The sequence below is a fragment of the Pholcus phalangioides genome, unplaced genomic scaffold, assembly GCF_987345545.1.
Source record: "Pholcus phalangioides strain wild (caught in Gottingen) unplaced genomic scaffold, Ppha-v1.0 ptg000019l_1, whole genome shotgun sequence".
Lineage (NCBI taxonomy): Eukaryota > Metazoa > Arthropoda > Arachnida > Araneae > Pholcidae > Pholcus > Pholcus phalangioides.
The window spans coordinates 8,368,283-8,512,461 of record NW_028301612.1 but is presented as its reverse complement, the minus strand read 5'-3'; the positions used below and the strand labels follow the sequence as shown (position 1 = coordinate 8,512,461).

The window sequence follows — 144,179 nt, the reverse complement described above, 5'->3', positions numbered from 1 at the left end:
TTGATGAGATAAAGGTGGCATTACCACTTACAGGACATCCTGTATGTTGTTGGTCCTGAAATTATTTCACCTACGCAGATGACTACGAGGGCCACATTTGACCCGCAGGCCATGGGTTCGAGCATGTAGTATAAAGTATACAACTAGAATATACACAGATAGTTTAGCCCCAGGGTGATTACTTAATTTACTTTGCCGCATTCTACTGGCAAACCATTGATGGTAGAGGAATACTTCCAATTAGAAAAAGTACCCAAATAACATGTAGACCTTAGATACGCAATTGATATTGCAAGGGGTTTTGTGCAGTCATTAAAATAAAAATGTTAACTTTATATACGGTCAGCCAGGGCCGTCTTAAGAGCATCATGGGCCCCCGGGCCAAATGATTTTTCTGAGTCCCTACCAGGCAAATTCTCGAAAATCTGAACAAGATCTCATTTTTGTGAGGCCCTTTTTCCTCTTGAGGCCCCCGGGCCGTGCCTTGAGACGGCACTGCGGTCAGCCTGTCCTAAAAAACCCAATGAGATATTTGTTACAAAAAAGAAAAAAACAACGTTTCCAAGGGGGGGGGGGGCAATCTTCGCGGCGATATGTAGATTAAATAAACGGAGTAAAGTTGACAAAGAACAGCGCAGAATAACGGACAACGCCTTCTCCTCGTTTGTGCTGTTCTTCTGCAACGCAAATCTCCACTTTTTTAATTAAAATATCTCAGCGAATATTGTACATAGAAACCTGGAATTTCTTTTCCGTTGGCTTCAGGTAATACAGGACAACAGCTTTCTGATTGGATTTTGAGGACAGGGTATCCGTATACGAGGTCGTAATCCCTTGCAACATCAATGAAGTGTCCAAGATCTACACCAGGGCTACATAAAAGGGGGGGGGGGGCGCTGCTTCCACCCTTGGAAGTCGTGCTTGACACTTTGGGGCAGTGGGCGTGGTCTCGGTAGCTACTGCGTGACGTCACTGCTCAAGCACTTTTTTTTTTAGCAGGTGATAAAAGCACACAAAACGTGCTCTTTTTTTTTTTTTTTTTACATTTTAGTTGCTTATTTACTGTTTTAAGTGACTGATCTCTTGTCCATGTTGTCACATGTATGCGAGCGTGGTATTTTTATAATTTTTGTATAATCTATAAGCTAAAATCCAAGAAATAAATGATAAGTAATAATGTCTTTTGATATCAGCATTCAAACTGATAATTATATTAACTTCAAACATTTTGTATTGACATTTTTTTAAATATTTCCATGTTTTTATGTTGCAGTTGGGTTGGTGATAACGTAGTCGAAGGCCTGTAACATCTACATCTAATTCGAATGAAAGCAAAAAGATAATCACAAATTATTAGAAAGAAAGTTCAGAAGACCATAGAAATTGTGTGCCTCGAGTTGGTTTTCAATCAACCCAATTTTAATTCAATAACGTGTGTGATTCAAATGAAAAATGGACCCGAGAATAAATATTCTCAATGGAAGTGACCTTACAAAAAATACGGATATTTCTCCCTTTCAAGTGTTTAAAATGCTGAAAAAAAAACCCAAATTAATATACAGGGTGGACAAAAAGTACGTAGAAACTTTAAAAATGAATAAAAACCAGAAAAATAACCGAAATAAAAAACGGTTTGCAGGGTTATCCAAAGCTGACGCTGTGGTGGTCGAGTGGTCATAGTGACGGATCCGGGTGCAAACCTCGCCATCGTGGTGGTCGGCTGAAGTTGGTTTTCTGCGGTTCCCAATTCCGAGGCGTGAATCTCCCCGTTAAAAAGTCTCGCCGCAGAGAGCAACAGGCCTACAACGTTGCAATTATTCATTCATTACACTTCACTGTCTATGAGTTGAGGAAAAACACATAGTTTAAAAAATTGTTGTAGATGGCAGCACTACACATAACAAGCATTACTCAAACACAAACTTCACGGAAGATTCGCTATACGTACACACACACACACACACATTCCAACATGTACCAATTCGTTAGAAGTTCCGCAGAGGATTATGGACGAGGTGCATGTGTCTGGTTTAGTAGTAGGGTTAGCATCGCTACGTCACGGGAATTTTTTTGAGACAGTTTTTTCTGAGTTCAGAAGAATGCGAGGACTGGAAAAGGCCTTCAACAGCGACAGGCCTCATAAAGCTTATTTAGCGGTTTGAGGAAACTGAAACGCTGGAGGATCGTGTAAAAAAGAGCCGGACGACCATGTTTGTAAGGAAGGCACGTTCGCAGCGTTTTGCAGACGAAATGGAAGCGTTAGCGTCCGAATCAGCTGCAGGGACCAACAGTGCTCGTGAAGGTGCCAGACGCTTGGGCTTACCACCATCCTCGATACACAATATTCTTATGGGATCCTTGATCTGTACCGATACAGATTGCCGTCGTGTGATGAACTTTTACCAGAAAATACCGTACAGAGGGAGGCATTTGCGAGGTGGGCTATCTCCAAAATCGAACAGAATCCCGCCTGGGTCTTTAACATCTTGTGGACAGGTGAAGCTCGTTTTTCGCTTCATGGTGACGTTAATACCCATAACTGTCGAATCTGGATCGCGCATGGTTCCGAGGCATTACATATCGCAGGATACTATGGGTTGGTCGTCCGGGCTCTGATATAGAAGATGTTGAACCGGCGCACTTGGTTATGTTTGAGCAATGACGTCGCGCCTGACTCAGCTGGTACCGACTCCACGTGTCATGAAACAGACCTTATTATATATATAGCCCTGAATCTACACGGTATTTGGATATCTTTTCTAACTGGAAGTATGCTTCTAGGATCAAAGGTTCGTCAGTCAAATGAGGCAAGAAGAATCACCCTGTATATTGCAAAAATTTTGAACCGTCCCAATTTTCTAACAATGGTATTTTGGATGACATTTAACACCGTTTCTAATTTTTACATAATCAATCATTGGCTTCTCTTCGTTCGTTTAAAATTGTATGTTTAACAAATGTTTGATCGCCTGTTTCACTTTCTTTTTTCACTCTATCCTTTCCACCCATCCCAAGTTTCAAATACTTGTAATCTCACAGCTTATGGACAAAACTTTTTGCCGAAACACTGAAACGTAGGATATTAATAGACACCATCAGAGCAAGATTCTTGGTCAACCAGGTCAAACAAGTACAGTCAGCCCCCCGTATTCGCGGTTTTTTCTACTAAAATTATTTTGGCAACACGCACACAAACCGTCATTCATGTGTATTGTTGACAAAATTTGAGTTGTTCATGTTTATGATGACTCGCTAATGTCATTTCTGTCATCACCAGAGCCGCGTCGTGGCAGCTCTTACGAAAGAAATAGTCAGATCGGGTTGGATTAACCTTTGGCTACAATGTGCACTCCAGGACGCAACCAGTTCTACAGAGACAAATGAAGAGATTATAAAAGACATTGTCACGTTAGCAAAACAGGTGGATGGAGAAAGGTTCAATGATATGGATATAGAAGTCGAACAGCTAAAAAATAGCAATTCAGAAGCATTGGCCGAGGAGGAGTTAATGCAGCTGACTGCTCCCGAAACTGAAGCGGTACCAGAGGAAGAAGATCAAGATAAAAAGTTGAGGATAAGTCATAGAATAATAATAATAATAATAATACATCTTTAGTCTATGGAACAAAGTACATCGTGAGAAACATGCGGAAAGGCTTCGCAAATTCAAATCAGCAATAGACTATTTTCATGACACAGATCCCTCCATGTTGCATTCTTAACAAGTGAAAAAATTAGTAGAGAAAGCTTTGTCAACATACTCCAACATACTTTATGATATGAAGAGAAGAAACGGCAAACAGAAAAATCACAATGTTCTTTCAGAAAACATCGCCAACAATCACTCTTTTGCATTCCCTTTTACCCTCTGCATCACCCTGTGCTTCGCATGATGTTCGATGAACGAGATATTACAAAAAAACCTATGGTTTCGGTTATTCCCGGCCACCCCTGGAACGTAACCCCGCGGATACGGGAGACCGACTGTATTGTGGCGCCCCCTCGTAATGTTGAAGGAGAGACTAAAGAGTAAAATATTCGTCACCTCTGTTGTCCTGAGTCTGGGAACGATACCCGCTATCTCTCCGATAGTCACACACGGGTGTACGAAAGGTAGGTGCGATCGCACCCTGCCCCGCACTCAGGAGAAATCATTCGAAGCTTTAAGCAGTTCCTAAATTATTACTTGCAATTATTCTAAATTTTCATAGATTCCGGGATTGTTTTAATACCGTTGATTCTCTGGAATTTAATCATTTGCGGAATTATTGATTTCATTAAGTCGTAATTTCTCCATCAACTGTGGAGTTAATAAAATTAATTAATTCTGAATATTTTCATCAACTTCGGAATTATTGAATTAATTAATTTGTGATTTTCATCGATTCTGGAATTGTTTCTCTTATTGCTTCTGAGTTTTCATGACCATAATAGAATTATTTTTTATGATAATCAGTTATGGATTGTTTTTCGTTCGTTTCAAATTTTCATCTATAGAATTATTTTTTTCATTAACTGTGAATTTTCATTGGTGCTGGAATTATTTCTTTCAATTATTTTCAATTCTTTAATTTGGAAATTTTCATTAGTTTTCAGAGTTTTTATCAATTTTTTTGTGTTAAAATTTAGTTTGTTTAAAATTTAGTTGTTTGTTTAAAATTATCTGTATGGATACATATCTCAGTATACGCTGAAATAGCCGATTATCCTCCTGCCTCATAAAATATATCAAATTGGGGCAAAGGGGAGGGGTGAATCCCAAAATGTTTTTGTGCCTCACAGTTGTTGAGCCGCACCTTGTCCAGTGTCTGGTGAGGGCGGCCGTGAAACTCCCTCCCCAGTTGTGCTCTGGACCAGTGCCGTCTTAAGGTATGGGTCCACCCGGGAACGGCCCGGGGCCTCAAGAGAACAATAGCCTCACAAAAATGATAACTTGTTAAAATTTTCGAGAAATTTCCACATAGAGCCTCAGAAAAATCAGTTGGCCCGGGGGTTCATGATGCTCTTGAGACGGCTCTGCTCTAGACACCATGAATAAACAAATACGAGTAACAGAAATAAAATTAATTTGTAAATTTGGCAATGAAAATTCACACGAAATACCATTTTTTTCGTATAAAATATGAAAGATAAAAAGCGACACGAAAGAGCTAAAAATTATTATTTTCGTCATTTTTTAAGAAAGAATATATGAAAGAAATTACACTTTTGGAATAGAAATTGAGGAAAAAGAAATTATATTATATAAATGTTTTTTTTCCTGAAATTGAATTCTAGTGCTGCCATCTTTTGACAAAAGTTTGAGATGAAATATCAAATTGAAAGAAACAAAATGCATTGCTTTCGTAAAAAACATAATACGTGAGCATTTTAAAAAGTTGGAATTTTTTTTTCCTGATAGAAAATAACAATCTTTTATTGCACGCTAACAACAAAAAGGTAATGTTTAAAAAGCTTAAAATCTTCAATAATTAAAAATTCACATAAATAAATTTATCTAGAGTAAAAACTCTGATCTTCAATATGGCCAATTTTCTCCCTTCTGGTGCAGTCAGCATTGATACACTGCATATGTAAATACTTCGTGACTTTCTTGTTCGCATTATATTCCCTATTTAAGAGCTCAAGTTGAGCATTATTAACCCTTATTATGTGTTTCCTCTATATACAGCGTTTCTCAAATTCTTTTCAGCAGCGACCCAAGATCAGCTTCACGATTCATGGGACTTTTCGAGCCTCCCGCCACTTGTCAGAAAAACTCAGACCCCACCCCCGGTTAGCAAAATTTAGTCATCAGCTCTGCCTCCTAACGCATATTGGTAGGATCAGGGATGTACGCTGGCGTGGGGGGGCATAGGGGGCTCGTGACCAGCCCCCGACGATCAAAAAAAAAATTTTTAATGCAAAATATATATATATATATTTTAAATTACAATTTTGGAAGAAAATACCCTCATATGTGTTATTAAAATCAAAATTTCTGTTAATTTCAATGCTATTTGAATGATTCAAAATATCTTTTCAAGAAATTCATTTTGATCCACCCTCTAAGTCATAGTTTCCCAAACTTTTTTGTTTCATCGCCCCCTTCTTTTTTTCCTCTCATCGCCCCCCCCCCCCCAACTCAAGTGAACCCATAGGATCCTATGTTAAGTCTGTAGTTTCTATCGCCCCCGCCGGACCATTCCATCGCCCACTTTTTGAAACACTGCTCTAAGCCATTTATGGTAAACCCTTGGCCCGTGGACCAAATGTGGCCCTGGGGATTATCTGATGTGGCCTGCCCCCCTTAAACCTAATTTTGTAAAGATTAGGTTTGAGGGGGACCTTTGAAATGACATCAAAAAAGGAGGACCTCTAAAAGGAGGACACTTGGTAGCCTTACCTTGGAGTGTCTTCTGGCGAAGCACAGAACGAGCGAGCGATCAGTTACAAGCTAATGACTTATCATTTCACCAAAGCTCGATGATAAATTTCGCCATGATGGATAAGTTGGTGAAGATTGAATATTTGGGCCGTTGGTGTAGAGCTGTTGCTCTCTGTGGTGAGACTAGGGAAGATCGGCTCGCATTCGCACTTCCAAGTTAGTAACCACAGAAAACCAACATCAGAATCAGCGATACTACTACTAAACCACACATGCACCTCGTCCATATTCCTCTGCAGAACTTCTAACGAATTGGTACGTGTTGGAATGTGCGTGTCCACATGGCCCCCACATGGGGGGGGGGACAGGGCTCTAGCCCTGGGGCACGGGGGGACGGTTATCATCATTTTTTTGCTTTCACACGCTGTAAATTAACTTCAGAAGGGCCCGCAAAAGATCTCAACCTAGGGGATCCGCTACAGGATGTGGAGGCCATGCGTGTCCGTGTTGTGAACCTAATGTGAACCTTGTTTCTGTGTAATGCTTGTTATAGTGCTGCTGATTGAATAATTGTATCGTTGTAGGCCTATTGCTCTCTGTGCGCGAGAACATTTCCAATGGGGGGGGGGGAGATCGGCTCGCAATCGCGCCTGGAAGTTGGGAACCACAGGAGACCAACCTCAGCCGACCACCTGCGGTGACGGTGGGGTTCGAACAGAATCAGCGATACTGGAGGAAGATATTTATTCATCTAGTGCCAGCCTTATACATGGGGTTGTGTGACAGGTGCCTCGCAATTTGGGGGGGGGGGGTCCGCACTTGCGGTAATAATGATTACTTTCATAAATTCTGAATTCTAATGAATTGTAGAATTCTGAACTTTCTTCAAGAGAGAAAAAAATCTGGAATTTTTCATTTTAATATTAAAAAAAATGGAATTATTTGTTTTTCATAAATTCTAAATTTTCACCGATTCCGAAATGTTTCCTTTGATTAAATCTGAATTTACATCATTTTCGGAATTCTGAATTGTCTTCGATACTGAATCTTCATCAATTCTTAGTTCCTACGAGTTCTGAATTTTCATGACTGCTGAGGAATTATTTCTTTCATCAATTTAAAAAATTTTCTTCAGTTCAAAATTTTTCAATTTTTTTTAAAAATTTACATTCAGTTGTGTCTGTATTTTTTTTTTGTATGGATATTTTCATCATTCCTGTATATTCTGTAATAAGGTATGAAATTTTGGATGCCCCAATTCTTCTCTCTCCCCAACAATACATAAAATCCGGGTACCGCTACTATTTTCGCACCGGGTACACGCTTCTGGTAAATGCGGCCATGCAATTGCGTACCATATTAACACGAAACATTTATCAATATTTATTATGAGACTTAAAAAATTCATTCCATTTCTTCACTTTTCTATCAATCAGCTGCGGAAGATAGACAACGCCTCGGTATGTTTCCTTTTGGCAGAGCAAATCATTGTTATTGTTTTATGAAGGGTTCATTCGGAAGTTCTTTCAACCGCGCATCTCTACCCGAGAACCAAACGCAGTTGTCTATTACACGAAGGAGTAACTTGAATAAAATATTATTTAATATCCCTCAAATAGAAAAGACTGAAACCTTCAAGTATTTAGGAATAACATTTAGTAGAGATTTGAAATGGAAAAATCATATAGAAATTATCAACAATAGAATAAAATATTATAATATAAGAATGTATAATCTCCGAAATATTACTTCGGAAAACTTTTTAATAACTATTTACAATGCTTGGATCCTGTCCACCACATTCATTACGGAATTTGTGTATGGGGAGGTGATTATGACTGTAATATCCAATTACTCGACAAAACAATAAACAAAAGCTTAAATATAATCACGCCAAATACTCATCATCCATCAAATATCCAAATAAATGACTACAGATCAAATGTTCGTGAAACCTATGTTTATAAACTATTACTCTTTCTATTCAGAAATACAGATTGGTTCAAAATAAGGCAAATTCAAAGAAATAGAAATAACGGGACCGAATTTCAAAAAATTCTTCCCCGTAAATCTATAATAAGAAAACAATTTATCTATTTAGGACCAAAAATTTAAAATACCTTGGATTCACACATAAAAAATGCATAAAAAAATATAAAACTCTGATTAAAACATATGTGGAAAATACCAATATCATAAATAGTATAGAAAGTTTTAAGACAGACCAATAAACACATGCATAAAAACCATGGGGCAATATATATATATGTGTGTATGTGTGTGCGTGTACGTGCAACACATACGTGTATATATTAAACGATGTGTTTGCCACGAGAAAATATTTTGGTGTTATTTTCATGGATCTGCCCTGGCTCTTATACCTGGACGGACATAGGTCCCTTGTATACAGTTTGTGTGTAGTTCATGTGTTGTGTTGTTTTTGTTATGTTGTTGTATGTAGTTTATTCATGCAAATAAACCTTTGCTCTCTCTCCCTCTCAAAAAAAAAAAAAAAACCATATATACAGTCAAACCTCGTTAATGAGTCACTCTTGGGAGAGCAAAAATATTACTCATTAAGCGGAGTGACTCGTTAAACGGAGTAAGCCATAGCTGTGCCAATTCATGCCTGAGGACAATTGGGACTTCCAAAAAGTGACCCGGTAAGCGGAGTGACGTGTTAACCGGGTGACGCACTAACGAGGTTTGACTGTACATATATATATATATATGATACGTATTATACAAATTCTCTGCAGCATATTCAGAAAAAAAAATAAATACCGCTTCCTTCCGAGCTGAAAGTACCGTCATCAGTTCTGCCCCTCCGAATCCTAACGCATATTGGTGGGATCAGAAACGTACGCGGGAGGGGGACATAGGGTGCTCGTGCGCCCCCGTTCCCCAGACGAAAAAAAAAAAATTATGTAAAAAAAATCTTTAAAAAAATTAAAATTTCCAAAGAAAATACCTTCATACATGTTATTATAATCAATTTCTGTTAATTTCAATGCTATTTGAAGGCTAAGAACTCAAAATTTCCCTTTAAGAAATTCATTGCAACCCACACTTTAAGTCATGCATGGTAAACCTTTGACCCGCGGACCATATGTGGCCCTGAAGGTTATCTGATATGGCTTGCCCCACTCAAACCCAATTTTGTAAAAATGAAGCGGCACATTTTTACTGTCACACACGGACCGCGCTTAAATGACCCGTGGCTCAATTCCAGAGCATTTAAGTGGCCCGTGGCACACTTTCAGATCACTTAAATAACCCGCAACACAGTTCTAGAACTGTGTGAACACTTAAACCTGAACACCTGAACACTTAAACGATCCGTGGCTCATTTAGATATCCCTTGAGTGACATGTGACAATTTTAGAGCACTGAAACCCCCCCCCCCACAGTGTGGTTCTACATCACTAAAGTTACCCGCGGAACATTCCCAGGTTACTGAAGTGATCCATGGCATAATTACGGATCACTTGGGTGATGCGTTGCACAGTTCCAGAGCACTTAAGCGGCCCGGACACATTTCCATAAGCACTTAAGCTGCCCGAACGCATTTCCTGAGCATTTGAAGAATCCGTGAGACATTTAGAGAGATCGCCGAAGTGGCCCTGTAAGGGATTTATCATTAGGGAGAATGTTAGTTCAGGTGCTGCGCACAAACTAGCGAGAGATTTTTATCGTTTTTGGCGCAACGAGTAAGATGCCATTAAGAATATTTCTTTTTTTCATAATGGGTGGTTGATGACGTAAGCATCATTCAACCCCACCCCCTCACCACTTTGTCACCAAAACGTCAGCTAATCGGGAACCCCCCATCGATGCTGACATAATACTTGAATGAGCCCCTTATACAGACAGAGAGGGAAAAAAAACCCAAGAACCAAATACACAGAAGCAGAGGGGTTTCGTTGATGACGTCAGAATCGTCTCGATCAAATTTGACACCACAAAATATATGAGAAGAACATCCTCCCACCCACACACACACTGATTCGCGACAATTTTAACGGTGCTTACGTCCCGTAGAGAGAGTGTTGAAGACCCGTATTTATCGATTCGTATATTTACAAGTATATATATATTAAGCAGCTTACTATTTTATGCCTTTGCTAGTTGGCGCTTAGTATCGCGCACCAAGCTCTCGTCTTGGTTTCTCTACTTAGGTACAGTGCCTTCTTAAGGCATGGGCCCACCCGGGCACGGCCCGGGGGCCTCATAAAAATGAGATCTGGTTGAAATTTCCGAGAATTTGCCTGGTAGGGCCTCAGAAAGATCACTTGGCCCGAGGGCCCATGATGCTCTTAAGACGGCCCTGCTTAGGTAGATATATATTGATCTTACACAAGGATGACGTCACTCTCCGTTACCATACGAAGGTTTTAACAACTGGCTGTTGCAAAGATATATTTTGGAAAGAGAGAAAATTCAGCGGCCCCTGCGGGAAATCGAACCCACGCCCTAGACCACTAGACTACAGAGGCACTGAATCTCTCAATCTTTCCTTGGAGCTCGTGTACACTGAAAGGGACCGTACATGGACGGCCGGACCAGACTCAGGCCAAGCTCACAACTGCTGACGCTACCACCAGATGGCGACTTACACAAGGATACGCTACATAAAATTAATTTAGATTATTAATAATAATTAGCGCGTGGTCCACCTGCTGACACTTCATCGTGGCTCGAACCATATTGAACAGACATAAAGTTTTTTCATGCTTTTAAAGCGCTTCATCATCTCTTTATCAAATATACGTTGCAATTCGATAACTTTGATCATTTTTCGAATTTTTTATTGCTGTTTTTGTTTAATTAATGTAAATTAATAGAAGTAAAGGAATCAATTACTGGAATTCCATGACCCCCCCAAGAGTGGGGCTGACAGGCAGGATCGTCGTAATAGTATCATAGGCCCCGAGCCAAGGAATTTTTTTGGAGGCCCTACATGGGAAATTCTCGAAAAATTCAACTACGTCTCGTTTTTCTGAAGCACCTCTTCTCTTGAGGCTCTTCGGGCACGTCCCGGGGTGGGGGAAGCATGCGTTAAGACGGCACTGCCTAAGGTTCACACCAGGCGTCCTCCTTTTTCAGTTTTGAATCTGGTAACATTATCTGAAGACCACATAATCCGTGTTTTCACTTATTTGTTCGATCATCCATGTTGTCCGAATGTTTTTGTGGAAAGGAATAATTATTTTTTCTACATAAAATCGATTATTGCAAATGTACAATTTGTGTTACCGAAATTTTCGTCTCATAAAAAAATTTCATGCCAAAAAATGACAAAGAATCTCTCTTTCATCATCGCATGAGTTGCCCGAAATTTCGAGATTAAATGGCAGCACCAACAGTATATAAATCAAGCCTTGAGAGTAAGCGGAGAGAGTATGACGTCAGCGGTCTCCGCCTTGGCAGTGCTGAGAACTGCCCCCCCCCAACATTTTTCGTCGGAACATCACGTGACACGGCGAAAACAAACACGATCCCCCGTTATTTTCTTATGGCATAAATAGGAGTTTAAAACAATAAATGAAAAAATAATTTCAGCATGGACGAGATAATTCCAAAATTAATGAAAGTTATAATTTCGGCATTAAAGAAAGATAATTTCATCATTAATGGAAGAAAATATTCTAGAATTAATGTAAGAGATAATTACAGCATCGATAAAAGTCATAATTCCAAAATTAGTGAAAGAATTAATGAAAGCGATAATAATAAAATTAATGAAAGATACTTCCAGAATGAAGGAAAGAGATAATTCCAGAATGAAGAAAAGAGATAATTATAGAATGAAGGAAAGAGATAATTCCAAAATTAATGAAAAATAGATAATTCCAAAATTAATGAAAAATAGATAATTCCAAAATTAATGAAAAATAGATAATTCCAAAATTAATGAAAGAGACAATTCCAAAATTAATGAAAGAGACAATTCCAGAATTCATGAGATATAATTTCAGAATCAATAAAAGAAATAACTTCAGCATTAATGAAAGAAACAAATCCAGAATTAATGAAAGAATATTCAAAAAATAATGAAGGAAAATTCAAGAAATGATGAAAGAAATGATTCCGGTATTAAATGAAAATAATTGAATCTTTTTTCACCTTTAGATGAGTTCTTTATCCTTTTTTTAAATCTTTAAAACCCAATATTTAGAGACCGAACTGTACATTTCTATGGGGGAAATTGCCGGGCGGCAAGTTTGTTTTCACGGAGTCACGTCATTTCCTTGCATTTGATGTCGCTGCAGTCGCGGTGGCTGGATGCTCCCTCTAGTAATAAGTCCGACCAGTAATGTCGTCTGCTTCTCTCCAGGTTACTTGTTTTGGACTTCTCCTTGTGTCCTTAAAAAATAACCGAACTGGAAGTTCGAACTTCCAGTTCTGTTTGTGAGCTTTAGCTTGTAGGGAACCGACTTCTTCTCTGTCGTCTGCTCATGAAGAGGCTCTTTGATTTGGACGTCTCCTTATGCTCAAATAAAATAACCGAACTTATAGTTTGAATTTCCAGTTCAGTTCACGAGCTGTGTTTATAAGGAACTGAGCGGAATAAAGAATATAGTTTTTTTTATTTTGAACTTCATCATCACCACATGAGTCACTTTTAAATTTGACATTAGATGGCAGCACATTGCTGTAAGGTGCAGTGTGGAAAAATACACTTTTTACGATCTTACCTGTCGTCGGAAGTGGAGGACGTTTATTTTGGATGTCTCTTTGGGTCTTGAAGAAATTATTGAACTGGAATTTGATCTTTCAGGTCAGTTTATAAGCTTTGTTTATAAGGAGCGTAGCTGAATGAAGAATTTAGTTTTTTTATACCTGAGCTTCTCGTCATCACCACATAAGGCACTTCTGATTTTGAAAGTAGGTAGCAGCACCAACAATATTTCTGAAAATGAATTTCTTAAAGTATTCTAGAGTATTAAATTAATATTAATTCCCTTTTAAAATTGTTAGTGCCATTGTGAATTCGCGGCAAATGCTACAAGGGGAAAAAAAAACTGCTATTGGCGGACGGCGTCACATTTCGAGTCACCCGGTATATACGGATTTTGTCATTGCGTAACGCAGTGACAAACTGTTCATGTGAACATAATAATGATTCATTATCAGGATTTCAAGCCCATCGGAAAATATAAATATAAATCGGAAAAAATAAAAATATACTGTAAGCAGATTTTCAGCCATTTTTGACCCCCCCCCCCCCCCGTCACCAAAATTTCGGCAGCAGCTTAGAATATATCATATCTTCAAACTTGAATGACCCCTAATCAGATTTTCAAATAAGAAAATTATCAGTTTGTTGACTTCAATTTCGATACGGTGAAAATCTGATATTTTGTTGGGTGACAAGTTACCTTCAAGTGACTTTTTGGTTCGTAATATGGCCGCTCTCTCGCAGGCGAACGAAGCAACGTGCGAGTTGGCTTAAACACAACACAATACTTCACATAATACTCTGTACTATATTTAGTATACAGGGCGCATAGGTAACGGGGCATATGTCATTTTACTGGTGAACCATTGGTCCTAGCGGCAAACATCCAGTTGGAAAAAGTTCCTGAATAATGCGTAGTACTCAGATATTTGATTCATGTTGCCAGGGGTTACATAGTTATTAAAATAAAAATGTTAACTTTTTATGTGGACACCCTGTGCCCCAAAACTCAATAGGAAAGTTGTTTCCCGGTCTTCAACAAAAAAATCCATCGTTTCTAAGTGCAATATTCACTGAGATATTCGAAGAAAGCTGGGAAAAAAAATCATTAAATGCGAGGAAACCATTTTAGTAGCATTTAATGCTGTGTGTGTGTGTGTGTTTTTTCCCCAAATTTCCTCATTTTTTCGAATTCGCATATCTCGGTGAATATTGCACTTAGAGACATGAAATTATTTTAGTTGCCATCGGAAAAGACAGAGCAACAACTTCTTAATTGGGTTCTTTGGCACACGGGGATGGTATGAAAAGTTTTTTATTTAATTTTATAACTAGACAACCCCTTACAACATGAATGACGTATCTGAGTTGGGCACGTGATTCGGATACTTTTTCTAGTTGGGTATGTCTTTAACACTAACGGCTCGCAAGTAGTGTCATACGCCCTGTTAGCCATGCAGTCTGCATATACACGTAAAAAAATACAGTCGACTTCCGTTTACGGGAGTCGACTGTACTCCCGTTACGAATACCGTTATAACGGAAAAATGTCGTTTTAACGAAAACTTTTCTAATCCCCCGGATAAGTTTACATAGGAACAATATAAAAATCTGAAATTCTTTTGTAACGAAATTTCTTTATTACTCCGGTCTTTTGGAGTTCATTATAATGGGGTTTGACTGTATTTCCCACCAAAAAAAATCTGATATTTTTCAGTCCTTTTTATAGTGATTATGTCATTTTACTTTTATAAATTTAAGAAGGAAACAAAAGAAAGAAAGGGTGGGGAGAAAAAAAGAAAAATGGCCAAAAGGGGGCTCGGTTGTGCGTAAAGCCGGCTTTTCCTAGGAGCAGGTTTCCTGTGCCGCGCGCAACGTGATTCGCCCAGCGCCATACGCCGTCCACGCACTAGTAAGAAAACCAGTATGACTGTTTTCCTACAGAGCGCAATACGCCTGACGACAGCGCTTTACGTCGGGCGTGATTGGCTGACTGCTTCTGGAGGAGTCAAATGCGTCGTGCGCCGCGGTTTTGCCGATATTCTCTTCACTCTTGTGTGTTTTCTTTTCCTTCCCTTCAAACCGGAGCATGCAGACGACAGAGTAGCTGATGCCAAAGCCATATACTCTTTATATAGCCGCCCTGATCTGATGCGCCTTGCTAGGAAAACACAAACGCGTCGCGTGATTTTGTAACACGTTGCTGCCGACGCGAAATTATACTATTCGGTTCACGCTGCGCAACAAACCTGTTCCTAGGAAAACCCGGCTTAAATGCCTTGAAATTCCACTTGTGCGCAAGGGGATTCGCGCCTCACTCTTAGTTTTATGACAAAATATCACATTTATGAGACGTTTGACTACGGTTACGATTAACCTCTATATATATATATATATATATATATATATATAGCTTTCAATATTAAAATATTTCATTTATACGGAGCACAAGTTCAATTGTTTGGCATTTTCATTTTGACTCGAACTCCAAATCTTTGGCATTTAGACATCATTTCCAACTATCAAATATACGAGATTTTCGCAGATTGTGAAAAATGTGTCGCTGAATTGGTTTTGCATGCGTATTATCAACACTAAAAACCATAAATTTTAGGTTGACAGATACAAAGATACGCATTGAGCCGGTTACTGACATTTTAAAGTGAAGACTTACGTGAGAATTTATTGCCCTTTTCTGAGAAATCAGCAGATGCAGTGAGTCTCAAATAAACGGATTTAAATTGCTTTAAATGTGGTCATACGCCATTTTAGATTTTTTTCTTCTAATGTCCACAACATTGTTCTTCCAGGATAGGAAAATTGTATTGAAATTATTTGGGATGTTGCAGGCCAGCAGCAGGCTTATGTAGTAGGGCAGTTAATAGGAAGCATTACAGTATAGATTAAAAAAACTTTAAAGATGTGGTGTCAATCTTAGTCCTACTAAGTCCCAATACATTATCTGCTTGGATTGCATATAGACACCAATCAGCAAACCAAATGCCGTTAAGATCGTCTTAAATATGTTTAAAATCACGTTTTTCCTGTTAAATTGAAATGAATGGCATATGAACGCTTGCGATTTTGGAATAACAGCAAATTTATGCAATTACAGTTTCTTAAGTTATACGGCAATGTAGTTTTAAAAAATTTAATTTCGCTGGTATTTTTCCTTATGTATGATTTGGTCTCTTGGATGGAGTTCGTTATAACTGAATTCGACTTCATTTCTTTTCAGTGGAGGAAATGGGTGTTGGCACAGCCCCCTTCCCAAAAATTCATAAAAAAATACCCCAGAGCAATCATTCTTTATTCGATTTTTATAAATACATTCCCCATCAGACCACTCAGGTTTGCAGGTGTCGCGAGTTCGATACCCGTGTCGTCCTTGTGAGAAAACTTTCCTGACACAGGGGGTACAACAAAAAATGGCGACTTGACCGCAGCAAGAAATTGCTACCACACGGAGTCCCCCATCGAGAGGTTAGCGCACCAACCTCTCGATGAGTATAAGAAACAAGCCTGCCGTTCGGAATCGGCAATAAATTGTAGGTCCCGGGGTCTAATTAGCCCTCGTGTGCAGAAAATGACCTTGGTGCGACAAAAATTATCAATGATCAGACCACTCAATGCCGGTTGAAGATAGCTTTGTGCTAAACTGGATGGCTGTGCGTCTGTAATTGCATGAAAAAACGATGTTTTTTTTTTTTTTACAAGCTTTCATTTTTCACCAATCTACTTCTTGGATTGCATTTACTACCAGCACTCAAGAGAATGTCAATGAATGGTCAAAAAATCTTTGTCTGCTTTGCCCTTATGGCAGCCCTCTTTGAATGAGAAGTCTTCGAACACACAATTTTCTGTCTTTACAGTTACTCCATTTTGGTTTAAACCTCTTCTATAGTTTTTGTCAGGGCCTACTGTCACCCCCAAGTCGTAAACCCACCGAGATTACATGCAACGCTTTTTTTATTCCCTTCCTCATGTTAATGTTACTTGAATAGCGGAAAAATTGCGAAAATTATATTCTATGCATTTTTTGTTTGAAATTAAATTTTGTTTAGTCAGAGTGACAAAAAATTTAATTCCACAAACTTCTTCGTGGCCCCCGTATCAGTAGCCATGGCTCCCCTTTTGTAAGATTTTCATCTGTGGGCCCCCCCCTGGAATATCCTAGGGCCCCCCTGAGGTCATATGGCCCCCGGTTGAGAACTACTGATCTACAATATTAAATAATACAGTTTCACTAATGTGATTTACTTTGCCACAATTTGCGAAAATTAACAATCTTTTACAACGTAAGTTTACAGCATCTTTTACAGTATATTTCAATTCCGTGAAAATTGAAATGCATATTCACAAAAACTCTCACAGTGTCATCAGAATTATTTGATGTGGATTTTTAATATTTCACAACTACATTAGACAAAGATGAAATCGAGTGTAAGGTTACAAAAATGTGTATTAGAATTTACATGTACTCCTTGCAATACCATTAGAATCATTTGGTGTTACTTTTGAATATCTGAAAACTATATTAGATAAAATGTCTAGGCTGAAAGTTTAATAAACAATAAATAATTCAACATATAACCAAATAATATACAGGGTGGTTCAAAACTAAATGTACAAACTTTCAGGGGAGGTAGAAAACACAAACAAAACAGAATCGCAAAGAAATGTACGATCGGAAACCCCAACCTCATCAGCTGGAAGATAAACGAAGATGCAGAAATGACAAGCCAATAATGGGTGGAAGAACTCTTTATTTAGCGATATTTCACACGAGGACACAGTACGTGCTCGCAACAAGTGCTCAAAATTCTTACCATTTACAGTTATGCACGCTTGGGGGCGCAACGAGACCTCGTCGCAAGAATCTCCGTCGCAGCTGTAAACGTCCGCGAAAAATGCCGGGTATTTTTGAAAACAACCAATACATCGCCATTGTGAAGCGTGAATAATTGTGGATGGTAAGAACTTATAGCACTTGCTGTGAAACTTGACGTTTAAATGTACTGTCCTCGTGTAAAGTATCGCTAAATAAATAGTTTTTCCATCCATTATTGGCTTGTCATTTTAGCATCATCGTTTATCGTCCAGCTGATCGGGTTGAGGTTTCTGGTCATATATTACTAGGTGAGTCTGTTTTGTTCTCTACCTTCCCTTAAAAACTTGTACGTTGAATTTTGAATCACCCTGTGTATAAAACACTATTATTTATATTACAGGGTGTTTCAAAAAAAATCATCCGATTTAAAAAAGTCATAACTATTCAGGTTTTAATCCGTTTTAATCGAATAATGTATAGGTACAAAGAGGGAAATCTTTCGAGTTTCACGCAGTTGCCGACAGGTAGCGCTAACGCTCTTCCATCGACCGCCATTTCAGTGTTAGTCAAGATGGTGACTGCACATCAGAAATCGTTTTGTGTTTTAAGCTTCGCGAAGTGTGAGTTCGTAACAACTGTTCATCGTGCTTTTTGTCGACAAAACCCTGGTGTTGAACTTCCTACCGCTCAGAGCATCAGGCGATGGTATAAACAATTCCGAGACACGGGTTGTCTGTGCAAAAGGGAAATCTACGGGCCGTCCCCGCATGTCAGACGAAAATATGGAGCACATCCGACAGAGTTCCGCACGTAGTCCACAGAAATCCATTCGCGGTGGATGCAAAGTTTGGGACGAATTTGACTACCGTAGGCATATGCCGTGCATCCCAAGGTGAACATACTGAGCACCTTAAATTTGGTTTGTAAAAAAACTTTATGATTAGACATGTAACATAAAATTAATCTATGTGCAATATTTTTCATAATATACGCATTTCAAATCGAGTAATTCTTTTGAAACACCCTGTATATTATATACCTTCAACACGTTACAATAATCAATTTAGTGAATAAACGTATTTACATAAATTATTCTCACTCTACCATATTATATGTATGAAATTGTTTTCCTGTGTATGTTCTCTACAATTTTAGACCGATCGTCGCAAAGTTTTGCATATGTACCAAACAGGACCCGACTTGAACGATAGGCGACTTTAAAAGTTCGTCAGAGGTAGGCAAATGCCTGAAATGTCCGGGTATTATAGCTAGTTAAATAATATATTTTCAATTATAGAAGTGAATTATATTATTATCAATATGCCTGTAGTTGCCTCATACCATTTTTTATTGTATCAAATGTTACAGTTTTGTGAACAAGTATTTTCAATATTAATTGTTACAAAAATGTATCCAAAATCATTTTATTATTTAACTTTATTTCTTATTATAACTTCTGTGTTATTGTTCTTTCTTTCGTCTTTAGTTTTTGATTAGTTGTTCTGTACAGGCTTAGGCCTCTCTCTAGACGACAAACATCGAGATTTCACTGTTTTATATGTTATTTAACTTTGGAAACAAATTTGAAATTTCTCCATTGCCATCATTCGCAGCATTTTTCACAGTAATTGATATAATTGATTTACAATATTTGCCCATACCATGCTGTCGGTACATTTTTAATAGAAATTATTATTACTCTATCAATTAGAAGACTAATACACTCAAACACTGTTATAGCGGAAATCTCGTTTTAGCAAACACTCCTTTAATCTCCCTCATAAGTTTCCTTAGGAACAATTCTGAATCCTGGAATCCCTGTATAACGAATTTCCCCCATATTGTAATTACTATCGCTATAAAATTTGAAATTACATGCTTTAAAATTAAAAATAAAATAATTTTAATTTTACTGCGCTATCGAATAAAATTATTGAGAAAATATTTCGGGTTTCACCATTAACGTTGATTGATTAGTTTATACAATGTACAACAGATGGCAGCACTAAATCACAGCATAGAAAAACCATGGGGTCTTTAACATTTCGGACACATTGCGAGGCCTAATTTAACTGCTTAAACACGAAGCCCGCTGGCCATGGGCGGATATACGAGGGGGGGGGGGCAGCGTCAAAGGTGAAATCGACTGATCTAATGTATATATGCATATATGAATTGACATCATCATCATCGTGCCCAGACTTCCAAGTCTATCGGAGGTGGTCATGTGGGGCATTGCCCCTCCTCTCCCAGCGTCAGAGGTGGAGCCTGATGATCTAATGTATATGTGTTTATATGAATTGACATCATTATCATCATGCTCCCCCATCAATCATCATCGTGCGCCCCCCCCCCCTCCAGACTTTCAGGTCTATTTTCCGCCTACGCCCGCGGGCCACCAAAGAGCCTGTGTAGAGCTAGTCTACTACAGCTGAATGAACGCCAGGGGCTCTGCCACCGGACTTATCCCGTTGCCGAGATCTCTTCCAGCCCAGCTTCGTGGCAGAGTCTGAGACAATAAGTTTCCATCGAACAAAATGATTTTCCAAAAAAAAAAAAAAATTCAGGAGATATCAAAGAATTTGCAAGTAGAAAAAAAGGGGGAGGGGTGGAGACTTTCAAAATGTCTATGCTTAGAATCACAATTCTGTCTTAGGCCGGGATTACACTAGAAAAGTTTTATAAAAGTTCATTTATAAAAATTGAAAAATGCAACCGATAGGCGGATCAGTTAAGTTCGCTCGAATGTAACAGATGTGTTTATTGGTTACATTTTTCAAGTTTTATAAAAGAATTTTTATCAAAATTTTATAGTGTAATACCAGCCGTAGGCCGGGATTATAAAAGTTCTGTAAAAGCTCTTTGATAAAACGTGAAAAATTCAACCAATAAGATCACCGGTTGCATTTGCTTGAATGCAACCGATGCGCCTATTGGTTGAATTTTTCAACTTTTATAAAATATCTTTTATAAAACTTTATAGTATAATCCCGGTCCGGATTACACTTTAAAAATTTTATAATAATTCTTTTAAAAAAAGCAACTAATAAATTAATCAGTTACATTCGAGCAAATGCAACCATAAATAAAATTATGCAATATAAAATAACTTTCATAAACCTTTTAGAGTGAAATCCCATCCTTAGATTAGTCTCACTTCTGAAATATAAAATTTCATTTTTTCAAGTTTATAGACTGAATATTGAGTAAAATATACTTTGTAGGTATCGGGGGAACCACCAAAAATATTCAAGAGCTAAGGTCTTCAAACGTCTTAATCCGGCCCTGAGTGAACACCGTACGTGGATAACGTTGTTTAATAAAAGTATTTTCTTTAAAGTTTAAAAAAATTAAAAGATTAAAAATTTGAAAAAATTAAAAGATTAAAAATTTGAAAAAATTAAAAGATTAAAAATTTGAAAAAATTAAAAGATTAAAAATTTAAAAAAATAATAACTATTTAAAATAATATTTCAAATATTTATATTTTTTAAATAATTTTAAAAATTTAAAAAGGATAAAAAAATTAAAATTTTTGAATTAAATTTAAAAGTTATTAAAGTATGTGGTCAATTAAATATTCGTAATAAAAAGAACAGCTTATAATTTCGGTCCCGTCAGTGGCCGTTGTTGGCAGGTTTTATTGCATAAAATTGTGAAGAGTATGGACAAAAGTTGCTATATCTCAATCTCAGAAGGAAACGGAGGGATAGACGTGTGTGGGTATATCATATTGATGAACAGGGACCTTCATATGGTGTTTTTAAGGGTATTTATGGCAAATAATTAAAGAAATTCCGTGCAAAATCACCTTCAAAAAGTAGCCAAAGATGCGGACGAATTCGCTCCGCATCGTGTGAATAGCCCCGAATAAACCTATTGTCAAAACTTCTATGTGCGGATGCGGAGCCCGCACTTAGGTTTTGACACATGCGGACGACGTCCGGACCCGCATGAACATTCCTAGGTGCGGAAATATTTCGTCTCGTCTGAAAGGCTCAGTATATTCCAAACTTCTTCCTGACCCGCGTCCGCATCAGCTCCGTGTGAAAGGCCTCTAAGATGTCATTTCATTAATATGAAAAAATATTTCATTTTTTCATAAAGGGTGGTTGATGACGTAAGCATTATCCAACCCCCCCCCCCCGCAGTCGTCAAAAGTCAGCGAATCGGAAATACTTGAATGGCACCAAATGCGAATGCAAAAGAAAAATGGGTAATGATTTATTGTAATTATTTATTTATTAAATGGGAATGACGGAAACCTGATAACGAGGACAAAAGGGATGAGTTACAAAAAAATTTTGGGGACGTCTTTTAACCCTCCCTTTAATGTATATCCTCTGATCTGTAATCTCCTATAACTTTCATTCGTTCATACCTTCGAGAAAAAACGATTTAAACAGACACGAAGAAGACGATCATTGTCGTTGAAGATCACGCCAAGCGAAATCAGGCTGTATCGCTTTATGAGCTAAAGTCATGATGGCTTTGTTGCAGCTAGCCTTGCTTGTCATTTTAGCAGATTAGTTTAAGACCCCCCATTCACAGACAGTATCAGCGCTTGAAGAAATTTTACACCAGCATGAATGACTGGGATGATTTTTTCTCTCACCGTTTTTCCATAATTCTGCCACACCATTAGATATAATATCCTTGCCCATGTTAATAAATCTACAGAATAGGGGGTTCATTTGATTCGGTGGCTGCATTAACACAAAATATTATAAATTAACACCTCATGTTACTTATACAGGGTGTCCTGTAAGTGTTAATGCGGCCTTTATCTCATCAACCGCCTGTCATAGAGGTATGAATCCAATTTAAAAAAATGCTCAAAAGACATTCGAAAATAACCCTGTACCAGTTTTAAGAGTGATAATACAGTGTGGCACAAAATAAATAAAAAAATCTAAATTTTTATACAGTACCTTTGTTCTCTAACTTTTAATAAGAAAGTTGTAGCGCTGTTTTTTGTGAGCTCAAAAAAAAAAAAAATCCCATGTTTTAACTCACAACTTTTCTCCGATTTTTGAATTCGAGTATCTCTGCGAATATTGCAGTTAAAATGATAGGATCTCTTTTGGTGGACGCAGAAAAGACAGGGCAACAACTTTCTGATTAGAATTTTATAGGAAAGTGGGGACCCTATAAAAATTTAAATTACTTTATTCTATGACGCACTGTATTTTCACTCTCAAAACTGGTACACAGAAAATTTTTGAGCATATTTTGAGCATATTTTAAAATCGAAACTACCTCTACGACGAAGGATTGATGATATAAAGGCTGCGTTAACACGTGTGCGATACCCTGTATATTATTTCCCAAATTCTATTACACCAACGAATGATTTAAGATCTGTGATGATGAAGAAAATAACTTGATGGTAACAGGTTCGAATTGCAGTGCACACTGCTTAATGTGATCACATCGAGAATCCGAGTCCCTGATAGCAATAACTAACTGACAACTATAACCGAAAGAAATCCAAAAGTCAATATGATGAACATACATCCCGTTTGATCGAACAGGACGTATCAAAACGGGACAAATCAGTTTTTCTTTCTACATAACTGGTAGTAAAACGCTGAATTTTGGCGTTTTATTTTATATATTGTTCTGAAATTGGATATTTTTGCTTTAAGCTAAAATCCTACGTTTAATATTATTATTATTATGCCGTTATGAAGGAGTTTGAATGGAACTGTTGGTATGAGTAATACGAATTAGGATAATTTTTTGATATAAGATATGTTCTAAAGATTCCCCCCTGAGAAAATCATACGGCCGTGAAACCGTGAATCTGGTCAACTGAAAGAAACTGACCAAAACCTGAAAAGAGGGGAAGGGACTTTTTTTTACATTACATTTGTGTCCACTATAGGTAGGCCATTGCGAAACCGGCCCCATGACTACATGAATTGTAGTGGCTATTATTGCCCGAATAGGGAATTGTCAACCGAGTACGGAAATGCTAGTAGACAATTAAACTCTTTACGAGTACGGGCGTAATATTACGTCCAAACACCAGTGGAATAAATTCAAATATGGTGGTTCTCAGTGTTTTCTTTCCTCTCTCTTTTCACCATCGGCAAGCTTTATAGGTTCTTAAAAAAACTCCCTTATCTACATATCTATTGTACATCCCCCCTCCCCACTTTGTATTTTTTTCATTCCCTTCTCTTTCTTTTCCGAACGTGAGGTTAGGTTAGTACAAGATTACCAGATTTATCGCCGATCTGTCAAATAGAAATGATCCAAATTTCTTGTGAAAAGCTTGTGCGTGAAGTGATTAAGAGGGTTCATCTTCTAATCTCAATCATAGTCCCTCAAGTTCATAATAATAACTTATGGGGTAAAAATGGATCTGGTTCAATCTCAGCTTCAAATTGCACAAAAACAAAAAGTATTGGTTGACAGAAAAAAAAAAAGATAAAATTAACCGAAGTCCAGATAACTATGCACGAATTTTTTCCCAGTTACGATATTGGATCGGTCCGTACTTTCAAAATGATATATATAAAATACACGAATGAGAACATAACCAATGATAACATAATCTCTTTTCAGCCCCTTTGTTGGGCAATTTACCTGTCGTGACCGTTGTATTTGTATTTGATTCTAATTTACCTGTCGTGACCTTTGTATTTGTATTTGATTCTAATAAGCGGCGTATATACTGAACTAGGGAATCTAATGTATACCCTCGAACTACAGTGCGCACAACTTTTAACCGAACGATGGGGATATCTTGCGTTCTAAAAGTTGCAAAATGAAGCGGTTTCCACCAAGAAATATGGTTTATGATTTTCTACCCGATTATGTGTAATTCGTCTTGATGAGGGGTCATCTACATATTTATTATTGTTCAATCTTCAAAATTTTCAATGTAAACCCTTATTTTTTCAATCTTATCTGATTTATTGCATTGCACTTATCCTAAAAATAAAATTTCATTGCCGTAAGTATAAAAATCAGAGAGATATGAGGGAAAATGTGTTTGGGGACGCTCTCAACATTGAGAAACTGAATTTCTCAATGTTGATTGCAGGGGCAATCCAAACCACCATCCATACACACCAAACAAGTTTCGAATGACAAATACTCCATATGCTACGCAAGTGCTTGGATTTAGTGCTGCTAAAAAATAAATAGTTTTTATTTTATGGAAGAGCAAAACAAACTTCTTTTTCTCTTATTTTAGTGACTTTATATTCGCGAATATTTATACCATAATGATTTCGAACGATGTGTCACAAAGCAATTGTTTGTGACGACAATTTCATCAATTCAGAAAAAAAATATAAGACTTTTCCGTTGAACATTGCACTATTTTATATTACAGTTTTGTCTCATTTTGCAATTCCTCAATATTTAATAATGCTAAAAAAATACGGGTGAAACGAAATGCCGTGGTTTTAGCAGATACCAATAGCCACTACCCTAAACTTGGCGCACACTAAGATGATTTACGCTATTGGGAGAACCGTTATTTATTGATTATTATCTCCATAAATATTAACATCAATCTAATTGTATGGTATTAATTTGCGAATTCTCTTTGCACGTTATTATATTTACCATTTCAGCTCATGAATATTGTCTAAGGAACTAAACAAATTTTTGAAATAGTGAGAAATTTCAAAATTTTGATGTTTATTTGTTTACTCGAATTTTTAAAAAGAAAAAGAATGTTCCAAAAAAAAAAAAAAACTGGGTGGATGACTTATTTATCGTATCACCGTATACTTGAAACAATAATTACTTATTTCAGTAAAGTTATTCAGTAAGCTTATTCAGTAAGCTTCATATTTAAACATTTTCGCATAATTTGTCATGAGAAATTTTTCAATGAGTTTCAAATTTATATCTAGTCAATGGTCCCTAAAAGTGGTCATTTTCATATAATCGCTCATATCTCGCGAAACAGAGGTCAGATTGGAATGAAACTTAATTCTGTTAGGTTTTCGACTATGCCGATTCGAACGAAGTAAAAATTAATGTATGCTTCTATTCACAAATTTTTAAAATATGTTTGAATAATTCATAACTCATATTGAAAAAAACCAAATTCAAAATGAGTAACAAAATTATTTTTGGCCTGACAGAATCTATCATGTAAAATAAAAATTAATGAGGTACTTATATTATTTCAGCAATTATGCTCAAAAACAAGATGTTTCTGTTTAACATTACGTCATTCGTTTTCAATAATTTATATTTCACTAACTGTTCGTTCGAAATTGATGAAATTTGCTATTTCGGCATTTCTTGAGATTCTAAATCCAAATATGGAAGAAACAAATGGGGTTACTATTGAACTTTCAAAAGTGGGATCTAGTTTTAACATCTAGATGACCCCTTAAGAAAAAATGAACTTAATACACTTATGGAAGATCTTAAATGAAGACGAATGCTACCTTTCTTTTTTTGTGCAATAAATATAACCCAAGATATCGCCATCGTTCGATTAAAAGTTGTGCGTGCTGTACGTCCACAAATCTAGAGAGCTGGAAGAGAAGAAAACGAATATGGGAGCACACACAGGAAAGAAGAGACTAACCAAATCGAATCACCAAGCATGCACGAGTAATGATCTCTTTGTCCTGAGATGAAACACCCCGTATAAATACATAACATACTTTAAAAAATTGTAAATTAAAATAATTAGTTATGCCTTATATGCATAGTTGTAATTAATCATGAGCTAGGTAAAATGTCGAGATCGAATACAATGTATAAAAAATAAATCCTTAAAAAAGGAACATAATTTTTCAATATGATGCAAAACAAATAATCAATTTCTAGTCAACGAGTGAAGAAACAAAGAAATTGTGCTTAACAATTTATTTCTAAACCAAAATTACAGAATTTGTCGAAGCAGTCCAAAAATATATATAATCCTCTCACTTCGACCATACATCTCTTTTTTTCCTCTTATACAATCAAGCAAATGACTGCGATATAGCAGTGTAAAGAGCATTCGCTGTATCATCAGTAGATGCATTCATACGGAGCAGTACTTGGACCAGTGATACAACGATTTCAAAGAGGAACTGAATGATAAGACTTGTCGAGGAAGAACCAGAGCCACTGGACCGTATTGAAGAGCTCAGGACATTCAAAGCACGTGAAAAGTCCATATAGTTGAACCCAGACTCCGATGCTATCGAAGACAGGATCGTTGTTGCAAAGTTACACATTCGCAGGGAAGTACTAGTCGACATTGGAACCGAGGGAGTGAAAAAGGCTAAAGCAGTGTCCATAGAAATAGGAGGGTAAGCATCGCTGCCTGAGCTTGGCCCAGTATTTGCACAACCACCAGAAGGAACAGTTGCCACATCTGCACCAGGTGACGCAGGAGCCGAAGGGGAAGCATCACCAGTTGAAGTAGTAGAGGAAGCGCTACTGGATGAGGCAGAGGAGGAGGAGGAAGTACTGCTAGATGATGTAGTTGAAGAGGAGGAAGAAGCAATACTGGATGATATTGACACAGCAGGAGCACTAGGAGCTTGTGGTCTGAATTTCTCGAGAGCCGAAAGCATTGCTGCACTGAAGGAAGTAACATCATAGTTAGTAAGAATTGTCTGAGAACTGGAAATAGAGCTTACAATTGAGGAAGCAATTGATGTGGCATAAGTTGATACGTCACTGCCAGCACCAACAGCAGTGATGCTCTGCACGACAGAGTTTGTCAACCCGGATGTGGTAGAATCTAAACCTACAAACATCCCTGCACCTTGAGCCATCGACGATGAGTAACTTTGAGCTGTGGAAACATCAGTGATGCTTGAGAATAGGGTTGTGAACAGTTCTGAAGCCACAAGAGAAGAGCTTAGAGAGTTAGTGAATTCAGAGTAGTCAGGGGCAGCCGGGGCTTGTGGTGGCTGAGGAGCTACACTGACTTGCGTTGTGGCAACAGAAGAAGACACGCTAGCGGAAGAAGAAGAAGACACGCTAGCGGAAGAAGAAGAAGACGTACTGGTCGAAGACACTTGAACTGGTGCTGTTGGCTGAGCTTCTTGAGGCTTGAATTTGGAAAGCGCGGAAACCATTGTCGCTGCAAACGTGTTAGCATCGTAATTGGAAATTACCTGAATGTTTGACAAGAATGAAGTCGTAGTAGATGCAATAGTACTGGCGTAAGAGTAAGTTCCAGCATTACTGCCTACACCCGTTACACCTTGCGATACCGCATTGGTAAAACTACTGGTAGTTGACTGGTCAGATCCCAATAGAGTTCCAGCAGATTGGGCCATTGCTGATGCGTAAGTTTGAGCATTGTTGACATCAGTTGTTCCGGAGAACAGCGTTTGGAACAGCTGTGAGGAAACGAAAATAGAGGTTAAGGTATTTGTGAACTCTTGGTTCATTTTGCTATAATCAGGTGCTGCGGGAGCTTGAGGTGCCACTGAGGTTGTCACCGAAGTGGTAGCCGACGAAGAAGCAGAAGAGGAGGAAGAAGACGCAACCGAGGTCGATGACGTTGTTTGCACTGGAGCGACAGGCTGGGCTTCTTGAGGCTTGAATCGTGAAAGCGCTGAGAGCATCGTCGCAGCAAATGCGCTGGCATCGTAATTTGAAAGAGGAACTTGCAACGATGAAAGGGATGATACCGTAGTCGACGCAATGGAACTTGCATAGGCATAGGTTCCAGCATTATTTCCGACACCCGTTACACCTTGCGTTACAGCACTGGTGAGACTGGAACTGATAGACTGGTCCGATCCCAGTAGCATTCCAGCGGATTGGGCCATTGCGGTTGCATAGTTCTGAGCATTGATGGCATCAGTTGTTCCGGAGAACAGTGTTTGGAACAGTTGCGAAGAAACGAAAACGGACGTTAAGGTATTTGTGAAGTCTCGGTTTATTTTTTCATAGTCAGGTGCTGCGGGAGCTTGAGGTGCTGCTGTGGTCACCGTAGTAGTAGTAGAAGCAGAAGCAGATGATGAGGAAGAAGAGGACGAGGCTGAGCTCGACGACGTTGTTTGCACCGGTGCAACAGGCTGAGCTTCTTGAGGCTTGAATTTGGAAAGCGCGGAAACCATTGTCGCTGCAAACGTGTTAGCATCGTAATTGGAAATTACCTGAATGTTTGACAAGAATGAAGTCGTAGTAGATGCAATAGTACTGGCGTAAGAGTAAGTTCCAGCATTACTGCCTACACCCGTTACACCTTGCGATACCGCATTGGTAAAACTACTGGTAGTTGACTGGTCAGATCCCAATAGAGTTCCAGCAGATTGGGCCATTGCTGATGCGTAAGTTTGAGCATTGTTGACATCAGTTGTTCCGGAGAACAGCGTTTGGAACAGCTGTGAGGAAACGAAAATAGAGGTTAAGGTATTTGTGAACTCTTGGTTCATTTTGCTATAATCAGGTGCTGCGGGAGCTTGAGGTGCCACTGAGGTTGTCACCGAAGTGGTAGCCGACGAAGAAGCAGAAGAGGAGGAAGAAGACGCAACCGAGGTCGATGACGTTGTTTGCACTGGAGCGACAGGCTGGGCTTCTTGAGGCTTGAATCGTGAAAGCGCTGAGAGCATCGTCGCAGCAAATGCGCTGGCATCGTAATTTGAAAGAGGAACTTGCAACGATGAAAGGGATGATACCGTAGTCGACGCAATGGAACTTGCATAGGCATAGGTTCCAGCATTATTTCCGACACCCGTTACACCTTGCGTTACAGCACTGGTGAGACTGGAACTGATAGACTGGTCCGATCCCAGTAGCATTCCAGCGGATTGGGCCATTGCGGTTGCATAGTTCTGAGCATTGATGGCATCAGTTGTTCCGGAGAACAGTGTTTGGAACAGTTGCGAAGAAACGAAAACGGACGTTAAGGTATTTGTGAAGTCTCGGTTTATTTTTTCATAGTCAGGTGCTGCGGGAGCTTGAGGTGCTGCTGTGGTCACCGTAGTAGTAGTAGAAGCAGAAGCAGATGATGAGGAAGAAGAGGACGAGGCTGAGCTCGACGACGTTGTTTGCACCGGTGCAACAGGCTGAGCTTCTTGAGGCTTGAATTTGGAAAGCGCGGAAACCATTGTCGCTGCAAACGTGTTAGCATCGTAATTGGAAATTACCTGAATGTTTGACAAGAATGAAGTCGTAGTAGATGCAATAGTACTGGCGTAAGAGTAAGTTCCAGCATTACTGCCTACACCCGTTACACCTTGCGATACCGCATTGGTAAAACTACTGGTAGTTGACTGGTCAGATCCCAATAGAGTTCCAGCAGATTGGGCCATTGCTGATGCGTAAGTTTGAGCATTGTTGACATCAGTTGTTCCGGAGAACAGCGTTTGGAACAGCTGTGAGGAAACGAAAATAGAGGTTAAGGTATTTGTGAACTCTTGGTTCATTTTGCTATAATCAGGTGCTGCGGGAGCTTGAGGTGCCACTGAGGTTGTCACCGAAGTGGTAGCCGACGAAGAAGCAGAAGAGGAGGAAGAAGACGCAACCGAGGTCGATGACGTTGTTTGCACTGGAGCGACAGGCTGGGCTTCTTGAGGCTTGAATCGTGAAAGCGCTGAGAGCATCGTCGCAGCAAATGCGCTGGCATCGTAATTTGAAAGAGGAACTTGCAACGATGAAAGGGATGATACCGTAGTCGACGCAATGGAACTTGCATAGGCATAGGTTCCAGCATTATTTCCGACACCCGTTACACCTTGCGTTACAGCACTGGTGAGACTGGAACTGATAGACTGGTCCGATCCCAGTAGCATTCCAGCGGATTGGGCCATTGCGGTTGCATAGTTCTGAGCATTGATGGCATCAGTTGTTCCGGAGAACAGTGTTTGGAACAGTTGCGAAGAAACGAAAACGGACGTTAAGGTATTTGTGAAGTCTCGGTTTATTTTTTCATAGTCAGGTGCTGCGGGAGCTTGAGGTGCTGCTGTGGTCACCGTAGTAGTAGTAGAAGCAGAAGCAGATGATGAGGAAGAAGAGGACGAGGCTGAGCTCGACGACGTTGTTTGCACCGGTGCAACAGGCTGAGCTTCTTGAGGCTTGAATTTGGAAAGCGCGGAAACCATTGTCGCTGCAAACGTGTTAGCATCGTAATTGGAAATTACCTGAATGTTTGACAAGAATGAAGTCGTAGTAGATGCAATAGTACTGGCGTAAGAGTAAGTTCCAGCATTACTGCCTACACCCGTTACACCTTGCGATACCGCATTGGTAAAACTACTGGTAGTTGACTGGTCAGATCCCAATAGAGTTCCAGCAGATTGGGCCATTGCTGATGCGTAAGTTTGAGCATTGTTGACATCAGTTGTTCCGGAGAACAGCGTTTGGAACAGCTGTGAGGAAACGAAAATAGAGGTTAAGGTATTTGTGAACTCTTGGTTCATTTTGCTATAATCAGGTGCTGCGGGAGCTTGAGGTGCCACTGAGGTTGTCACCGAAGTGGTAGCCGACGAAGAAGCAGAAGAGGAGGAAGAAGACGCAACCGAGGTCGATGACGTTGTTTGCACTGGAGCGACAGGCTGGGCTTCTTGAGGCTTGAATCGTGAAAGCGCTGAGAGCATCGTCGCAGCAAATGCGCTGGCATCGTAATTTGAAAGAGGAACTTGCAACGATGAAAGGGATGATACCGTAGTCGACGCAATGGAACTTGCATAGGCATAGGTTCCAGCATTATTTCCGACACCCGTTACACCTTGCGTTACAGCACTGGTGAGACTGGAACTGATAGACTGGTCCGATCCCAGTAGCATTCCAGCGGATTGGGCCATTGCGGTTGCATAGTTCTGAGCATTGATGGCATCAGTTGTTCCGGAGAACAGTGTTTGGAACAGTTGCGAAGAAACGAAAACGGACGTTAAGGTACTTGTGAAGTCTCGGTTTATTTTTTCATAGTCAGGTGCTGCGGGAGCTTGAGGTACTGCTGTGGTCACCGTAGTAGTAGTAGAAGCAGAAGCAGATGATGAGGAAGAAGAGGACGAGGCTGAGCTCGACGACGTTGTTTGCACCGGTGCAACAGGCTGAGCTTCTTGAGGCTTGAATTTGGAAAGCGCGGATACCATTGTCGCTGCAAACGTGTTAGCATCGTAATTGGAAATTACCTGAATGTTTGACAAGAATGAAGTCGTAGTAGATGCAATAGTACTGGCGTAAGAGTAAGTTCCAGCATTACTGCCTACACCCGTTACACCTTGCGATACCGCATTGGTAAAACTACTGGTAGTTGACTGATCAGATCCCAATAGAGTTCCAGCAGATTGGGCCATTGCTGATGCGTAAGTTTGAGCATTGTTGACATCAGTTGTTCCGGAGAACAGCGTTTGGAACAGCTGTGAGGAAACGAAAATAGAGGTTAAGGTATTTGTGAACTCTTGGTTCATTTTGCTATAATCAGGTGCTGCGGGAGCTTGAGGTGCCACTGAGGTTGTCACCGAAGTGGTAGCCGACGAAGAAGCAGAAGAGGAGGAAGAAGACGCAACCGAGGTCGATGACGTTGTTTGCTCTGGAGCGACAGGCTGGGCTTCTTGAGGCTTGAATCGTGAAAGCGCTGAGAGCATCGTCGCAGCAAATGCGCTGGCATCGTAATTTGAAAGAGGAACTTGCAACGATGAAAGGGATGATACCGTAGTCGACGCAATGGAACTTGCATAGGCATAGGTTCCAGCATTATTTCCGACACCCGTTACACCTTGCGTTACAGCACTGGTGAGACTGGAACTGATAGACTGGTCCGATCCCAGTAGCATTCCAGCGGATTGGGCCATTGCGGTTGCATAGTTCTGAGCATTGATGGCATCAGTTGTTCCGGAGAACAGTGTTTGGAACAGTTGCGAAGAAACGAAAACGGACGTTAAGGTATTTGTGAAGTCTCGGTTTATTTTTTCATAGTCAGGTGCTGCGGGAGCTTGAGGTGCTGCTGTGGTCACCGTAGTAGTAGTAGAAGCAGAAGCAGATGATGAGGAAGAAGAGGACGAGGCTGAGCTCGACGACGTTGTTTGCATCGGTGCAACAGGCTGAGCTTCTTGAGGCTTGAATTTGGAAAGCGCGGAAACCATTGTCGCTGCAAACGTGTTAGCATCGTAATTGGAAATTACCTGAATGTTTGACAAGAATGAAGTCGTAGTAGATGCAATAGTACTGGCGTAAGAGTAAGTTCCAGCATTACTGCCTACACCCGTTACACCTTGCGATACCGCATTGGTAAAACTACTGGTAGTTGACTGGTCAGATCCCAATAGAGTTCCAGCAGATTGGGCCATTGCTGATGCGTAAGTTTGAGCATTGTTGACATCAGTTGTTCCGGAGAACAGCGTTTGGAACAGCTGTGAGGAAACGAAAATAGAGGTTAAGGTATTTGTGAACTCTTGGTTCATTTTGCTATAATCAGGTGCTGTGGGAGCTTGAGGTGCCACTGAGGTTGTCACCGAAGTGGTAGCCGACGAAGAAGCAGAAGAGGAGGAAGAAGACGCAACCGAGGTCGATGACGTTGTTTGCACTGGAGCGACAGGCTGGGCTTCTTGAGGCTTGAATCGTGAAAGCGCTGAGAGCATCGTCGCAGCAAATGCGCTGGCATCGTAATTTGAAAGAGGAACTTGCAACGATGAAAGGGATGATACCGTAGTCGACGCAATGGAACTTGCATAGGCATAGGTTCCAGCATTATTTCCGACACCCGTTACACCTTGCGTTACAGCACTGGTGAGACTGGAACTGATAGACTGGTCCGATCCCAGTAGCATTCCAGCGGATTGGGCCATTGCGGTCGCATAGTTCTGAGCATTGATGGCATCAGTTGTTCCGGAGAACAGTGTTTGGAACAGTTGCGAAGAAACGAAAACGGACGTTAAGGTATTTGTGAAGTCTCGGTTTATTTTTTCATAGTCAGGTGCTGCGGGAGCTTGAGGTGCTGCTGTGGTCACCGTAGTAGTAGTAGAAGCAGAAGCAGATGATGAGGAAGAAGAGGACGAGGCTGAGCTCGACGACGTTGTTTGCACCGGTGCAACAGGCTGAGCTTCTTGAGGCTTGAATTTGGAAAGCGCGGAAACCATTGTCGCTGCAAACGTGTTAGCATCGTAATTGGAAATTACCTGAATGTTTGACAAGAATGAAGTCGTAGTAGATGCAATAGTACTGGCGTAAGAGTAAGTTCCAGCATTACTGCCTACACCCGTTACACCTTGCGATACCGCATTGGTAAAACTACTGGTAGTTGACTGGTCAGATCCCAATAGAGTTCCAGCAGATTGGGCCATTGCTGATGCGTAAGTTTGAGCATTGTTGACATCAGTTGTTCCGGAGAACAGCGTTTGGAACAGCTGTGAGGAAACGAAAATAGAGGTTAAGGTATTTGTGAACTCTTGGTTCATTTTGCTATAATCAGGTGCTGCGGGAGCTTGAGGTGCCACTGAGGTTGTCACCGAAGTGGTAGCCGACGAAGAAGCAGAAGAGGAGGAAGAAGACGCAACCGAGGTCGATGACGTTGTTTGCACTGGAGCGACAGGCTGGGCTTCTTGAGGCTTGAATCGTGAAAGCGCTGAGAGCATCGTCGCAGCAAATGCGCTGGCATCGTAATTTGAAAGAGGAACTTGCAACGATGAAAGGGATGATACCGTAGTCGACGCAATGGAACTTGCATAGGCATAGGTTCCAGCATTATTTCCGACACCCGTTACACCTTGCGTTACAGCACTGGTGAGACTGGAACTGATAGACTGGTCCGATCCCAGTAGCATTCCAGCGGATTGGGCCATTGCGGTTGCATAGTTCTGAGCATTGATGGCATCAGTTGTTCCGGAGAACAGTGTTTGGAACAGTTGCGAAGAAACGAAAACGGACGTTAAGGTATTTGTGAAGTCTCGGTTTATTTTTTCATAGTCAGGTGCTGCGGGAGCTTGAGGTGCTGCTGTGGTCACCGTAGTAGTAGTAGAAGCAGAAGCAGATGATGAGGAAGAAGAGGACGAGGCTGAGCTCGACGACGTTGTTTGCACCGGTGCAACAGGCTGAGCTTCTTGAGGCTTGAATTTGGAAAGCGCGGAAACCATTGTCGCTGCAAACGTGTTAGCATCGTAATTGGAAATTACCTGAATGTTTGACAAGAATGAAGTCGTAGTAGATGCAATAGTACTGGCGTAAGAGTAAGTTCCAGCATTACTGCCTACACCCGTTACACCTTGCGATACCGCATTGGTAAAACTACTGGTAGTTGACTGGTCAGATCCCAATAGAGTTCCAGCAGATTGGGCCATTGCTGATGCGTAAGTTTGAGCATTGTTGACATCAGTTGTTCCGGAGAACAGCGTTTGGAACAGCTGTGAGGAAACGAAAATAGAGGTTAAGGTATTTGTGAACTCTTGGTTCATTTTGCTATAATCAGGTGCTGCGGGAGCTTGAGGTGCCACTGAGGTTGTCACCGAAGTGGTAGCCGACGAAGAAGCAGAAGAGGAGGAAGAAGACGCAACCGAGGTCGATGACGTTGTTTGCACTGGAGCGACAGGCTGGGCTTCTTGAGGCTTGAATCGTGAAAGCGCTGAGAGCATCGTCGCAGCAAATGCGCTGGCATCGTAATTTGAAAGAGGAACTTGCAACGATGAAAGGGATGATACCGTAGTCGATGCAATGGAACTTGCATAGGCATAGGTTCCAGCATTATTTCCGACACCCGTTACACCTTGCGTTACAGCACTGGTGAGACTGGAACTGATAGACTGGTCCGATCCCAGTAGCATTCCAGCGGATTGGGCCATTGCGGTTGCATAGTTCTGAGCATTGATGGCATCAGTTGTTCCGGAGAACAGTGTTTGGAACAGTTGCGAAGAAACGAAAACGGACGTTAAGGTATTTGTGAAGTCTCGGTTTATTTTTTCATAGTCAGGTGCTGCGGGAGCTTGAGTTGCTGCTGTGGTCACCGTAGTAGTAGTAGAAGTAGAAGCAGATGATGAGGAAGAAGAGGACGAGGCTGAGCTCGACGAGGTTGTTTGCACCGGTGCAACAGGCTGAGCTTCTTGAGGCTTGAATTTGGAAAGCGCGGAAACCATTGTCGCTGCAAACGTGTTAGCATCGTAATTGGAAATTACCTGAATGTTTGACAAGAACGAAGTCGTAGTAGATGCAATAGTACTGGCGTAAGAGTAAGTTCCAGCATTACTGCCTACACCCGTTACACCTTGCGATACCGCATTGGTAAAACTACTGGTAGTTGACTGGTCAGATCCCAATAGAGTTCCAGCAGATTGGGCCATTGCTGATGCGTAAGTTTGAGCATTGTTGACATCAGTTGTTCCGGAGAACAGCGTTTGGAACAGCTGTGAGGAAACGAAAATAGAGGTTAAGGTATTTGTGAACTCTTGGTTCATTTTGCTATAATCAGGTGCTGCGGGAGCTTGAGGTGCCACTGAGGTTGTCACCGAAGTGGTAGCCGACGAAGAAGCAGAAGAGGAGGAAGAAGACGCAACCGAGCTCGATGACGTTGTTTGCACTGGGGCGACAGGCTGGGCTTCTTGAGGTTTAAATATTGAAAGCGCTGAGAGCATCGTCGCAGCAAATGCGCTGGCATCGTAATTAGAAAGAGGAATCTGCAATGATGAAAGGGATGATACCGTAGTGGACGCAATGGAACTTGCATAGGCATATGTTCCAGCATTACTGCCGATGCCTGTCGTACCTTGCGCCACATTATTTGTTAGATCCGTTACAGTTGATTGGTCAGATCCTAATAACATTCCAGCTGATTGGGCCATTGCCGATGCGTACTTTTGAGCGTTGGTGACATCGGTTGTGCCAGAGAAAAGAGTTGAGAACAGCTCTGAAGATATGAAAACTGAAGTCATCGTATTCGTGAAGTCTTGGTTGATTTTGTTATAATCAGGAGCAGCACGGGCTTGAGGTGCCTCACTAATTTGTTGAGTAGTAGTAATACTTGAACTTGAAGAGGAAGAAGAAGAAGAGGAGGAGGAGGACATGCTCGATGATGACATTTGAACTGTAGCTTCAGGCTGTGTTTCTTGAGGTTTGAATAAAGACAGCGCTGAGAGCATGGTTGCTCCGAATGCGTTCGGTTCATAATTATCAAAAGATACCTGTTGCGTGTTCAAATACGAGACAACGGAGTAAGCTATAGCATTAGCATAATCGTATGTAGCTCCACCGGTTCCCACTTCCGCTACGGATTGCTGTACTATGTCGGTGATTCCTGAGGTTGTAGTCTGATCGGAATTCACTAAAATAGCGGCAACTTTGGCCATAGCAGATGCCATTGTTTGAGCGTCATTAATATTTGTCCCTGTATAGAATAATGTGCTAAACAAATCATGAGCCAAGAAAACGGAAGAAAGTGCTTCGGCGAAGGCTGTATCCGTAGCCGGAGTTTCTGAAATTTCATTAGAAAGAAAACTTTCGGCTGAAATATCAAAACCCTGAGAGGTTTGGTCGACCTGCACGGGCCTGTATATTTCCAGTGCAGAAAGCACGCTACTCGCAAACGAGTTCGGCTCAAACCATGCAAGTGATATCTGCGACTTGGTCATATATGTAGCCAAAGCGTAAGCGATGCTTTTAGCATAGGCGTATGTGCCTGCTCCGCTGCCAACTTCGATGACGGCCTGATTCACCGCCTGCTGCATATTCAAAAGCGAAGAACCATAGAATCCAGCAAAGTACCCTGCTGTTTGGGTCATGTCTTCTGTGTAAATCTGAGCATCTGTGAGAGTAGTGTCCGTATTAAAGAGGGAAGAAAATAGATCTGATGACACGAAAGCCGTTGATACTGCTGATGCAAATCGTGTGATGTCTTCAGAACTGAAACCTGGTAACTGTACAGGAGGAGGGGGTGGACTAAAAGCTGGTGGAGCCGGTGCTTGTTGGAAGGATGTTTGAGAACTGGAAGAAGACGAGGTTGAAGAACTACTGCTAGCTGATGTTGAACTTGTAGAAGACGATGTCGTTGATGTCACCGGGCTAGGTGGAGAGGGACTGGGTGCTGGAGCTGGTGGTGGTGGGCTGAACACCGGTACTGGTGCAGGAGGGGGAGGAGGAGGTGGTGGCGGGCTGAACACTGGTACTGGTGCAGGAGGGGGAGGCGGTGGTGACGGTGGAGGTGTCGATGGTGATTGTTGGGAAAAAGTCGTCTGAGAACTGGAAGATAAGGAGCTTGACGAACTACTGCTAGACGAAGACGAGCTGGAAGAGGTTATAATTGTGCTAGGTGGAGCTGGGCTCACTGGCATTGGTGGAGGTTGGAAGAACTGCGGAAGAGGTGGTGGTGGTGGTAACATGACAGATGATGAAGGTGAACTGGAGCCAAGGATCGAATTCAATGAATCATCATCGTCGTCGTCATCGTAATCATAGTCATCTTCTCCACTTTCAAGCTTGCTATTAGCAAACATTTCGATCAGTTCTTTTATGTCAGCTATGTATACCTTGTTCACTTTACCAGTTGTTCTTCTGAATGCTTCCGCCATAGCTTCCATCGCTGCTGTTGTCTGTACTTTAATATTGTCCCCGTTCGCTATGATCTCAGCGATTGCGGAAGCTAAAGCCATGTCAAGACTTTGGTACGTAGCTTTCGCGTTCTTCTTAGACGTGTCCACTTTCCCCATAGCGTACGTTATGGTATTCCCGATGGCTTCGATACTGTCTTTTTGATCCTGGCTGAAGGCATCTGAAGACTTGGCCGAGTTTATGAAAGTATTAGCGAAAATCGAAGCTTTCTCTTTGCTTGCCCAAGGGTTGTTTTTGTAGTTTTTCTCCTTTTTCTTACATTCTGCCGATTGGTAGAGCACCAGGAAGGTCGTGACGACCAGCGACACTGCAAACCAACGCATCGTGGTGGGACCTTCGTTTGCGCTTAAGGTCTGACTGATCTTCGTCCGAGAAACAAGTGAGCTTTATATGAAACCAAAATGAAAGATACACCTGCTCTTAATTAGCTTGTAAAGAAGATTAGAAAAAAACAGTTTCTTTTATTATTGTCCGTCCCTTTTTCGTCTCGAAAACACACACAGACATGATTTAACGTCAATGGGCGGTCCCTAATCACTACGCAAATAAGCTTCTTCATAAACATTTTCAGTGCATAGTTAGCGTAGTGGCAATGAAATTTCCTTTCCTTTCTGTAATCAATTTCTTACTAGTTCGTACAAAAACACTATCTGGATTACCATATTTTATACACAGAAATCCAGCCAATACTCAAGAACATTTAAATGTTTCAAATGCTCAAACCCTCCATAGCATGAATTCAGTAAATAATGCTAAAATAAATAAATATATATGTTACTGCCAAAGCCCGAAGTGCGACCACTTCACGAATTGGCCAAGAGTTTTGGCCGAAAGTCCGATTTTCAAAAATGATTCGGTCTTTGGCCGGCCAATTCGCAAAGTTGCCAGAGATCCCTGGCAAAAGGGATTGCCGAATGTGATGTGAGAAGTTCCGGTAGACATCAAATCAATTTTTTTTATCGCCGACGTGTGATACACGACTATATATATAGTAGCTGAATTGGATTAGCTCCATGTGATGAGAAAAAAAAAAGAAAAATTTGAGAGAAAAAAATGTTTACTCGGGACTGCGGTTTGATGCATTACCATAACTAACGTGGACATATTCAGCACGAAAAAAATAACACCGAATAACCCAGAATCATGTCTTTTGTTATTGGACTTTGGCCAGGGATCTCCGGTCACTTCACGAACTTGGCGGACAAAGCCCGAAATCCGGACATTGACCGGATTTGTGTGTGTGTGTGTGTCTCTCTCTCTCTAACACACAAATACATCGGCGTCATTAATGTGCATGCGACGTCAGTATTATCGTAATAACTGTCTCCTATGCCATGTTAATTTTTTTTTTTAACGATTAGACGTTACTTTGGCTTCACATTGAACAGAAAACTCGTTTTTCCACTGTCGAGGAGCCCACTAGGATATTTCTAGGCGTCTTAGGTCTATCATTTGAGAGCCAGGGTCGCTTCTCACGGTTTTTTCTTTTTTCTGGGAACAACACCACTCACCTCCAATGGAACCAGCAATTATTCAACAAGGTCCGTGACGGCAGAGAAGTATTCGTTTGAGATTTTTCTGGATTTCATGATCGTATTGTCCAATACTTGATCTAAATTTTCTGAGTATGGACAACTAGGCTCACACACTCCATACACAACAGATGACGTGATTGGTGTATTGGAAAATGAGAATAATCATCTTTATGGCATGTCCACAATTCTCGGACATCGATTTCATTGGACGTGTCATCTACGATTTCAGCAGATGTGAAACACACAGGGGGTGAAATGCTAACTTTAATATGGGCGGCAGCTGGAAACTATGTAAGTTTCAAGCAAAAAACGGCCTTTGAATGATTTCGCTGGGAATCGTGTGCGATGGACTTGCATCACAAGGGTCTCGGGTTCAATCCCACAGGCTACACAGTGGTGGTTAGTCGTAACTAGTATAAAACGAAATAAGCTGGCAAGATTAATATATGATAGGACCTTTATCTTTATCTGAAACCGACTATAGCTCAGGCCTAAATATGTTAGGACCACATATATACACACAAGCAACATGTTGCTCCATGTACCAATTCGATGGAAATCTCCCAGAGGTATATTTATGAAGTGTATGCACGGTTAAGTAATAGTAGTAGTAGTATTGGTCAGTTGAAATTGGTTTTATTTCGTTTTCCAAACTTTCGAAGCACAAATGTGAGCCGATTTCATTACAGCCTTGCACTATTTGAATTAAACTCATAAGAATATTCATTTATTGCCAGCTCCAGTTCATTTCAAGGTGGCAGCATTTACATAATGCAATTTACATTATGAATTTACAGAATCCTAGGCTTCATCAGATGACCCCAAGGACTCATTTGGACGACATTTGGCCAGCGGCTCATTGGTTCCGTTAGTCGTAACAGGCATCCTCTCGGGCGGTCAGTTGCAAGTCATAAGATGATGTAGAGCTAGAAAGAAAGATAGCTCCAGTGACGCTAATAAAATTTAATACCATATTTTTTTTAAATTTTCTTTCAGAAATTTTAAATATTATGGTGAAGTTGCTTTATGAAAAATGAGGGAAAAAAGTAACCAGTCATAACTGGCGGTTTCCAAGTAATTTCAACATCACGTGTCATTTTTCCGTGAAAACAGGACATATCACCTGCCCCCGTTAAGTGAGTCAAGAACGTCACAATATATTCGTAAGCGTCGGAGGACGGAATGACCATATAAATATCAGGCGGTTTATGGTACGGCTCAAACATACGCTGAACCAACATACATCCTGGTTACGTAAAAACAAGCCATTTCTAATTGGATTAAGCGTGTTAAAATGAACAAAAGCGCCGTGTCAAATTAAAAGTAAACAAGGGGGAAACGAGTCTTATTACCGAAGCGCACTTTGCGTGCCAACTTCATCCGAAGCTATATGGAAACTCAAGAATTTTCGTCCACAACCTGCGCAAACATTAATTTAAATGATTTATTCAAGTAAAAACGAGTACGCATTATGTTTTTCTCAGGTCTGAAGTGAATTAATATGAAATTATTAACAGCGAAACCGAACAATTCAAAAGTCGATACATATATTGTTACCAAAACTAATCTATAAGTTAATTATTACTACTACCATTTTATACGTTTCTAAGCATGAATTAGGCTGGAACTTGGTTTATATAAAACAACAGCTCAGACATAAATAATATCGAAGTTTAGGACTACACGATTCATACTTAGGACCTGTTCTGATCGGTGTTTGGGTTCGACAAGTAAATAATTTTGAAATTTCTAATGAATTTGAACCAGATAGTGTTATTCATTTTGAGCGTTCTCTAATTTTGAATATACAGTCGACTCCCGTTATAACGAACTACAAGAGACTGGAGAAATCACTTTGTTACAACGAAATTTCGTTATAAAGGAATTCCAGGTTTTTTGCATTGTTCCTATGTAAACTTATCTTGTGGGGGGGGGGGGGGACAGAAAAGTGTTCGTTAAAACGAGATTTTCGCTATATCGGTATTCGTTAAAACGAGATTCGACTGTATTCATATTTTTAGTTGGATACGGACATACCGTAACGGCACATGCACTATAAGTAATACAGTCGAATCCAGTTTTAACGAATACCGATACAGCGAAAATCTCGTTCTAACGAGCACTTTCCGGATTATCCAGATAAGTTTACATAGGAACAATGCAAAATCCTAGAATTCCTTTATAACGAAATTTCGTTGTAACGAAGTGTCTCTTGAAGTTCGTCATAACGGGAGTCGTTTTGTATTCTGATCTCGTGACATTCCCGAGAAATTATATTTCTACGTAGTCATTGTTGCTGCTGTGGTGATCGAGTGGTCATAGTGACAGACTTGCTTCGTGAGGTCCCGTCTCCGAACAACACCGTCGCCACAGTGGTGGTCGGCTGAAGTTGGTTTCCTGTGGTTCCCAACTTCAAAGCGCCAATGTGAGCCGATCTCGCTCAGACTGCTAGGCACACACGCTGTAACACTTCCGGCACAACTCACTAGGTAGTAAATCGCCCATAGATGGTGATAGACCTGAGCTGTGCTCGGTTTGAAAGAAAAAAAGTAGTAATTGTTGCAGTGCCATACTCCCCCCCCCCCGCTTAATTACCCACGAATTTACAGAGCTCGCGTACACTGGAAAGTGAAAGGACGTGGGTTCGATTCCCCGCAGGGGCAGTTGAATTTTCTCTCTTTCCAAAATATATCTTCGCAACATCCAGTTGTTAAAACCATCGTATGATAGCGGAGAATGACGTCATCCTTGTGTAAGTCGCCATCTGGAGGCAGCGTCAGCAGTTGTGAGCTTGGCCTGAGTCTGGTCCGGCCGTCCATGTACGGTCCCTTTCAGTGTACACGAGCTCCAAGGAAAGATTGAGAGATTCGGTGCCTCTGTAGTCTAGTGGGTCTAGGGCGTTCACCCGGAAAGTGAAAGGACGTGGGTTCGATTCCCCGCAGGGGCAATTGAATTTTCTCTCTTTCCAAAATATATCTTCGCAACATCCAGTTGTTAAAACCTTCGTAGGTTCTACTATATACATGTGCAGAAGAGGGGAAAGAGAACAGGTAGGTGAGGGTGAAAAAAGAGAAATATATGCTTCATACCTGTATTAATATAGGTATATACTCTCATCTGTATTAATACAGATAAGAGAAAGATTATAGTATTATACTGTTTTTTTCTACCTACAATTTTTTTTTCACTCTTTCCTACTTTTTTCCTTCCTTTTTCTAACATGTCATTACGTTAGAAGAGGTTATCAAAACTTGTATCGTATTTATCGCCGATTCTCTTCAAACACGATCATCCGAATTTCTTACCGATCGCTTGTGAAAAATGCTCAGAAAAATGTCAATATCAAAGATGCTTTTCTGAAAGCAAGATCTTGGCGAGGGTGAAAAAACAACAACAAAAAAGACCACACGATGCTAGTTGCCTACTCTGAGCGAGTATAGAAAGTATCCTGAAAACGAAAACTAAGCACATACAGCCGCATTCACCGTTATTCACAAACAAAATTCATAGATGAGAATTTCATTATTCTGGAAAAAAAAAGGCATCCTATATAATCTGCATAACGAAATTTCATTCGCCGATAATGAAATCTTGAGTAGTGGAAAAAGGTTTTCTGTGAATTTTTTTAATTGACTAAGGCACCTAGGAAAGGAAACGGACTCATCGTCCTCCATCTTTGAAAGAAATTCTAGATTTATCCACTCCAAATGACGTCTAATCAATATGAAAAAACTGGATAGGGAACAGGGATCGGCTATAGTAATAATACAGAAGCCAAGCTTCCCTCAAAGGTGACGGATCAGTCGCCTTGGTATTTCAAGGAGATCGGACTAACATCTATGTGCCACATGAAGTCTTTAAAAAGTATTATTTTACATATTATTTTTGGAAAAATATTCATTTTCAACCTATCAGAAAAACTAAATCCCGATTATATGCAGGGATCTATAATCCTCGCTAAAATTTATACGTTTTGGATTACATATTGGATGATACGCAGAAAATTACAGCATTAGGAAAGCATCTGTGAGAGTTTATTAGTCTCACACACGATATAAATGGTTTCACTTAGGGCTCGTTGACACTCCAGCCCGACCAACACCATCTATAGCAGAAGGCCTCCGCGCGAAACTTATGACGTCACTGAAGTAGCCTATTTCCCTTCTGGCCATTGGATATAGCAGGCCGACGCATGCGATATCTTTACCCTTTTTTGCCGCACATCCAATGACTATAGGGGGATGGCCTACTTCATTGACGTCACGAGCCTAAGTGTATATGAGCCTATGGGTTGATATGATTGGGGGGAGCGATAACAAAAAAAATTCTGAAAAATTTAGGAATGGAACAAAAAAAAGTTCAGAATACTCTGCAATAGCCAATCACCCTGTTCCCTATCCCGCTATATTTTTTTAACGATTAGACGTCCCTAAAACTAGTTTATTGTTCAAAGGTGGGTAGACTATAAGGTCTGCCGTCTCTCAGGCACAGTAGCTTCACACTGGGAAACTTTCTTTAAATGACGTAACTCGTGATTCTCATCCTCTAATCGAAAAACACCAATTGCAAGAGCGATTGGAACAGCTATATAAGCATTATGTTTAAAGATATCAGCTATACTACACCTATGCATGTTTTACCCCGTGTAAAGTTACAAATAATTAAAGGAGTAAATATACTCTTGCATATCTTGTTCGAATTCAGTTTGATTATTTTCCGTAGCTGATATAAAATGCAGAGGATTATAATATCGGTTCGGGCTATTGATTCCCTTCCTCAAGTTTTCCGATATCTTTGAACGAATTGTGAACAGCTTTGACAGGATTAAGTGTACTTGAGTGCGTATTCATGTAAGCACTTGGAAATATTCCTGGTACTCTGGTGAGTCTGCTTTGACATTTATGTAGGTTTAAAAAATTTAATATTACATATAATTCTTATACAGGAGACTTGATAATCCGGCGTTTTTAGGCGGGGTTTCCATGCAATGTATTTAAAAAAAAGTAAATTTTGTAATTTTAATGATGATCTAAAGATATTAACGCCATAGTTCCAGATAACAGATCGTTTGATATTGCGCTAAATTTAAGTTAACGCTTCGATTTGACGAACTTCGTTAAATAACCCTGAAATATATACGAGATGTTCAAACACAAAACAGAATGAATTAAATACCCTTGATCATAATTACAAGGCGCTAAAATAATGATTTTCATAAGAGTTTATGGACTGGTGCAGCCTTTTCAACCTGCGGCCATATGCCCCCTCTGTGGTCCTAGGAAATTCTGAGGGGCCTACGTATTAAAAATCGGATTAAAGGGGAGGCACACGCAGAACTGTGAAGAAATAAAGCTTTCAAGTGATATATGAATTGAGATGTGATTATTTTCAGAATCCAGCCGAGCTGTCCATAAAACTAGGGCCATCATAACTCATGGGGCCCATGTGGGCATGACCCAGGACGTCATACCCGTAGGGGGAACCTGCACGATGAGATCTGATACTATGATTTTCATACGCAAATACAGCTATTGCTTCTAGTTGAGGATGGAGACCCAGAACATCACTTTGCCTTGCAAGAAGGAAGCTCATTGCAGAGGAGGGTCAATGTCGCGGACGTTCTCGTTCGATCCTGCCACATTTTGACTTATTTTTCCCATATAGTTTGGCTCTTGAAAGAGATGATCACCCATCTTCTGGACCTCCGTGTGCCTGGCTCAGGGTTCCAGTGATCCATCTTATTTATAAAATTTTGTTGATTCTAAATTTAGTTTTTAATCAATTCAATTTGATAAGTAGAAATGGCCTTGCCTTTTGGATGAGGGTAGGGGCAATGGATGGGGGCACAAGAAAATATGGTCCAATGAGAACCATGGGCTGTATAAGTTTCTCAAACTTTGGGGGCCTGTTACGCTGCCGGTATTATATCGATCGCATAGCACGAAATGCAGGGTATGAACCAATCAATTTGAAATTAATTTTAGTTCACTAGTCTACTCATAATTATGTATCTCGAATAATCTACTTTTCTGTCGTTATCATACCTCGAGTACTTAGCAATTCAAATATTCTTCGTCAGACGTATGTTTGTTGCAAAACAGCTGAAATCATGCCGTCTCTGTATCGTGAACAGGGGCGTATGCAGGATCGACCACAACAAGGAGGATCCACAAAATTCTTAGGAGGGGGCACAAAAGTTTTTTTCCCGTGAAATTTTGAGTTGCCATCCTTTAAAAAGCAAAAAACATTTAAATTGATAGAAATTGGTTAATATAGCATATAAAGGGTATATTTAAATTTTTATTTTCACACCAAAACATTACTTTTTCATAATTTTTGGTCGGCTTAAGTGTTATGCCCCCCCCCCCCCCCAGCTTACGACTCTGATCTAGAAATACATAAACTATTGCCGATGGGTAATGTAATTTAGTTAAAGCATTTCCACGTTAAGGGTTCACAGCTCATACATGCACACCTTCCAGCATGGCCTAGGTTTTCTTCAACGACTTGCTAAAATCTCTTCATTGCGACACAGCGTGGGGACCATGATCTGGTTAATGTTCATTTCATGAAGCTACATTTCTTCAATTTGTGACGTAATCCTCATGCGAAACCGCCATTCATCAGTAATAAAATCCTAACCCTTTCTACGGCATGGTGAAAATCACTAGACACCTTTTAAAATGTCATATATGTTCCTTTTGCAAGAAACATGAATGCCCAAATTCTTGGGGGACTTTGGGAAATGTCGTTTGAATGTTTATTCTACCCATGTCACTCTATGGAGGTTACTTTCTTAGTGCTTTGTAACGTGTTTCAATAGGGAGACTCATTCGAATTTCTGGCAAAATTTGGACATCAAAATAAAAGATCCAATCAGCTGATGAATGTGGAAAATTTCATGGCATGAGAAGGGGGGGGGGGGTATATATTTTTTAATGAAGTTGGACTTCCGATTTTCAGCAGATACCAACTAACGGGTAGAGCAGTGGTTCTCAAACTTTGTCACCCAGTGGCTCCCTTGTCCGATTCGTGGTTCACCTACGGCTCCACAGAATAGTTTGATATTTTTCCATACAGAGTAATCAATTCAAAGCATAAATCACCGGCACACAAATCGACTTCACCAGATAGCCGCGACGCACAATTTGAGAAACACTCGGTTACAGGGAAAAGTTTCATTTAAGAAACCAACTTTACAAAATATATGGACTTCTGATTATGAGAATTTTGAGGCGAGAGGCGAATTTGTTAGGGGCCGTTCAAGTATTACGTCAGGATATTTTTAACCCCCTTTCCCCCAGTCAGTAAAACTGAGCCCTCCCATCCGTCAGCAAAACTTCGTCGGCACTGCTCCCATACCTCCTAATGCATATTGGTGGGATCAGAAACGTACGCAGGAGGGCATAGGGGGCTCGTGTGCCTCCCCCAGACGAAAATACCTTTTTGTTATAATCGGTTTCTAGTAATTTCAATGCTATTTGAAAGGGAAGAACCCAAAATTTCCCTAAGAAATTCATTGCGACTCGCCCTTTAAGTTACGTATGGTAAACCCTTGATCCGCGGACCAAATGTGGCCCTGAAGGTTATCTGATGTGGCTTGTCCCCTCAAACCCAGTTTTGTAAAAATGAACTAAGCGGCACGTTTACAGATCGCTTAAATGACCCGTGGCACAATTCCAGAGCATATAAGTTACCCGCGACGCAGTCCCAGAACACTTAAACGATTCGTGGCACATTTAAAGACCCCTTGAGTACCGTGGCACAATTTTAGAGCACTTAAACGGCCCCTCAATGCTGTTCTACGTCACTCAAGTTACCCGCGGAATATTCCCAGATTACTTAAGTGATCCGTGGCATAATTACAGCTCACTTGAGTGATGCGTGGTGGAGTTCCAGAGCACTTAAGCGGCCCGGACGCATTTCCAGAGCACTTGAAGGATTCGTGAAACATTTAGAGATCTCTGAAGTGGGGGGGGGGTGCTCTGTAACGTTAGGGAGAATGTTAGTTCATGTACCCAAACTAGCGAAAGATTTTTCTCATTTTTGGCGCACCGAGTAAGATGCCATTAAAGAATATTTCATATTTTCATAAAGGGGATGGTTGATGACGTAAGCATCATCCAAACCCCCCCCCCCCTCGTCATCAAAATGTCAGCAAATCGGAAACCCCGTCTCCCCCATCAATGTTGACGTAATACTTGAATGGCCCCTTAATGTGCCCTCAAAGTTAAGGAATGGAAATGTGCTCACCCCTATAAACCGTCGATAAATATTAAATATAGATACATCTAGAATGGAAAAAATATATTAGAACTTCTCACAAAAAAGCAAAGTATGAGATGAGACTCATCCGTGTATGATCTTAACTAAGAAATTCCATTTTTTAACTATTTTTTTAAACGTATTGTCCTGCGTATAATTCAGAGATTAGGATATAAATTTTCGACTTTGTGGCTAATCCAAAGCTGTGGCGCCTACTAAATAGCTTGTTTCTTTCTAACAAGTTGATCGTAATGAAATTTTTAAGACATTTTTACTGTAAGGTAATAACCAATATTTAATCAGTTATGTTAAATTCTCTCAGAAAACCAAAATTGAGGTAATGCACTTGATTTTATTCACATTTTTAATTTTAGTTTTTAATGAAAATTACACGTATGCACACGAACCTGCAGCGTATAAAAAGCTGTGGTGTTTATAAAATTCTTTTCCCAATACTTTTTCTCCTGGACGCGGTTTGCACCAGTGACTGTTTGCACCGGAAATTATCTCATCACTATAAAATGATATTGATTTATGCTCCCAACTGAATGGTTATGAACGTATCTAATGTGTATGGTTCTAAGTAGAGCTCCTTGAAATGTCACGCTGACCCATCCGCAATCTCAAGATCATTACGTCTATATTATCACTATAGCCCCTTACTGTTTCCTATCCTGCTTTTTTAGCAATGACTTTCGAGAAATATTTTTAGTTGCAAACCTGTTCTTCGCTCAAAGATGGACGAGTTCGCCCCTCCTATATATGCCTTATTTATTTTCCCAACTGAATGACTAAGAACTGAGTATCCAAACCTATAATGGTCAAATACTCATACTCAGTGCTTTGAAATAAATCGATATCTAAACTTTTAGTGAATTGTATAAGGTTATATATTTTCACATCTTTTTGTTGCAGATCATATCGTTTCCTCACAAGATAAAATAATGCCAGCATCAGTGACCGAAGACCTGATCAATTTCGATTGCTCCCCGGATTCTAAAGATGCGGGTGCAGCTCTCGATATGATATACCTGATCAAAAATATCAGTTTTACGAACAGTCCGATACCCAGTCAGTTCAATGCCCAGACCTGGTACTCCGAAACGGATCCGAATCTGGAAGCCTCGACTCCTCGCTCGAAATTATCTTACGATGGGGACAATTCACCGTTTCAAAACCGACTGAACGGTTCCAGCCTCGAATACAAAGACATCGATGAGTTATTCGATTTTCACGGCGACGTCACCAAGAAAATCCTGTCAACGCCGGATCCAGTGGCGTTCCGAGCTGCGTTGAGGAGCCGTGGGATCAAGAACTTCGATCGAGATCGTCAATGCAAATCGACGTCGTTCCTAGAGAACAGCAATGGGGACGTCCAGTTCGATCTCGATGCTTCCAGTCTGTCCGACGTCCTCCAAGATAAATCTAGCGATAACAAAGCGCAGCACACCAGGTCTGTACACAGCTCTAAATTCGACCAGACTGACTTACTTGGTGAGATAACTCCGAAAATGACTTCTAGTTACAAAAGTCACCAATTCGGTAGCATCGTGAATGCCCGGACTCCACAAGCGAGGCGTACGTTGAAGCGTAAGATGACTAGTAAGTCCATACCATGTTACAGGATGTTGGACCTCACAAATTCACCCGCCAGGACTACTAGAATGTCCACTGAAGAATTCAATAGAGTCGTTTCTCGTGAAAGTATTCAGACTGAAAATCCGCAGAACCATACGCTGTCGGAAAAAGACACGTCCCGCAGACGTACCGAGGTGATTTCGGACGGTTATTACGCTTCTTATCTTGATTACGTGGATGTTTTCAGAGCAGGTAACGCATCTCCAGTAAATGATTGTCCATTCGAGACATCGGGGAGCCTCAATAACGTGAACGAAAGTTGTTGCAAGATCCTGGATACCATTCCAGAAATCGAACTCGAGGGTCGATTTGGCTGTTCATCCAAGATTAGAGTGGCGCAAAACCGAAAAAAGGGGATGAAAATTTTGTGGAATGATTATGAAGAAATGGGTTCATCGAAGGCCTTGAAATCATTTGGCGACTTCTCCATTGCTGATCTTGATATTAAAAAGATATCTATAAGTGCTGGTAAGCTTATTCTAATTTTCTTTGCTGCAGAGTTTTATAAGATAACATTGTAATATTATTGTAGTAATATTGTTGAGAAGAACAAGAATTGGGGAAAGGAACTTTTTCTTGTTAAAGTGAACAAATTTCAATGAGAGAGCACCGGGATAAACTAGCCAATTTTCACCAAAAAATTTGCCAAGTTTCTACTAAACCGTGTAATTTTTTATTCCGAGATTACCCGAGCAGTTCAAGACGACTGGGGCAGGCCTTTCGAATCGTTTGGATACCCATTATGTCTGGTTTTCCTTACAAGGGGGATTTTTGCTGTGCATACCCTTCGCCTCATAATCGTTTGCGTTTTTTCCCTATTTTTTCCCTAAAAGAAACACTATTTTTCATTTCCCATTATAAAGTGGGGCTATAGGGTAATTATAGATGGAATGTATATAAATCGTTCTCCGATAATTTTCTGTAGTCTTTCCTGATCCGACCTGATAGTCTCGCCGTAGAGCAACAAGCCTACAACGGTACAGATATTCAATCATTACACTTTACTCATATTTCGAAAAATAGATGGCAGCACTATGAAGTTTGTTTCTGTGTAACAAATTTTTATAGTAGGTTCACAACAAGTACACATAATGCATTCCAACCTGTACTCATTCCTCAAATACCATAGCATGCACGAGATTCACGAGTGGTGTAGTAGCCTTTCCTGATGGGTGCGAGTTGGAAATTGTGTCAGAGGAATGTTTTACACACACATTTAAATCCACTGCTCTATATAAATGAGCTTATTTTCAAAAGAAAATATTTCCTCGATTATTAAATTTAAAGAAAATTAAAAAAAAAATTATTTCGGAATGGACAAAAATGTAACAGAGTATCGAAGTAGTAGAAGAATATTTAAATACTATGTTTCTTTTTATAAAAATTCAAGGGATTATGTACATTTTTAATTTTGGAAATGTCCCGTTTTAGGGGAAAAAATTGTAGAAATGTTACCTTCTCATTATAATATTGGAGCTGGTCCAATTTGAAGAGTTGAAAATTTTTACGTCACCTGTTGATTCTAGAATATTTCACCTAGCCAAGATAGGTATCCTTTCTGCAATGAACAAGGTGAATATAACTTTTTGGTAGAAAGGACTATATGAATGTTTCAACAGCTGGGCTGATGGGAAGATATATTTGGGGGGGGGAGAGGAAATTCAACTGTCTTTGCGGAGATCGAACGCACGTCTTCTCACTTGCCGGGCTAGGTTGCTCACCCGGTAAGTGAGAACGTGGGTTCGATTCTTCGCAGAGGAAGTTGAATTTTTTCTTTCCTAAATGTATCTTCGCATCAGATAGCTGTTGAACAAAACCTTCGTATATATAGTGGAGAGTGATATCACACTAATGGAAACGACTATATACAACTATTTTTATCTACATCTAGACGCTCTCAAATTGTACATTTTCAGCGCAAAGCAACCATTGGTGGAAGCGGAACATTAGATTTCCTTGTGGGAAAAGGAAAATTTTTCTGATTATTCCTGTTTGGTAGGGGACGGTTGCTGCTCTATGGATTACTGCGATGATGAGCGACCATAAAATCCGTGACATATTTCACCTGGTGATGTGAATGAATTCTCTGCCAGAGCAGTGTTACAATCATTACTTAGCGCGGACCAGGGCTGCATCTAGATGCTTGGAAGCCGGGCCAAGCACGCATTTGCGCACCTCCTTGTAATGTTGAAGGTGAGGTTAAAGAAATAAATTTACGCCCCTGTGTTCTGGTGGCCATGGTATCAGATCCTGCTAGCTTCAACTCCTTAATAGCAGCCCTAGTGAGGAACCTTGGCTGAAACACCGATGGAGCGAGGGGAACCACTCCCCATACGCTATACTATAGCTCTAGAGCATGGTTTCCCACCCTCTTTGTCCCCTCGCCCCCAACGCAATCTAACCCATAGGATCCTATGTTATATCCGTAGCTTCAACCTCCCCCCTGGAAAATTTCATCGCCCCAGGGAGCGTTAACGCCCACGTTGGGAATCGCTGCTCTAGAGGGTTTTTGTCGAGGGCGGAGCAAATATGATTTTCTTGCCCCATTCACTTTGTAAGTCGACAAATTCGTGTTTTGTTCCTTCTCGCAATGGATGCCTCCGGCTTGTTATATTGAAACATCCCTTGGGCCCCTGGTCATCACCTGTGATAGGACTATCTGGGAGGGGGGGGGGTTTGGTTTAGGCACGGATCCAAGCGATGTGTACAATATTTTACGAGACAAATTGTTCCCCCATGTTATCCGGCTCGTGGGAGGGAACTCCCCCAACACCTGATATGTGCCCGACAGTTTCTTCGGCAACCTATTGCAGACTACTGCTTTGTACGAAGGTTTCTAACAGCAGGCTGATGCGAAGTTATATTTAGGAAAAAAATTCAACTGCTTTTTTATGCGGGGAATCGAACCCACATCCTCTCATTTGCCGGTTGAGCGCTCTAAACCATTAGCCCATAAAGGCAACGAATATCTCAATCTTTCCTTACAGCTCGTGTGCACTGAACGGGACCGTACGTGGACGGTCGGACCTAATTCAGTCGAAAGCTCACAATTACTAATATTGCTACCAGATGGCGACTTATCAGAGGATGTCACTCTCCGCTATCCCTACTAAGGTTGGGTCTAACGGTCGTATTCACGGTCGGAGTTTAACTACGAACGTGTAGGTTAAAAATGTTCGAGATCGAAACGGGTTGGTTAAATTCGGGATTTTAACCAATCCGTGTCGATCTCTAATCCCTTAACCTGCGATTAAAGTTAAACTCTGTCGGTGAATACGGCCGTATATAAGGAAAGATTGAGACATTCGTTGTCTTCGTAGTCCAGGGCGCTCACCCGTCAAGTGAGAGGACGCGAGTTCGATTCCCCGCAAAGCCAGTTGAATTTTCTCTTTCCTAAGGGCCGTATTCACCGACATGGTTTAAACTGTAGTCTCAATCCTTGGATAAGAGATCAGCATAGATCACTTAAAAACATGAATTCAACCAATCCGTGTCGATCTCTCATCAAAAAATTGTGACTATAGTTTAAACCATGCCGGTGAATACCGCCCTTAATGTATCGTCGCATCAGCCAGCTGTTAAAAACCTTCGTACAGAGAGTGACATCACCATTGGACACTGCTTTGTAGTAATTGAAATGAATAAATTCACAAAAAGTTCTGAAAATTTCATAATTGCTTATTTTTAAATTGAGAACACATTTGGATTTGTGAACACATTCATCATTCTTAATTCTCAACATAATTGAATTAATATACCTACCAAAAACCTTGTATTTCATCTGAACTAATCCATCCTGGGATAATTTTCCTCTGCGTAGACATTAAAACGTATCTGGGACGTCTGCCAATTAGGCCCCAAGCTTCATAAAAGAAGAAAAAAAAATCGAAATTAGCATAAAGTTATTTGTCAAACTACTCATCTTCCGAAATCATACAAATACGAGTGATAAAAGAGAATATTTTGCATATTCATGGAATCTCGTCCTTATCAGACCGTAACAGTGAATAATCACCAGTCGAATTCTTCAAGTTTTTCCCAGACTTAAATTTGAATAAGATTTCTTCGGAGATTAATTTCTCCATTAAATTGTATATTTCAATTCCCTAGCATCCCACCACAGTAAAACCCACATTAAAATGTCGTGGCGATCTTCCCTACCTTTTCGAACTAATCTCGTACCCAGAACCCCGAAACCAAGATCTTGCAACATTATCATTGCTGCTGCTCCTCCTACGATTTATCCTCTGAAGGAATGCGCGAGGAAATATTTTCCCCGCAGGTTATACACATTATGCGCATATAATGGCCCCAGGTGTGCTCGTAAGTACGCTCCAGTGCGTACAGACGTATGCTATTTTTATAGAGAGAGAAAGAAATGAGTGAGTGAAAATTTGAAGTTTGTTTACCTCAGGGACCGAGTTCGTTCAGTGTGTGACCAGAATGTTCGAATCCTTCCCTGTTATCTGGTGTCTAATTTTTCTTGGGTGCCATTTGAATGTCTTCTGGAATAACTGTCACGTTGAAATGTGTCACGTTATGTCTGGAAATACGCTCGTCTCTCCCCCTGTGAACCTACTTCGATGTCTCTCTCGTACGATGCATGTCCCAAATTTTTCAGCTCGTGGGGGCCCCCCTTTGACCAATTTTTTTTTCTCTTGGGGGGGGAGGGAGGGGGAGGCTGTCTTATCCAACCTCTCCGTATCTTCACCTAAGAGTGAGACCCTTTCTACTTTATTGAATTGTAGTTAATCAAAATAAAATTTATAACGACCAAGAATTTTATTAATAAAACAGATTTCTGGAATTCTGGACCAAAAGCAATGGTCCAGAAGGTGGGTGATCATCCCTCCCGAACTATATGGGAGCAAAATAGGTCTTTGTACGGGACGATCCAATAAACCTACACAATAAACTTACTCTCCCGACATGTCACCCCTGGGTAAAAAGTTCAGAGCTCCCTTGTGGGGGGTCGGGGTTTTATGCATGGTCGTCTGAACATCATGCCTCCCGGAGAAAATTACTTTCTGGGCCCCAATAATCAGCTGAAAAAGTAACAGCTCATATATTTACATAATTGTATTTGAAAACCATATCACCAGATCTCATCGTATAGGCTTCCTATGAATACAAGGCCATGGGCCGTATGGGTTTGAAATTTCCTTGGTTCTATGGAAAGCTCTGCTGGATTCTGAAAGTATGCAGGTAAATTTTTTTCTTACCATATTCCGCTGAAAGCTTTTATTTCTTCATAGCACTCTGTGTGCCCCCATCTCCTACAATACTTGCCGTGGCTCCCCTTTATCAGATTTTTTACCTGTGGCCCCTTTAGAATATCCCAGGACTGCAAGGGGGATGCAATACGGCCCTAGGTTGAGAACCACTGGTATGGAATAAACCAGATATCTGGGCTCATCGCAAATAGAGGAAATTCATCCCAGCTCTCCGTCTGGTTTTCTTTTACCCCCATTTCTCATCGCGAAACTTCATTGTAGACATATGAATGGAAGTTGATATGATGTATCCAATATAATAAGAGAAAGAACTTAGAGATGGGTGAGGAATGTGATTTAAAAACGAAAATCTTCTCTGCACTGATCTTTCTCCCTCTTCTATTTCTATCATGCGAATAAAGAAACCAGTTTGAGATTTATCACCGATAATTCAAATATCGCAGTCATCAAATTCATACAGATTGCTCAATTTTGTTACCGAAAACGTGTATGAAGAAGTTTTGGGAGGAACACTGCCAAGAAAATGATTTGTCACGGTAATGTATGCATGGTTTGAAATAAAACGTGAAGATGCTAGAGGGCTATAGCAACATTGAAATTTATGTTAGTAAAAAAAAAAGGGGGGGGGTTGCACCCTCTTGAGATTTTTTTTTTCTGGTTTTTTGTTTAATTTCCAGCCATACTTACCGTGAGAAAAAATATATAAAAAATGTGGTGGAACCACGTTATGGTAGAACCAGGGTTGGCTGGTTGAATATGCTATCTCAAAGATGGTGGATGAGTCAGCCTAGTATTTAAGGAGTTCTGTTCTAAGATAAGGTGCCGATAAAGGAGAGTGGACTCATCGTCGTCCATATAAAAAAAGACTAGTTGGTCGCTCCTAAGTGACGTCTTACTGTTGGAAACGAGCAGGGGGTACAGTGATTGGCCATACAAATGATACTGGTGTCATACTTTACTTAAGGATAGCGGATTAGTCTGCCCAGTCTAACCCCAAAGTGTACTATTCTGAATATTGTAGAAGGCAAATGCCTCAAACCCGAAGTTATTGCCTCGATAGTTCGATGGCGGCAGAGATTGTGAAGATCCAGCACAGGTCAATGTTCTCTCACATTTGTTTGGGGGGGAGGGGCACTCAATCGTCCCAAGCATTTCTTTGGGGGTAGGAATTCCTCCCACGCATTTCTTGGGGGGGAGGAAGGCAATGCTGGCACGCATTTTCAGGGTGGGATCCTCCCATGCATTTCTTGATTTGGGGGAGGAGCGCATTCCTCCTGTTTAATTCTTTAAATAGCAAAATTGTCGATTCCAATGAAATTTTCAGTACAAATAAAAAATATCCTGTACATTATATTTACGCATGCGTGTTTAGAGTACTAGAATATCACGAGAAAGACTAGCATCGGAACGTGACAAGACTCTGGGATGAGGGGCTGAAATTATAACTTCCATCGCTTGAAACACCTTCCATGATATGCGTACGTCAATGCGTCGTGAAATTTATTGAGGACCGAGACACCTCTCCCCACGAAGAGTCAAAAATGTTCAGAACTCGATGGTCATTAGTCGGAATGATGTCCACGAACGCATCAAATTGACCAATAAATTCATTCTGTGAATGGCCAGGGACAAATTACACGTGTTTCGAACGAAGAGTTGTGAAGAAATATAATATAAAACAACCACTTAACATGCTTTTTTTTTCTTTACATTACTAATATTATTTTCTTTTTCTTATGAAAGGCACGCTATACATAGAAGTTGTCGGCGCGTAGCGGAGCGTAAAAGGTTTACGCTCTGAGAAACGCGTGACAGGGGTCCTTAAGTGAGGAAGAGAAACAACATTTTCTCGTATTTGTGAGTGTGTATCAATCATTTTCGTGAAATAGTTTTGGGCTATCGGTCGGAGGAGGATTTCTTGTATTTGATCCTGTTCTCTCCATTCATGATCGTGTAATGGGCAATGTACGCGAGCATCAGGGATCATCATTCGGCTAATAATCATTTAACAGTCATCGTGTTTTTTTTTTTTTAGTGTTTTTTATTCATGTAGTGTGTGTGGAAATAATACCGTTATAGGAAACGTAAATCTCGTGCACTTTTCATGTGTCTAGATATGGGAAGATGGATTATCAAAAGGTCAGTCGGAACTTTTTTATTGATATTGATGTTCGATTGTCTGGTTTAAATTGACTCGTATCGAGGTTATTTGATAAGATTTGGTTTCCTTGTGTTATTGGAAATCACAAATGCGGCCCAAGATTTTATACATTTACTGATGCTGCCAACTTTTGTTGGCATAGGATAGAATATTTACCGGTGCTGAAGCTTGTATTGATAGTTTGGTCCGAAGATTTTATCTACCAGGCTATATTTTGCAGGTGTATGGCTATACATCAGGCTATAGGGGTGGGTGGAATGCTTGCGTTCACCACCCACCTTAAAAAATTAGACGCATTTTTTCTGAAAAGCGAATTTTCGATTTTTTTTAAATACTATAATTTATTTTGCGTCTGTGTTCGAGTTGGTTTTACCTGCACTATTTTTGATATAAACTGCTGGCAGTCATTACCGAAGTGCCAAAAGTCATGGGATACCTTTTGATATTGCTGCACTTCGCCGGGTAAAATGTCATCCCGCACAATATTAAGAGGTATCCCATGACTTTCGGCACTTCAGTGTATATATTAGCTGTGCAGGAAGAGATCTCTCGGCAACGGGATGAGTCCAGTGGCAAATTTCTGGCGTTCATTCATTGGTAAGCATTATATATGCTAATGTTCTCCATTAAAATGCTCTTTCCTTAAAACTGAGTTTTATTTTGTTGCACAAGAAACGTTTTTTTTTTAAACGGCACTTCAAATAATTTCAAATTTTGCGTCTCTTAATACTCAAGTGTTAAATACTTTTAACGAGAGTATTTCTTATTAAAATGATTTCAAGAAGTTTCGTGGCAGAAGAAGCTGCATGTTGAAGTTCGAGGAAAACTTAACCAATCAAAATCCTAAATTTTCTCGTTAAATTGTATAAAAAATATTCATAGTATTTAAGAGAGGAAATAATTGAGTGCCTGTAGTGTATAGAAAATTTTTAAATCGTCTTCAGAAGAATATCTTTCCGCACGTGGGAACCAAGATCGTGCACCAACCTCCTTAAATGACTTACGACACTCGTATAAAAAATATTTTTAAACATATTACGTACTTTGACATAAATGCAACATACACGGTCCTGTCGGGCAGTATGATTCATGCAGTTTGAGTTGCATATCACCGACTAATCAGGTTTAAACACTCGGACATTCTATTAAAGGAGCGACGTAATATGGGGCGTCCGTCCTGGTCGCTAAGTAGCCAAATGCGGGGCTGCGTTCGTCGTGGGAGTCGAGGGAATAAATTGTTACATCAGTGAGCCAGGTTATGGTTGATTTGCTCATGTACTCTGAAAATTCTTCAAGGGGGTTCGGTAACCATCTTTTAGGCAAAACGGGTCGGTTGCGCTTAAAAAGTTATAATCCCCCTGTATTTTTTTTTTTTTTTTTTTTATTTGGGTCCTTCAGAAACAACTCCCCGTGTTCCACAGAGTATACCACGAGGCTTACAAACGTAAGTAACAACAACAAACATATACGGTTCAAGAAACTCAAAATTTGCAATACAGCGTAATACAAAAGAAAGGAAAAATCAGATCAGTATGTACAATAACAATATACGAATGCACTTCAAAGCGCAATATTGCACCAGTGAATGCCATATGGTATCAATGAAAAAAAAAAAAAAAAAAAAAAAATTCAATACACACACATGAATAGAAAAATATACGACCACACATAAGTATATATATATATCCACACATACACATATATATACACACACCAATACATACATACAAAGATAGTGAGAAAAAAAAAAATAAATAATAATAATAATAACAATAATAATAATAATAATTAGTACTTAAATGGAAATTTTGATTAATTATTCAAGAATCGAAAACAGCACTTGCAAGGAAAATGAGAATGTACACATTGTATATACAAAAAATAAAATAGAAACCAATTATTTTTTCGCAAAGATATTTTGTACATATATTTTTAGAATGCGAAGGACTTCCTTTGATTTGACCAAATCGGACAATGCAGGCGGCCAAGAAATAGACAGTTTCTTAAGTTCTTTTCTGAAATGAACCCTCTCCTTCGTTAGATTTTTGCACGACAGAAGAAGATGCATAGGATCTTCTTCATTGGTTCCACATATACACAGCGAACTACTGGCAAGTTTCATTCTCGCGAGATAACTTTGAAAATTCCCATGCCCAGTAATAAATTGGGTCAGATGGAAATTTGTGGAGAAATGGTAACACTTCCTTCTCGCCGGAATCGAAGGGAAGAATTTCTTTACCGGCCTGGCATTTTTGGAACTGACATACTCTGTGTTCCACTGATGGATTGATTTGTGTCGATACACATATTTATAGTGAGATTTTGGGACTTTCACATTTTCTATGACATTAAGAAGTGTAGCAGACCGTGCGAGATCATCTGCCCTCTCATTCCCAGTGATGCCACAGTGACTTCGAACATGTGTGAAATCGATTATATATTTTTTCTTTTTAAGATCATTTATAAGACATTGTGTCTCCACCACAAGTTTTTCTGTAGAATTTATATCTTGTAGACTTTGCAAAGAAGAGAGAGAATCTGAACATATCAGCGCGCTATTATTATCGTTTCCAACACAAAATGAAATCCACTTGGTGGCAAGATTCAAGCAGAGGAGCTCGGCTTGAAAAACAGAACAGTTATTTTCTAATCTGAATTGGCGAAACAGGAGCTCATTCTCTTGCTTATAAGCAACGTAAGCGAGACCCACTTTGCCATCAATTTTACTGCCATCAGTGTAACAGATGAGATCGTACTTAGGAAAAGACTCTTCATTGTAATTTACAAGTGCGATAGCAGCTCGTGTCGCTGGGTGCGGAAGAGATGAAAAAGGTACTATACCCGAAAGGGAATTGTCATCACAATTTCTTGAAAATATGTTCTTGGCCTCGTTATTGTAGAGGATAAGGATGTCAATAGGTGTTTGCCCAGAAATAGCAAATAGTGCCTCGTAGCTAACTGAACGATATCCTCTAACAATTCTCAAAAGAAATCTCCGCTGAACTTTCAGAATATTCTTACGATTTATTTTCTTTTTCAGGGAATCACCCCAAACTCTGGAAGCATATGTAAAAATAGGAACGATGGCCTGATTGTATATTAAACACAAGACATCAGATTTCAATCCAAATGTATTCTGAGATACTCTCAAAAGGCCATTCAAAACACTTTCACATTTCCTAGAGAGGTATGTGATGTGTTTTTTCCACTGGAATTTTTTGTATTACATGACCCCCTGTATTACATGACAAATTTGTTGCTCTTTTCTTCAAAACTAGACATTTTTAACCCTTTAAGCGAAGCAGCAGAAATTACTAAATACCCTTTCCCCCCCCCCCCAAATTTTTTTTTTAATGAAGTAGGCTTCCAAATTTCATCAAATAATAACTGATACGTATAATGAAAATTCTTCCATTCATGAATGAACTTTACAAAATGTCTTGTCTTACAATGCTAATATAAGAGGCTTCATAGGAGGCGAGATATCTCGTCAATGCCACATAAAGGGTTGAATTACAGTTCACCCCTTTAGCTCAAATAACATTATACCCCCCCCCCCCTTTAGCTCTAATAACTTTATCCCCCCTTTGATCTACAGTTTTTGACTTAAGGCACATTGATGAACCTTTTATCGATGATTTACAATTTATTGTTACCAAAGTTGTCAATAATAAATGGTCCAGGGGGCCAGTAGAAGCGATAGGGGCTTGTAGCGTAGGACCCTAAGGGTTAACTTAAGTAGAGGCAATGAGAACACACATATTTCTTAAGGAGCCAGTGGAGCGAAAAGCTTGGAAAACTGCTTAATGCAAAATCTGAAGCCACAACAGGCAAATTGTCCAATTATGGGATCAACCAACGGTTTTTCAAAGTGGACGATATTGCCCCTAACTGAGGGATGGGGGGGGGGCAGTGAAAGCATTAGATACACCATAGGATTTTATAATGTTGCTTAGTAGAAACGATGGTGACATTTTTAAGGGGGTGGGGGGAGATTAGTTTGGACGATAGACTGAGAACGGATTCAGAATAAAGGCCAATGGCCAATGCTCCAAAAAATTATCAAATGACCATTTTTTATTTTTGACTTGTATACCAATATTACGGTAGTTTATTTAAAAAAATTTTCCTCGAGCTCTTGCTCACCAGACTCCTTCAAATACCCAATATAAGATTGAAGTTATCGACATTCCTTTGAATATTGGATACAAAACCTTCATGGACTCGAGGGTTCTCAACATTTTGGCCTTTAGGGGCCATTCAAGTATTACGTAAGCAGATTTTCAGCCATTTTTGACCCCCCCCCCCATTCCCCCGTCAGCAAAATTTCGTCAGCAGCTTAGAATTTTTCATATCTTCAAAAAGGGTGGTTGATGACGAAAGAAACCTTCAAACCCCTTCCCCCCCCCTTGTCATCAAAAGTCAGCAAATCTGAAACCCCCCTCGATGCTGACGTAAAACTTGAATGGCCCCTTAACCTTCAGGAGGGTCCCTGAGTTTGGATGAAAAACAATTCATTTTTCCAAGTTAGCCTGTATTGAATGTTATTCTGAAAAAAATTGTATGACATTTTTCATTTTATTGGTACAAGAAGTCTGTCGCCTTGATTTCATTCGATTAAGGAGTATTTTCCAAAGGCAACGGATTGGATTAGGTGGGCGGTGGAAGCCACAGATATAACATTCGATCTTAGGGCATGGTTCAATGGGGGGGGGGGATGATAGGAAAATAATTCTGAGAAGGGGGGTAAGAGAAAATATTCTGTAAAAGAAAAAAAAACTTTCCGTGAAACAATTTTTTTTATAGGCGAATTTGTTTTGAGAAGCAAAATTTTGTTTTGAAGCAGTGGCTCTCGTACTTTTGTCAGCCGTGGCCTCCTTTGGCCTATTCAATTTCTGTCTGTGGTTCCCCAGAATAGTCTAATGAAAAGAGCCTCTTTAAAGCCCGAACAAGCACGCATGAATATCGGCAGCTCACTGCGGCACGCCTGACAGAAGTTGGCGACGCACCTAGGAGCTGCGACACCTCTTTGAGAAGCATTGGTTCAAGGTATTCGCGGCCTGTGCATGTCAGTGGCACAAGGGGTCTGTAGAACACAAAATGTTGAGAACCCCTGATTTAGAGAACCCTTGAATCCATGAAGGTTTTGTATCAAATATTCAGAGGAATGTCGATAACTTCAATCCTATATTGTGTATTTGAAGGAGTCTGGTGAGCAAGAGCTTGAGGAAAATTTTTTGAAATAAACTATCGTAATATTGGTATGCAAGTCGAAAATAAAAAATTATATTTTGATAATTTTTTGGAGCATTAACAAAATGGAATAGAAATTTGTCGAATTGAATTTGAGAATTTAACAAATTTCTCAAATAATACTAATTTTAACATGTATAAAATTGTTATTTTTAGACCCTAAATAGAAGCACATACTTTTTATATCGATGAATAGCTTATCGTTTTGTGAGATTCCCATGTATTCTGGGCTGCTCTACGAATGGCACCAAATCAGATGAAAAGGCAAAAAAAAGCTTTGCCGACCAAATAAACGTAGTCATTATTGCCAAAAATAAGTCCCGCACGGGTGAATATTTTTTTCCCCGAGCCTGGTAACCCCTCTTGTATATATCAAATATGTTTTATTTTTGTCTATGCATGTCTGGAGTCAGTTATAACAAATTTCAAGAAAATGGAAATTCGGTCCGATATATCGGGATTGAAATGTTGGTTTATTCAATTTGAGTTCAAAATAACTGAAACAAGGGTTATGTACAGAATATTCTAACGCTCCGTGCGAAAGAGCCAGAATTATGGATATTTTGATATCTTTTGAATATTAAAAGAACCTCCATTTCTCCAGCTGTTAGCATATATCTTATAACCGATAGGATCAAAATCACGCTTCGACTTGTCGAAAAATGTATTGCCCTACTGAGGTTTCCTAGTGCTTTAAATTTCAAATATAGTCTAGCAGGAAGTTTTATCTCGTTCACGGTCTATTCGGTTCAACCTGTCCGAATAAGATTGCCGATTGCGATTCCTCCTGTCACACTTCAGAACTCGTCATTTGAGTACAGATGTCACACATTGATACAAGAATCCGGATTGCAACCATTCACACTTGTAAATAACAATGTCATCGGAAGTAGTGCCAATTAAAAACTATTAACTTTGACAGATATTCAATATGTATTGAGAGAAATGTCAAGTCTAATATATTGAGGTTATTTGAGGGGGGGGGGCGGAGGGAATCCCAAGGGCCTCGATACTGTACCCGATCGAACACACACATTTCAGCGATATATTGCTACTACTAATTCACCAAACACCAACTTTGGCCATATTGCAATATTGCTAATTACTACCAGTAATCAGTTTGGATGAAAATATCTGTGCCATCTATCGGGTCGCCTCAAACTCGTTGGGGAAATCTTTTTTTTTCCAGCGTTTGGACCTGGGACCGCGACGGCAACCTTCACGGTGGTAGGCGATCATCTTACCACCACGCCACTGAGGTACTTTTACTACTTAACAGTACATGCTCCTCGGACACGTTCCTCTAAGGAATTCCTAACAAATACGTGCAGGAACGTGTGGCCCCAACCGTATTTATATTGTCTGAGTTATGCTTTTTTTTCGTGTTGTGCTGCCATCTCTCTTCAACGTTTTGAATTGAAGATGGTATGTGCTTACATAAAAATTTAAGTACATATATCATGTTATAGGTCTTTGCAGAGATTTCAGCTATTGCGTAATCCGGAATCTAGCAAAATTCGTGTTCTCCCAAGCGGCCAATATAGCTATTGAGGGGTCGATGAAATCGACCGGGTGGTAGAAGCTGGATATAGCATCGGACTTTGTGCGTTGGTTTTACAAAGGTGGCGATGGGGGGAAACATTCTGAGAAGTGGGTTGAGAGACATGTTTGGGAAACTTTAATCTGAATATATATAAAGAGCAGAATGGTCATGAGCGGACTGAGTTTGAGCGGAATGGTCATTTCGATGTGGAAAATATTTGGCGACTCGTGCACAGAGAGGTGTAAAGTGAACGCTCGATATGACAACCCCCTGCATCCCGTCGAAAACGGACATTGTATTGGAAGTGCCATATCGAAATGAAAACAAATGAGTCGTTATGTGAGAATGCTTGAGACTTGTTCTACAGTTCGTTGTAATGAAATGGTCGCTATAACGTGGAAGTTAGACCATAAGAATTCTCGGTATGTCTCAGTAGCTGCTTCCCTCTTCTCAGGGTACTCCCCAATCATTAGCAAAAGAACTTTCCTCAATTTCAGGCCAACAATTTAATAGCTTCAGCAACGTAGGATTTGGATCTGGAAGGAAGCGAAGGGGGACTTAACCCCCCCCCCCAAGTGCATGGAAGCAAAAATTTTGAAAAAGTAATGGCACATCTTCGTAAAATACAGGACGAATGGTCGCAGTACAATCAGTTTTTGTCTCTGCACGTTGTTCTACATCCAAGCCTAGAAACTACGCCAACATCAATGTCTTTCGTATTTTCATGGTTTGAGCAAGCCGGGTACAGACTAAAAATGTCGCACAGCAACCCAAGACTTAGGTCGTGCACATAGTGCGGCATCCAAGAGGTACGGGAGTGCATAATAGACTAGCAACGAAAACAATTATATTGCTTTGTTCTACATCGCACATATTGGAGAGGCGAATGAATGGCGGCTCAACGAGGTGCGCCAGTTGAACAAACCTGTTTGTTTTCACTTCGATCTGCTGATTGGCCGGTTTCTCTTTTCTTTCCCTCTTCTGTGGAGGGATCATCATCATCATACCTGTTTAAATTTTAGAACCCCTCCGGGCAGCGGCGAATTAAGCATTCTACATTTCGTAGTCTGATTTGATTGCACTTGAGATGGGACGGGAATGGTATGGCAAGGTGTCGTAGGAGGTAAGGGCCTGTGGCTGAGCTAGGGATCTCCTCTGGTCCTCAAATTTTTTCCATCATGACCCATATTCTTGCGCTCTGTCGGGGAAGACCGGCTTGCACCCTTGCCTTGAAGTTGTGATATGAACGGGAGGCGTCCAAATTTTGTCACAATAGACCTGATGTGCACAACATTTTCAGTCTGCGGGATAGATTTGAATGTATAGGGTGACCATATGACATGTATTTTACGGGACATTCCAGTAATTTTATTCTTCCCAATTTTTTTTTTTCGCATTCTCTCGTTTTTTTTCCCTTTTGTTTTCAACGAAGACAACTTTGCCTGAATTTTTATGCTTCACTGAAATCAAGAATTGAGGTTATTTTCATGACTTACGTTGCCAATTACAACCAAAAAAATTTCCTTGCATTTGACTATTTTTTGGCTATAAATGGCAACTTCTGTTAATTTTATGGGAAAATTCACAACTTAGCTTACTTTTTGACAATTGTTGAGAAAAATTCGTGACTTGAATTCGATAGTTTTTTTTGGCTGTAATTGGCAACTATACTTTCATTTTTTTGGCAATAACTGGCGATTCCGTATCGATCCCATTTCCCGAATTTTTATGAAGTAAATATGGTCAGCCTAGGTATTTGTGTTGTGTGTATATATACTTTTCATTATATCTTTCGTGGGTCGGATAGGTCCCCTGGCTGTACCGCATTTGGCCAGCAGGATGGAGGTTGTGCATCCCTGCATTAGCGGTGTAAACAATGTCTGGGACGGCCAAGAGAAACCTAACCATTTATTTGATCTATAAAAAAAATTCGCACCGTGACTTTGGAAAAACCACAGAAAATTCCAGCCGACCACCATTGCGCCGTCAACGGAGTTCGAACCTTATTCTAGACGATGCCAGTCCAGTACGATACCCACAGGACAACAATGTGGTGATTCTGACTTATTTTCTTTCCACCGCTCACCAATTCTGGTCATATGAATGACCGAATCTGAAGAACCCACTCAGGTTTCCATCATTTATACGATTTCGAATCCTAATATTGCTCACTGCGCAACATTATGCATAACGCACAGACGAACGCTGCTTCCCTCCCCCAGTCTACACCTACATCAGAGAAATTGACTCAGCACACAAATGAGTCACTTCACCATAATGGTTTTGTTGTCAGTTTGGATCAGGCTTGAAATAGCTTCACATCTCTAACTTTCACTATAAGAAATGACCCATTATCCATGTCATTCAAAGGTAAAGTGGAGACGATTTTGGTAATTTATTGACTTAAGATGGTCATTTTTACCAAATATAAATCTAATAATACACATTTGTGTCTTGACTTAAAATAATTTTCTCTTGTAGATAGGTAATTCGTTTTTGTGTTCGTGAGAAACCTCAGGCCCTTGGAAAAAAAAAAAAAAGAGGTGAAAGTAGTTAGGCAGATAAAAATCGGATTCCCACGTGATTCCAAAATCCTTCAGTAATTTAAGACATCTTCTGAAGAGACGTTTGTTTGCAAGTTTTTCCCCCTACTTGAAAATCTTTTGTAGGATCATCGGTTTTCCGAGACACGCTACATTAAATCGGTAGATTGAGCATATAACCCGATGAATAACTATATATTACCGAATATACAAAGATACGGCACGTCTTTTCGGTTCACGGGACATAAGTATCCAGTAAATAACCGAAGGCGCACCTCACGTGGTGAGGTGTAATCCCCCTACTTCAGATACAATTTTATACAAATATATAACTAGTAATTTTTGTTTCGGGGAAGAAGAGACTGAACGATACGAGACATCTCTCTTACAAAAAACATTGTGACTGGAATGCCTTACCATGGGAAATCGGTCAATCATAAAGTGCAAGTTGCTTTTAAGGAAACATTGAAAATGCTGCATGATGGGGGTTACACTTTAGTATGCAGTTTGCAACACCAGTCAATAGCCGCGAGGTGATTTACTTTCATTTGATCTCTAGAAGACGAGGAACGTCAGAATGTTTTTGTAGGAGGAAGAGTTAAGACAACACATATTTTCGATGCTGCCGTCTCCGGTTCAATCTAAGGCCGGAATTACACTATAAAAGTTTGATAAAAGTCCTTTTATAAAACTTGAAAAATGCTACCAATAAGATTATCGGTTCATTTTCTAGAATGTAACCAATATTCTTATTTGTTGCCTTTTTCAACTTTTATGAAAGAACTTTTATCAAACTTTTATAGTGTAATCGCAACCTTAAAAAAAATATTTTGGTAACTGAATCGCTGTCCATATTTCGGATATTACCATCTAAAGAAAACCATTGAGTCAGCATCTTGGAAATTAAATTGCTTGTCTCAATTCCACCAACCCAATTCGTCCATCTGTGGTCGCGGTGTTCGCTATTTCTTCCGCTTTAAACGACCTGGCCATAAATTGCCTCGAGGCAGAAGCTTCAGAAGTATTTCAGAACAGTGGGTGCTCAGCTGAAACTGTACTTGTATGTAAGAAATTCTCTAATTCTGGATGCTTAGACTTGTTCCAGAAAATACCACCATGTACTACTTGACCGCGTGTGCATCTCGTACACATTCCTGTGCGGAATTTCTAACGAATCGGTACACGTCAGAATGTGTTCTGAGTATGTGTGGCCACCCTAACGTATGAATCATATTTGTTGCATTCTATTCGTGCAGCCATCTGGCTTCCATATTCATGTTCTAAAATAGATTAAAATTTCATTACATGCTTTCACTAATTGCCATTTTCCGTTAAGCTGTCATTGATTGTTATATGCATGTAATGTAAATTCCCGAAGATGGACAATGATGTGAATGATTTCGATTGCTAATTTTTTTTTGGGGGGGGGTATTGTCGTACCCACTACTGCATTGTCGGCCCATGTTATCTTTTAATTATCTTTATTTTCTGTTGCTCGTATCTTGTGCTTATAATACTGTGTCAATGTTACAAGATCTTGATGTAAACAGGACATACAAAATATGCACCAAAAATTCCATATCGTTGTTTGCAAATAAAAATAAAATTTTGATGCGATTGCTGGTCTGGAGCGCAGGGTGATGCCTCCGTGGGACGTTTTTCCGAATTGTTATTCCCTGCTAGGTTTAAGGGATTGCGTGGGGCCGCTTAGTTTAGGCATTGATCGGTCTTCTCTACTGTGGCTCATGTGCGTCTGAACGGAATACTTGCGTGTTCTGGGAGGCAGAGCGGGGAACCCAGTTATGATTCCCACACTGTTATACAGTTCATTACATATAAGTCACCGGTAATATCGCATTTTTGGTGGTAAGCAGAGGCCTGTGGACGTCCTCAGATTTTTCCTGATTATCGACGTTGAGTGTCTACCAACTATAGTGACAGACAGAAGAATATGTAACCAATGTAGCGCATGTGTCCTGGTAGGTGGCAGAGAGGACAATTTTCCAAAATTCAGTATATCTACAAAATTAGCCAGTTTTTCTGTATTATGTATTAAGTGGAGAGTACATATTTCTCAATATGTCGCCATCTGGTGGTCTGATGTCATTTACGAGCCATAGCTGATTGCTGTTACCGACCATGCACGGTACCATTCAGCATATACGGGGTGATTATAAAAAAAAAACCATCCCGACATATGCGCCCCTAACTATCATACCATTCAAAGAAACTGAATGAAATTTTGGCATAAGGTATTTTGAGGTATGCGTCAAGAATGATATGGAAAACAACAGTGTCACTCTAACAGTTACGGTTACAGTGAGAAAATTTCGAAAATATCAAATGGCAACACCAAGTTTTTTGTATTGGAATGCGATCTCCATACTGAAAAACACTAAATAGCGTTGGAATGGCACCTGTAGCACGAAAATCACCGGAGCTAGGCAAGGAAAAAGTAAAAAGGACTTTGCCAGAGCATTAATGTTCGTTTCATTCGTCACACCGTTTCTTCGGCTGAGATGCCAGCCTGATTAGTCCTCCACAAGGTCATGTGGAAAATTTGTGAAACACAATAAAATGCTTTATTTTATGCTGCTTCTATCTCTGTCCTTATTGGTTGTCCTCACTTTTAGCCTATCTACCGCCGGTGATTTTCATGCTACAGTTGCCGTTCGAACGCTATGTAGGGTTTTTCACAATGGAGATCACATTCCAATACAAAAAACTTGGTGTTGCCATTTGATATTTTCGAAATTTTCTCACTGTAACCGTAACTGTTAGTGACACTTGTTTTCCATATCATTCTTGAGCGCATACATCAAAATACCTTATGCCAAAATTTCATTCAGTTTCTGTGAATGGTATGATAGTTAGGGGCCCATATGTCGGGATAGTTTTTTTATAATCACCCTGTATATGCCCTCCATTGGTTAGATATTCTGTCACACTATAGGTTAGTTGGTTGGCCGCTGTAGTAGTCGAGTGGTCATAATGACGGACTCGCATCGCGGGGACCTGGGTTCGAGCCCCACCGTCACCACAGTGGTGGTCGGCTGAAGTTGGTTTTCTGTGGTTCCCAACTTCAAGGCGCAAATACGAGCCGATCTCCCCGTCAAAAAGTCTCGCCACAGAGAGCAACAGTACAAATATTCAGTCATTACACTTCACTTATGAGATATAGATGGCAGCACTAAATATCATACGCAACACTAGATACGCACTCAGACTGTTAGGTACACATACTTACACTTCCGGCACAACTCACTAGGTAGTAAATTGCCCATAGCGATAGACCTGAGTTGTGCTCGGCTTGGAAGAAAAAAAAAAGCTTAGTTGGTTGAGCATTCGAGGGACCCTGGTTGGTGTCCCGGTAGAGACAGAGATGAAAAATTTTCCAAAAATCGTTATATCTATAAAATTAACCAGTTTTTCTATTTACCTTATATTAATTATTGTTACTAGCACTTAGACCTGAAAAATTATCCATAAACAATAAGTGCTAATGGGGCCTTTATCTCATTAACCGTTCGTCGTAAAGTATGATTCCAGTTTAAAAAATGCTCAAATGCCGTTCAAAATCCACCCTGTACGGCGTACCAGTTTTGAGAGAGAATACGGCGTGACAAAATAAAAAAAATCTACCTCCCCTTCAGAAAGTTATTGCCCAGTATCTTCTAAGAGCAACAGGGGGAAAAAATCAGTCTCTACGCTTAGGTAATTGAATTCAAAAATCGGAGAAAAACGAACAGGAAAAACTCTAACGAACAACGTTCTCCTTTTCCTCATTTATGCTGACCTTTCTCAACTTTTCTAAGTTTTTTGAATTCGAATATCACAACGAATACTACTTAAAAATTTGTTTGTTGGCTTCTAGTGAGACACGGCAGCAATTTTCTAATAGGAAGTTACAGGATAAAGGGGACCGTATAAAAATTCAAATTACTTGTTGCACAGTGTATTTTCACTCGAAACCCTACAAGGTAAATTTGAACTTCTTGAGTACATTTTTAAATTGGAAACTATACCTGTTCGACTTACGCTTGATGAGAAAAATGTCACGTTGGCACTTACAGGGCACCCTGTATAGATGACTAATCAAATGAATCTGCTTTCCATCAAGATAGCAACGAAGAGTCGTATTTAGAGCTCTAATTACCGGCTGAGGAACTTAGGGAAAGGGTTAATCGCACGCAGCCTGTCTATCGGATCTCCCTGAAAGTGATGAGAAAAAAGAGATCAAGTGAGAGCTCTTCTAGTTAAAAAGAATCATCTTTTTCGAAAGCGTTTGTCTCTCGGGTGTAAAATGCACGCATTCCTCAAAGCAGCAGCGAATTCAGTGTTATTGCGCGTGCCGTCGCCGCATTACCCTGTCATTACATCGATCAGTCTTGCGTTGAAATCGCTGCCAGAGTTCGTTCACTTTTTTTTTTTATTGTCTCTTGCAAGACATGTTTTTAATAGTTTGAATATTCCTTCATATATGAATGCAATTCTCATGAAAGTGTCGGTCATTAAGATTATTTCTACGGCCACTTATTTTTCTTGATGCCACCATTGCATAGAACGAAAAAGGTTATTGCGTTTCCGGCTATTAGTTTTGCAAAATAGGAGGCCCCTAATTTTGTGCGTGCGGTGAAAGAATAATCTGGTTTTATTATCGTTCATTAATCTGAATAGTTACTTTGATTCAGCTGTAGTTTCAGAATCTCCTGGCTGTTATTATGGGATTTGCTTTCATTACTACGTGAGCGAAATTCATCAAATGGAGTTTCGTTCGTCCGTATCATGTTATATCTAGGCTGACCATATTTTCTCGGGAAAAATACGGTAAATTGGGCTTCGAAATACGGGAAAATACGAGACGTTGCCAATTATAGACACAAGTAACCTTAAAAAAAAAGAAGCATGACAAATGTGACATGAATATTCTTGTTTTAGTCGTAATTATCTTAATGTAATTTTTGAATTGTGAAGATAATTTGAGTCGCTGATTTGAAGAATAAAAAGTGAAGTTGGCTTCGTGGAAAATACGTGAAAAACCGGGACTGTCCCGGGAAGTATGGTCACCTAGCTATATCCATCCCAAAATTTAATTTTATTATTGGTTTTCGATGAAGAAAATTGCGCAATTGCATGGAGTAGACATTCACTCGATTTTACGAATTTTCACCATTTCACGTAGTGGACTCCTGGTGACAATGAAATTTTCTTGATAGTTCCATTTATGAACTTTCAATTTTACGAACAAAAATTATTTTAAAGTCCGTAAATGACTAAAGTGTTGTAAAAAAATTTCTAGTAATTTTCTTGCATTTTCCAGATTTTCCGCCCCTCCGAACTTCCCAACATGTCCACTTGGTCCTCCGCCCATTCCCACGTAGATATGTTACTGTCAAAAACCGAACTGCGGCCGATTCACGAATTGACTGAGGGTTTTTGCCAAAATCTCATCTTCAGAAATGATTCGAGCTTCCGCCGGCCAATTCGTGAAGTGGCCGGAGATCCTTGGAGAAAGTTCGATGCGCTGATTCAAAACTGTCCGGCATTTGCCACATTTTTTCATTGTCAATGGTTGTAGTAGCTGTATTGGATTAGCTCCACGTAAGAGAAATTTGAGAAACGATATATTATACTAGACGGTTTGTTCTGTCACACTTAGAAAAAAAGATTACCACATCGTGATTGTGGTTTCATGGGTTACCATAGCTAACGTGGACATAATTATGACGAAAAATAAAGCTTCGTGATGCCCTCGAATCATGTCTTTTGTTATCGGACTTTGGCCAGTCAGTTCGCGAGCTGGCCAAAATTCGGACATTGACCGGGCCAATTTAATGACATTGGTCGATTCGCGAATTTCGAGCTTTGGCAGTAACAGATACGTTTTTTTCGTTTTTTTATCTCCCTCTCTTGATCACTCTTCTGCTCATTCACTGACCTGGTCCTCTCTAGGCCACTCTTTCGGTTTTGTTCATGCTTGCACTCTCTCCAGGTCATTTTTTTTTTTACAGGCCTCCATTGACTAGCTCGATGTCCTGGTTCATCTTTGTCATTCATATGCTTGCACACACTATGGCTCTGATACTCTTGTCATCACAGAGCAGGACACTCATTCTCTAGGCCAATTTTTAGTCGTGCACATGCTCACCTGCCGTCACTTTAGGTCAGGCATAGACGAACTGCGGCTAGCTTTAGAGGTACTATTCGATCCACCGCAGATGTAAAAATACTATAGAAATGTTTTAGAATAAATTGCATTGACCCGCCAATTTTTTTTTTGGATAGCTCCTAAAATGTTTGCCCATCACTGCTCTAGATCACTTTTTTTTTTTTTGTCGCTCTTTAAACGTGTCCCTCTTTAAGAATGCTTGATTGGCCGTGCACATGCTTGAACACTCCAGGGGTCCCTCTTTTAGTCACTCAACTACTTGGTCATTCTTTTGATCGATGACTTCATCCCTCGTGCTCTAGTCAGGGGCAGATTTATGGATGTTTAGCCACCTGTGGACTATACAAAAATTTCGCCTCTTATGCTACAAATAATTTTCTTGACCACTCATTCATCAGATTTGCCACCCTACGAACTTGCTACCCTGGGCCTGCTAAGCCCCAACCTCATAAACACGCTTCTGGCTGGGCTTTATATTTTTATTTTCTTTCGGACCAATTCCAGTTCAAAATGACTGATTTTTAGTGAAACTTCTTAAATTATATATACAGCAGTCGTGCATATTTCGCATATCAAAATGTGAAAGGTTAAAACTGTAAGTTTCATTTGGCAACTAAAAAGCTATCGTCTTTTAAATGCTCGCTAGAAGCTACAGGTGTGGCCGCACCGGGGCTTGTCAAAAGAGTCCATAGGTTGATCTGTCAGATGATGCATCATCCCACCTCAGTTGCTATGTAGTTGCGAGATCTTTCAAAGGATGGCTTTAGCGAATGACTCAGACGTGCGAATCATCTCGTATGGTCAGTGGCAGCATGTTTTAGCTGTGCTATACGCCAATTCGTTGCCTAACTGGTCATCGTGGGCTTTTATTTAGGATAAAACTTACTCTGGAATGTTGATAGTTGTTGTAGACTGGATCTGCTGTCTGACAGAGGACGAGAACCTCTTCGAAAGTGTTTAATGCATCTTGGATGACTTTGTACATCGCGAATTCCGTCCTCCCTCCAGGGCTAGTAGTTTTCTTTCTTTAGTTTAGCTTTTGGGGTAAGGACTTTCCTGCTTCTTGTCTTCACAAAAGTTGTTCCAGTTGCGGCTTCAATCTTATACCCGTCCGTATAATACAGTCGACTCATGCGGCTCGTTCTCTTCTTGAATGTCGATGAGTGTTCTGCTCATGTATAGGCATAGGAGAGCGGGTCATCCGGTGGGCTGGTGCTCAAACACACGTAGATCCAAGGATCTATCCAGAGTAGCAACAGACTTGCGAAACATGAGTCGAGTTGTTTTCGCGGAATGCTTAATTTTTGCACCATTCATTTAGAATTTTTACCTTGTATAATCGTTTCTTGCTTTGGCATCGATACAAACCTGAAGGAATGATAATCGCTTGTGAGCGTATTGTTATATTTCTAAGCTAAAAAAATTGTCGTCTGATTACCAATTAGGTCTGACCTGAAAGCCTCGCGCAGTATTTAGATTAGGTACTCATTAGACTTTGTAAGATATCTGGGGGTGAGGAGATACTCGTTTCACACCAATGATCGAGAGCTTAGGCACGTATGATGTAGAGCGGACTCGTTTATCTAAGATTGAAGAACAGGTTTGCATCTGCAGACAGGAAAATGATGGAGCATGATGTTCAGGAAAACGTTGGTTAAAAAAGGATAGGAAATATATATATAGTGATTGGCGTTAATAGCGAGGTCACACTTTCACTCAATGACGGTGGATGAGTCGGCCTGATGTTTCAAGGGGTTCTGTTGAGAGCCGATGTATCCGAAACCATCGTTTCCTTACTGTTATTTCACACAATTTAAGTCAACAGGCTTATCTGATGCGATAAATTGATTTATAACCATAAAAAATTTAACCCGAGAGCACGCGCGCTGCAGGGAGGAACACGAGAACGCGCAAGGTTGATTTCTTTTAGAAACGTGTTTTTTAATTAAATTTTATTAAATATATATCTTGAAACTACATTTAATCAAAATGGAAGAAATTATGAGTAAATACCACCATTTATTTGATATTAAAACTTGCATTATTGCACACTCCGCGTGAAGACTGTGTATTCTTGACAAATATATTCTTGCTGCACTTGGAGCAGCTCGTTTGTTTTCTGTCGTTTTTTCTCATGCACATAAAAAAAAACGTTTGTATGAAGCGTTTAGGTATTTTTGCAAATGGTTTGGAAGCTGAAAAATTCAGAAACTCCCTTTTAGTTGGAGTGCAGACTCTTTTACAAAGTTTGGTTCTAGAGTCTTTCTTGATGAAAGAACCTTCTTTTCTTGAATTCTTTTGGCAGTTTTTTCGCTGATAACAAGAGCACCCTTGCACTGATGGCAGCGATGGTCAGCAGTGCAAAAAATATTATCATAGGACATGTATTTGAAATTTTAGCAGTAAAATATGGAAAGCCCATTTCATCTACAATATCCACAGTATCTTCACGATTTTTCTCAGAACAGGGAGTATAACACGACACATACACACATACCAATCTACTCATTTAATGATTTTTCATCCTTAGAAACATCTTCAAAATCTTTTGTAAGCATTTGATCTCATTTTCGTAACTCAAATTGAGACATTTTCGTACAAGTAAAGTAACACCAGGACGCACAAGGGGGTGTTTAACACCCCAGTAGCAGCATTCAAAAGAACAAAAATTTCACGTCTGACACATTCTCATACTAAAAGATGACCTAAGAAGCAGCTACACTCGGTTATACCCATATAGAAAACAGCAAAGATAGAAATTTCGTAATATATATTCGCATCGGGTGCGAAACACCCCTACCGGGTTAAAGCGTCTACGTGAATATTACCTGGGACATTCACATCTGTTCCTAATTTTAAAATCATTCAAATATCGATTGTTCAAAGCTTGCATAGAACTAGCAAATTTTTGATACAATTCTGCATTTTATGCCAACAAGGCGCACACGGCTTGAGCTGTAAACGAAGATTCGATTTCTTGAATATCCCCAATAGCACACAGATATGGAACGACGTCGAGATTTCGATACCGTTCGACATAGAAATGTCATACATTTGTCGACGTAGTACGACATAGAGATTTTGGATTATTTCAAAAGCGATTAATTATCGTATAAGATATTCTCCTTCGAAATGAAATGCTGTGAAAATAAGGGTGAAACTATTTTAGAAGAACAAAGATATTTCGTAGTTTAATTTGAATGTTTGAATGAATATATTTTTACTATATCGGACGCGTAAAAATTTGACGTCGGACCGGTATCGGTACGATACCCTGACGATATTGTTGTGCTACTGAGGATGTTTTCATTGGAAGAAGGCTGGTTTTGGGGGGAGATACGATCGAAGTGTAAATTTTTCAACTGTATCGATAGGATGGACCACGATTTATACGCCGTCAAACTACTACACCAGTGTCATTTAGTAAGGGACAATTCCAGATTGTGGTATCAGTTTTCTCCAATATGGAGAAAGGGTAATAAATAAGGGGGGGGGGTAAATAAATGGGATAGCTTACCTCTTGGAGTCATGAATTTTAACACAACGCGTTTAAAAAAAAGCAACACGATAGACATATTGGGATAAATCGAGAAGCTATCCATAGTTATAATAAGACAACCATAATCTTTTATACGGGCAGTATAATATATATTTTTTCTTTCGTGATCTATGCTTTTATATTGGGTTGCTGTATTTTAGTTGTATTCAACATCCATATTTTTAATGGACAAATTTTCAACCATCTCATTGGGCAATTTTTCTGTTGTGGCTTTTGTATTTGTATCACTCAAAATACCCCATTCCTTATCGGCCCGATTCTAAATTAAGAGGCATAGTGGCTATGGAAAGGTTTAAGAGCTGGACTGGAATTGATCTGATTACAAAATTGTGGTTAATTTAAGCTTCTCGGTGGGCAATTAATTCCAATCCAGCTCCTAAACCTTTTCATAGCCACTATGGCTCTTAATTTCGAATCGGGCCGATAAGGAATGGGGTATTTTGAGTGATACAGATACAAAGGCCACAACAGGCAAATTGCCCAATGAGATGATTTTGATCTAAACTAATCAGATCTAGTTTTATCTTCCATGTACTGTCCGAAATCCAGTTGCGGAATATGTATTTTTCATTCATTAAAGTTTCAGACCCGAGTTATTAAAGATGTTTCGTCCTGACCGCAAGTAATGTACGAAGTAAACAATTGTTTGTGTACTGAAAAGAATTCATAGAATAATAATCACTGACCCAGAATCCATGTTACTCAATTTTCTGCATGAAGGTGCACAGATGTTCCTTCCCAAACAGACCATTTTCGGAATTTTTTCTCATTCGTAATGCTAAATCAGTGCTGCCATAAACATATAATCAAATATCTACCCAAAAAATCCCCTTTTAATGGTTGTTTTTTCCAAGTCCTAAAGGAGCCCCTAACAATGTACTGGATTTTTTTTTTCAGGTTTCCCAAACTACATAATGTTCCAACACGTGAACACATTACAGTTTGTATGTATCACTTATATACAATATAATTCGCAGGTGAAAATCTACCGGCCCGTGTCCTTGATGCTTAGTCGAACATCGATTATTTTTCGACTAATGCTCCCTCCTCACAATGCTGCCTCTTCAGCTGCACTCGAGTGTGGTTCAAGCTCTGATTCCGAAATCGGATCTTTCTGTGGTTATATATAGTTTGTGATGTCTTAACCGAGTATCACGCGCGATAAGACGAAGCGTTATCTACAATGTGATATCGTTTTGGGATGTACAAGAGAATATTTGTAATGTTCTTTGCTACATCAACCGTTAAGCATCACTGAAAAAAAAAAAAATAGGTATTTGTCTTTTTTCGCGGATGGATGTCTTTATTTTCTGGTATTAAGTGCCATGTTTTTGACACTTGAAGTGAGGGTGAAGGAATTGATATCCGAAGAAAGTGTTTTAGGTTCGCGGATAGCCAAGCTCAGTGTTTCTTAACGATTTTCCATCCATGCCGAACCCCCTTTGGACTGTGTTCTTGTGCTCTTGTCTTATCCAGCCCCCCCCCCCCCCCCCAATCTCCATTCAGGAGCATGACCCTTTCTACTTGATTTTTTTTTTTTTTTTTGTTTGAGTTAAATTTATGTCCGAAAGAAATCTTGCTACGGTCAAGCTCCAGACCCCCTAAGCTAGAATTCAGCGAGTGTTCCTCTTAAGAGGGCTCCATGCAGGGTCACACGAATATCGTCGGATTCCCCGGGAAGAGTGTGTTCTGAGGGGCTGTACTTAGATGTACCAACTCAATTATAGACTTTCTCGAAAAGTAAAAGGTCTAGTCATATATGCCGGCCATGTTGAGGTGGACCCATGCGTTAAGGTGACATTGTTTCTGTGTACATGAATATAATTTCAAAACTGTATTCGGAAAGTAGTAAAACTTATTCCCAGAGCAGGCACAGGGGGCAAGCCTTAAGACATTTGTCCCCTAATCACAAACGTGGTGTGCTCTTTTAAAAGTTGGATCCTGCGTACGCTCTTTTCCCACCCTCTTCCTTAGAATATTTCACTTGAAAGCGTTATTTATTCACATCTAAATATTTTTCTTTCCAACTGTGCCTGCCCCCCCCCCCAATCGTTCATGTTTTACAAAGGATCAATGAACAAATGATCTTGCTTTCTTAAGATATTAATTTGCCTTGCAACGTGGTTGAATAAATATATTTTCCCAGACTTCAACAAGGCATGATAATGTTCGATCAGGATTTTTCGACATGGCAAAACGAAAGTGATTTTCCGTGCTGCTTATGAATCGGAACAACAGGATAATAAATAGAAATATTCCCTTCCAGTTCCGTGATCGAGGCCTTACGGTAATATGCAAAGGGTCAGGCTTAAAAAATTTTTCTTCCTTAAACAATATATTCGTGGGCTCAAGGAAGCGAGAGGCCGACATGGCTCTACTGTGCAGAAAATCATTTTTTTTTTACCAATACATAACAGGCTGCAGAAAAATGTCAAGTTAGTATCAATTGGAGCACTAAAAAGCTGATATATAGATCCAGATGCTAATCTTTTGAGAAGAACAGACGCTAAGCTATGGAGTACATAATTACAGTGAGTGACTCCATTCACTGGTACTGCAAAGATATACAGTACTTCATATTTAGTTTTATTTTTCTATGGAATATAATTCACCAGATTAGTTTCGTTTTCTCCCGAGATATTTTGTAAATGACGCATGCGTATGCACATTCAATGTTTATCGATATTTTACAATTTAAAAAAAAGTCTTAAAAATTAGAAGAAACCAGTTGAAGGGAATTGCGCCCGAATGGCGTGGTGGTAAGATAACCATTTACTACCGCGAAGGTTTCCATCAGGTTCCAGGTTCGAACCGGAGAGTAAGGGTATAGAAAATATTTTTCTTGAGGTGATCACCGATAGATGGCTCCATTTCAAACCCATCCAATTAATGTCAGTAAATTGTAATATAGTGATGTGGCCGGAGTTGGTGTTTCAAGTAACTAACGGGAATTGAGAATTTTTTTTCAAGTGTGGTAGTGTCTTGTAGACTTTTAACTTAATTTTTATTACTACGAGACTGGCAGCAAAGAGAGATGCGTAAATTTACATTGCATTGCTTGTCTCTACGGAATGACAAATCCACCTACAAGTGGTGGGAGTTAGACCCAACAGTGTCATACATTCGTGAACAGTTTGCCCTTCAGTTTTTATGAATTTTTAATCACTTCGGTATTGATATGTTTAAAAATTTTGCAAACCGCATTCATTCATTCTCACGAATGGGATATATCTGGTGTTTGAGTCAGATCCAAAAAATGGCTTTTTTATCTAAAAGAAAGTCTTGCTAATTATAACACGAGCGTACTGCTAAACAATATGCTGATGTATATTTGTATTTGTGTGTGTGCTTTATTTTTGATTTTTAAATGACAATGAAAATACTCTCATCTCAAAAATGTGATTTTGGGGTTATGTTCTGACCAAACACCACAGATATTTGGTACAGAAAAAAAAATACAAATTTTTTTGTCGATGAAGGAGTGCTGTGCTTTCGAAAGCAAGTCACTGGAAATATCAGTTCTATAAAATGCATAGTTTATGAAACGTTCAGGAAGCTACAGCCGGCGATTAGCGGTTGAGGTAAAACAACTTCAACCACAGGGCTTTTTTATTAGCCACCATCAATATCGCAATGAAAACTTTATGCAAGCGCCTGTAACAGGACAATTTAGAAATGAGCTGTTAATCTTACACCCTGATTTTTATGGCACTATGATTTGCGTAATTCCAGTCATTTGCTTTCGTGCAGTACCCTCTATCGACAATATTTTGATCTAATTTTCTTCCACGCCAAAAAATCCTTGAGTATAACATTTTTTAGAAGCCGCATTCAAATGTACAAGTTATTTCTAATTTCATGAATTTTTAAAACATTTACGAATTCATGGGACACCCTTCAGTTTAGCTCAATAATGCAGGGAGTGATTTAAAAAAAAAATTGGAAAAATTTTAACAATTCACGAATTGCAAAATTAAAAATTTCTGAAGCTCTATAAGGAAAATAATAAAGAACTTTGTTCTCGGGTTGTTTTTACTCTGATCTAAATACAAATAACTTCAAGTAAGTCATGAGTGGCCTGCAGCAATTTTTCTGAAATGGAACTATTACATATCGTTTAAGACATAGCAGCGCTCAGTTGGTAATTCGGCAAAATTTGTCTAATGCTAGTCACTTACCATAAAATTGGTTTTTAACTCTTGTGTCTGGGAGACTAAAAACTGCTGCCAATGACATTCACTGGCACTAAAACTTCCATATGAATACGTTTGTCTTCAACTTCCATAACGCATTTGGCAATATTGTTGCGCAATGAAACGCTCGATTAAGGTCAAGTGGAAGATTAAAGATATATAAACTATCTTTACGATGACAATACTTTTGAGACCAGCTCCGATATCTTTCCTTCATATGAGCTTTTTAGTGATCGGTTCGTCATTAAATACATTGTTTTCCCTTTCGAAATCTGGATTTAAAGCCGTTGAAAGCAACTTTCAGACATCTTTAAAATAACGATTGGAAAATGCTAATTCTTGCTAAAAAATGACTGAGGAAATTTTATGCATCAGCGTGTATATCATGAATATTGTTTTTGAGCAGATTTCTTTTTATGTGTTTAAGATGGTAAAACGAAAAAAAAGTTCGCGTTACATTTATTATGGGCATGAAATGAATTTACACAGTACTTACTACAATCTTTTAGTGCTTACAGAAAATATCAGGCTGAAGCCCCCTCCGATATTTTCAACTTTTCTCACTTTTATAACTCAATCACCATTGGCGTAAACTGGTGATCACCCATAACGATCTTGGTGAGTTTGATGAAAAATACCATGAAGTTACCAATAAGTTTGATAGAAAAGGTTGAACACTGTTGTAGTGCAGCACTATTGCAATAAGTAACATAGTGAGTGATAACTCAAAAACAAGAGCAAATTAAACTTGGTGATATTCAGCTGGTGAAAATCACTTGGAATAATTAAGTTTCGTGTTGGAGGCAATTTCTTTGTTGTTCAGTGTAATTAAAAATTCAGATGGCTTTTTTTTCATTATGGTGATTATGAATAATGTACGTAAAGTTAAAATAAGTATGAATTTCATAATTTTTACAACTTTAGAATACAGTCTTAACACACTGGCCAGCCCGAGTGGGCCTCAAGAGAAAAGGGGCTTCACAAAAATGAGATCTGGAAAAGATTTTCTAGAATTTACCCGGTAGGGCCTCAGAATAACCACTTAGCCCGGGGCCCATGATACTCCTAAGACTGCCCTGCTTTAGATCACCGGTAAGCGTAACTGTTTCCCACTATAAATTTGAAGACTTATTACAGGGCTGGGTGTAGTTAATATATATATATCCAGAGTTTATAAGACCATGATGGAATATATTGTTTTTTTTTAATGTTTGTTTTTGTGTATTTGGGGTATTTTCCCTGCTATATGCAAAAACTTAACGTTTTCGTGCTTTTTCTCGCAGATGTTTTGGCTCTGGTAGCTAGCACAGAGTTGTTCGTGCACCGTCCGATGTCCTTTCGTGCGAATTTCCCGTCGGAGAAAGGATCGTTTTCGATAGCCAGTCTAGCATCTGCTGTGGGCTGCAAAGTTCTCGAAAAAGTCTTTGTTCCGACAGCCGTCCAAGGTGAGAACCAATTTTATCAAAATTGGTCGTGTGTCAAATTAAATGCAGGGACGTCGGAGATGGGCGGGAGTGCAAAACAACTGCCTCCTTTTTTTTTTTTTTCAGAAGAGATCGCATGCTCTTGTAGTTTCGATTATCCGCCACCCATCCAATAAAAAGACTAAGAGATACACCTTCTTTTCCCAGCCCGATATATTAAGGTAACGCTTTTTCTGGTTAAAGCCAACCTCTAGAAAACGGACACCCGTGGGTCCAAAAATTTTGTCCGATATTGGGGAGGCACCAATATACAGTAGAACCTCGTTTATACGACTTACATTTATACGACGGTTAGCTTCGGTCTTAATAGCTTCGATATGCTATTGTATTACTGTGTGTAAAAGTGATACAACGGTGATTATGCATGATCACCAATCGTCTCGATATAAAGAAAGTTTGATTAAATTTCACTACATTTATCACTTTTACCGACGATTATGCATAATTCCCAAATAAATTTTGAAAAGTGATAGGATACATTTTTCCATATTTTTTCTTTTCATTAAACCCATAAATTATTTTTACCCGTACATGATACGTGCACACGTTTTGCAATAAAAATTAAATTAAGGGAAAATAAGTGAAGATAGATTCATGTCAACATATTACAAGACTAATAATGTTGCTTTCCTTCACACGTACCAACACGTGTAAACAAAACCAGCATTACTATTCGGATTAAGCATCCTGGGCCATGGTTATGTTCAGTTAATCTAGTAATTAATTGACGGATTATCATATTTAATAATACGAGATTGGGATTATACATAATCACCGTTGGATATGATAAATTATCAATTTATGAACAAAAAATCACAAATTAGAGATTGGAAAAAAGACTAGTTTGCCTGATTTTACTGTCCGCTAACGAGGAGTGAAATACATTAAAGCCCTATTCCACGAGAATCGGAAAAGTACCAGTTAAGGGAGGTTCCACAGTATTATACCGAGGTTAACTCTGAAAGAAAAGCCACGTGGTCTACGCCGGGACTCGGAACCCTCGCCCTCCTTGCAAACCGGGCAAACAAGCTGCCATCTGCACCACTAGAGACACGACATATTTCCCATAAAATATCCACAATGTTTCCTTGATATTCAGCTTTTTGCTGAGCCCATTATACATCTACCGTCCCACCTGGGGAAGGGGGCGCATTTGCTGAAGTTAAAAGAAAAGCTGCTAATTGCTTCTACTCCAGTGCCTTCACACCACAGCACGTGAAGGAAGGCAGGGTCGTGTCTCCAGTGGTGTAGATGGTAGCATACTTGCCCGGTATGCAAGAGGTTCCGGAGGAGACCAGATGGCCTTTATTTCCGAGTTCACTTCGGCATAATATTCAGAAAAATATGTCCTTAATTAGATTGGGAATAAATACGCGTTTTCCTGAGATATGCCTACTGAATTTCATGCGACAAGTTTTTAAAACTTGTGTCAAAACAAGTGTCGTGCCACTTATTCAAAAAACGTTTCAAACTTATAGTTTACTGTAATTGACCGGGGACAAATAAATTGTTTTTGTCACGTTTTTGTTAGACAAAGTCATAATGTGTTGAAGTCATTCCAATAAAATTCTTTTAAATTTGTCCCTTTCCTTCTTTTGCACGTTTTTTTTTTAATTTTTATCCTTTCATGTGTTTTTTTTTTACTCTCTCCGCACCTTTTCCTCTTATTTTATTCATTTCATTTTCTCCAGCCGCATCGTTTCGCTATGGTCTTGGTTTCTGTATTTATATTTTTGCTTTCTGCGCTCTTGTCACTCTTCACTTGTTTTGAGCTGCTAGATCCAAACTTAAGCTGGTAGTTAGGATTTATAATTTAAAAATTCTCATTCTTCTCTACATTTTACTTTCTGCATCCTCTTTATTCATTTTTTGCACTATTCTCACCATTTACTTTCTCCACCCACTTCCCTATTTCCTTCTGCGCACCCTTCCTTTTTTATATTTCTGATCTCATCTATCTTTAATTTTCTGCTCCTTTCGGTTTTCATTTACTTTACTGCACCCTTGCTCTCTCTCCGGAGTCTCTTGTGCCATTTCAATCGTACATTTCATAATTTCTACCGTGATTCTTTACAAGTATTACTAGTTAAAGTCTAGAAAATTTTTGTCCTGGATACTATCTTATATATGAAAAAAAATTTTGAAAAAAAACATTTTTATTCGACAGATCACTCACGATATTTTTTCCCCTCATTTCTTAGCTATCTTGAAGCAAGAGCTAATCCAAGCGATGGGTAACGGTAATTCTAAAGCCATAACATCCAGCAAGTTCTTGTCAAATGTCTGCATCAAGAAGCAATCTCCGAGCTACGCCTTGCAGCGCAGGCGCTACGGCCCGAGGGAGGTGCACCGCAACATCTGGCGTTTAGAGCGGAAAACTTTCGGCAAACCTGGCAAAACTGTCAAAGATCCCGAAACGGTAGATACATTTGCTATGTGCACTTGTGTGATTCTGTAAATTATAAACATATGCGTGGTTTTATTTATATCTAGTGTTTATTTTTAAATGAATTAATAAATTATTAATTTTATACATCGTATGATTCCCAAATTATTACGTTGTTTAGTATTCAATATGGTTCACTTCAATAACTTGGTGGGTTATTGGTATGATTACACTACCGATAAAACTTCGATACTTAAGATGTGGGATGAAATTGTGAATGAATATGCAGGGTCACATGATAAAACAACCTACATAATGTAATCATTCTACGTAGTTCAAATTCAACAGGGGGACGTAGGAACTGGTACCTAAGAGATCAGGATATTCAATCCCAACAATATTTCATTTGATTATGATAGGTACGAATTTGTGCAAGCATATTGCCCCTCCAATTTCCATATCGGATATAGGCTAATTTAGTTCCCTAACAGGGGCAAGCTTCTGTGGACAAGACCAGAAAATATACATTGATCTTTGACATTGAGACATGGCAGTCTCGATCCTTGTAGCCCAGTTTCCCAAACTTGTTACCTCATAACCCTTCATAAACTTTTTTCTCATCACCCCCCCCCCCAACTCCATAGGACCTATACTAAACTCACGGCTTCTTCCACTCCCCCCTCTCCACAGGGGGAGATATTGCCCACTTTGAGAAACACTGGTGGACGCATATAAGTGTCATCTGTTTCGTATATGTGTATCGGTAGGAAGAGTAAGTTTATTCGATTTTGATGAGGGTGGGTGCATAATGCTAACAATTATTGAATAGAAGCCGCCTATCTCTTGCTCTACCGTCCCACCTGGGGCCATTTGCTGAAGTTGAGAGGCTACTAATGCCTACTTCACGCCACAGTGCAATAAGGAAGGTAGGGTCGTGTTTCCAGTTGTGTAGATGGTAGCATGCTTGCCTCAAATGCAAGAAGGCCTGGGTTCGAGTCACGATGGAGACCAGATGACTTTTGTTTCAAGAGTTCCATTATCGTCATAAACTCCAGAAAATATTTCCTCCAATGATTGAATAGTATTTATAAATGAGCGGATTGAATATTCACTTCTAAACCAAGCACTACTCTGGTCTATCTCATTTGGGCAATATCTTGCAGTTTTACCTATTGTCAGGAGTAAATTGTGCCGGAACCGTGAGCATCTTACGTTCTTTATGCGTATCTAGAATCGTGTTCGAATTGTGCTGCTGCCATCTATATTCCAAATAGCGAGTGAAGTGTGGGGAATGAATGTTTGTTACTGTTATAGGGGTAGGGTGTGCTGCTTCGTGTCGAGACTTTTTAACAGGGATATCTGCTCGCATTCACACGCCTTGAAGGTTTGAATTCACTGATACTTTCTGCTTCCGTACACCATGCGTAACCACTTTGGCGTGCCATGTACAATAAATAATCTCTAATAGAGATTTTTTTTTTTCATTACACTAGAGTGGCAGTAAGGTACAAACTTTGTCACAGGATTGTTTTCGAAGCTTGGCGACCATATAATAAGCTTTAAAATGTCTTCCCCTCCTTCCTAAAGCCGAGTGTCCAAGCTGCGATTTTTGGTGGGATTTGAATATTAAATTAATATTGAAAACTATGTTACCAGTCTCTTTCGTGAAAGGGGTGGGTGACATGAGCCGAAGCTCTCCATGCGCATTGTTAAAGCTGTTCGCTAGTGTAAATTATCTCCAAGTTTGTTCCCGAATTAACGAAAATATTTTACACTACAACTTGAGGTAGCTATTGGTGTCTCAATTGCCAAAATATCGTACTTAAAGAGAAAATGAAGTAAATTTTGAGACATAAATACTTGTTACTCCAGGGTTAAAATCTCGGTCCTTTTGGGGGGGTGGTGAAGACCAGATAACACTTGGACATGGATACCGATAATTTACCGTACATTCCCCTCGTAATATTCCTCTGGGAAATCCATAACTTGGGCGTGACTAGTAGCAGCAGTTTTCAACAATCTCAAAGTAAGCTTCAGGCCGAAGTATGACACTATGAAATTTGACAAATGCAACCAATAAAACTTATCGGATGCATTTGTTCGAATGTAATCAATGAGCGTATTGGTTACGTTTCTCGTCTTATAAAATAACTTTTTTTTTTTGTAGTTTAATCCCAACCTTAGAAAAAATTTCGACCCTATTCAATCGGCAGTAAATTTCTCAATGGTGATATTACTGGGGTTTAGGTAGGCTTTTCTCTATTTTAATGCACATCAGATCTATTTTTTGATGCGAGCGAGGCTTTGCCTACTTCCTTGGACAAGATAGGTACTTTAACAACCAGATATATGGCCTAGGCTTTCTCCTGTGTGGGATGCAAGCCTGTCACCTTGTTTATAGGTACTGGTCCAATAGCGTATTTTTTTTCTAATGACAATGAAAAAATACATCTTGGATCCTCTCTTAATTCTATAATCATCACTGCAATATTTATTACCCAAACTGCGCTCAAAGAAACGACGCGATTTCCAATTTTCGAAGTTTCAGGACAGAAAATGCAAAGAAATTTAATATTTGAAGTTTTGAAATTTCGAGGGGAAAATATGCGAGGTATTGCGAAGATGAGGAACGTACCGTCACCCTACCCAAGAATGTATTACAAGAGAGACGCAGCTCTCATCCCGGTTGGATCCACTCGGGCATTGAAATTGCGTCATAAAAAAACGATTTGAAAAATGAAAACTTTGAAACATCGTTACTATGGTATTTGCTGATAAAGCAGAAAAATAAAATTCTATAACAAATGCTTTTCCCCAATGGCAAAAGAAAGCGAAAAAAAAACCGTTGTTTTCCTGAAGAGGAAAAAGATTGAATGCAAGTATTACCGGCAAGATACGGAAATAAAATCCAATTTAATTCACCCATCATTAATTTCAATGAATGAACAGAAATCGTGAAGCGATAAATGCGCCACATCATTCTACTATTCATACTCAAAAAAATGCATTTGATAACTAATTTGTAGTTTGTATACGATTCCTTCTGTCATCTGTTCCCTTTTTATGTAAATAAATCAAAAAGCCGGAAGTATTACGAAATTGAAGGCCAATAATTTCAAATTATATCTTGGATATCGAAGTGAAAAAAGTGGTTGCAATCGTCACATTTAGGCAAACCAATTTCTCATTTAATCAAATTTAATTAGTTTCAAGTTCAAAAGAATAAAAATGCACGTTATAAAACGATCATATGCTTCCCGTAAAATAAAGTTCAAACTTTGAATCGATGATCGACTTCTAGAAAAATATTCTAATTAAAATTTTTCGGGGTTTGAAAGAAATTGGAATAAATCTAAAAATGTAATTTAAATTTTAATGAATGATTTGAAATAAAATTATCCGAATGTGTATATTTTCCTTTAGAATATAGTTGAGAAACATTTCATAGTCCATTGTATATGTGAACATGGCAAAAAATCCTTTATACCAATTTCTTTTCTAAATTTTTAGGTATTTTATAAGGTACATCTTTGAGTGTCATTTCAGTACCAAATGTAGCTATATTAGTGCAATACTTTTAACCTAGACAGTGTCGATTCCTTTTGTCATTTTTAGATCTATTGAAATTACGTGTTTAGCGATTTATAAAATTTGCATCAAATTGAGAGAATCGGCAATAAAATTCAAGGAAACTATTAAACTAAATCACCTAATCAACTTTGTATGTTACTCCTGTATTATTTTGATCAGAAATATGCTAACAGCACTGATTTACATTCGTTTAAAAACTTTTCAATATACACTTATGGAGGTGAACTATAGAGGGTTGAGAGATGATTTTTACATGATAAATCAATACTAATATATTGAAAAGGTAGGGAAAAAAAATTATTTGAGTGAAAATTGCAATATTTTCCCATCAAATTTTCAGTTAAAGTTCCCGTAAACCTTTCAATAACCATAATTATAATTAAAGTAAGCAGAATCTGGTGGCTTCCAAATACGGCGTTATCAAGTTTAATTTGAGAAGTTGAAAACATTTAAAAAAAAAAATAATAATCTTCGTAAAATCATACCATAAAAAATATTTAAATTGCATTTCATGATTTTTTTTTCATTAAATACACTTTTACTACAAATGTTGAACATGGATAAATTGTAGCAAGGAGAAGTTGTATGTCACAAAGCTTTCGTCCAGCTTGTGCACACATTGTTACCGTATTCCCCAGCATTAGCCGGCATGCTGTGAAACTCGTGGGACGCCAGCTTTGTTTTTGGATGTTGGGGCCTGTCCGTTCTCGGCATTCTAGTAAAATGCGAGGTATGGATTATTCAAATTCCGTGGAGGAATGTGTAACGAGTTACATGTACTGTTTTTAGTACAGTGAAACCTCTCTTAACGAACACCCCTCCTTTACAGCTAAATTATGATTCCCCGCGTGTAATAAAGGTATGCATATCAAACCCCTGAATAACGGTTACTCCTCTGTTACGGACGAATTTTTCTGTCCAACCGGTATCTGCGAAAGAGGGTTTACTGTAGTAGTATAGCCCACTACTCAAAACAATTAAGGGGAATGTTTTTATTATATAAATTGTGAATTTAAAAATTTTCACTAATAAAATATCAAAAAAAGAACAAGTTAGTTGTTTACGAAGAATTGTCACAAGATTTAATCAACTAAATTTTAAGAAATGTAAATAAATTTAGTAAATTAAAACACCTTTTTATGGACACAGGTGGGACAAAAAAAAATCGTCCGTGAAAGAGGCGTGACCGTAAGTCCGGGATTTGAAATGAATACTTTTATTATACAAGTTTACCCTTACAATACAACCCTTAATTGTGTTTTGAGCTGTGTATCATGGATCTCTGCAAGTAAGAATCACAGTATGAATTTTAGCCAATTCAGTGGATTGATGGAATAAATGATGTTTTCAGAAATACTGACTCGAATTTCCCGACACGTCGCAAAATACGGATATTCCAGTATGCATATCCACCTTGCTGTTCTCCGGCATGCCGGCTTATATGAGGGAATGCAATAGATATCGTCTGAAACGACATGAAACGCACGACACCGTGACTATAAATTAATAAAAAAATAATAACACGCAAGAATCAGATATTTTTTGTTGAAGACACAATAAAGAAACACTATTAATCAATTTGATGAATTCAAGGACTAGATTAGAGTGAAACATTTCCTGATTTTTATCTTCCCATGGATATTTTCTTATAATTAGAAAGAGACGCTCAATCACTGACAATAATATACATCTTGGGATTTTTTTTTTGAATTAAGTAATACACAATATCCAATCGCAACCTCGAAGATTTATTCACTCATGATTGATGACTTTTCAACCACTCTTGTTGCTATATTTGAGGAAACTAGACTCTAAAGGGTAATATCAGAAAATTAAGAATGATTCCAAAGCTCTGATTCGGTTCAATTCATTTTTTGACAGAAAACTCGTATTTTGTAAGTGTAATGCATCAATTTATGTAATTTTTTCTTCTTCAATATACTCGAATAGAATTTTCGTTTCTGCTTCTTTTTAGGAGGAGAAAAATGTCAGACCTGAAGTACCGAAGAGATCGACATATAAGAAACGTGAGTAGATGCAAAATGTACTAGCGTACCTATAAATGCAATTTTTTTACAATTTTAGACGCTTGTGTCACGTGTTTAAAATTTGCGTATTTTCCAGGCAAGGCAGTGTCAAAGGAAAAAGCCATTGAAGTCGTGGTTAAGGAGCTCGAAGTAAAGGTGAGTACATTTCTTTTAATCTCGAAATACAAGTAATCTACGTTTTTAGCGCTTGGGGAGGCTACGTACACATTGGATACTCAAGCAGAAACACTGCAGCACTGGCTCACCAGTCCGTAGATTGAGAGTTTAAAATCTGGATATCATATTTTTATATAGACGTTTCCAGAACATTCAGGGAACAAAGGAGGCGTACTGTATATAGTAAATAAAAAAGCCGCAGTGTATTGCATGTTGGTATGATATTATTTACCAATTCGCCATCAAGAAATTTTAAAAAATTTACTTAACGTTTTCCCATCTGAACACAGGCACCCTCGAAAAAACGAGTGAGAGGTCAAATGCGCGGCAGACCGAAAAATACTTCTACGTCTTCTTAACCGTACATGTACCTCGTACACAATTCCTCTGTGGAATTTCGAACGAATCGGTAGATTTCGAAACGTGTTGTATATAAATGGACCTAACGTATTTGTTGTCAGAATTGGGCTTGTTTCGTGTTCTTGCTGATGCTGCTGCCATCTGGCTTACATATTTTGAAATAAAGATGGTATATGCTTAAATTTTCATGTTATGTAAGTATCGTGTTGAAGGTGTTCTGCTCTCTGCAGAGAGAGAGAGTGACTGAGTAAGTGACCGAGCCAGTGAGTGCGTGACCGAGTCCGTGAGTGAGTGAGGAGGTCAAGTGAAGGAATACGTGAGCGTGTTTGTTGAAAAAAGTGGGTGAACAAGTACTTTTATATAAACTCACGTGTTCACTCGCTTACTTGGACACTTAATAGCTGCTATACCTAGTCTGGGCTATACCTATTCACTTAACCCTATCTCATGGACTCCCTTGATCTTTCGGCACCAAACTCTAGTAGCTGAATTTTACCTTCAGTGAATTTTACCTGTCAACGAGTTTTCTGTGGATGAATTTTGTTCGATTAATTTTTCGTGGACGAATTTTCCATTTCGGTGAATTTTCCGTTGATAAATTTTCGTTTTTGTGAATTTTTCGTCGTTGATGAATTTAGTTTCGGTGAATTGTTTGTTGTCTGTACGTTTCCCGTCGGGGAATCATTACCGCCGGCAAATTTTCCATGAATCAGTATTTTTGAAGGCCCTGACTATCCCTGCAGTGCCTCATCATTTTTAAGCATTTAGTCTGTGTCTCAATTGCCATTTCAAAATTCACATTAGACAGGTCTAATCAGGTTTCACGCAATTTCAACGTCATGGGTTTTAGCCTCGTCACAAATAGGTCCATTGCTCCGAATCATATCTATTTTGTGTAATGTTTGTGTCTTAAAGGTTCTCCCCCCCCTCCACGAGGATGATATCCATAACGTAATGAATGGTAACAGAGAGATATTATAGCGCAAGGGTGAGTGAATACATGGATAGCGAAATGTTTGCAAAGAAACCGCTAATTGGTTGACTTGGAAGAAAAGGTTAGAAAAAGGAAAAAGTCAAGCCATTAATATGTTTACGCATGGCCTGCTTGTTGGCCTGGCGTGCTAATTCAGGCGGTTCGGAGCGAAAAATGAAGAAATTCAACCCTTTCTAACTATACAAGAAAACCATAACTATGGTTATGTTTGTGGCGGTAGGATTGGTTGACGACCAACTTTTCTTAAATGCCTTTTTCTCTCGAAAGAAAGCGATCTATCAATTATCCGATCATGACTCCCTCGATGGTGTCGCCTTTCCCATGATTCGATCGATCATTTATCGGTCTCAGTTATGGAAATGATGAGCATTCGGATAAGATGAATTTTCTAGTTCTCCGCAGACCCATGGGGTATCGTACGTATTCTGTGATCGATGCTATGAGGGGATTGAAGGATTCTGCATGTCCTCCGTTGAATGATGGCCGTCGCGTGCGAAGTACGCTGGTGAGTTGTAGTTTTTTGGTGGATTATTGTAGTTGAGTAGTTATCCGACTTAATTGTTGATCTTGATTTTTTCCGTTTTAGGTAATAAACATGACTCGGGGTCCGTTAGGTCACAGACCAGGGCCCCTGATTTTATTGTACAGTCTCACACTTTTGTGTATATATTTATACACGTTGTTTTGAATCTCGTAATTTGAATGCATATTGTTAAACCCTGAAATAAAGGCGCCCCCACGAACTTCTTGTATAACCTGATTATTTTCGTTTATATCTGTCTTCGCAAATGCTTTTTGAAATTGTATCTGAATGAACATTCACGATTAGCAGTCTCGACTAGATCTCCTGTTAGGGGGTCCCAATGTTTTTTTCTGCCCTCTTAACTCAGAATTCTTTGGCACGACCACACCCTCCGGAGCAATGAGCTTACATGATAGTATATCGTGTGAACTCGGCCCGCTCCGTTATAAGCATTCGATAACTGTTGGCTTCAGTTAAACTTCTGTTATTTGAATAATTTACATTTTAAAGACACTACATGTGAATGTAAAAAGTAATCTTAGAGTTCCGATTAGTGGAAGAAATGTTGTTTGTTCACATGTGCGTGAAATTAACATATACAGATGAAAACATTTTCATTCGAGATTACACGGAATATTGGATTTTATGTTGAGATGATTTCTGTAAAATCTCGCATAAACAACTGGAGAATGACAGCAATATAAAACATTTTCCTCTTTCAAAATAGACACATTATTTTTATATTGTTCGAATATCATCTATCTTCTTTCTTTAATATGGTTATGCTACATTCTACATCCCGCGTTTACGTCGTGTTGTCCCGAAAATGATTTTGCTCCCATTTTGACGTATTTTCAACGAAGCTTGAAAGCCTTTTCCGTTTTGGTCTTGGGGGAAAATGTTTTCCCGAGAGAGGTGCATAAAAAAAGTCACATGAGAAAGAATGAGGAATCTGTAAATTCTCCTCTTACTCCTAAAGTGAGGATAACTATTGATGGGCAAACTATACACGGCCATGAACCAGATGCGCCGGCTTAGAGGTTCTATCCGTCCCGCTTTATTTTCAGATTTCTAAATTAATAGCATAGAAATTTTCAATTTCAGTGTTCAAAAAAAGTTTTCAATGGAGGGATGTCCCACTGTTTTGCATATGTAAAATGTAGTGACAGTTCCCAAACAAAAATTGGTTTTATAAAACTTTTGCATACGTAAAAAAAAAAGAACACGCGTGAAATAAATGTGTATGAAGTTATTAAAATATACTTATTTATCTTTTCACAGTTGTAGAATATAAACCGTCTCTCATTCGCAATGAAACCGCAGTAGTCTTTAAAGTATGCATCACACATCCTGTTACTTCATTTCTAAGCATAAAAATTCTAATTATGAACCTATGTCTGAAATGTCCCGGCCGCCAAATATTTTTATTTTTTGGCCCGCTTTAAAAAAAAAGTCTGCCAATCACTGACATAGACTAGCGTTTTATACAAGATTCATCGAAAGACTGGTTATTTGTGGAGATGAAGATTACAAGGAAGAAAATTCATCACTGCCCCCGACGGGGACACGAACCCCGGTCTCTCGCTTGCCGGACGAGTGGTAGCGAGTGGCAAGCGAGAGACCGGGGTTCGTGTCCCCGTGGGGGCAGTGATGAATTTTCTTCCTTGTAATCTTCATCTCCACAAATAACCAGTCTTTCGATGAATCTTGTATTGACAAGTGGAGAGGACGTTTCTATATAGCGTTTTATAACCTTTCTTACCTCGCGGAATACTTGAACCTACAGTTGAGCTTTTGCGGCACACTTAAATTCGGATATTTTAAAAGAAGTGCAGTTTTAATGATTCAATTACTCACCCAGACACCTACCCATCGCTATTGTGAAAAATAGACAATTAGCATTCCTGAAACAAAACGTTTGATATTTGGACTTTAGAAATAATTATTGCAGTCTAAAGGTAGACCTCCAGTCTACACGGGAAGATGTACAATCCATTCCAAAAGATCATAGTTTTTTTGTGTGACGTGAATACGTCTCTTAAATCGTATGACGATAATTGGATGCGTCAGACGTGGTGAATGCTTGAAACGCTCCTATCTCAAGAAGTATTTAGAATATAGCAGTGTTTTTGACATCTACGAGTAGACCTCAGTAAGACAAATCCAATGGCATCACTCTGGTCTTGATGCGTCGTAAGGTCTGGACACCACGTTCGTGGCCAGCTTTCCTTTAGAATTTTTTTTTACGCTAAAACTCGGAAGGATCGCAACGCATATAGATGATGTGGTTTTGTTCGCTTTTTCAGATATTTCAAAAACAAATCTGATGAAATCAATTTCATTGCAATGTATTGGCAAGAAATTCTGATCTCTATTTGACGAATCAGCGATAAATATGGTGACCTTGCCTAACCTAACCACATGTTGGAAAAATGAAATAGAAGAAAATTAATGAAAAAAGTGAAAGGAAAAAACAGTATATATAATACATAAATCAATAGATAAGAAAGTAAGTACGAAGTAAATGTCTTTTCATTCTCACTGTACCCGTTCTCTTTCTCTCTTATGTGTGCATAGCAAAATGTTACATCACATGTGGAAAAATAATAATAGGAGTACAGAAATAAACGGAGGTGATAAGATAACTTTTTATCATGGGGTTACAGAAAGCTTCGCGATGATGAGAGCGGAAAGAAAACAAAGAACTTGTTTGAATGCATTCCACTGGCGTTTGGACGTAGTATTACGTCCTTGATCATGAAGGGGTTAATGGGAAGTGATTCTCTACTTGATCGATTTGAAGGGGGCAATAGGATATTTGTGATGTTTTTCAGAACTCAGTCCACGCGATTCAAGACAAAAATAACACATTCACGTCTAGGCCGTGTCTATGGCACAGACTTTTTTATCACCGTGACTTTTTTATCTCATCAACCGCCTATCGTAGAGGTATAGTTTCAATTTAAAAAATGCTTAAAAAGCGTTTGAATAATATTTGCCGCACAAGCTGGACATATGACGTCAATAACAACCATGCGCGTATGCAGAATTTTCTCGAGAGGGGTTTCAGATTTTTTTTCCTTCTAAAGGGAGGTTTTTACGTTTTTCCTGCAAAATAACACTATAATCTTTGCGCAATGAGGGGGAGGAGGAGGTTAGAACCCCAAACCCCCCTTGCGTACGCCAATACTAACAACAGAGAACAACTACGACGACAAAACTCAGAATAAAAATGTTCAACGCCAGCTGATGAACTCAATGCTTGCCTCAAATCATCAACACTCTGACACGAAGTTAAAATTTATCATTATCTACCAACATGCGAGTTCAACTGCAAAATGACTCGGCACTTCTATCATTTTCACATCAGTTGATCAAACTTGGCAATGGAAGAATTCCCGTAGACCGAAGCACTGAACTGATTACGTTCCCAAATGGATTTTGCCAGTTTCCACACAAAACTCAGTTCAAGAACTTGCAGACCAAGTCTTCCCAAACATTCAACAAAATCACCGAAACCATGAGTGGCTTTGTGAGAGAGCGATTCTGGCACCGGAAAATGACAGTTTGAACAAGGTCAACGAAAAAAATCCTAAAAATTATTCCGGGAGACTCCACATCTTACAAATCGGTTGATACTGTCACAGACTCAGCGCAGACAGTTCTGTATCCTGCAGAATTTCTGAACTCTTTGGATATTCCGGGTGTGCCACCACACAACTTGACCCTCAAAGTCGGAGCACCTATAATGCTTTTAAGAAATTTGGAGACAGAGACTCTGCAATGACACCGGACTCTGTCTGAAGAAATTGCGCAATTGCATCATTGACGCAATGATTCTAACTGGATGTGCCAAAGGAGAAGACGTCTTCATTCCACGTATCCCAATTATCACTGAAGAAATGCCATTCACTTTCAAGCGATTACAGCTCCCGATTCTTTTAAATTTTGCCATGACCATCAACAAAGCGCAAGGCTAGTTGTGAGTAGTGGCAGGTATCAACCTACTTGAGCCCTGTTTTTCACGCGGACAACTTTTCGTCACCTGTTCGCGTGTTGGTAATCTCGAAAATTTTTACATCTACACACCAGATGGAAAAACAAAACATATCGTGTAGTATCCACAAGCGATTGCCTGAAGATTTTAATTAAAATATTTAAAAATAAAAGTAATTTTTTCTTACTTGATGCAGAAATTTTTTTGATTAAGAAATAATTAATAAGTTATACATATATAAATTTCTTACGGGGCGGGCAACGTCGCGGGGTATCAGCTTATATATAAATGTGAAAGTATGTATGTATGTTCTTCATGCAAATCTACAGTTTTAGACCGATAGTCGCCAGATTTTGCATATATACCAAACAGTTCCAGGATTGAACAGTAGGCTACTTTAAAAGTTCGTCAGAGCTGGGAAAACGCCCGAAATGGGCAAAAAAACTGTCGGGCAACAATGGTTTTGGGGACTCAACAATTACTTTCGGAACGTTTACTTTGGTTCCCGTGGTTTCCAACAATGTGTTTCGGACGTGTATATATGCCTTTACAATGGTTTGTCACACCTTTAACTCTGTTATTATAACAGTTAATTCCTTTGTAACGGTTTGTCACTTTTCCAATCCTCCCATTAATTGCAGAAAACCCGGGAAGCGCCAGGTATTTCTGCTAGCCTATATACAGGGTGTCCTGTAAGTGATAATACAGCCTTTATCTCATCAACCGCCCATTGTATAGGGATAGTTTCAATTTAAAAAATGCGTAAAAGGCGTTTGAAGAATATTCGCTGCACAAGCTGGACGTATGACGTCGCTAACAACAGAGAACAACAACTACGCTGACAAAACTGGGAATAAAAATGTTCAACGCCAACTGATGAACTCAATGCTTGCCTCGAATCATCAACACTCTGGCACGAAGTTAAAAAAATTATCATTATCCACCAACATGCGAGTTCAACTGCAAAATGACTCAGCACTGCTATCATTTTCACATCAGTTGACCAACCAGTCGATCCAAGCACTGGACCGATTACGTTTCCAAATGGATTTTGCCAGTTGTTAAACTCAGTTCAAGAACTTGCAGACAAAGTCTTCCCAAACATTCAACAAAATCACCGAGAAACCATGAGTGGATTCTGTAAGAGAGCGATTCTGGCACCGGAAAATGACAGTTTGAACAAACTCAACGAAAAAAATCCTAAAAATTATTCCGGGAGACTCCACATCTTACAAATCGGTTGACACTGTCACAGACACAGCGCAGACAATTCTGTATCCTGCAGAATTTCTGAACTCCTTTGGATATTCCGGGTGTGCCACCACACAATTTGACCCTCAGAGTCGGAGCACCTATAATGCTTTTAAGAAATTTGGAGACACAGAGACTCTGCAATGGCACCAGACTCTGCGTGAAGAAATTGCACAATTGCATCATTGAAGCAACGATTCTAACTGGATGTGATAAAGAAGTCTTCATTAGATAAAGAAATAGTCAGCTGGATTGAATTTATACCCCAGTGGCGTTTGGACGCAATTTTATGTCCCTGATCGTAAACGGGTTAATGGGAAGTGATTCTCCACTTGATCGATTTGAAGGAGGCAATAGGACATTTGTGATGTTTTTCAGAACCGGGAACCTCTCGAAAAGCTGGTTCTGTGAATGTACAACCGCCATCTATAGAATTCGATACGAAGCAAAGCGACGTCCATATGATTTTGAGTCGCATCTGATCAAACAAACAACATTATTTGCTTATTCTATATACTTTTGGGACAGCTCATTTTATTTCATTCCGTATATATAAGAGCCTCGTAGTTCATATAATTATTTTTTTTGATGGATGATGTTGAACACGTTCAGTAACTATCACATTTGATCGTATCATATTCTGGTTTTTTAAATAAACACATTTCTGTGCAATCTATAGTTTTGAGGCAAACTTTATTACAAATGTTTCATTTTCAAATTGACATTAGATTGATAAAATTTTTTCCATCATGACAGGTTCCATGTGCAGCGCCAAATCCCGATTCCCTGCCATCGAGATCGGAAGTTCTTCCCCCTGATGGCGATTCATTACGTTCAGATGCCGAAAAGAAGCATCAATCCTCCGAAGGGCACAGCAGATGCCCATCCTGTACTTCTTCGCAACTGAAGCTTTCGAAAGCGTACGCTCAGAAAGGAGCTGTTGCTGTGACCTTGGAGAAGACTCAGAGGGATTTGAATAATGCTCACACGGTGAGAAAACTGGAAATAGCAAATCACGCATTACGTGACATAAAAGTGACCGCCAACAATTAGCCACCACGCAATTCAGCGATAGGAAAATTCACCGACAACGTTACGTCAAGAGCGAGTGAGTAATAGAGTGATTGAACGAATGTGTGAGGGAGCGAGTAACCAAATGAATTGGGGAATGAGTTATTGAGTGAGAGACCATGAGTGATTGGATGATTGACCAAGTTTGGCAGTGTGTTATGTTAACCAGTGTTAGCGATCGTATGAATAGGTAGGGTTACCACTTGATTGAGCGATTGGGTGAGTGTTCAAGTGACTCGGATAGGGATCGTTTAAGTGACTTTATGAGTGAATCAGTAAATGGGTAAGTCACCGAGTGAATTAGCGATAGAGCGAGCCGGTGAGTGGCAGTGCCAATGACCGCGTGCGGGAGTTTTCTAGTGAGTGACCGTTTGAGTGAGTCACTTATATTGACTTGCTCATTTGTTCATCTGCTCGCTCATTCACTCACTCATTAAATCCATGATTTGCTTAATCAATCACTCACTTGCTCACTTAACTCACTGCTCATCTACTGACTGTTTGTCATTGAATTTTCCTAGCGGGATGAATTATGATGTCGGTGAATTTTCCCCATTATTAAATTTTCCTTTTTGTGAATTGCGTGGTTGTGAATTGTAGTCGGTGAATTTTCCGCATGCGCGAATCACTGGTAAAAATAGACCTCTATATTTGCTTATAACTGTATTGTAACGTATTTTTGTGTACTTTTTCTACCGCAGAGGATTAAGGATCTCGAGTTCGAATTGGAAGACTGCAAGAAGTCCGTTGAAGAACTCTCAGCGACCATTAAAGACTTGGAAACAGAGATGTGCCAACTTCAGAAAGACAAAGCTTTGCTCCAGCAGGAATTGATGGTCACTAGGAAACAACTGACGAGGATTCTCGACCAGTCGGATTCTTCCGATTCATCTCATGTGAGCTCGGTGTTTGTTTCCGGGTCTCAGAACCTCACTGACGACGGACTCGGTGACGAGACGACAATGACCCCTGACGAGGACGGTGACGGACACCCGGAAGATGATGATGACGACGACGAGGACATCGAAGTGCACTCACAGCAAGACCGCAAGAATGCCAAGACGAGGTTGGAGCAGAATAATTTCAATATATCGCGGCTAGAAGACTTGCAAATGAAAAATGAAGAGCTCGAATTGACGATTAGGCATTGCGAGGAACGGATAATCGAACTCGAGGTTCAGAAATTGTTTCTGTATACAACTCTAAATAATTCTTAACCCCTTTAAGATCACGTACGAAATATTCCGTCCAATAGGCATTAGAATGAATTCAATCCAGTTCTGTTTCCCTTCTTCTCTCCTCATCATCACGAAGCTTTATTGTTACGCTATGAACAGAAGTTGTTTCTTTTCCCCTTCCAGTTCTTTTTATACTCCTGTTAGTGACTTTCCCCTTTACAATGTGTCTTTCTACTAAATGTATATACATGTAGGAGTGAAAGAGATAACGCATAGGGTGAGGGTGAAAAGGGAAATCTACCGTGTGCTCGCTCATCTACTTATCTATCACGCTGCTTTTTTTTTTCCTTTTTCTATTTATTTTTCCTTTCATTCTATTTTTCCCATCATTTTTCTAACATGCGATAAGGTTAGGACAAGCTTGCCAGATTTATCGCCGATACGTCAAATGGGGCCGACCGACCCACAAGCATTATGGGAACCCGGGCCAAGTGATTTTTCTGAGGCTTTACCTGGCAAATTCTCGAAAATTTGAAGCGGCTTTCATTTTTATGAGGACTTCTTCTCTTGGAGCCGCTGGGAAGTGTCCGGGTGTGCCCATGCGTTAAGACAGCACTGACGTCCGAGATATCCGAAATGTGTTGGCAAAAGTCTGTACGTGAAGGGGTTGTATGCTTACAAGATGTTAATTTTTTTTCTTCAAAATAATACCAGAAAATATGTAATTTTTTTTTTCTAGGAACTACTTAGACAAGCCACTACCCGTATCGATATGAGAGACGTGACGACCCAAACATTCACGAGAGACGGTACTTTCACGAGACCAGAGAAAACAAAAATTCCTAAAAGGGTGAGATTTATTACTTTCATAAGTCCAATGTTTACAAATGCGCACATGCTTGCGGAAGCGTACGCAGGGAGGGACACGAGGAACCCTTGTTCCCTCCACCCACCCGGCAAGACGATCAAAAATTGAAAATATAGCCTATATATATATTTTGCAAGTGGCTCAAATATCGGAAGAAAATACAAATAGGCCATCTCGTATTCGGTTAATTTAAAAAGATTTAGAACAGCATTAAGTGGAAATTATTTGCAAGAAATTCGTTGCGCTCCCTCCCCATCCTCCAATACCCTGTGACTCTTTTAGAGGTCGATCTTGCGTACGCACATGATAACATGCAACACATTCGTACATCCTTTCAGGGCCGCAACTAGGGGGTAGCAGGCGGATCCCGGGCGCTGGACCAGAGGGGGCGAAAATGTTATTCTCAAACCTCCCCTTCAATATTACAAGGGGGCGCCAAAATGCGCACTTGGTCCGGGTGACCAAGCATCTAGTTGCGGCCCTGCGTCCGTTATAGCACTCCCCGATGTCGCGCGAACCCTGCTTAGCGTCGGGAACTTACGTTGAGCAATTCTTGTCATGGGTTAATTTCTGATTCGTCATAACGCCAAAATTCTGCGAAACAAATGGTGGCGTGAAATCGGGATTCGACTGTATCTTAGGATGTATGAGAACTTTGAGAATAGGGTTTTATAACAGTTTATTCATTGATAACGAGATCGAAAAATTCAGGGTCATCTTCTAAAGGGTGCTACACACTATACTGAGGTTATGTAATCCCAGATCACGTCAGTGACGTTGTGATTTCGAACATAATTCGTACTTGATTAGTTTTGATTCGTGATTTCTACGGATCGGAGTTCGCAACGTCTCTGAATTGGAGAAGACTTAATGTAACGTCAGAGTAGTGTGAAGCGGCCTTAATATTAAGTAAGTCACATAGAACCAAAAGCTAAGACTCTACTCTAGAGAGATCAAGAGCGGTTCTCCTTCTGAGAAGAAAAAACCTAACAACCCCTATATATATAAACAGATGAAACTGATCTATTGGACAGTGGTTCTTAAACCTTTTCCATCCCGCGATCGCTTGTCTCACAAGCAAAAGGGTCTTAAGGTGAAGTTTTCAGAAAGTTTTGAAAAAAATTACTTCTGAACCTTCTCATTTAAGGGGCATTTTGGTGCACGCAAATTTTCTGAAAAACACACTTTCCAATTTTTAAATAATATGGATCTTTCTGCGTCTAACTGTCCAAATTTTTTGTTGTACTGTACTAAAAATATTTTTTAAAATATTTTAGTATAAACTGCTGGCAAGCATAACACACATGCTAATGTTTTTAACTTAAATGCTTTTCCTCAAAACTAACTTTTTTTGTTAGATAAGGAACATTTTTACGAACACACCTCAACAATGTCTTGAAACTTTGTGTTTCTTTCAATACTATGGTATTAAATATTTTAACTCGAGCTTTTAAGATTTTTATTGTTGGTTTGTTTTCTTCCTGAATGTTAACTTTAACAAAATTCAACTTTTTCCAAAAATCTCCAAAATTTACCCATAATTTGTGCCATAAAGTTTTTAATTATTTTAATAAAAAATCCTAAAATGAGCATTCCTAATGTCGACTCTCATGATAATCCGCATTTTGCTAGATCATGTGGTAGTAAAATGAAATTAATCAGCGAAGTCGTTACTCGAGCACCATCAATATATTTTAGTTTGGGTCGGAGCACCCCTCCCTTATGATTATTGATCATAATTGATCAATGTATAAATAAAAAACTCTGAAAAACTAATTAGAGATTATATTCTGTAGATGCTCGGTCATCACAGCTCGTTACCTGTGATAAGTGACCCGAACAACCTTGGTAGATGCAAAACCCCAACTGGTAGCTTGACGAGATTGGAAAACCTACAGCGAAGCTTACGGGTCAAAGAAAGAGAGATCACAACATTGAAGAAGGTGATAGCAACTATGGTATATTATGAATTGGATGAATTCTTTCGTTATATACACTGTATGCGTGCAAAACCGTATCCAAATGTTGAGTTCATTTGATCTTGAATCCGTTTTCTAAACATCTGGATAAAAACGGTTCCTCAATCTCTGAACTGAATTACGGAATTTATAAACTTCATTTTCCTTTAGGAAATGAATGAAGTCGGTAAGGAATTGGAAAAGCACAAAGAAAAAGAGGTGATGATCCAGAATTCGAGGATCGGTGAACTTGCATCTGAGAACCGCAGGCTATTGAATGAGTTGCAGATCATCAAGGAGAACTACCAGAGAGAGACGGTCAGTGCTTTTTACTGTTTCACGTTTTTGAATAATTTATATCCTGTTATGCATATGCCAAAATAATACTACTAAACCATACATGCACCTCGTCGACATTCCTCTGCGAAATTCCTAAAGAGTTGGTGCATGTTGGAATGTGTGGGTACGTTTTGTAATCCTAACGTGTAGTTTGTTTCTGCGTAACGTTTGTTATGTGTGGTGGTGCCATCTTTGACCTTTGAAAACCGAACACACCCCGCTTCCCATCTCATTGAGATATCGAAGCGTTCCTGGAGGATGGGTGTGTCTGGAAATTTTATTAAATATCTTCAGACTAATAAATAAAAATATTACATATAGATTGCACATATAAATTCACATATAATCAATGTTCGTATCATAATATACGGAGGAAGAAATTAAAAGGTATAACCGCCTCCGAAAGGTATAACCGCCAGATCACGCTCATCTTATAGTGAAGAGTTGATTTGAATAATCGTAGTATCGCCAAGACTAATTAAGATTGATTGTCTCTGGAATATAATCTCAATTTACAAGTTGATTAGGCATTCGTCAGTACAAAATGTCGATAGGCGCAACGTCGCTTGGCTCTAAGTAGATGAGTTTCAGCGACGAGGCCGCAGATCGTATATTCTAGTAGGGTCCGGGCGAAAGCACCTAGCTGGTACTTAATCGTCATCAGCCCCCTCGTTTACTCTTCGTGCCAACCCATTTGGTGTGAATATGATGAAGATTTTTGTCCAGGAATTGGATCAGCTGGCGAAGTTGATTGGGCTCTGAAGTACGCGTCGCTTCCAGCAAAGCTTTCCATTATCCGGAATGTGGCCGAAATGGAACTGTTTAGTGTGCGGGCAGGAACACAGATAATGCTGTAATGTCCCGACTTGACCACAAAGACACTTGTCATTGTTGGACTTTTTAAAACGTTCTAAATATACTGGTAACGGACCATGCTCTGTAACCATAATAATCTTTTCGCAAGACCAAATGAAAGGATGCCAACGAACATGCCGTTGGATTCTATATGCGTCCTTCTGGACGTTATGATCCCACTGTGCTTGCCACTTTCTCAACAGAGTTAATTGGTATTTGACGTGGCTGCGTGGTAGTAAGTGTTGTTCCTCTGTGGTCGAACTAGTGGCATCCTTGGCCAGACGATCAGCCATCTCATTACCTGCAATTCCTGTGTGAACTTTAACCCATATTATACGAATCGAATGATGGGAGCAAAGTAGCTGTCGAATCCTACGAATATCCTGATGGGGATCGCAGATAGCTTGAAGGCAAGAAGCGCTGTCTTAATGTATGACCACCGGGGAGCTTTTTTGCGAGGCCCAGATGACCGCATTCAAGATTGCATACGCCTCCGCTTGGAATGCACTTGCGCCCTGCGTCAGACGACTACTCCAAGTCTCTTTAACTACATCCGGTGAGTCGAGGACTACGTATGCAGATGCCGTTGCCTCCCCGATCCGAGAGCCGTCAGTGAATATCCGTACTGTCTCGTCGGTGACCAAAGATCCCTTCGAGGAACCGGTAGAGTTGAGCCACGTAACCTGTAGAAGCGCGATGTCAACACTTGGATGATGTAGCCACTCAATGTGCTTCTGCTCATATTGGGTTGAACTGATCGGGTGATCATTGATCTGGATGTCCTCCCCAAGATGCAGAACTGCTGTCCGACGTGCTTCATACTCCATGAATAAGGTGGTGCCATCTGACATTAATTTTTCTAGCTATGACTGAAGTGTGATGATTGGATAATTGTATCGTTGTAGGCCTGTTGCTCTCTGGACTAGACTTTTAAACGGGGAGACGGCCCGCATGTGTGTTTCGAAGTTAGCAACCAACCCTCACAATGGCTGAATAACAAAAATGCTCTGTGGTTTTGAGTGGTCTGTTTCACCAATACCCGGTACCATACGTCCTTTTCGACCATACGAGCTGTATGGTCAACTTACTTGCAAATGAGACTTTGTTGGGATATAGTTTTCAACCTATCAGTTTTCCTTTGGTTATTGTTATCAGAAGGGCTGCATGGCCCATAGGGGTCTATTACGCTTATGTTATGCTCACGTTTCAAACGTGTCTGTGGTGTATTCTGGGATAGATTTACGTCACCATCGTTAGGTTGATTTCTCTCTCAGCGTTTCTTACGGTATTTATCGTCATCGCTACGCGAGGCGTTATTTAACGAGGCCTGAATGAATGAACGCCAGGGTCACTGCCACCGGACTTACCCCGTTGCCGAGATCTCTTCCAGCCCAGCTTCGTGGCAGAGTCTGGAACAAAGTGAGTGTGTGTACACCTAACAGTCTGAGTGTGTAGCTAGTGTTGTGTATGATATTTCAGTGCTGTCATCTATACTTCAAATTGTGAGTGAAGTGTAACGATTGAATATTTGTAACGTTGTAGGCCTGTTGCTCTCTGTGGCCAGACTTTTCAACGGGGAGATCGGCTCGCATTCACGTCTTGAAGTTGGGAACCACAGAAAACCAACTTCAGCCGACCACCACTGTGGGTTTCGAACCCGGATCCTCGCATCGTGAGTCCGTCACTATAACCACTCGACCGCCACAGCGGCTGGAAACCACTCGTTGAGTTCCCGTTACGGACATAAACATGGCCTCTCTCGTTTACGTTTTTCAATGAAGGCGAGTTCAACGGAGACAAATTAGTGGAATTGAAAATTATTTATTCATTATTAATTCATGAAGTTGTTCATTATAAATCAATAATAATTCCCTCAATTGTGTTACTTAATATAGTAACATGTTTCAGATACAGAGTTATCGTTTAAAATGCTATCTAATTACACATACTCATTAGAAAAATTATTCACAGTTATATATATACACATATACCTCATTATGAAAATACTCGGTGCTACGATAAATCTCTCTACAATACTTTTTCTCAAATCTCGCTCGGAAATGCCTTTATTCTAATGTTAAACTCTCATCTCAATACAATGATATTATTTTACTGGTAAATCCCTCTATCGCGATATATTTTCAAAACATTTTGAAATCGCAAATATTTCATTTTTGTATCTTGTTCACAACATTGACGTCAATATATTTTTAAACTCGTCTCCAGATTTTTTTTTCTTTCTTAATTCCTTTAATAAAACATCGATATTTTTTGTAACAATGTTCATCACTGATAGTGTTAATGTTGTCGGTATTGCTACTTTCTGTGCAGTACACAGAAGTGTAATGCAGTAAATACCCTTATACACACAAAGTACCCTGTATACTCTTCGTACTAAGTACAGTACAAAAAGTCTAAATAAATTTTATTGATTAATAAATAAATTTCTTTAATCCTTCAGTGCATTTTCTAGTCACTGTATCAACACCGATATAAAAGAGATGTCAACAGTGTAAGTTTGGTGATTGTGTGAAACAAGCAAACGAATTTTCTAATTAATGATGTAAATAAAAGTTTACTTGTTCTTGATTTTATCTTAATATGAAGACGGTAAATAAATATGTAAAAGTATGAGAATTTGATGAAATTGTTGCGAGTCAATTTGGAAATTAATTGAGCGTCGTATTGTTCAATCGTAATAATTTAGAAAATTTCTCTGTGGGAGCTTGTGTGATGTGCGTACACAGCCTACCTCTTTCTCAGCCATTTGACGAAAATAAAAAGGATCCGGATGAATTAAAAATCTATATATATAAAACTGATTTTCTGTCTGTCTGTATGTTCTCTATACAAATCTACAATTTTAGATCGATCGTCGCCAAATTTTGCTTATATACCAAATGGGACCCGACTTGAACGATAGGCTACTTTAAAATCTCGTCAGCCCAGGGCAAATGCCCCAAATGGGCAAAAAACTGTCGGGCAGCAACAATAGTTTTTGGGCCTCAACAATCACTTTCCGAACGTTTACTTTGGTTACCGTGGTTCCCTAGCAATGCGTTTCAGACGTGTATATGCCTTTACAACGGTTTGTCACTTCTTTAATCCTGTTAGTATATGTATAACAGTTTATGCCTTTATAATGGTTTGCCACATTTTCAATATACTCTCAGTAATGAGGAATAGACGCCATAATCATCATCAGCATCGCGTTGAGAGTCAGGAAAAGGGTGATCCTCATAGAAATCAGTGCTAAAATTGTCGATTTTACTGTAGAAATGCGGAAATTAGTGGGATTTTCCACCCCATCAATAATTTTAAAAATTGTATTGAATTCTCGATTTTTAAAATATTCAGTTCGCTTAGAGATATACGAAGCCCAGGAGATTAAATACGAAGTAATTAGCCAACCCTATACTTTTGAGTTGGATATTCGAGCAATATCATTGATTTCATTTATATCTTCTCAAGTATGAAAATTAGTGTCTCCATATTGTCTCTTTTGATATTTATTTGCATAAATTCATGTGGGTTAGGATATTTTAAAATTAGTTATGAGCCCGTGGAAAGTGCATCGAAAAAATTCCACAGCTTTAGCTAAGGATTTTTGGAAGCTGGAACAGACAGATGGATAACTTGAAGTTCAGGGGGGGGGGGGATCGAAATACCTAGCACCCCTTAAAAAAAGAAAAATATATATTCATTTCTACGTTTCTGTGTAAATCTATATTTGTTTATTTCATGAATCGCGCAGGTCGCCATATTGGTTAACTTGGACACGGTTTGTATGTCCCTCAAGAAAAAGAGAGGGAGATATCACGTGATCCAAAAAAGCCTCATTGATGAAAACCCGGGCAGCACCAGGTATTACAGCTAGTAATATATATATAGTTTACAAAAATCATTTCATGTGCGTTTTCCCGAATACTTTATCGGTATTATTATATATTACCTTTGTATATAAAAATAATACCAACGCCCGTGCTGCAGCATACTTTGGTAGTGATGATGATTATCAGCAGCAGAGAAAATTATCTGAATGGTCCCAACAAAGGGTGAAACCACTGATCTGTTAACATATTTTGTTTTTATCTAGCACTCAAAGCATTTTGTACAAATCCCCTCTCTCGATGCACCTTTGCCGCACACTGGTTTTTTGCATTGCGTGCAAGATTGAATCGTGTTTTATTGTCTTTGCAGTTCCTTCTTGCTTGGCATTTCTGTAGTTTTTTGTCTCCATCAATAAGTGTTTTGCATATTATCGCAATTTTTAATTATAGTTTTCAAGTTGAAACACTCGTACGGAATTCCACATAACTGCAATATGTAAGTTCGCCGAGTGATTTTTTGTCCCTGTCACTTGTTTGTACAAAATCCAAGGTCCTATCAACCAGGCCTATCAATAATGGCCTAACGCTAGCCTCGGCCCGGGAGGTTTTTCGTAAAATTGATAACGACAAGACGACGGGTGGCGAGAAAAATCTAGTTTTTAACAATGGGCGTGTTGAGGTTTGCGTTAAGCGCGTGACCTTCACAAACGACTTCGTTGTATAACTACTGCAATGTAATAGACCCCCCCCTGGTCGACAAGATAAGCCTAAAGAACCAAAGTATGTTTAGAGGTGTCGCGAGTTCATTACCCGGTTCGTCCTTGTCAGAAACATTCGGTGACATGACCACAGAAAAAGATCGCTACAGCAGCGGAGTACCATATCGAGGGGTTAGCGCACCAACCTCTCGGTGAGTATTGGAAATTCTGCTGTTCAGAATCGTAATATATTATAGGTAGCGGTCAAATTAGCCCCCGTGTGCAGAAAATGACCGTGGTGCGACAAAAAATGCTCTAATTGTTATCGAGAACCCCTGAGTCCCAATGTGGTCTTTTTAAGCGGTGCGGACTGCATTTGACGTTCAGTTTCTAATCCGGTTTACACGACTGCTTTAACTATATCTTAAAAATAACACGTGATCTATGCGCCATCTTCAGTGAAAAGTGGGACGTCATTTTTTCGCTATAAACAATCGTAAGGTGCCTATAAACGAGAGCGGACTCCTCACACATCTTAGAACTTGTGTCTCTCCAAGTGATGTCTCCAAAGTCGTTAATGAAACAGGATAGGGGGAACAAACATAGCCTTCAAAGATAGTACTGACGTTAATTCAAACCGAGTAAAACTCCGGTCTATCGCCATAGGCAATTTACTACTAGGAGTAGTGACACAAGTGGGGGGGGGGTGTCCCCCGAATTCCCTGGAATCTGAAATCCCTGGGCGGGGCTGCAAAAGCGATTATATACAAAGTTTACAAATAAACACACAGTACACACAGCTGCTTCTCCACATTTGGTCAGTCGTGACCCAGCCTTCAAAGTTCAGCTGCCTCGCAAGCCGTTGCCTAATCGGCGCAGTTTTCAGGGCTCTTGCCTCGCGACATTTGTCTATACGGCGGAGCTCTTGCCTTCCCATGAGAAAGGTTCTTAAAATATGGCCAGTGGGTCTTTGGATGGTGGACTCCAAAGTGAGCCTCGATTCTCGGTTGAGCCATTGCTGCCAGATGCGTCAGCCTAAAAAATAGTTCTAGTTTTAACAGTGAAAAAAAAAAAAAGAATCATGCGGTTTCTTTCACGTGAGTCAAATCTAACTCCATGGGCGCGGTAGCCCGGTCGATAAGATACTCGCCTAAAGTACCAAAGGATGTTTAGAGGTGTCGCGAGTTCGATACCCGGTTCGTCCTTGTCAGAAAACTTTCCTGGCACAGGGGTACAACAAAAACGGCGACTTGACCGCAGCAAAACATTGCTACCGCAGGGGGCCCCCATCGAGGAGTTAGCGTACCAACCTCTCGATGAGTATAAGAAACAAGCCTGCCGTTCGGAATCGGCAATAAATTGTAGGTCCCGGTCTAATTAGCCCTCGTGTGCAGAAAATGACCGCGGTGCGACAAAAATGATCAAATGATCTAACTCCATTCAAGAATTACATAAGCACACATGATGTTTGAATTTTCTGACTTGTGATGACATGACATGTATAATTAAAATTTTTTACAATAAGTTTATCCTATCCTAAGGATGAGAGGGCACCCAAGACCCCTCACATCTTCGGCTCTCGTCGAGATGGGAAACCGCTTTTCTGCGATTACATAAGGTATGGTACGTAGTCCTGTGCTGATAGGTTGCGCTCCTCTAAGGGTTTTTTTTTTTCTTGTTGAAGACCAGTTCCTCTTTATCAGCGTGATCCAACCTCTCGGGGGTAAAGGGCATATATCCCTCATGGGACAGAGCCTGTGCTACGTCTGGTCTTAGTTCCTCTTTATGATCCGCCATTGGTCCCAGAGGAACTAAGATCCAAGGCTTTTCAGGGTTAGCCCGAGTGGCGTAGTGGTAAGATGTTCGTCTACCATCGTGAAGGTCGCTGTCACGGTCTTGGGTTCGAACCCAAGGGAGGGTATAGATAAGATATTTTCCCTAACGACTTGAGACGGCCATCAATAGACAGTTCCCTCATTTCCAACCCATCTCATTAATGGCAGTAAATTTCGGTGCAGTGATATGGCCAGAGTTTGCGTTTGGTGAAATAGTATTTATAGGGTTGGCAAGAGCAGCTCCCCCCCCTAAGAATGGGTTAAGCCAAAGAGGGACTTACAAACCCATGTCTTTCTCTTTGAATTTTTAAACCAGAAGCTCATGAATGTATTTTTCCGTCTCATCAGAAAATTTCAAGTTGTGAAAAAGATGTTTTTTTTGGGAAATTGTTTATCCACCAGTGATATTCTTGAGAGTGAAGATTCTTGAATAGCAGAATTTACGTGTAAGCCAAGGGCTATCTAAATGTACAATTCCCACTCGAGCACGGCAACCTCATTTGCATAGCGGCTTCCACGGTAAGATATGACACGCAATGGTTTGACACAATAAATATGTAAATTAAGAGGATACCGATACCTCTTTCATTTTACCTTGGGCTATGAGATGGCAGTAGGGATGCAATTTTTTTTCTTTGGATAAGTATTCGAAAATCTGTTTGAGTTCCATAGAACAGCCTCATTGTCATCAAGGATTCCGCAAGAAGTTTTATGCCGGAAACACCTAAGTTGGGAGAGAGTACATGCGTGTGACTTGTGAGTAACCAAAAACAAAATGATCCGGTAAGCGAGGAACTTGGACACAGAGGCGTTTTTACGATTTGGGGGGGGGGGGTTAAGTGATCTAATAGGAGGAATGAGAAGTCAACGAATTTTGAGTAGATTGGGTGAAGGTTGACAAAATTTGTGTGGCCGGCAAAATCGTAAAGCCGCCTCCGGAGGGGCGCCTTGGGAAAATCCCTAATCGGAGGGTTCTAAAATTTATGTGGCCTTTGTCAATCGCTCGAATTTCCACGTAAAAAAGCGAGACATTTTTGCCCAAGTGGCCCATGCTATTAATTATAGCACCCGATACCATTATTGTGGAGTGCCCCTATGCGCCCGAGAAGGCTTACTTTTGCCGATAATCAATAAACGGGTAAAAGTAAAATTATGTCAGCGAAAATGTAGAAAATATTGAAAATAAGAATTCAGTTCAGTATGTATTATATTACATGTATTGCGAGAAACATCAATGAACTGTAACCCCTCTCTTGCCACCTATCAAATAAAACTCTCATTATTCTTCGATTGATATTAGTGACTCGTTACTAACTAACGCGCTACGTAGAAAAAACCAATCTATATATATAAAATTGATTTTCTGTCTGTGTGTGTGTGTATGTTCTCTACACAAATCTACAATGCCCTTATGACATTTCCCCTTGTTCTTCGATTGTGTTGTGTTTTATCTCGATGAGCATTAATTTCGCAAAGATTTGTAAACAATACTCTCCTGTCTCTTTCATTCTCTACACATACACACCTTACACAAATGCGCAAACTTGTCTTTTTCCTTCACATACCACTCCTGGTAATCTGTAAGTCGCCAGACACCCTGCAAAGGCTGGCCAGCAACGGAAACGTTCGATTCTGGTTGGTTAACTTAATTCTGGTCAATTTGATTCTAGTTAAAACTAAGGACTTGCGTTGCCAGGTCTATAAACGATTTTAAATTATGACAACAGAAAGTAATGGTACAGAAGCCCTTGAGGTGGAATTGATTCTGCATGCCAGTGCTCATAAAAAGAAAAATACATACTATCAATGACGGTGAATTTCACCATTGGCCATGATAAGATTCCTTTTCTATTAACAAAAAAAATGTATGCTTTAGGTGACTTATTTGGCTTTCTTTTCAGTTGAGCTACAGTTGTTATGATCCTGGTTGATGTAAATAAGAAATGTAAATACATTTATCCATATATCATCGCATTTGCTTTCACATTAATCGCATTTGTTCTCACATTAATCGCATTTGCTCTCACATTAATCGCATTTGCTCTCACATTAATTACAATACATTTAGACATAGCCCTTGAGAATATACCACACTGACTGTGCCTGTTTTTCTTTTTCTTAAAAAAAAATCCAGTTGAAGCCCTTTGGGCATTAGGTGAACCTAAGAATTCACCCACATTATTGTTTTATTAAAAGTTATATTGCAAAACGCACTACTGCTATAGGAATCGGCAGAGTTATGATGAAGGGTAGCTACTACTACTGAGCCCTACATGCACCTCGTCCATATTCCTCTGCAGAACTTCTAACGAATTTGTGCATGTTGGAATGTGTGTGTATGTGTAATGAACCTGACGTGAAGTTTGTTTCTGTGTAATGCTTGTTGTGTGTCACCTAATAGCTACAAGTTTTTGCGTATCGTCACAGATCAACGGTCTCTTTGCTTCAACGGCCAGCGGTCGTCTTCAAATTACCGACAGCTTTTCCCGCGTTTTGTTTTGGTCATAGGGTCTTGTCCAGAGTAAAAACCTGGCCGTTACAATAGATGTCGCTCATCAGGGGGCAAGTTCTCGACATTTACAATTGAGTCATGCCGCTCTGTTGTATCTATTCCAATCGCATTGGCAGGGCCCAAGTTTTGGGACTTCGCAGGCTTTCGGGAAAAGCTCAAGATGACAAAGGGAAGGATCTCGAAACCTCAGCGGAAAATTAGATACATGGAGAACGTCCATGATAGAGTGGTCACCCCTTTTCGCAGTAGTTTACCTGTCATTAGCGTACGTATTCTCGTTCAAGAAACAGTTTGAAGTGGCACTCATTTGGGGCTGTTATAGCCACTAATTCCCGAGTCAATTGACAATTGTAAATGTGACACTTAATCGTAAATTGCATAATGTGATAATTTCAATGTGAGAACAATTTTTATGAATTTTAACATAATGAATTTAATCAGTATTTAATTCGATATTATGTTAAAATTCATAAAAAGTAATTTATGAATTTAATCGGTACCGCCAACGCTAGTGCAGTGGAGCATTAATTAGTGTGCGCAGAAGCACTTTTATATCAACATGTGCACACACATTATATTTCAACAAATCTTTGTAAGAGCGCAATGAATCATTTTACAACATCAGTTTTATCCTGCGAAGTGATACCACCATTAAGAATAATTTCAGTGGTTTGAGCATTACACTGTGAAAGACAATCAGTAGAGCAACCAGTATATATCAGTACCATTAGTAGTAGACACATACACACATCCAAAAGTTATTTGTCATTCAGAGTGGCACTATTATTAGGATTGGTGCAATGTTCATGCAAATGTCATATCAGATTGCTTATTCGAGTTCAGACAAAAAACCCTGTATACATTATGTCCTACTTATTTCCAGATTTAAGCCAAAATTTCATGCTTACAAATAATTTACCTCTGAACACAATGTATGTCTTTGTAGGTATTGAGAAAGAAGTATTTCAACATTGCCGAAGATCTCAAAGGCAAAATTCGAGTTTTTTGCCGGATAAAGCCAATGGCAATGATGCACAGGGTAATTGGAATTTTCGATATTTCGTTTCATTGGTAGATTATGTTAACCTATGAGTTTACGTGATGTGACTTTTGCACGATTAAATTGTTTGCTGCCTTCGTTAATTGAGCATTGCAACGTATTTCTCTTAGAATGCACCTGTCCTTGAAGTACCTGATGAATATACGGTTATGTTACGAACCCACAGAGCACAATACGAATTTACATTTGATGGTGTCTTCGATGGGGATCGATCTCAAGAGGATGTGTTCAGTGATGTTCAAGTAAGTCACAGAGTTCTCACGTAACGAATTTTTACTTTTTGAACTGGTGCTTGATGTAAATAACTACCAAAATGCTGGTTTTCCGTTCTGCAGTATCATTCATTGAAAACTTTTCTCACAGAACTTGGTGCAGTCTGCAGTAGACGGCTACAATGTTTGTATATTTGCGTACGGCCAAACGGGATCCGGAAAGACCTACACTCTAGTAGGAAATGAGTCCCAACCTGGAATAGGACCGAGAGCTTTCCAGAAGATTTTCGATTTAGTCCGTGAGAACCAGTGAGTTGAGGTGAATGTTATTTATTAAAAAACAAAACAAGAAATGAGAAAAAAACAATTTTCAATTTTTAAAAATTTATATATTTAACTAGGAATATTAGTAATTTCTACAGGCAAATGGAAAAGTTTTAATGCCTAAGATCGATGTTTAAATTGATGTATAAGCATTGATATTTATATAAGTGATGAATAAAATATTTTTGCCTATTTCTTTCCCTTTAGATGTGAACTTGACTTCCGAATAACTGTATCTGTTTATGAACTGTACAATGAGCGTCTGATTGATTTATTGAAAGATTCAACTGAAGTAAATAATGTTTCTATTGTGCTATTAAATGCTATAAATTTCTCTTTCATTCATGTGAAGGAAGGCATCTGCTTTCACAACAAGCCCAGAGAAGCCCGCCGAAATCTATACATATTTCAATATTAAAAATTTAGTCGTTCCAGTCGTTATCACTACTACTAAACGGTATATGTTATCTCGTAAACGTTTCTGTGGGAGTATTTCTTGTTCGAGAATTACTGGTAATCTGTCTCCTATGGAAGAAATGAAGGTTGCCGATGAACATACGAATGTAGATGTTGGAAGTGGCCTCTGTCGGCATCCAGACACTGACGAAGTGTGACATGAATTACGTTCCAAATGTACCTAGGTGTTCAGTATGGTAGCTGGTTACCAAACGACGATCCATCCTATATTATTTAGGAATTTCTAATTCGAAGATCATCGCTGGAGTTATGCAACAGCACGTCTTGGTAATACACAGCCGCTATACTCAAGGATTCAACTGATCCTTCGTTGATTACATAGCACCCTACGCAGTCTCAAACCCTCACAGTCCGAGGCAGCTAGTCATCCTCAGTAAGTGAACCAAACCTACCCAAAATGTCTGCTGGGAATTCAGGGTGATTCATCCGCCATCTTTGTGCAAAATGTGACGCCAGTATTATCGCTGCAATCAATCGCTGTTCCCTATGCCCCCATTTTTTTAACGACTAGTCATTATTTCGAACAAAAAAAACTCGTTTTGCTAAGATGGAGGATCATGAGTCCCAGTTGCCTTACTCCGATCTCCTCTTCGAGGACGTAACACGGAAGTGTTTTGTACATTTAGGTGATCGACGTTACAGACTCTAATTTCTGAATAAATTCTGAAGGGGCTCTTCCGCATGGTGCAGAATTCAGTGGATGCTAGAGCTCCTCTTGGCTCAGACACCGCTGCACGAAAAAAATTTTTTGCATTACAAAATAAATGGAGACAATTCGTTCAATCAATGCTAACATAGGCCCCATGAAGTGCACTCCAGTATGGTAGCTTCTCCATTCCATGTACGAGCCCCGTTAAGTAGTCGCCCCGTATCGCGAACTGTGATGAGTAAAAGCTTTCCGTTGGTGGCCTCTGTGGAATGTTGCTACATTTTGGCGACGTCCTATCAGTTAGAAATTCCATGGAGTATGGATTGGGCCGTCGTTCGACTGGCCAGCATGTTCACCAGCATGGTGGCTGGAAACACGAAAATTCAGAAATGAAATGGAGATGAGACATTTGACTCGGTGGCCTTTCCGATCCGGAGTGCACCATTGATCCGATATCTTTTTTCCTCAGAAATGCACTTACTGACCGATACGGTGAACAGTACATACGCCGGAAAATTTCTAACAGATAGGTCAACGCCATTCCAAGAGGCTTTCTAATGACTACTACTATTCAACCGTACATGCACCTCGTACACATTCCTCTACGGAATTTCAAACGAATTAATACATGCCGGAATGTGCGTTTGCGTGTTGTGAACCTAACGTGGAGTTTGTTTTAATGATTGTTATGTGTAATGCTGTCATCAATTCTTTTTTAACTGAGTGAAGTGTAATGATTCAATCAGTGTTTTTCAATGACTGCTTCTCGCACCCACGAGGGAGTGGGGTCAGCACCTCCTAGAGATAGAAGGCCTCTGCGGTGTTTGCCGTAAACGTCATTCAGACTACCTAGCAAGTTTGCCACATTTTGAAACACAGCATCCTATTTCGTCTTTTCTTATTTCGCGTTGAATCTTCCTGATTGGCTCAGAAATACCGCATAGTGATTGGATGTAGGGCATAGAAATCGCCAATTCTGAGCCCGATCATTTCTTTTCCGCACAATGATGATACTGGCACGAGCGGGGAATTTTTTTCCCTGAATATATTCTTAGGGAAAATGGACTACTTACCGACGTCACAAGCAACGTGCGGACACCTATCTCTAGGAGGTGCTGGTGGGATGGCTTCGCAATAACCTAACCGTACATCTACTGCCATTGTCCCAGAGAACAAAAGGATTGCCCGAGCAGCCCAGGCCAGTTTCAAAGGTGTATTTATCGATTTGTACGCAAAAATGCACTTACAGACCTGTACCTTGTAGTATCCTGTGGCTCTCAACTTCGAGGCACGAATGCGAGCCGATCTCCCCCTTTGAAAAGTCCCGCCGCAGAGAGCAACAAGCCAACAAGAGCAACAACAAACGGTACAAATACTAAATCGTTACACTTCACTTTACTTCTGAAATATAGATGGCAGCACTGGGAAATCGCACAGAACACTAAATACGCACTCCAACTGTTGGGTACACGCTCTTACACTTCCGACGCAGCTCACTAGGTAATAAATTGCTCGTGGCAATGGACCGAACTTGTGCTCGGTTTAAAAGAATGAAAAAACAAAGACCTTGACCTAATATGAAAGAAAAAGAGAGACCTGTACCTTTTAGAAATTTGCTATGTGAATTGAAAGGGCGAGCGAGTGAAAACACGTATGTGTAGGCCCATTCAAACACAAGGTCACAGCCAAAAACGTCTTTGTTCATGAGGCACTCAACATTGAATTGCAATTAACATTAATTGTGACAATCGTGTAGGGGCTCCAGTGACCCATGGAGCCCAAGATCACCCTGTGCATGCCGTGGGTCTTTGATCCAAATTTCTCAGAAAAGGTGAAGGGATAACGAGGTTATAATGTAATAATAATAAAATGAGCCACATAGTGATTATACGTTGAAATTTTTCAGGACAACCTAAAGATAAGGCGAGATAATTATGGTCTAGTGTTTGTTCAAGGTTCAGAATCTAGAGAGGTCAAAAATGAACGGCAACTGTCAGAAATCTTTGAGGAAGCCTGTCGGAATCGTCACGTCGGAGCAACAAGTAAGTTCATACAGAAAAATATAAAACACGTGAACAAAGAACTTCAACATTCAATTATGTACATTGTTGTGTTTCCTTTTATAAATTTTAAAACTCATGGGAGGAATCTTAATCCATTCTCCATCTGCGTTTTCAGTTTTTTTTATGCAATTGACTATTTTACCAATTTTTCCTTCGTCTCCAGTGGTATTAAAATAATTGTTACAAATACAGTCAGACTTGGTTATAACGTCAATAATTGGTGGTCTGGCTTGAACCCTATAGACAATAATGCCAATGAATCTTTCTTATGAACTCGGTTATAACGTCACTTTTTCGTCGTTTTTGATACTTCGATGAAAAAAATGATTTTCAAGTGGTTTGATGTTCCGACGTGCTTTTAATCAACGTGATCCGTTTACGGGAAACTAATGCATTTTACCATATAGTTTTGCCTTTTCCTATTTTTATTCCACAACAAAAATGAACCTTTTTTTTCCGGTTTTTTGAATGAAATTTGCTTTATCAATCTTTGTAGGAATAAGAAATAAGGGTACTTTGCATGATTTATAAATTGCGCGAAAATTAATGACTGCACTTGCCATCATTATCATCATCATTATCACTTGCCATGTTAGTTTGTTTTCCTCGTGGAACAAATTTTAAATCACTGCATATTCTCTAGTACAATTTTTCTCGCCAAATGTTATTCGTTAGCTGTATTTGGTGATTTCTCTGACAGCTGGTAATATTTTCGACGAGAACGAGTGATACGAGAATTGGTAATGTCTCGTATTCATGACCCCAATTTACCGCTTCCTCTCGATCGAATAATAATGGTTACCCTAACCATAATGAAATTACATTTGATTGCGTACGATTACATTTCATCGTTATAAAAGGTCTTCCTAGGTTATAATGGGGCGATTCAAGTATTACGTAAACAGATTTTCAGCCATTTTTGACCCCCCCCTTGTCAGCAAAACACTGACCCTTTACACCCCCCCCCCCGTCAGCAGCGTAGAATATTTCATATCTTCAAAAAGGGGTGGTTGATGACGTAAGGAACCCCCTTCTTCCTTGTCATCAAAATTCAGCAAATCCGAAGCCCCCCCCCTCGATGCTGACGTAATACTTGAATGACCCCAATAATAGAGGTTCACGGAATCTTCAATTTTGTTGTAACCGAGTTTGACCGTGGTTTTTCTTTCAAGGTATATTCTGTGTTTTATACATGTATTTGAATACATTACCTTTCATGTTTCGCATTTTATTGCTGATATTTCCAGGAATGAACACGGAGAGCTCAAGATCTCACCTCGTAATAACTATACGCGTCGAAAGTACAAACAAAATAACTGGAACTGTTTCCCGGGGGAAAGTATGTAATTGATACTGTATTGATTTATTAGTTTTGTATCGAAGATTATTTATGAGAGCACTTGATTTACCAAATGCTCAATTCCATTTTCAAATAATATCTAGCTAATAAAAATATTTTATAGAAAAATATTAGCAAGGAACTATTTGGTGCTGATTTATCGGCCTCAGCTGGTAAATTTTAAATTTCTGAATAGGTTTTTACATTCTTACAAAACGATGGCATCGCAGAATCAAAATATTTCAGTGTTTTCAGTATAGACACTGTCTGCAGCAACCACATTCCGTGATCACAAACAAATTTGTGGATATCTGTGGAGTTGTCTTCACCTGAATGACCCCACATAAGGCGACTAGAAAAAGGAGCGGACTCCTCGTCGTCCATATTTCAACAAAAAATTGGTTTGCCCCTATATGTACTTCCAAGGCCGATCCATCGTACGCCCTTGTTCATAAGAGTTGCATAACTTTTTCAGGCCGAGAGCCAGATAATCGAGATGAATATCGTTTCCAGGTCAAAAGAATACTTTACGTATTCTGCGGTAAGATAATTTTTCTTTTTTTACGTTCACTTGTTGATAGTGCTTACCACCTCTACAGTTAGGAGTGATTATCTACTGCGTCATTTATCCGTAAAGTATGTTCTAAAACTGATTCAGAAATTCGGGACTTTTCCGATTCACTCGATTACATCAAAAACGCATTTCTTTCAATTACGTTTTAATTTCATTGTTGTTTTTTCGAAGTTGTTCAGTCATATTCACGCGACGCGCTGTGTATTTTTACTTGAATATTTTAATTTGATAAATTTCATTCTACACATAGCATATATCAATTAAGTAAATCGCGATTGATTGCAATTTGTGAACGTCTATTTAGCTACCAGCATTATTGGACGCTCCTTTTTCAAACACGGGGTGCCTGTACTGAAGGTATCCAAAATTAATGGATTTTAGTGAGAGCAATATATTTTTTTCAATTCAAGTTACATTGGAGAGAGCAACTTTCAAAATCTATTTGCAGGTTGATGAATTTCAATGTTTGCACCCACCGAGTAGCTCTGCAGTTGTCTAAACGGTACACAATCTCTTTCCTAGTGCTTAGTAGCATTTGTGGTGTTATTATGCGCCAGAGATACGCTGTTGATACAGATGTGGGAAGCTTCATATTCCACTTAGCTCGTACATGGAGTTGAATTCAGCTAGCCTAAGCACGCACTGAACTTTATGTTGTAGTGTGTACATGCTAAAACAAATATATAAACTGCAGATGCACATTCCTCTGAGAAACTTCTTACGAATCGGTGCATGTCGTAATGTCCGTGTATGTGTTGCGCTTCATGTGTTCCTACTACTCAACCGTACATGCAACTCGGACATCCCGCGGAATCTGCGGGATTTCTAACAAATTAGTATATGCAGAAGCATGTTATGTATCCGTGGCCTTAACGTATTTACGTTGGCAAAGTTACGATTGTTTCGTATTATATACTACGACAGTACTAATTTACCGTACACCAACTCCAGTCATATCGTGATACAGCTATTTACTGCCGATTGAGTTGGGGCGGAAATCTTTATTTGTAGATGAAGTCATGTTATACTTCTGTCCTAGTCTTGGAAGACTTTCGGCGAGAGCATTTTGAGGCCCCCATCTATCGGTGATCGCCTCGAATTCGGCAAGGACATTCGTGTCACACGGGTACTGCCATAATGTCTTCCTTATTTTGAAGTGAAAATGACAAATATATCTGAATTTTCATATTCTGTAAGTATCATATTACAGGTTCATGAAGAGACTTCCTCACATGGGAGACCGACTCTCATTCACTCCTCTTAGTAGAACATTCGCAGTAAACCAACTCCAGCTGACCCACCTCCGTGATGCCAACGGGGGGGGGGGGGGGGTTAGAATCGGAGCTCTCATAATGAACGTCCAGCACAATGTCCTCATGACTCCACAACGGCTTTACCAAGTACTGCCATTTACCTACCGAATTCGGAAACAAAAACTCAGTAGCTTATTCTGTCTACTAAGCGTGAGTTTCAAATGTTGAATTCCTGATTGTGCTTTCTGTGGATAGACTTTTATTTCATAGGAGATCGTCACACATTTTCAACTTGAAGTCAGAAGATTACAGAAAACCAACTTTTCAGCCGACAACTCCATCTCCATGCTGGAAAAAAAAAATTAAGAATTGCTGCGAAAAAAGAATCTCAAGGTGCGCATGTGAGACTTTAGTAGAAAACTTGGAGCTATTACCCATGGACGTTGCAGCATTTTCTTGGAATTAATGAGTAGTTTCCTCAGAAAAAGCCATTACTTTCGGATGCCTTTATCCCGGGCACCCTGTATTTTGAGAAAAACTCGGCATAGCGTAATCTGCAGGTCATTTTATTTTATTTTGCACAGTAAATCATCGATCAATCAACGATATGCAACAGATCACAAAAATATCACCTTGGAATTTCTTCTCTGTATCACCCTTTTCAATAGAATATATTCGTAATATTATATAGAAAAAGGTATCTGTGGTGTGTTTGAAAAAAGTTCTTTCGTGACGTGTCATGGGTGAACGGCTGTACTGCATTCATAATTACTTGTACAGCGGCATGACCTGCTGTATCAAGATGGGATGGAAAAAAAAGTATTGTTTTGTCGCTTCATGCATCAAGAGGAAGGTGCTACTACTCGATCTTAAGATGAAGCAATTAACTCTTCGAAAGAACTCTAAGAAAGGTTTCTTTCTTGCTTTTTTTCCTTTCTTAAAGTCATTGAACCGGTTCAGTGAACGAATCACCTTCAGGAGAAGTAGTAAATAGAGCAACCAATAGTGGCCTTTTGTTTGCCGAAAATAATGAGGAAAGTGAAAGCATAATTAATTAATTAAGTAGGGATATTTAAAAAAAATCGAGATTTATTTCATGTTTTAGAATTTTCCATTCCATTATGAAGAAGCCCTGTTTATTATGAAAAAAATAAGTTATTATTGATTCATTCTCAGAACGTAATTAATTTGAAATTTCATCTACCGTGTAATTAATGATGTCATTTTGTAGAATATTAGGAAAATTGATGGACGAAAATGTGATTGATGGCTTTCCATACAATTTCGAATGTATCGATTAATATGTATTTCGCACCGTGCATAAACTGTTTTTGCTTTCGTACTGCTATTTTGTATTTGATGTAAATAATTGATATTTAATTTAGTGCTGGATTCTTTATATTTCGATATAGCTTAGCATAATTGACTTGGCTGGAAGTGAAAGAGTTGGAAAGACAGCGGCTGTAGCACAGCAGTTGAAGGTATCTCAATTTATCTCTCTGCACATTTTACTTTTCTTTAGTGCATCATGTCAACGACTTCTATAGCAGAAAGCCTCCGCGCGAAGCTTTGACGTCACTGAAATCGTTATTTCACCTATAACCGAAATCGTTACCTTTTTGTGTTTAGCACAAAAAGGTAACGATATCCAATGACTATAGGTGAAATAGACGACTTCAGTGACGTTACGAGCTTCGCGAGGAGACTTTCTGCTCTGAAGGTGTTGATCATGTAGGCATTGTTACATGTTCATTACATGAATTGATATAGTCAATGCACACACACACACACACATATTTTGTGTTTTTAACGACGTATTTTCTTAATTTTCTCCTTAAGGAAACTTGGAAAGCTAAAACCCAGTTTGATGATTTAACCCCTTTAACGAAATGGTACGTTTTCTGATGAGGAACGTACATAAAACTGAAATTTAATGTTAAACGAATTCTTCCCCTTTACTATACAATAGGTCTTGAATGTTTGTGGTCCACGGATCAATTGTGTCAATAAGATAGACACAGGCTCTTTCTTAGCAATAAAATGAAAGTTATTCTATTGGCAGACCACTAAATAGAATTATACTAAGGGTAAATGAGATGGATGAGAAAACTGTTGACTTATTTTCTTACAAGTTCATAAAATTCTCTGAAAACTCCAACGACCCCTGGTTCCCCCTTTTAGAGGCGTTGGAAGTGTTATGCACCTGTTGATGCTTGGCTTAATCTTTACATGACAGATTTTTATTTCTGACTGAATTCTCAGGGTGCTCAGACTCAGAATAATGTGGGCTGCTCGAGCACCCCCGACCTCACTGACCACCTTGCTTGAATGTGTTAGAAAGATTTTTACAAAATGTTGTCACTGTTGGGTAAAAACAAATTGCCAGAAATCGGACCAGGAATGAAAAAAAAAACAACTAAATTTTGCGGCTTTCCAAGAATTTTTATTTTCTTTTATATCGCTTTTCTAGGTTGATATATTTGACAAAATTTGAAACATTCTTTTCTAATTGAAAGCTACCTCAAAGATAAATGGTTTAGAAAAATTTTCTATTGCGTAGTAGCGAATAGTGTTGAATCCATAGATCTAGTAATGCAACTAATAATAATACTAATACAACTTATACGGAGAGAGGTTTTTTGATTACATCGTTTTTATTCTGTTTATGATTGCAGGAAGCCAATTCGATCAACAAATCATTATCCGCTCTTGGTGACGTGATAGCCGCCCTGAGCTCGGAGCAACAGCACGTGCCATATAGGAATAACAAGCTGACACTTCTCATGCAGGATTCTCTCGGAAGCAATGCCAAGACTCTCATGTTTGTCAATATCTCATCATCTGAACAAAACGTCGAAGAATCACTCAACTCTTTAACGTGAGCGTCATCAGAATATGTCTGTTGTTATTTTCGTATCAGAGTTCTTTTTTTTTTCCTGAAATTTTATAAGTATGAAATGGAATTTCGATAAATAATTTTTGGAATTACAATTACTCATCTACACTGTCTGAACATAAAGAAAAGTAGCATTTTACTGAACCTACTTTTCAAGCTCCAGCAGGACGTGTTGATTAGGTTAGTGATTCCCAATGTGGGCGTTAACGTTCCCCGGGGGGTGATGGAATGTTTCAGATGGGGGGGGGGGGCGGTAGAAGCTACGGGTTTAACGTAGTATCCTATGGGTTAAATTGCGTTTGGAGAAAAAATTTTCTGAAGAAGGGGGCGATGGGACAAAAAAGGTTGGGAAACTATGATCTAGGTGGTTGTTATCCGTTGTTCTAGACTGAGATCAAAGGTAAATTTGCATCAAAGTATGGGGGGGGGGGGAAATCGTACATTTGCACGAGTCATTCAGACACTGAAAGTAACCATCGAAATTCAATCTACAGTCTATGGAACATGTGAGAACAGTCATTCTACGACTGCTGTATGCAGTAAGGACATTAGTGAAACATTGATGCAAATTTGCTAAAGATAAGTGTGATAAAAGATGAAATGTTGCGTGACCTCAAGAAATTAAAAGCCACGAATATGCATTTAGTTTGTGTAAAAACCGTGTTCCTCAAGCCAAGGCTCGCAAAGTATCATCCCGAATGTATATAGGGTGCGGTGTATACTTAGCGGATATACAGGGTGTCCTGTAAGTGGTAATGCGGCCTTTATCTCATGAACCGTTACTCGTAGAGATATGGCTCCAATTTAAGAAAAAATGCTCGAAATCACCTTGTATCTGTTTTGAGAGAGTAAAAACAGCGTATCACAAAGTAAAAAAATATAAATTTTTATACGGTCCCCCGTCCTATAATTTCTAATTATAAAGTTGCAGCCCTGTCTCTCCTGAGGCCAATTTTTTTTTCCTAGTGCAATATTTGCTGAGATATTCGAATTCAAAACCAGAGAAAAGTTTGGAAAGAACGACAAAAAGTAACGGACAAAGCTTCCTTTCCCTATTTGTTGTTCCCGCATTTTTCCGATTTTTGAATTCGAATATCTCATTGAATATTACACTTAGAAACATAAGAATTTTGTTGTTGGGCTCAGGAAATACATGGCAACAACTTTCTGAATTGGGATTTAGATGACAAAGGGGACCGTATAAAAATTGAGGTTTTTTTTTTTATTTCACTATACACTACGTTGTGACTGGCACAGCATGGTTGTTGAACACATTTTGAGCTTTTTAAACTGGAACCATACCTCTACGACTAATGGCCTCATGAGAGGCCTCATTAGCACTTACAGGACACCCTGTATATCCGCTACATAATTTCAGATTTGAAAAAAAAAAACCGTCTTCAAATTTGCTTTCGCCGTCAGCCGATATGAAATTTATTTTTTGCTGTCCGCAAAATATTTCTAATTTTCACGGGTCCGCAAATCGCCTTTCTGATTTATCTTCTGTCAATCAACAAATCATTTATTCTATTGCAAATACAAATACAACGCCACAACAGGCAAAATGTCCAACGAGGTGAATGAGAAAGAGATGCCCATAACAAATTCATTCCTAAATATCTACCTACTTTTTTATTTATTCACTTTTGCCCATTCACTATACTTACTCGGTGATCCACCCTCCCGTTCGAAAAGCCCATGTGTCCCTGGACCACGTATTGAAAACCCTGACGTGTTGTTTCGCGATGACTATCGCCTTTTCTTTCTGCTCATCAGTATTCTTTATCTTCTTCAGGTATGCTTCAAGGGTCAAACAGATCACCAATTCGGCATCACGAATGGCAGAAAGCAAAGAAGTCGCAAGGTTACGATCGGTAAGAAACACATTTACGACATTCTACTATTAATTTATCCCGAAATATTCGTCTTATTACACCAATCGTAGTCACATATCCCGTGAGATTAAGCACATATGAATTCGAGGGCGCGTGCCACCAGCACCTCCTAGAGATAGAAGGGTTCTGCAGTGTTTGCCATAAACGTCATTCAGACTACCTAGCAAGTTTGCCACATTTTGAAACACGGCATCCTGTTTCGTTTCTTCTTATTTCGGCGTAGAATCTTCCTGGTTGGCTTACAAATACCGCATAGTGACTGCATGCGGAGCATAGAAATCGCCAATTCTGAGCCCGATCATTTCTTTTCCCTCACAACGATATACTGGCACGAGCAGGGAAATTTTTTTCCCTGAATATTCTGTGGGGAAATGGACTACTTACTGAGGTCACAAGCAGACTGCGGCGGCCTTCTATCTCTAGGAGGTGCTGGTGAGACCCTCGAAATTCGTTATTGAAAGATATCTGGAATCTGAATACTGTTCCCCCGATGTATTTTTGGCTACTGATTTTTCTAATAACTAGAGCCCGGATTATATGCAATTGCATATGTGCATATGCATTTGCGTATATTTTGGATTATTTTAGCATTAATGCATATAAATGCATAAAATCAAGGAATTTTCAGAATAGGTGCACATATTTGAAGGGTCATTTAAGATCAATCGTATTTTACAATTTTTCAAATAAATATTATCATATTTTCATACCGTATTTTTTTGGAATGAATGCAGAAGGAAATAGAAAATATGCATTTTAAAAACATATTTTAATATATATAAACATCATACACCATGCAAATTCAGTCATGTTTGGTACACATTTAGGAATTTTCAAGTTTTTGGGGTTTTTAATGCATATTTCGGTTTTTTTAAGTGTGTATTTTGAGAGTCAAAGCCTCGGCGAATCCAATTTGAGCCATGCCCACAATATCTCAAAATCCCACCCCTCTGTCCCCACACTGGTGGTTGCCTGAAGTTGATTTTCTGTGGTTCCCAACTTTGAGGCAACGAATGCGAGACATCTCTCCATTAAAAAGTTTCGCCACAGAGAATAACTGGCCTACAATTGTACAAATATTCAATCATTACACTTCACTTTTGGAAATATAGATGGCAGCACAGGAAAAATGAGGCAACTCTATAAGCGAACACACAGACTGTTAGGTACGCACACTCACCCTTCCGGCAGAAATCCCTCAATACTAAATTGCCCATGGCGATAGAGCGGAGTTGTGCTCGGTGTGAAAGAAGAAATTAAGAAAAAGTTCGAAAGTGTCCCTGGCTATAATTCGATTTGTACGACCCGTCTTGGAAGCCCATGCGAATCAAAGTTGGGTCTCGTGACCTGAGGCTCAAGAATCCCCGGCTGTAAATAAATTTGTGAGACCCGTCCCGGAATCCCCTGCGTATCAATTTTGGGTTGGGGCCTACAGCTCAAGAGTCCCGGTCTGTACGTGGATTTAGCGGCACATCTCTCAAGCCGCTGTGAATCAAGGTTGGGTCGTGACCTATAGCTGAAAACGCCTTGGTTGTGAGTAGGTTCGCACGATCCTCGTCGGAAGGCCCTCGGGTTGCGACCCATAGACAGAAATCATAACCCTTGATTTCTGCCCACAACATTGCATTTGAATAATGTATTCAGGAAACTTATTAATTATTAGCCATATAAATAACGAAAGAGAAACATAAATACTTAAACGTTTCTTTCCGAATCGTATAGATGGCAGCAGCAGCAGCTTTCTCAATTCAAAGGAAAATAACAAAATTTTGGAAATGAGATGGGGAAAACAAAAGTCCATTCCTGAGCAATGCCGTCTTAACGCATGGGCCCACCGGGCACCTAAAGAGAATAGGGGCCTTAGAAAAATTAGAAGTCGTTTTTTTTAGTGTAATTTTTCGAAACTTTGCCAGGTAGGGCCTAAGTAAAAACACTTGGCCCGGGGGCCCATGTTGCTGTTAATACGGTACTGTTCCTGAGCAATTTTATTAATTTGGCATACAAATGTGTGAAAAAAATAGGCCAAAGAGCTCTGACTTCACTACTTGCAGTCACAATACAAACAATCAATGGAAATCAATTTTTTTTAATAATTTATCAATTTATTTTTTCAAATCAATTTCTGTTTCCAGATATTTGTAGAAATGTAACGTAACTTCAGTATATATGTATTATGTGTACAGGGTGCTCACATATTTGTCATTTTCATTTTTCGTGGCAGATTATAATGAAGCTTTCGAAGGAAAACAAATCGAAGAATTGACGCTTTCATGAAATTATTACTCAGTATTATGCACGTGATCAATCAATTTTGTCTTTTTAATTTCATGGAAATAAAATGTTATTGTTCAAATGCGTCTCTTGCATTTTAGAATCGAAACCTTTCAACATTCAAAATTAATTTATGATTATCAATGTTTGTGTCTCTCTTTAAGGAAGCAATATGAATATATATATCTATTATTTATATTGTTAAAGTATCATTGTTTATGAAAAACTTAAAACCAAAAAATTGTGTTAACAACTCGAAATTGAATTTATACATAAACTTTTAAAATTTCAATTTTTTTTCTTTTTTAGAATGAAAAAAATCGAAAAATTCAAAAATGAAAAAGACGTGGCCAATGTTTAGGGCTCTCATTTGGTGGGGACACTCTGACATTGTCTTAACACAGAACGTTTTACACAGAACGAAAAGACCATCCCCTGGCCTCCAAAGCCTAAAATAGATGCTCGATCCGTAGTACCATTGAAATTATAGAAAAAGAAAATTGTAAAAAAAAAATGAATTTTTGCTTTTATTTTCGACTTGACAAAAAAAAAAAGTTGCGCATGGACTAAGATACGGTGGGGAAGGGGAGGGGGACCAGCATCAAAGGTGAAGTCGACTGCTCTAATGCATATATGTATTGATGAATCGACATCATCTTGCCCCCAGACTTCCAAGTCTGTCTCCGCCTATGAAGTTGCGATCAAAATATAAAAATCGATGCAGAAGGCGCAAGTACATACCATGTGCAAGGCTTAGCTGTGCTGGTCAGATTTGAAGTGAACAGTTATAGTTATTGGGGTGAAGAGGAAGTCCAATTGAAATAATGATTTCAATTTCCAGTTCACATAATTTTTTTATATATGAAAATTTTAACAATGTTTTTTCGCTGCACTGCACATTACAGTTGCCTATGGCGGTATTGGTGGGTTTTGACAAAAGTCAATTTTAAGATTCTGAACATTTTGCTCTTTATATATACAGGGTGGGCAAAAAACCGTAGAAACTATAAAAACCAGAAAAATAGCCGAAACAAAAAACCGTTTGCAAGGGTTGGCAGCGCTAGGTCACGAATTTTTTAAGACGAGAAAAAAAAACTAAAAAAACAGCCGATAGGTGGCGCTGGTATGAGCGACTTTGGTGGAAATATGCAAATGAGACGGTAATATAAGAACTCGCGCTCCTAATTCACAACCAGTTCACCGTTGTAAACCGTGTTTGTGGAACTGCTGCACTCTGCCGTTGCTGGATTTGCGACTCGCCTGCGATGTTTTATTCCCTGTGGTGGTCATGTGGAACACATACTGCTGTAATAAACGATTTGGAGGCATTCTGTGGGGAAGAGTTAAAATGTCATTAAAAATACTTTAACCATTAATTTATTAGATTTTTTTTCCCCACATCTTTGATTACATATGCTATCCTATGCCAGTACGAAGTTTTACATATCTGTAATATTTTTTAAAAATTAAGTATTGCTGATATGTAAAATTTTATACAGGTGTAAAAGATGTGGGGAAAAAATTCTAATAAATGAATGGTTAAAAAGTGTTAGTGACATTTTCATTTTCCCCTTATCAAAAGGCTGTGACAAGTTCACGGTTATTTTTCAACGAATTATTCACTAAACAAAAATTTTCCAAATGATTTGATGCACCAAAATGCGTTTAATTGTGTGTTTTGGTGAGATCATCCTTGGGGTGGGGTTCACTGGGCCCCGCATTTGCGGTAAAAGAAATGGAAATATATATACATACTAGGGGGGCTCTGCCCCCCTGCCGCCTTTGGCGGCCAACCCCCCCCCCCCCATTTCTCTCCCGGACATATCTTGTTTATTTCGTCCCACTTCATCAGCGTGCTATGGAAAAGGGGAAAGGGACGTGTGAAAGCACCAGCCTACTGAAGAAGCGAATTTTAATAAAAATAATAATAAAGCAACAAAAAACAAATGAGATTCATCAAGTATCCCCAGAAAACTTCCCCATGGGGGTCCCCAGATTCAATTCGCTGAATTTCAGTGGGGGCCCCACACTGGATATATCTTGGGCTACCGATGTGTTGGAAATTTTACAATGTTAAACCACAAAAATCAATGAGATACATTCAGGGGCACCGAATTACAACCTGCCAACATTTCCATGAAGCCCTGACCTGCAAGCTTGTCGGACACCCCCCTGTGAGAATTTTTCATTTTTATCAATTTTACAACGAATAAAATCCAGGGCCCCACATCCTGTAGCGGGGACACAATACGCAGATTTTTAGTGGGTCCCCAGACTGGCTATATCTCGGGTTTCGGCTGTGGCAAATTCTACAACAGAAAAGAATGAGATTCATCCAGGGCCCCCAAAATGAAACCTGTAAACATAGGGCCCCCGACTTGGAAGCTTGTCGGTCATCCCCCGGTGCGAGTGCTATGAAAAATTTTTTCATTTGTATTCGTTTTACCAACAAATAAAATCCAGGGCACCCAAAATGAAACCTGTAAACATGGGGCCCCCGACTTGGAAGCTTGTCGGTCATCCCCCGGAGCGAGTGCCATGAAAAATTTCCATTTGTATTCGTTTTACCAACGAATAAAATCCAGGGCCCCCAAAATGAAACCTGTAAACATGGGGCCCTCGACTTGGAAGCTTGTTGGTCATCCCCCGTAGCGAGTGCCATGAAAAATTTCCATTTGTATTCGTTTTACCAACGAATAAAATCCAGGGCCCCCAACCAATTACCCGGGACACCAATTCGCATACTTTTGGTGGGGCCCCAGACTGGCTTTATCTCGGGCTTCCGCTGTTGCGAATTCTACAACAGAAAAGAATGAGATTCGTCCAGGGCACCCAAAATGAAACCTGTAAACATGGGGCCCCCGACTTGGAAGCTTGTCGGTCATCCCCCGTAGCGAGTGCCATGAAAAATTTTCATTTGTATTCGTTTTACCAACGAATAAAATCCAGGACCCCCCAACCAATTACCCGGGACACCAATTCGCATACTTTTGGTGGGGCCCCAGACTGGATATATCTTTTGCTTCCGCTATCGAAATTTTTCAACGTTAAAGCAGCAAGAAAACAATGAGATCCATCAAGGGCCCCTGGAAATGAAAACTTTTTACTTATACGTGAAATCTTCCCCGGGTACCCCGACCCTGTGTTGGGAGCACTGCTGTTGTGTGTGTATATTATACATATACATACCTCTCGGCATGGACCTCCCCCCACCCCCCACAAAGGAAGGGCTGACAGGGGACACAACGATTCTTATCACTTTTTGATTTTTCACACTATAAATTAATCTCAGAGGGGCCCCTGAATAGCTGGTTTGGGGGCTCGAAATCTAAATTCCAGCCTAAGGGCTCTGCTGTAGGATGTAGGAGCCTCTTGGTACATGCACATAACATGGTCCCGATGGGTCAAATGGGTCCCGATATGTGAATATCGACCCAATATCGATATATGAATATATGAATATGAATGTACGATATATGAATGTGAATATCGATATATGAATCGAAACCGACTTCCGTAACAGATTTCCGTCACTCAAAAATTTCACCCACTTCCGTCACTCGGTTGCTTAGCAACAGGCCCTTTTCGAGTTTGTTTGTGATTTTATATTATAGAATAGATATATACATATATGGGGGGATTATAAAAAAACTATCCCGACATATGGGCCCCTAACTATCATACCATTCACAGAAACTGAATGAAATTTTGGCATAAGGTATTTTGATGTATGCGCTCAAGAATGATATGGAAAACAACAGTGTCACTCTAACAGTTACGGTTACAGTGAGAAAATTTCGAAAATATCAAATGGCAACACCAAGTTTTTTGTATTGGAATGCGATCTCCATACTGAAAAACACTAAATAGCGTTGGAATGGCACCTGTAGCACGAAAATCCCCGGAACTAGGCAAGGAAAAAGGACTTTGCCGTGCACCAGAGCATTAATGTTCGTTTCATTCGTCACACCGTTTGTTCGGCTGAGATCCCAGCCTGATTAGTCCTCCACAAGGTCATGTGGAAAATTTGTGAAACACAATAAAATGCTTTATTTTATGCTGCTTCTCTGTCCTTATTGGTTATCCTCTATTTTAGCCTATCTACCGCCGGTGATTTTCATGCTACAGTTGCAAACCTATTTAGGGTTTTTCAGTATGGAGATCGCATTCCAATACAAAAAACTTGGTGTTGCCATTTGATATTTTCGAAATTTTCGCACTGTAACCGTAACTGTTAGAGTGACACTGTTGTTTTCCATATCATTCTTGAGCGCATACCTGAAAATACCTTATGCCAAAATTTCATTCAGTTTCTGTGAATGGTATGATAGTTAGGGGGCCCATACGTCGGGATAGTTTTTTTATAATCACCCTGCATATATATATATATTTATTTATAATTATGTATTTTTTCTTGCATTAATTCCGAATTTATTCTTCCATTAATTCTGAATTTTTATCAATAGTGTAATTCATTTAGAATTGAATAAAATTCAGAATTTATCAATGGATAACGCAAATTTTGTAATTCTAAATTTTCAGCGAATATGAATTTTCATCAATTCTAGAATTTTTTTTCATTAATTCTGCAATTTTTCTTCTGTCAGTTCTGGGATCTGTCAGTTTCTCATTAATTTTGAATTTTCACCAATTCTGCATTTTCGTCAATCCTAGAATTCTGAATTTTCTTCACTTTGGGGAATTTATCAGTTTGGAATTAAAAACTTTCATTAATTTTGGAATAATATTTTTTTATCATCAATCCTGGAATTATAATTTTTAAATTTTTTTTCATTAATTCTGTATTTATCAAAATTCTGAAATTTTCTTTCAGGGATTCTGAATTTTTTTAATTCTTGAATAGTTTTCTCAATTTTTCTTATTTTTAATCCACTAATTTTAAATTTTTGTTTTCTGGTAATTTCTTTCATTAGGTATTAATTTTCATCTCTAATGAAAAACACTCTCCGGTTCTGAATTTTCATTAATTTCTGCGTAAATTTTCATTTTATTTTGACTGAATTTATTATTTTTTTAGGATATTTTTCCGTAATCCTTGTGAACATTTAGGGCTGGAATTTCTGTGTTTTCATAGAATTTTTTTTTGCATATTTCGCTGTTTTTACGTGATACAACAGTGATTCCCAGCGTGGGAGTTAACGCCCCCTCTGGAGGGCGATGATGGAATGTTCCACGGGGGGCGGTAGAAGCTACGGGTATAACCACTACCCCCTATATACAGTCCTCCTGTATATACTCCTGTATATAGGAGGTAGTGGTATAACAGGATTCAATAAGTTAGATTGCGTTGGGGGGGGGGGGGGCGATGTTAAAAAAAAAAAATTCTGAAGAAGAGGGGGGTTGGGACAAAAAGAATTAGGAAACTGGTTGAACATATTTTCACAATTTAAGGCATATTTTGCATATTTTGTTAATATGCATAGTAAATTATTTCCTGACTATTCCATTCCTGCTTCAGACTAGTTTTTGCGGTTCCTGCCTGTGACTAGAGCTCCTAGGGCCAGTATTTTTATGCACTAAAAGTGAAACGTCGTTGCTAATTGGTATAAAATCCTGAAGGTCTGCTGATTAGTTGAAAAACCAATCGGCAGACATTGAATTTTTGGAGCATAAAAATATTAGCACTTCAATAACACTGGCTTGTGGCTGTAGCTTAATCATCTGAATCGGTGATGGTAACGCGTGGCAAAAATTGGCTAAAACTGGTAAATGGGGGAAATTTTGAGGGTTTTTACCAAATAAAAAAAATGAATTGCGTGCAATGCTTTTCTAAAGCTATATATCGTACTCGGCTAGGTATTTTCACCCATAGATGGCAGCACATTAATTCTGAATTTTTAGGGAAAAAACTTTTTCAAAGGGGAAATTTTTTGGCTGGATGAAAGGTTAGAGAAAGGAAGAATTTCTGTTCCTATATAATTGTTATATATATAATAGAAAAAAATGGTTCTCTCTCTCCGAATATATATATAATTTAGACTGCATCAACATTTCTCATCATCATATTTTACTGAAACCAATGTTATTTGAGATAGGAATGAAACATTTTTTAGGACTTATTTTTCGTTTTATCGAGCATATCTACAGTGTTTTAAGAACATCAATGCATTTTGCATAGAACATATTTCAGAAGTTTTTAAACCATAAAAATATCCTAGCCCTAATAATGCCTAAATCTTCGGATGCCAATTCCTCTCCCCAACAAAATATATAGAATTGGAGCTAAGGAGCCCCGATATTATTAAGACGCTTTTGGCCACGCGCCTGATTAGGGCAACCCTGGTTCAGGCTATTTAAAAACGCATTAGCTGAAGACGTTTAAGAAATATTATTCTCTGATTTGAACGTCCCTTGTCTCCATATTTCTTGGATGGGAAACAAATATTCAGGGAAGAAACATTTCTCTTGCATGGGAAAAAAAAATGCAAATTGTTTAGGCACCTCTAAAACAAGAGCTCTAGAATATACAGTGTGCATAGCAAATGGAATGGGCTGGGGTATGGTATTTTACTGGCGAACCGTTGATCCTAGAGTCATACTCCCAATTACGAAAAGTTTCCAAATAACGTATAGTACTCCGATATGTCAGTGTTTTCAAGTGGGTTGTTTAGTTGTTAAAATAAAAAATAATTATAGCTTTTTAATACAGTCCCCATGTGCTCCAAAACCTAATCAAAAAGTTGTTGCGCTGTCTTTCCTGATGCCAAAAAAAATCCACATTTCTAAGTGGAGTATTCAAATTCCGAAAACGTAGGAATTTTGGGAAAAATATCGTTAAATCTCCTGCTGAAACAGTTTTACCGAAGAGCCAGGCCCGTCATTTAGTGGAGGGTGGTGTCAGGAGGGGCAAAAACTTTTTGATTGGGCATTGGAACACACGGGGACTGTATAAAAAGCCATTTTTTTATTTTATTTTAACAACTAAACAACCCCTTGAAACATTAATGACATATCTGAGTACTAGACGTTATTTGGAAACTTTTTGTAACTGGAAGTATACCTCTATATAGAATCAACGGCTTGCCACTAAAATGTCATATCCCCTGTTTGCTATGCGAATGCATATACATTAGACGCTCTCGATATCGGATACCTACGGGAACAAAAAGTTTTTCCGCTAACGGGAAGGTACAATATACAGTGGAATTTCGTTTATATGGATTTCACACATGTGTACGACGCTTGGCTTCACTCGCAGTTGGTTCCTTAGAATAACATATACATTTTTAAGTTAAAATGTATATGTATAATTTTTTTTTACTCTAAAAGTGACACACACACACCATTGGTTATGCATAATCACCAATAGTCATGATAAAGAAAGTTCAATTAAATTTCATAACATTTATCAATTTTAATGGCGATTGTGCATAATTACCAAATAAAGTTGGATATAAAGTCTTATTCTCTCGTTATTATACCAATTGCTTATTTCACTTGTACATGGAGACACTTATTTTACTGCTACTGCAGAAAGGCGCACACAGAGGGGTTAGCGCACCAACCTTTCGTAAAGCATATGAAAAAAAGGACAAATGTCGAACGATACTGTTCGGAATCGAAAAAAACTGTAGGTCCCGGTCTAAATTAGCCGTCGTGTGCAGAAAATTACCCTGTTGCGACAAAAATATTCTATAAACCAATAAAATAACTATTCTCTAGAAATCAGTTATTAATTTTCGGAACACCATGTTTTCAGATAAATTTCTCTATTGGACCGTTCATGTCATTAATTATAATGAAAATTTATTCTGCAGATTGACATTATGCTCTATTGCTAGTATTTTCTTTATGTATTTACACGATTGCCTTGTTTTGAATTTCATTGACCTGAAATTTCTCTTATAATTCGCTGAAAATGAGACTTTTTGACAGGAAGTCAGTGACGAAGTACAGCAGATGTCGAGGACTGATCGTCGGAAACACTTTCAGATTCTCCTCGGACAACTGTCGATGTCGACCCAACTCTCGACGTAATTCCTGTACATCCCGGCGAGCAAAGACGCCGCGTTCTCGACCTGCTCGTAGAAACTGATGTCGGTGAGGGCCCTCTGCCAGTCGTTGGCCGATACCCCGGACAATGTGGAAACGGCCTCGCCGATCGTGGTCCCGATCCCTGCGGGATGTTTGGAATCGTTGCCGTGTCTCTTCGTCCTGATCGACGCCTGGTTTACGTACTCGTTCGGAACCGGAGTAGTCTGAGTGCACACTTCCAAGGATAACTTCCTCACCGGGTCGTCCAACATGAGGATTGCTGTGCTGTGCCACCTGGGACAACAAATACATAAAAACATTTGAGAATAAACCGTAGAAATTATTCCTTATAAAATTAATTGTTTCGACGGTTAAGCCGAGGCCACACTTGCGTCCAGACTGGGCCAATACCTTCCAAGATCGGTCGTGAGTGAGTAGTATTGCCGCCCCACCATTGAACACGATCACCTTATGTTGGAGAATGGAAGGTGGAGAATTTGAAAAGCTGGTCGAAGAGAACGACTAGGACTTCCCAGCCTTTACCCCAAGTCAAAAAGGAACACTACTTTCCTTCCCTATCTTTCAATTCATTGGTCGAAGAACGGCAAAAGTCACAACACGCGTTGGCGTATTTGAATTTCTTGTAGATCATACTTGCTGAACCCATGTTCCGTGATTGATCTGATGTGGCCCATGACCTCAAAACTAATTTTGTAAAAATGAAATAAGCAGCATATTTTTCCACAGATCACTTGAGAAACTCGCGACACAGTTCAAGACTTCTTATAGAACCTGCGGCATAATTACAGAGTACCTCATTGACTCGTGGCACATTTACAGATTACTTGAGTGACCCGTGGTAAAATTCCAGAGCACTTAAGCAGCCAGCGGCACATTTATAGAGCATTTTTAGTGACGCGCGGCACATTTAGAGATCACTTAAATGACCTGCAAAATATTTACAGATCACTTGCGTAATCCTCGACACAGTTACAGAGTACTTAAGCGACTCTTATTACATCACGGCAGAAGCTGATGACACATTCACATTTAAGGAACTCACGATATCTGCAGATCACTTAAGCGACCTGCGACCCAGTTTCAGACCATTTCAACGGTCCTCGTGGATGCTCCACATCACTTATGTTATTCGCGGCAGATTTCCAGATCCAGTAAGTGACCTGCGGTGCTGTTCCAGATCACTTAAATGGTCCTCATTCTCCTAAAGGTTGAGTACTCTTGTTGAACAGCGTTCCGAAACCATATATTCGCCAAGGAACATTGAGTCAAGCTCAACTAGTTTGAAGCCAGCCTATGCTGTCGGTGCGGGGAGGAGGGAGCGAACACATTGGCAGCAAATATTTGCGAATGACTATTGAGCGAGGCTTGACATGAGTGTGGCCCTAGCTTAGGTCAATGTCACTTACCTATCAACGGCGATCTCAACAAGTACAGGCACGATGGCAATCATGACTTCTTTACGGAAGGACGGTTTACATTCTCTGGCAGAAGTTATCAACATCCCGGCACAAGCCAACCCCGATGGGTATCCGACTGGTTGCGGAGGCAGATCATCGTGAGTGACGTCGATGGATGCGATGTACAGCACGTGATTGAAGCCGGATATTCTTCTGAATCCATTCTTCACCGAACTTTTAAGCTCTGGATCCGAAGTCAGGACGTGTATGGTCAGCAAAGGGTCCGAATCCTCTAAAAAAAGTGATAGAAAAATAACTCATCTCCCACAGTGAGTGTAACGTGGATTCAAAATTCCAACCACACAAGTATTTCTTAATCCTTTTTCGCTTATGGCTACCCCTTTGGACTACATTTTCTTCCTGCGGACCCCATTTCCTCGTCTTGACCAAAGCCTCTCAACCAGGAGCAGGGCCGTAACTGATTTTTGCCGCCTTCACAACTCAAAAAATTTGATAATTTTGTAATGGTGTTCTTTCACTAAAACTGCTGGCCCCTAAATTTTTCCGCCGGGGCAGTTGCCCCCTTCCTGCCCCCCCCCCCCTCTAGTTACGACCCTGACCAGGAGAGAGAATCTTCTCACTTGTTAGATGGATTTCTGTGTGATTAGATTTACTGCGAACAAAAATCTCATATAAATGCGGTCGATCACTTCTGACCCAAGCGGGGATCATAAGGGTGATTGCCACTCCAAAGAGCAGAGAGCCCCTCCCAAGAAAACACAAATGTAGAGAACATTGGTGAAACGCGCGACGCATTTCACTCCTCCAGAAGCAGTCGGCCAATCACGCCTGACGTGAAGCGCTCTTGTGATGCGTATTGCGCTCTGTAGGAATACAGTCGTACTAATTTTCTTATTGGTGAGTGGACGGCGTGTCGAGCTGGGCGATTTACGTTGCACGCTGCGCAGAAAACCTGCTCCTAGGAAAACGCGGCTTTACTCACACAATTTGCCCCTTCCGTCAGATCGTCCTTCCCCCACGCCTGTTCGGACAACACTGGCCAGAGATTACGAGTAGTGTTACTTGGTGCTGAAATTATTCACATTTTTTTCACCATACTTCACTTCCTATGTGTTACTTCCTGGTTCTCTGTGGCCTTTTTAATTATCTGAAAAAGATGATTTTCCCATCAACTCAATTTTCATTCGCCCCCCCCCCCCCCCAGAATTACTCAGGGCCTCAAGGCAACACCTTTATAGATACGATGTCTTATCTATGAGGGTGTTGCACAAGAGCATACGCGGATACAAAAATGGGGGGGGAGGGGGTTACTGAAAATAGTATTATATATTGGTATAGGCAGGAGGAGATGGATGGAGACTGATAATCACCTTATTCACTATACTCTCGTTGATCGACTTCTCTCCTGTTCGAGAGGCCTGTATCTATTTATACTAGGGGTGGGGGGATCATATGGATCCTGGTTGAGAACCGCTGCATCACATAAAAATCGTTTCACCAGCACTTTTGAATTTTAAATAAAGATTGCTATGTCAATATTTATCAACATGGGTTCTCAAAAACTTTTGTCATCCGCAGCTACCTTTCCCAAATCATGGTTTTTCTGTGGCTTTCGAGAAAAATTAACGGTTATTTTCCCATATAAAAGAACCACTTCAAAGCATAAATGGGTACTCAAATCCATATCTCCAGCTCCAGGGTAGGGACTGGTGTGGGGGAGGTCAGCCTGGAGGAGGTTCTGCAGAAATTAAACTTTTTTTTTTTATTTCGCCAAAAACTTCTAAACAATCAATATGAGAGAGTCTCTGTGAAAATCAAATTCTAAGGTGACTGCTCCAGAGCCTTAACGATAATGTATCAAAATTAGACTCCGGATCTATTTCGGATGAAGTCACTATTTCGGACAGTCACCAAAAATATCTGTGTGTGTGTGAGGTTATCTAGGTTTTTACCGTACGAAAGGGGACCCAATCTCCTTTGCATAGACGACATTTCTCGTATTTGTTTAATGTCGCACATGCTTTTTCAAACTGTATGTGAATGAACATGACTTGGAGTGCAAGTTTCATTGTGCCAGAGCCCTCTGATTTTTTCTTTCTTTCTTCAGTTTCACACTTCTGTGCATGCATAGGTCTGTGTTTGTATTTATACGTTGCAGATCACACATATTTCTACGTTTATGTATTATATTTGAGTATGTACACGTTAATTTGATCTCTTATTTGAATGTATACTGTCGATATGAATGCAATACATTATTAAGGATTATTTAGATCCCATAATAGGGACCATGATAAGGGGGGGGGGAGACTCCAATTAATTTTTTTTCTCCTCTTTGTATTTAAGAATTTTCTCCGGCACGACCAAGTCCTGCAGTGCAATGAGCTAAAATCACGTAAGCGACAGTGCCTGGTCGTGATCGATCTGGTTTGTTCTGTATGTGTGTGAGTTTAGAGAATAATGATAATGAATGTACGAGTCATATTCTTAGATTCGAACCGACTCCGTATCCATATACGTTTAGAGAAATCAGGGATCTTTATCCAGGAGAAGCGTTTATGGCGGAGAGGGGCACTTCTAAGAGTCTCTGTCTAAAGCTCGAGCCAGTTACCTTAGGTTCCACGAAATATTCAATATAGACGAGTGTTAATTGTAACCCCCGCAAAGACAACGGTTCATTGTCCAGTAGAAAAGGCTCAATATAGAGTAGTAGAAATATGTAGCTGTAGAACAACAGTGCAATTCTATCATCGTGTTCACAGAAATAGATGAATCATTGCAAGAAAAAATTAGTGATCTATGTGAAAACAAGAAAAAAAATCCACCTCAATGAATTTTAATAATGTGGGGGTTAACCATTATATATACTCACCTAAGAAGGTAATCATTCCAGGATCCATGATAGTCAATAGAGTGTTGATAGACGTCTGGAAAGAGTTTATCCCTTATAAAGACAAGGTATATCGGTAGTAATCGTAAGAAACACAATTCATGATGAACTGCGCGGCAATACATAATACACACATACAATATCGATTGATTGACAAAATATCTCCGGACTTGGACGTATGTAGAACTATCATAAATGTTTCTGTGTAGGTTTAGTCTTCTAAGAACGATAATGAACATGGGACATTTTATGTGGCATCAGCTTGAAATCTTTCTCGTAGGCGCTGTCTCTTTAGCGCTATTTGGGCGTCCTATAAAATTGATCCGTAGACTGCAGAGATTGTAATTCAAGACACAGTGAGAACGGCATAGAGACAAAAAACACTTTTCAACGGGACAGAGTACGTTCGAACATCCTCCATTTCTCGCCACAATCAGACTCTTTTTTTAACCCCTTTACGATCACGGACGAAATATTTCGTCCAAATGCCAGTAAAATAAATTCAATCCACTTCTCTGTGTTTTTCTTCTTCTCTTCTCATCACCACGAAGATTTATTCAACCCTAAGAACCAAAATTTCTTTTCCTCTTCGTTTCCGCTATACTTCCGTTAGTGCCCCCCCCCCCGCACACACACAAATAATGCATCTTCCTACTGTAGACACATCTAAGAGCGAAAGATAGCACGTACGGCGAGGGTGAAAAGAGAAAAATCTACTATATATATACCAGGGGTTCTTAACCTTTTTCAGCAGTGACACAAAATCAACAAGATCAATTTCACGACCGTGAAAACTGTTTGGTTTTCGTGAAACCAATAACGAAGTAAGTGCATTTATAACAGCACAAGGGTTAAGAGAACCACTGGTATATACATATGTATCTTATCTAATTATCTATTATACTGTTTTCGTTTTATATTTATTATTTTTTTGTTCCTTTTCTTATATTGTTTCTCTTTCCCGCTTCTTCTCCCTGCAAGGTTACCAGATTTTTCTCCGATTCGTCAATCATAGATCATCCAAATTTGTTTCCAAAAGTTTGTACGCGGCGGGGTTCCGAAAAGAGGTTCCGGAATCTAGTTATTGGAGAATCATGCGCGGCAGACACGTGAAAGACCACAATTTCGGCGCAAATTAATTCCATCAAACGATGGTTTTTCTTGTAGAAAGTACAAACCGGAATCGTTTCTTTGACAAATGTCTGAAGATTTTCATGTACTAGTTGGCGCTCATTTATCCGCTTGCATTATTTTTCTTAATCTTAGATATGGCGAATATAGAGAAAACATTTAGATCGATCGATCTGAATCGATTATTCAGGGATGAATAATGAAGTGATGATGGTTTCTATTATCGTGTTTCTTCGGAAAGTAATTGGCGAAACTTCTTTTATACGTTGAATATTACAATATTTCAAGAATTACGGAAGACTGGATGTTGTGAAGATATTTATTATTTGAGATGTTAATTTTTTTTTTTTTTTAATGAAGGAAAAAACTCATCTGTGCCTCTACCGGGAGTCGAACCCGGGTCCCTCGATTGCCGGACAAGTGCTCTGACCACTAAGCTACAGAGGAGATAGAGATTTTCCTTCGCTAGAGCGTATATATGCCGAACGGAACCGTGCAATGGACGGTGAAACCGATCAGCTAATAGCTCATGGACGACGAGCCACCAGAGGGCTATATATATGACATGAATGTCGCTCTCCACTTGTTAATACAAGAATTAGAGTCCGGCAATCGAGGGACCCGGGTTCGACTCCCGGTAGAGGCAGAGATGAGTTTTTTCCTTCCTTAAAAAAAAAAAAAAATTAACATCTCAAATAATAAATATCTTCACAACATCCAGTCTTCCGTAATTCTTGTATTAACAAGTGGAGAGCGACATTCATGTCATATTACAATATTTTGCAATACTTGCGGAGGAAAGACATACTAACCTTTGCATGCTTTACAAGTTTCTGTATGCCTTTGTTAGATCGGATCCATGAGAAAAAGCCGCTTTGCACTCTTGCCATACGCAGCGGTTGGCGATGATACTGCCCTTTTTTGATGAGATCGGGCATTTCAGACTTTGGACTGATGGCAGAGAAAAAAAATCATATGAATAGTCAGATAATTTATACGTACGATTGACAATGAATGGCGTATTTACAGGAGCGGGGCGGTGGAATAGCGGGATATAGCCTAGGTAGGAAGTTTGAGAGGGATAGAAAATTTGAGTAATGATTGACCGAGAAAATTAGCAGTAGAAAGGGACGGCAACGTTTGTATAGCCCATCATAGATCTGCCTCTGCCCAGAGAGCGAAGCACTAGGTCTGTGAGTGACCAAACGAGTGTTCTATAGCGTGTGAAAGCATGTAAATGACCGAAAGATTGAATAAGAGTGTGACGTCGTTTGGGAGGGACCCAAAGAACGTCATTTGCATGGGAGTTACCAAAAGAGTGACCGAGAGAGCAAGAGATCATGTCAGCGAGTGTGTGCAAATAAGTGAGTGACTAAAACAGTGTGAAAGCATGTGAATGACTTCAAGAGTGTGAGCGTATGTGTGTGACCAAACATAGTATGAGCTTGTGAATGTCCAAAAGAGTGACCCAGGAATTTTATGAGCATGGAAGTGACCAAAAGAGTACGCAAGCATGTGAGAAATCAAAAGAGTGAATTAGAAACGCATACGTTTTTACAGGATGGGGGGGGGGGAGTGAGTGGGCACTAGCACAGGGTGGTGAATTTGAGGAATGGGTGGCAGGAAAATTAGAGTACACTGAGAGAAGGGTGACAAAATTCGGGAAGCCCACAGAGGTGGCCAAAACGTAAACTTTCCTCTGCCCAGCATTTTTCTGTAAAAATGAGGAAGGTGATAGTACACGTCAAGACAGGAAATGTTTGCAAGAAACCTAGGGTCGCAAATGACATTGAAAAAGGTAGATGTCCTCCCGTAATTGCCTGTGGCAGAAAGCAAGAAATTTATCGCTTTCGCTTCTCGTGATGTGTTTAAAGCTGCCATATTTTGGTGATTTCTGAAGTGGTGCGATGCACGTACGTCACGGATCAGAGGTTGGCCTTTATTGGAAAAATTGTTCGCTTCGACGTGTACTATCGGCCCTCTCATTTCAGCGGTAGAGTTCTCTGGGACACTAAGTAAACATAATAAGAGAGAGAAACAATTCTGAGCTATCAGTACCTGTGGGTTCTTTTGACTTCCTTGCATTGCATCACGGAAACCTTGTCGTCATCCTTGCTGAAATCGTGGTTCAAAACATCTTCACAAAAGGATTCAGGCGACACACGAGATTGTTTTCCGGCATCCTGACTACGCGTAGTTTTACTGTCGAAGGATTTCCCATGGCGTTCCCAATGTTTCTTAAGATCTTCTTTGCCGGCATTCACTAGCAGTTTGGATAGAGAGCCCTCACGATCATTGGAGATTCCTATGGCAACCCATGCCGACTCATTTTCGTGAGTCGCCGACAGTCTTGTGGGACTTTCAGGCAGTTGCGGTTGATCTACCGCGTCATTCTGATGCTGTCCTGGCGGACACCAAATTAATGGTAGAATATCAGGCGATTTACTATTTTCTTGAATGTTCTCACATCGATTAGCGAATTCGACGGGTTCTTCAGTTTTTTGACTACGAACCTTGGGCGCACTTTGAAGCGAATCCATCACCTGTTCACGCGTGGGGCATGAATCAGATTTCACAGGAGAGCTTTCCGTGATCCTCACGACATCGAGTATTTCCGTCGACCCGTTCTCATCCCGGTCGCATATAAAAGCAGGTTCCGAGCAAACGCCAGCTGCTGCGTATCTCGCATCGGATGGTGATTTCGAATCGTTGCTCACGTCGGAGTTGCTGTCGAGGTCGTTGAAAACCAACTCACTGTACAGTGAAAGGATGGACAACTCTTGATTCGAGACCGATTCCGTGTCGGCTGGAGTTCTTCCGTTAGGATCGGTTCGATCCTCAATCCGCTCTTCCTCAAATACGCCGTCGAAGAAACTGAAATTACTGGCCATTGATCGGACGAGGCTGTCTGTAATCTCTCCATTCAACAGCAACATTTGGTCTCTGTCCTCTATATCTGCAAGAAACAGAAAATTATCTTTTTTTTTTTTTCAATGTATAAAAACAAGAAACTTTGATAGCGAGTGACGAAATCGTGCTTTAATCAGAAGATACTTTTTTTTTACCTTCGGGTTCTTCGACGATCAATTCAAAACTTTGGTCTTTCTGTGCTCCAGACATTTTCTAAAACTGGCGAAAAACATTGAAATGCTAAGGAACGACGTTTTAGAACCAAATGAAAAGCTGATATACAAAAAAGTTTCCCCCTCCATTTTACCCCTTGATGATCAGGGACGAGATATCTCGTGTAAATGAAAATGACAGAAGAAATCAATTCCAGCTCTCACTGATTTTTTTTAACCTTTTTCTCGTCATCTTCATTGTGACCCTATGAAAGG

General features: G+C 39.5%; 3 protein-coding genes across 7 annotated transcripts; 1 reads left to right on the top strand and 2 right to left on the bottom strand.

The window, feature by feature from the left end:
* Positions 1-26,715: 26,715 nt before the first annotated feature.
* On the bottom strand, positions 26,716-38,704 carry LOC149071189 (uncharacterized). Its single transcript, XM_089248203.1, has one exon. The coding sequence runs from the start codon at positions 38,667-38,669 to the stop codon at positions 26,829-26,831; it is 11,841 nt and encodes a 3,946-aa protein (XP_089104329.1). The 5' UTR covers positions 38,670-38,704; the 3' UTR covers positions 26,716-26,828.
* A 5,669-nt stretch (positions 38,705-44,373) lies between these two features.
* Positions 44,374-127,468, top strand: LOC149071188 (uncharacterized). 5 transcript variants are annotated; one of them, XM_089248145.1, is made up of 21 exons: positions 44,374-44,762; positions 49,062-50,252; positions 81,723-81,884; positions 84,125-84,342; positions 89,876-89,927; positions 90,025-90,083; positions 97,986-98,219; positions 99,002-99,475; positions 100,218-100,328; positions 102,143-102,289; positions 102,476-102,622; positions 113,320-113,412; positions 113,544-113,675; positions 113,797-113,954; positions 114,177-114,261; positions 117,002-117,137; positions 118,406-118,497; positions 121,737-121,805; positions 123,000-123,202; positions 125,016-125,094; positions 127,337-127,468. In XM_089248145.1, exons 2-21 carry the CDS (start codon positions 49,091-49,093, stop codon positions 127,376-127,378), a joined length of 3,855 nt encoding a protein of 1,284 aa, XP_089104271.1. In that variant the 5' UTR covers positions 44,374-44,762; positions 49,062-49,090; the 3' UTR covers positions 127,379-127,468. The 5 variants fall into 5 exon arrangements, with proteins under 5 accessions (XP_089104271.1, XP_089104270.1, XP_089104272.1 ...); XM_089248144.1 differs by having other exon boundaries at positions 44,621-44,762; positions 102,143-102,304; XM_089248146.1 differs by lacking the exon at positions 81,723-81,884 and having other exon boundaries at positions 44,621-44,762; positions 102,143-102,304.
* Positions 127,469-135,103: 7,635 nt separating this feature from the next.
* Positions 135,104-143,961, bottom strand: LOC149071187 (uncharacterized). Its single transcript, XM_089248096.1, has 6 exons — positions 143,907-143,961; positions 142,900-143,797; positions 141,654-141,792; positions 139,693-139,747; positions 136,809-137,091; positions 135,104-135,675 (listed from the first exon to the last, which is right to left on the bottom strand). The coding sequence occupies exons 1-6, from the start codon at positions 143,959-143,961 to the stop codon at positions 135,336-135,338; spliced, it is 1,770 nt and encodes a 589-aa protein (XP_089104222.1). The 3' UTR covers positions 135,104-135,335.
* Positions 143,962-144,179: the final 218 nt, after the last annotated feature.

Coding starts and splice junctions, on each gene's coding strand:
- LOC149071189 (XM_089248203.1), bottom strand. CDS start 38,669: ATGCGTTGGTTTGCAGTGTCGCTGGTCGTCACGACCTTCCTGGTGCTC.
- LOC149071187 (XM_089248096.1), bottom strand. CDS start 143,961: ATGTCTGGAGCACAGAAAGACCAAAGTTTTGAATTGATCGTCGAAGAA. Junction 143,798..143,906: donor GATCGTCGAAGAACCCGAAG/GTAAAAAAAAAG, acceptor TGTTTCTTGCAG/ATATAGAGGACAGAGACCAA. Junction 135,676..136,808: donor GTTGAGATCGCCGTTGATAG/GTAAGTGACATT, acceptor TTGTTGTCCCAG/GTGGCACAGCACAGCAATCC.
- LOC149071188 (XM_089248144.1), top strand. CDS start 49,091: ATGCCAGCATCAGTGACCGAAGACCTGATCAATTTCGATTGCTCCCCG. Junction 98,220..99,001: donor ATTTGAATAATGCTCACACG/GTGAGAAAACTG, acceptor TTTCTACCGCAG/AGGATTAAGGATCTCGAGTT. Junction 121,806..122,999: donor CTGTAGCACAGCAGTTGAAG/GTATCTCAATTT, acceptor TTATGATTGCAG/GAAGCCAATTCGATCAACAA.